This window comes from Anarhichas minor, unplaced genomic scaffold (genome assembly GCF_050575085.1).
Source record: "Anarhichas minor isolate MPS153535 unplaced genomic scaffold, ASM5057508v1 ptg000030l, whole genome shotgun sequence".
In the NCBI taxonomy this organism is placed as follows: domain Eukaryota; kingdom Metazoa; phylum Chordata; class Actinopteri; order Perciformes; family Anarhichadidae; genus Anarhichas; species Anarhichas minor.
The window spans coordinates 10,404,450-10,548,628 of record NW_027466476.1 but is presented as its reverse complement, the minus strand read 5'-3'; the positions used below and the strand labels follow the sequence as shown (position 1 = coordinate 10,548,628).

General features: G+C 41.9%; 2 protein-coding genes across 2 annotated transcripts in view; one reads left to right on the top strand and one right to left on the bottom strand.

Annotated features, from left to right (window-relative positions):
• Nucleotides 1–1,106, top strand: part of npffr2a (neuropeptide FF receptor 2a) — a 9,727-nt gene extending 8,621 nt beyond the window's left edge. The window contains exon 3 of the mRNA XM_076104526.1: nt 254–1,106. Coding sequence (XP_075960641.1) covers nt 254–1,106 — 853 coding nt within the window. The remainder of the gene's footprint in view (nt 1–253) is intronic.
• A 24,505-nt stretch (nt 1,107–25,611) lies between these two features.
• adamts3 (ADAM metallopeptidase with thrombospondin type 1 motif, 3) lies at nt 25,612–141,189 on the bottom strand. The gene is made up of 23 exons (XM_076104702.1): nt 139,247–141,189; nt 138,832–138,853; nt 134,045–134,448; nt 112,732–112,888; nt 87,065–87,252; nt 78,069–78,152; nt 74,947–75,103; nt 67,328–67,433; nt 62,575–62,718; nt 60,892–61,024; nt 57,376–57,489; nt 57,020–57,165; nt 56,474–56,649; nt 55,628–55,761; nt 54,358–54,481; nt 51,326–51,409; nt 50,736–50,816; nt 45,490–45,653; nt 43,253–43,409; nt 42,481–42,613; nt 34,239–34,446; nt 32,370–32,487; nt 25,612–29,864 (listed from the first exon to the last, which is right to left on the bottom strand). The coding sequence occupies exons 1-23, from the start codon at nt 139,304–139,306 to the stop codon at nt 29,395–29,397; spliced, it is 3,564 nt and encodes a 1,187-aa protein (XP_075960817.1). The 5' UTR covers nt 139,307–141,189; the 3' UTR covers nt 25,612–29,394.
• Between the last annotated feature and the right edge of the window lie 2,990 nt (nt 141,190–144,179).

Genomic DNA, 144,179 nt, shown 5'->3' with positions numbered 1-144,179 from the left:
CCAGTCGGTCGTACAGTATTTCTAATTCTCTAAATCTATTTCTGCTTTTGTTTGATTGTTTTTTATTACTAAATATTGAGATCTATTCCATGTGAATAGAGCCTGGAGTTTTCCCTTCATGAATTACAGTAACTCTAATCATATATATTGCTGTGCCAGCTTAAGTCAATGTTCTTTGATGTCACTCAAAGATATTTTTGAAAGCAGGTTAAATAAGCGCATCTTCCTGATCCAACCCTTTTTGTTTTTGCAGATTCAGGTGCATCGTCTACCCATTCAAGCAAAAGCTGACCATCTCCACGGCCTCCTTGATAATAGTCATTATCTGGGTTCTGGCCATATCCATCATGTGTCCCTCTGGCGTGATGCTACAAGTGACCAGGGAGCAAACCATCCGGGTGCTTCTGGGCTACGACAACAAAACGAGCCCGTTCTATTGGTGCAGGGAGAACTGGCCCAACCAGGAGATGAGGAAGGTTTACACCACCGTCCTGTTTGCGAATATCTACCTTGCTCCCCTCTCGCTCATCGTGATCATGTACGCCCAGATTGGCATTACGCTTTACAAAACGGCGGTTCCGACGGGAGGGAAGCCGGGCCACGCAAACCGCCACTGCGTGTCAAAGAAAAAGCAACGGGTGATCAAGATGCTCCTAATAGTCGCCTTGCTTTTCATCCTTTCCTGGCTCCCTCTGTGGACCCTCATGATGTTGAGCGACTATGCCAGCCTGACCGAGCAGCAGTACCGAATCATCAACATTTTCATCTACCCCTTTGCCCACTGGCTAGCTTTCTTCAACAGCAGCGTCAACCCCATCATCTACGGTTTCTTCAACGAGAATTTCCGCAGAGGATTTCAAGCCGTGTTCAAGTTCAGCCTGTGCACGGCGGACGGACAGCGGAGGAAGAACTACTCGCACCGGCTGCAGGGCAACTCCGTGCTGCCCGCCAACAACGCACAAACGACCCTGGAGCCCATTTCTCTCAACAGCCCGGATAAGAACCCTTCCAGGCGACTCAACCACATCCCCGAGCACGACTTGGTCATGGAGGACCTGGACAAGGCGTCTGGCAGCAGTGGGGGTGTGACTGCGGTGTCTATTTGAGGAACATGCAGAGACGCTCTTCTGGGTGATAAGCAAAGGTGTTCACGTTCAAGAACATCGGCACTCATCATTCAAACGTAATTCCTCCACTGAGCTCAAGTAATGTCTCGCCCGAGTAGGTTTTTCTGAAGTGGACGTTTAAGGGTAGCTGGTCCGAGGCAGTTTGAACACTGTAAAAAAAAGAAAACGAGGACAAAAGTGGATAAAAGGATAAAAGGATAAAAGGACATGTAAAGCATTTACTCCGTTTCACTGTCCTGCAGCAAACTACCTCGCAGCGTTTGCTCCTGAAACAAAACAGTTAAATTGCCAATTTGAAGAGAGAACACTCACTTTGCTCGTGAACCTTTCCATATCACCTTTAAGCCACACATTGTGTGTTGCACATGTTGTGCCGTGTTCAAAGTGGCAGCAGGTTGTGCTGTCGGAATTGTAGATACTAACCAAGAGAAAACAGTGTCGTTGGAAAGTGCATCACTTGTCGATCGGGATGGGTTGATATGTGATAACTGCTCTATCACACACGTTGTACGACCTGTATAAATGTATAAAGATGCATCAAACATGTATGTGCTAGGATGGCTGCAGAGCACATTTCAAAAGTCAAAGCATGAATAATTTATAATTTAACGTGCTTGTATATTGGCGCATTAGATGGATTTGCATTTGTGTATTATTCAATACTATTAAAGTACTTCTAGACCTTGAATAGGAAAACCTCTGTGGCCTGTGAAACTGCTGAACAAGCTTTAAAACAAGGCTGCAAAGTCAAAGGGCTGTGGCATCACATTGAAAGACTTCAACACAGCGACAGCAGTTGAAGATATCTTTTAGGTTTCTGTGGCCATGGTCATACAGCACAATGTTTCTTGAGACAGCGGTGTTATATTTCAGAGAACAGTACTCGACGGAGGGATGCTGGACTTTTGCTGCACTCAATTCCCACCTACCTCTGGAACGTACACTTTAAACTTAAACTTTGGCAGTGTCAGGGAGGAACTAGTTACGTGCAGCCGCATTACGTGATTCAATTACAAAATAAATGTAATTGTAATCCGTTACAGTTACTGAGAAAATTCAACAATATTTTCCTTTTTGAAATCAGAAAGGAGCTCCAACATTTCTGTACAGTGTAAAGTTTTTTTACTCAACGTGGAAATGCTCGACGTCAGACCTGAGCAAACATCAAGCTCTACTGCCCAGTTAAAAACATCTGTTAGAAAAGTAATCCGTTGTTATAAGTTACATTCCTTTCATGAAGTAATTGAAATAGTTGCATTACTTATTAAATTGTAACTAGTAATCTGTAACCTATCATACTTTAAAAACTAGCCTTCCCAACACGCTAATTCAATTCAAGTAAATTATTGTACACCTTTTTGAGGCTCCTTTTATTATTATTCTGTATTTTTACTATTGAATAGTTGAATTTTACTGGGCCATTTTATTAATTCTTTACAAACTGAACTAAAATGTGAGGCGATGAACCCGCTGTTTGCGTATGAAAGAGCTCAGATTATCAGTCCTTCTGAAGAGTGTGCCTGTGGTTTCCTCTCTTTGTTGAGGGATGAAACAGCATCTGGCTGGTAGGTTTTCACACAGATTTCTCATTAGCACTCACTAACTACTGGCTTCGACAGCATGCCAATGGACCAATGCTCATTATACTGATTAGGAAGTTAATTATACTTTGGTGGGACGTTGGAGACCACCGGTAGCCCCTCTGCCAGTAGCACTGCTGCTGCTGGTGATTCGGAAAATTCGGGCCACATGTCTCAGGTTCCGTTGACAAAGGAAATGCCTTTGAACAAACGCTCTTTTTCTCTGAAATTTTTTCAGTAAATTTAAAATTAAATTTCTGTTACGTCAACTGAAGAAATATGCAGAATCAAGAGTTACATTTGTGAGTCGACTTACAACAAACCTGTAAGGCTGCGCCAATCTCATCCACCCTTTTGTGGCCATTTTTCCGTCGATTGCGTCTCCAGTCTGGGAAAACAGACATCAATTAGTACGACAGACCTATTTGAAACTCCCGAACGACACTTTAATTATGAAGCTGTTACTTGACACAGAAATGGAAAGAGACAATTCTGCAGCGGATGCACACATTGACACCGTTATATTTGATCGTTTTTAAATTGGACATGAAAACCCTTTTTGTACAGAAGAAAAGGATTTATTACGATTGTATGCACGCCATCTACTTAAACAAATCATCCAGGCTTTTATTCTGCAATCTGCTCTGTAAACATGTACATAGAAAGGTGTAATGATGCTGAATTTATTTGTTCATGATTATCTCATGAGCCCATTACGAATGTGCCATGTTAATCTCAGATGAAGTGTTTTGCTGTTATTTTATTTCTATCTCTATGAACAGTCTTGTACAGTAAATGGGCAAAAAAAAACAGTGGGCCTGAAAAGATGTATCGTCTGCTGTAAGTATGTTACTGAGTCTTAAGCTTAGATTACAAGTGATACTGTGAATCTGTGTGAACTGACTATTCTGACAATTGAACAACCTTGGTTTGTTGTTTTACGAAGGTGTTTTACGAACTTTAAATCTCTACTGTTGGTGGCGTCTGTTTTTAAAGGGGCCCATTGTGAAGATTTGTATAGCCGAGATGTAAAAAACTGTAAAAGAAAAACAGACAAACTCATAAAAGACTGAAGGTTACAAAAAAGCTAGAAGTGACATGGTACTCTCTGGCGGCCATATTGGAGGTCCTGAGCTCTTCTAGCTGTACAATGGCAGTCCAGCGATCCGGCCCTCGTCATCAGAACCTTTAAACACAGGTTCTGATGAATACACTTAAACCCAATTAGAGGAAACAAATCAGCTGTTCAGAGCAGAAGCAACATGATGTTTTTTAGTGGAAATCTGCTACATGAGCAGGAAAGAGCCTCAGGAAGCTTCACTTCATCTGGAGTACGGGAGTAGAAACTCAGATGAACTGATTGGTGGGAGACATTTGAATTACATTTTGTTGGATTCTCCTAATTCATTGTGGGATTACCAGCGTACCAGAGTCTTAAATCAGTGCCAATTTAGATAGAAAATCCCTCACGTGTTGACAGTATAGTGTGATAATGATGCACATTTTACTGACAACGTGAGCATTTCATTTCTACTATTGCATCTGCAAAACCCTGCACATAAATGACAGACACATATATACGCTTCACTTCACCGTACACTTGAAACGTTTCAGAAGAACATCTCTTCTTGATGAGCCACATTCTGCTGACATTCTTCACGTTTTACAAGCTGAGGCTCGTGTAGATGCGCTGATAACTCTTGGCTGTACTTGATTAGTACCATCTTAGCTGCTTCTACATTTCTCTGTGATCGATTATTTTAAATGTCGACAAAGCCGATCTCACAGCACAGCTGGCGTCATAAAGATCTGTTTTTGTTTGGCTATTATAAAATAATGATTTTATCTGCAGCTCAGCAGCTTGATGACTGCTGGTCAACATAGGCCATTTATAGACTCCTTCCATTATCTGACAACAGAAAATAATATGCAAATGAGAACAACTATATGGTGAATATGGCTGCATTAAAACACAGTGTAAGAGGGAACTCACTCCCTCGCTTTTCTCCATCTGTGTCTCGAACTACAAACACGAAGAACAAACTGTACTGTGCATGTGAGAAGACAAAGTCAGAAACTAATTAAATGTATTCTTAATAATTCATTTTAAGTCAATTGCCAGTAAATACGAGCATTTCTATACGTTCACAAGTGAATTTAAGGCTGTGACGGAGCCGATGAAGCCGGATGCTGCGCGCGTTGGCCGTTAGTCTGCTTGTTTGAGGTGTGAAAGGTCAGAAGTAAAGCCTTAACAGAAGAGTTGAGCTGTTTGTGCAGCTGAGAGTGGTTCTACACCGAAATAACTGCCATTGCTGCCGCGATGACTCAGCCAAGTATAACGCAGCAGGACTTTGAGTTCGCTGGCGGAGGCTTTTTTCCCCCCACCGAAGGGCTGCAGGCCTCAGACAGTTTAGCTCCTGTGTGACATGACACTTGCTGAGGTAAAATGCCGTCACATGAGACTCATCGGAGGCTCACGAGTTGCGTTATGATTTGCCGGACCAAGTTAGTCTCAATGCTTAGAAATATTTGTGCATTTGAAAAAAAACAAAAAAACGCCACAGGGATCACGAAACAAGACATTACGACATGGGACCTCCAAGGTGGCACCAGACATGGTTGCTAAGAGTTTTCTAACACCCCTTTAGTCTCTATATTGTACTCGCACCGTTGTTCTTTGTGCTCATCATAACTCATTCTGCCGCTTTTTGTTTTGTTACTGCATTCAGCATCCAGCAGCGAGACATTGACCTCCCCAGTGAAAAGGCTTCATGTCTCCTATTCGGGTTTGGCTTTTTGATGTGTGAACACGCGCCGCAAGGAGCCCCCCCCTTTGTGACGCCGATTTGACCCCCTTTTTGAAGAGCCAGTTCACATTTCCTCACTGAATAGCGCTGCTGACTTGGGGTCAGTGTTATATGGAAACGCTGAGTGCATCTGTGAGTGTTGTGACGTCTGCTGCAAAGCATCGAGGCCCACAGGTCACGGCTGGGATGCAATGGCATGTAATTGAGTCTGAATTCTTTCTGAATCCACTGAATGTAGTTTGGATTAGCGTCACGACATTTTAAGCAGTTTAGCTTGAGCAATCTGTGTATTTTACCAGCTCAGAACCAGGATCCCAAGTGGGACCACCAATCAGAAATCCAACTTCTTTTATAAGCCTCATTAAGGAATGAGCGACAGCGTAAAAAAACCCCAGTAGATCATGTTGGTTTGTTCCCCTTTTAGCCCCACAGCTATGTCTGGGTAATATTAGATATCGATACAAATATCCCCAATACTTGGGGGGTTTGATCGTGTCATGTTGACATTTGTGGAAATGTCAACATGTTGTAACCCTTTTATTCCACTTTTAACAATATGTGCCAGAACTGCTTAATGCAATTAACTTTGCCAATACAGAAATATAGTCTTAAGTTCCCTGATTTAGATCATCTGATAAAATGATCAAGATTAAGATCAGTTGCCAATTTTCAATACATAACACCTTTTGAGACTTAAGGCCTCCTATGGTATTGAGGTTCAACACCCAGCTCTACTCACAGCTTCTAATTCAACATTTCATACTATACAGTAAAACAAAGATACAAACACATTTCTGTTTCTTTGTTTTCAGTCTGCAGCTGTTTTGAGTAACTGTTTGCATTCATTCCTGCCAGAGCAGTCAGGTGTGTCCACAATCATTCAACAACACCTCTGGACTCTTGATGGCATTCAAAGCATTGCTCGTGAGTCAAACAAGATGTTAAATGTGACACTCCAGTAATATTGAATGTAATGAATTTGTACTTTTTGGTGCCTGTGTTTCAACCAAGTATGGACTGATTACTGTGAACTTCCTTTTGGGGATCTAGAGACTCTTGGTACCTCTGTGTAGTCTGCATGTGTATATCTTGTGTACTAGCATGTGGGGTTTTTGTGTCTGCAACTACACGTTCTTAAATAATGTTTAATGGAAATTTTAAAGATTTATTTGTTGGGACACAAAGGCTGATTGCTGTTGAAACAGGAAGGAAGATCGAAGGTTGCTTTTATAGAAAGAAAGGTGGTAAATGGTGTCCTATTTAATTGTGAAGGGCTATTCATCACGTTTTATATTACCTCTGATTGTCTGCAAAAGAATATAGAACTGCAAGGTTCATAGTCAAGGTTCTGAGTATGAAAAAAGGCCTGTGAATGCCACTGCCATAACTTCATTTTCACATAATCTGATGTCATTTGCTTTATTTGAATGGGATTGAGAATTGAATTAGACGATGTAGCTGCTGTGCCTCTGGTAAAAAGGAAACTCCCATAATTAAAGATAAATATCAACCAGATTTTGCCCCAAATCTCTAACACACTGAGGAATACAAAGTTGGCCGACTGACAACATTTAGATACGTGGACGACAACATTATATTTACCCGATAGAAGCCATGAAATTAATATGAAATCAAATAATGAAAGCATTCCCCTATTGCATTTCTGATTAGGTTTATCTTACGAACATGGCCGCTTGATAACATATGCTCTGCCTTAGTGTTGTTCAGATACAAGCGAGACAATGAAATATGACCCAGGAGGTCCAGTTGGAGTGGCAGATGAATGCGATTAAAGGCTGTAAATGAGCCCAGACACCGCACAACTGTTGCCCACAGACAGCATTCTACAACTGTGGAAATGAATCACGGCTGCGACTGACTTAACTTTGTCATGACGATCGGGAGGCAAGCAGTGTTTAATGAACCGGCTCCACACAAAGGAGTGAGATGGGTGTGAAGTTTTCCTGCAGATCTGAACTAGACGTGGCCTTACAGTGGTTGCTCACGCAAAACTCGTACGTGATGAAAACTAACATGAGCATAACATGTAGACTTGTAGAGGGGCCATTACGTAAGCAATAAGCAATGAGACGTTCTGATTCATGGGAAAACAACAACGTGACACAGAGCTGAGGCATTTCCTCCACCGGGTCTGTGTTCATATATCAGAACCGCTCAGAGTGGAGTATCACTCTTATGCTGTGGCCATACACCAAGTGTTTAAAATTGGTTTAATGTTAGGTGTTGGTTGGGTTTCTGCAGTTAAATACATCTTGCACACTGATTTAGACCAGTAGCTAAACTGTGAACCAGTATTATGACACAACTAATCAGTAATACATATTATATTATATTTTCTGTTATAGTAACCACGCCTGTTAATCAGGCGCCTCCTGATTAACATTTCAGTAAACTGGAATGTTGATTGTATAATTATACAAGCAGCACAAGTAAAACAGCTCAATAAAAAAAAAGTTTATATTCAGAATGAAAACTCATCAAAGCTCATGTAGATGTCAGTCAACGAGTCACCCTGGTTATTTGGAACCAAGATAAAATAAATCGTCTTTGACAACCCATTTATTAACATAATATAATTAATTTATTTTAATTCTGAATATAATATAATTAATACAATTCAGAAATCAAGCTATCTTGCGGAAGACTAGCTTAATAAATGTATTTATTTATGACAAATTATTTTGACTACGTAGTAACCACTAAACTTACGCTCTCAGATAATTTGACTGACTGGATCAATATCTGTGCGTTGAATTCATCCTGGCATGGCACTTTCATCCTGTTTTTTTCTTTCAATATCTGTGAAACAGCGACATCATATAAGTCATACCGTTTGAATACAGGGTAATTATTAAGATAACTTTAGTTATTTTGACTATGATAAAAGATTTGTCGTTTATCTCCAGGGCAACAAGGGTAACAACAAGGCTGCGTCTGAAATCGTTCACCATATACATGTTTACCATTTTATACAGTAGTGGTGTGACAGTTCGTAAACCATCAAGTGTACTCAAACTATCCCAACATGGACATTTGAGACCAATGGATGTCTTTTAGCAGAGCCATGACCAGAATAATGTTCTATATTGTCTTAATGTATAAAGCTACCAACCAGCACACAACACAGCCTGTATTGGGAGCGATTTCAGACACAATCTTTCTATTCGTTGAGTTCTTTTCTGTCTCCTTCTCGGTCTCCCTGACCCGCTGTATGCTTGCCTTCTATCTTTCTGTGTTCTACATACACCCAGTGACCAGAAAAAGAACCCCGTTTAGTACCACCTCAAACCACTTTTTACTTGAATGTTGCTTAATCAAAACGCGACAAGACTACTTTGTTGTGATTAGGCAACAAAACGAATTGGTCACGTTAAGACAACTAAAGTAAAAAAACATCCACGACCCTAACCTCCCTCCTTTGAAACTTATTTGTGATTCGTGAAAAGCAAACGCAATTCTAATGCAAAAAAAACAAACATTTCCCTTGAAAGGTAATTCTACAATGCAGTTGTGTTATACAGGAATGTAATTTATAGCAGATGGGGCTGTAAAGGACCCAGGGCTGTAAAGGACCCAGGGCTGTAAAGGACCCAGGGCTGTAAAGGACCCAGGGCTCACCAGTTGACAGCCCGATGTCTCCAACATTCATCTATCAATGGCTGCCCCCCCCCCCCCCCACCAGTAATCTCTTCACATGTTACATAACAGAAAATTAATGAACGGCCTTTTGCAGGGACAGGGATTCCATTTCTCCGGTCACTGAGTGTATATTTACTGTTTTTTATTGTTTTGATAACGTGTAAAGAGTATTGAATCAATGGACAAAACAATATTTGTGGTTGTGTTTATGCTTTTCAAAATTGTGTCATTTCTGTATTGCCTTTGTATCAAGAGATATTTCAATGTGCCCAAAATGTGAGCGGGTGCGTCTGTGCAAAATGTCCAAATGGTCATTAATAAAGATATTGGTCTTAACTCGTTGACAATAAAGTGTCAAAATATCTCTCCGGCACAGTTGTTGATTAAGTGTAAACAGAAAAACAACAATCCAAAGATTCCCCGGCAGAGAGCCTCCATGGAGTGGCTGGAACCTATAAAGTGGCTCCTTTAACTCCTGTGATTCAGTGGACATTGATCTCTGCTGCCCACAGTGGTTACATTTGAAACCACTAAATCACTACATTAGCATAAGTGAATATATTAAGGTACGTGTGTCATTTGTCTTGAGGGTATGCTCTCTTTTTTCTTTCTCACCAAAAGACCAAATATCGCATTAGACAGAGACAAGAACTGTGAGTGGCTGGTATGAAATATTACTTTCTAACATTAGATATCTTTAAGTTATTTGCACTTTCCTTTAGTTTTTAGTTGTGAAGAACATTCAGAGGCCATACCGCAATTATGCTTAATTTGTCAGTAAACAATCAAAACATGCTTGTATTAAGTATTATTATTTAATTCTCTGTTATAAGAATGTAGTTGCTAAGTTTTACTGCTGTTGGACAAACAGGCAGTAATGTTATGTTAAGTTTGATCATCGACATGTTCAACTGCTGGTTATCAACATGGGAAACGTTGATATATGTCAATATCAATATCTCTTACAGGTTGAGGCAACCAATATATTTTTACTTTGAAAGTATAAAAAAACGCTTCACATAACGTTGATTTACATGATTTGTTCTATTGCTGTGACACATTTCCACAGCCAGAGCATTCAATACATTTATTACAATGCCAATAAAGTTGGTGGTATCAAGATATCGATGCTCTTATCGGTTCTTTTTGATTATATTGTGAGAAAAAAAAAGACAATTAATGAAGAAAACTATTTACATTACTTTATTATTCTTGTATGTCGACAAAGAATCGGTCTTGAGCAGCAATACAAGAAGTTCCAAAAATATTTAAGATACATTCACAGCTCAAAAATGAGCTAAGTGATTAGCTTTAATTTACTAGACTATTCTTGTGATCAAACTCCGTATGGCATCGCTAACGTTACCTGCAGTGGACGAGGATGGACGGCTACTCGCCAAACAGTAGAACACTGAGCATTTCTGCACATTTCTCTGCTCGTTGGCCAGATGTTTTGATAAATTGCTGCTATTTCCTCCCTTACTTGCGAGCGGTTTATTGCATTTGTGACGACGAGAGTTCTCAGCATCTATACTGGAGTGAAGTGTAGCCACACTTTGGATCTTTTTCTTCTCTCTGCCATGATGTGTGTCTCACGCTGTACTGAGATGCAGTCGGTGTGTGTGTGTGTGTGTGTGTGTGTGTGTGTGTGTGTGTGTGTGTGTGTGTGTGTGTGTGTGTGTGTGTGTGTGTGTGTGTGTGTGTGTGTGTGTGTGTCAGAGTAAAGCACGACTACAATCTGCTCTTAATAGTAAGCTTTTGGCTCAGGACTCCTCCTTAAACCCTAAGTTCCCCCTGTCGGCCTTCACTTCCTCACTCTGAGCTATCGTCAACTGGAGAGACTAAAATAGTTCCCTATTTCTTTAAAACTCTGTGCTCCATTTACTGCTGAAAAGAATTAAACATCTCTTTAACCTTTCCTTTTCTAATAGAGTTATGCCCCAGGTTTGGAAATCCGCACACGTCCAGTGCAGAAGGGTAGTGGTAAAAAGGATCTTAATTACTAATCGGCCCTGTGTGGCTGAAGTCCTTGAGTCTTTAGTTAATATGCAGCTCAAATCTTTCCCCTCAAGAAAATCTGTGTTAAGTCACCAATGTGGTTTCAGAGCTGAACTACTGTCGCTGCCCTTACTTATAAATGATATCGTGCCGCCGTCTTTGTCAATCCAACAAAAGCATTTGACACTGTTCATCATGCGATGCTCCTGGCTAAGTGATACTTGTTTTGATTATAAGTCCTTTTTATAGTATCAGGACTACTTGTCTCAGAAACAGCAAATAGTGTGATTTTAGGAAATGATCTTTCTATATTCGTACCACTGTCAAAGGGTCCACAAGGTTTTATATTGGGTTCTGTCTTCACAAATAGGATTACCAATATTACATCTTTCTTACCTAATTGTGATGTCCATGACACAGTTCTGTACTGCTTTGCTAATACTGCACACTGACATCCTACAATAAGCCTATAAGCCAAGTTAGAAAATCCACTTTTTCATTTGAAATTAGTTCTGAATGCAAACAAGACTAAATGTGTTATTTTCTAGAGCCAGAGATATTGTGGACAGTAGTTTGCATATTGCCGCTCTGAATGGACATCATGTTGACAGGGTCACAAATCTCACTTTTCTGTACTACTGCACATGCTGCTACTTTCTCAAGAATAAATACAAGCGGTCAGATAAATCTGAACTCACTTTTCTATCTAAAAAGTGCTTTCAAACACCAGACCACAACAGTCGAATATGAAAAGCTGCATCTTTTCAACACCAGTGTCCGTGTGAACCACCTCACCACATGAACAGAAATCATTCAGCAGCGCATTACATAGTGTGCTGTGAGCTACACAAATAGGCTAAGACACGCCTCCACTCATAAACCGTTCAGTTCATCACTCCGCACCAAGATCTATTACGGGAACAATTATTCTACTCATCATTGCATCTCGTATGAACAGGTTGGGTGGGCATCTCCAGCAGTAAGAGGTAATAGGCTTTGGTTTCTATTTATTTATGAAGACCTTAATGGCAACTTGTTGTCCTTTATCTCTTCCTCATTAAATTGGTCCAGTAGTCTGACTCGTTCCAGTAATTGGAATACCTCTGACATCCTGTGTGCAAACACTACATTTGGGGAAATTGCTTTTAGTGTTTGTGCTTCACACACTTGGAACAACACACATTCAAACTTAACACAATGTCTGGTTGTTTGCTTTCTCGTTAATGATTTTCTCGTGTGCATTTGCTCTGTCTTCATTGTACTCTCGACATCATTGAAATGAGGCTGTGCCCTCAATGATTCCTCCAGAGTTAAGAAAAGGTTTATTCTTGAGAGAAAAAAACGTTTGCACAAAATCTGTGTTATAAATGGTAAACACAAAAATTGCTACAATTAATTATGAGTCATAAGTGAGCATGGGAATGGCCATGTTCCAAAGCCCTTTTACACTTTCACAATTTATTTTAATTCATTCATTCATTTTTATGTATGATTTATGACTAGAACAACTTGACACACAGTGCTGTGCTGCATCTCTAATTCATCTTCAGGAGTTCCTAGCTTTGAGATGACACCACTTCTATGTTGTATATACTGCTGAACTGCTATCTCCCCCTAAAGACCCCCGTCCCCCCCTAAAAAAGACTAGAATGGGCCACTGTGGGCTTAAGTGTTAACTGGAAACATTAAAGAGAATGGGACAAATTAACATTAAGTGGGCCATGAATGTCTGTACTCAATGTTATATCGTTGGTTGTATTTCTATCTGTTTATTTTTACTGTTGGGCTAGATAGTCTAAATAACAAGAGTGGTTAATTAATATAGCTAATGACTGCAGCCCTACAGGTTTAAACATGACTTGGCATTAAACAAAGGCAATGCACCAAATTAACACGCTGTTAATTACCTTTTCCTCAGGCTGACCTTGGAGTGGCTGTGCAATCAAATGGAAAATAAAAACTGTTGGGGGGGGGCTTCTTTTTGTTGGCTCATCGTCAACACATCCCTCTTTCTGAGACTGTTAAGAACCTAGAGTAGAAGGTGACCACAGCCAATTAGTTATAAGCACAAAACAGCGGAGGCAAAATACGTCTGCATGAAGCCACTTCATCCAAAACAGCACGTCTGACCACATTTCATGAGAGTCAGCCATTCGTCAGCGCTACTTAAACCAAACCACAGTGCTGTGGAGGAGAGAGAGAGAGAGGCTGCTGCCACGAGCCAACCAGCCTACCCCGGGGGAAGAGTGCCGGGACAGATGGAGGACCCGGAGAGGCAGCAGCTAATCGTGCTGGATGAGCAGATCTAGCCCAGCCATGCCTGCAGATACTGCAAGGGGATGCTGAACAGTGAATAACGGATCATTGTTATGCTCAACATCAGTGTTTTGGAAACATTTTTCGGCATAGCAAACGGTAAAAAAATAAATAAAAAATAGCTAACGAGAAGACCTGAGCTGCGATGAGAGGGCATATGATTTAAAAAAAAAAAAAAAGAATCATGCAGTTCGCTTTGTTGTTATATCGGACTGATGAATAGAGAAACATACTCACCAATTTAGGCTGTATCTCTGATACAGGTATCGGTACAGGAACAACTCTAGTTCCACAAATCGTTATAAGTCAATAACTAAAAGTTATTCCCAAGAACTGGAGAACGGGCACAGCACGTCTTAGCCTAATTGCAGCCTGCGGTCCTCAAATGGAGCAAACCTTGTGCTGCAATTCTCCTGACCCTCACAAATACCCTTCTGTAATTAGTGCCACTTTCTTACTGGCCTGAAGCACTCCACTTGGCTTTCTCCACTGTGACTTGAGAAGGACCGACATTAGGACCAATTTGCCTTCTCGAGAATCCAGTCACGGAGAGCCACATTGACATGTTCTAACTAGTCTTGAAGGTAAAAAAATAAATGAAAATGTCAAATGGTAGTTTTAACACGTATTTAATTTGTCCGTGACTGTGTGCAAGTACAATGGACTGTGACAACGCTCGTCACTGGATGACAGCAGGTCCTGTACAGCATCTGATCGAGCTCTTTTGTATGAGAGAGTTTGTCACAATGTTCACAATCGGTCATCTGGTGGGAGGGCTCGTCCACTTCACATGTGAGGACTAAGAGCATTGAAACACAGATGATTGTATAATTTTTAAATCCCTTTTGCTGCTTGAATTCTACCGACGCCATCTCTATACTTGCCAGGCGGCAGACAGTATTATTCAAAATAATTATAATTCAAATCAAATTATTCAAATCAATTCTTGAAATCTATTGTACTTCTTTTGTGAATCTTTTTTTATAACATTGAGCAATGCTAGCGGCATACAAGGTAATTCTTCATATCAAACTTACTTACAATAGAATCGGCAAATCTATTAAAACGACAGCTGACAAGTCTGTAATTATACTATTTCAAATATACTTTGAGTATATTGCTGTCCAATGCTCATTTCCATTTATATGAAAGAATTGTCAAATCATATTAATTTGCGTTTACAAAACAGATGATGTAAAAGATATATTGAGATTGGAACAGTTTAAAAAATAAGTAAAAGAAAAAGAGAAAGAAAATATTTTTAAAATACAGGAAATAACTAAATTAGATCAAAATAAATGTGTACACACTAAATAAAAGAGACTAAGAACAGGAACGGAACAGATTTCTTCCTTCATCTTCCCTATAATTATACTAAGCCTGACCTATTTATACTACAGATTTACTTGAAAAGGACTTGGTACCTTTTAGAAGTAGACAGCTACAGTAGACGGGATCAGGCCAGTGGCACTGGGGTTTGCACTGGCTTTTTAATTGGACCACTCACAGCGCTTTAACACTACGTGTCATTCACACCCATTCATACACTGACGGCACAGCCATTGGTAGCAATTTTGGGTCAAAGTATGTTTTGTTTTCTTTCTTTTCTTTTACTTTTGATTTTTCTTCTTCCCTCCACATCCCTTTCAGGGTCCATATACAGTTAAGCAGCTGCATTTGTATTTTTCATACACAGACTGTTATGTTTATTCTGTTTCTCTCTGTCGGTCCATTAATCTTCTACGTTCCACATTTGTCAGCTTGCTCTCTCTTTCTCGCCCTTTTCGAGTCATTCTCTTAACAACAGTGTGATTAGGGGAATTTTGACAATGGCAAACGCAAACTGTCAACAGCAATGAGTTGTTCTCCTAATAGATATTTCTAATGCACTGATTTGTAGCTCATTAGCAATGACCCTGGGATGAGGAGTAACGTGTGCTGAACCACTCAAGCACCCACTAGCAGCTTAATGCTGCTCGACACCAAAGTGTTGACACCAAATGATGAAATATTAAGAGACTTGTATGTGTGTTCCTCAAACAGGGATGGACGGCATCCACATGCCCGGAGATATCATGCAACTGTTGCAAACTGTTGCAAAAGGTGTTTTTCTCAAAATTCATGATTTCAGAAAACTGCAGGAGCTGGTGTGTTTTTTGTGCACAGTCCATTTAGGCATCCTGTAAATGATGAAACCTTTTGCTAACAGAGCACTTACAAACCTAACCCTCCATAGACATGCAGGAAATAACTTACCTGACTAACTGCTGGGGTGTTGTACGTGTCGTAGCAGATTGACTGCTGGTAGACTTTCTAAATAAATGACATGTTGTGCAGAGTGCAGGTGGCAAACTGTATTTGGAACAGGGAACAAGAGACTCTTGTGCTACAATTCAACACAATGTGTGAGATAGAGGTTCTGTGGGAGGAGTGTGGGGCAATACCAACAATCAATCAGCTTCAGTGGACAAAGACTGAAAACTCACCACTTTCAGCTTCATCTAGAGAATAATTGAGACTAATTCCTATAATTTCCATTGCTAAATTGGTTTCTTTTATATTTATTTACCTCCCAATTAGGAACAGCCGATCCCACTCACATTTACTTGTTGGTACGAGGTTATTTGTTTCTGTTCACCAAGAAGGAGTAACAACACGCATTCAGTTTCAAGCCATCAAATAAAAACAGTCTAGATTAAAAGACACAAAATCAAGAATGAAACCTCACAAATGGACATCCAACCGACAACCAATGCACAAAACTGCACAATGCTTCCACAGAGTCCCTTGCTGAACATGGACAGGTGGAAACATCTGTATAATACAACAGGTTCAAAACAGAAGCTCTGCAAGACCTACTACCATTCAACTCTATAAATGAACACCCTGGAGAGTGCAGAATGTTTTTCCACTACCGGAGCCCCGACTCTATTAATATAGAAACATGTGTATAAATTCAGCACTGTAAGGCACAATAATTGATATCTTCTTCAGCACAACACGAGCTATGTAAGTATGCATGCTTCAGTGATATCACATGATGTTATAAACAGTTATTACTCAACGAAGTCAGGCTCACACAGCAGCAGCTAACAACACTACACCAGAAAGCTAAGGTAGAACCTTCCTGCTAGTTTATTGACCAGGTTCACAAAAACACAAACATCTGGAGCTTCGTGCTCAATCCACTCATAAAAACGTTGCTCCATATCGTTAATAGTGTTAAAACAAAACCTCCACAGGGAACCCACCGCTCTAAGGCTTTAACAGTCTGAGTTAGACAAAGCAAATAGCTGTCGTAGTGTTTCTAGTTTGTGTCACCATCCCTCCACTGGAGCTCAGCAAGGACACACAAACAAAAAGAGGGAATATCAGACTAAAAAGATTATAAATTTGGAAGATACGCACTTCATTTGCCTAAGTCAGACTGCAGTAGAAGATAAAGTTTGGAGAGTATTGTCGCATAATGAGGACACGTTGGATTTTGTGCCCCCATCAAGTAACCTCGAAATCACTCAGGAGGGAATGACGAGGCTCCAGCAAGCAAAAGAAGCCATCCTTCAATTGAGATGGAAAGGGTGAAGCGAGACTCTCGACTAAATTCAGCCCTGGAACAACTTAAGTGCAGCGAAGAGGTCAGCATGCAGCATGTTGTAACCATCTGCAGTGTTCCAAACCACCAAACCACAGGGAGGTGAACTATGGGAGACCGCAGTTTACTCCCAAAGAGCACCGAGAGTCAACGGGAGACAACTTCCCCTCATTTTTTCTTTTTTTTTTTGAGGATTCTGGGATTTAGCTCGTAATGAAGAGCTGTAATTCATTTTCATACGCCAAACCTCTTTTTCTCTTTTCCTCGTTACTGGTTCCCCTCATTGATCTCCCTGAATGTAATGTGTGACCTCACACAGAATGACAACAAACCTGCCTGCTACAATAAAATGTCCATGAGGATATATGAAAAATGAACATGTCCCGTGTTGCTACTCTCTGTGGAGAAATGAATATCTCTGCCCACGTGGTCACTGCTGCTCGATGTCAGAAGTCGTTGCCAAATGGTTTATAGATGTCACCTTATTCCCTGTGATTCAGTCAGAAATGCACCTGAGCTTGTATTTGTTTTCTTTGTATTATCAACCAACACCTGCAGAGTCCCAAAGGCGTCCTGTGGTGTGCGGGTATGGGATCTCACATTGAGAGCGAAAGCTTGGTGAGCTCAATCTGTCTGTGTGTGTGTTTTTTTTTCAATTTAGATTGTCAAAGTCCGTCTTTGTTTTAAAGGGCCTGTCATCAGGTGAGAACGTACATCACTCTCATTGGCATGGTCATCCCAAAAGTCCACACCTTCAGAAGTTAAAAAGCTAACGTTAGGCTACAAAAGAACTACACCACGGTGACATGGCTCCGTGTCTCCACCACGAAGCTAAAGGCGGACTGGTGATAACGTTTAAGTGGACTCATACAGCCACTTGTAAGCAACCGCCTTCTTTGAGACATGACAAAAGCTTCTAAATTCTTAAGTTGGGTATTTATTGACGTATTTTATGTCATTGAAGAAAACGTTCTCCTAAACTTGTGTTGACCACAGACCTTATTTCAGGCATCAAACCAAAAAAACATTCAAAAACCCATTGACTTTGACACAAGGGACCTAAAGTGCTAAAAACGCGAACTCATTTCTAGGTTTTAGGACTCATTCCTGCATCACTCTGTTGCTCTTTGGACTTACAGAAACAGAGAATCACAAACATTTGGCTGCTTTAGGGAGAAGTTGGCCCCTCTCCCACATCAAATTCCACATGCAGAACAGAAAGGAGCTGTCAGTCTGTTCTCTGCGCTCACAAAGGACAAACAGTCATCAGTCACATAAGAAACGAAACGATCATTGTTCCGCCAAGAGTTTGACAAAAGAGAAGAAGAAAAAAACCCTTTTTGGCGAGCTCGCTCCTCATGCGGAGGAGCTCACACAATTGGAGACACTGTCATGCAAATGTTCACACGGGCCAAGTAACACTTGGCCGCCTGCCACTGGGATGGACTGCTGCTTTATGCCCTGCACGCCACAATATCAGTTATTAGGAAAATCCCTTTCCTGACTGGATGCATACACAGTTACCACATTAACCGTGAAGGAACCTGTAAAATCCTTTTCTACGTAAAGACGCAGCTCTTGCATGTGTCCCTGGTTTCAGGTGTGTGATGTGAAGCCCTGAGCACCTGCGACAACGTTCTAACACTCTCTGCTGCTCTCGCTTTTCAAATCAGGCAACACGTTAGCACCTCGACATGTGCTAAATGCTTTTTTGATTCGTTTAAGGTGAGGCTGAAATTAAGTAATCCAGAGTGACATAAAAACCTATTTTCTCAAGCAACGTTTGGACGTAAGTAATGGGATATTACAAAAACACACTGTTTTCTGCAAAAGTTATTAAAACAGAGATCATAGAGACAGAGTTATTATGGTGAGTGGTTTTGGTGCAAATTTGGGTAAGATTGCATTCATGACTTACATTCAGTGAGGTAGGTGGACAGGGTGGATTGAGTCGTATTGGTGATAGATTAGGGGAAATATAGAGCTGGATGTCATCGGCGTAGCAGTGAACGTGATTGAAAAGGATTCAAGGTGGGAGGGAAGAATGGTGTGGTTGATGGTCTCAATATAATAATTGGCAATCAATAACCCGATCCAAAACACACCGTGAACCAGGGGTCTCCAACCATTTTGTCTCCAAGAGCTAATTTGACAAAATGAAAGCGTCCGAGAGTTATTCATCATTTCTGTCTCAACTTTATGTTCTCTTGTTTCCTGCATTATATATATATTTTTACTAATAATGCAGTTACTGCTACTGCTACTGCTGTTATTAGTACTATTAGTGTTTATGATCTCTCATATTGTTCCTCTATCTCTTCACAGCTTGGCTATAACAAGATGGATTTCATCATTATACCTCTTTGGATGAAGATTAATGTTGTTGTTTTTTTGCTAGTTTATAACTGGCAGTTGAATAATGCATGTGTGCACATGTTGGCGCATGTGTGCGTACAAAATCCTACACGGTTATTTCCAGCCACTATCTTAAATGAGTTTCATGACATCGTTAATACAGTACTTAATAGAGTCATTGAGTCATTTGTCACAGAGTCGTTTCTGAGAAGCATGTTAATGTTTGTTCACACTAAATGTGTTCGGATTCAATTGCAGCAATGACTCCACTTAAATGATCTGCAGTTGCAATTGTAAAGGGGAACACTCGAGCGCTGTTATGATCAGTGAGGGAGGACCTGAATGCAGGACTCTGACAAGAGGGAGGTGAAGTGATAAGGTTTAATTATGGAACCAAGGAAGACGGTGCTGGGTGGCAGACCAGGCCGGACGGGGAAAGCAGACAGGCTTGATCCACGGTGGCTGAGACAATAATCTGGCGCTGACTGGGAGGAAAGCCAGGGTTTATGAACTGTGGACTTGAATAGATATCTGACAGGTGTGAGTAGAGCACAGAGAGGTGATGAGCTGAGTTAGATGAGATGAGATGAGATGAGATGAGATGAGATATACTTTATTGTTTCCGCAGGGAAATTTGTCTTGGGGTCCAAGCGTCACACAATACACTTGCCAGTGTCACAATCCACATGAACGCATAGAACATAGATCATACATACACTCGTGCATAAACATGCTTAAAGACACATTTCGACTTTAAAAATAAAAAAATGGAATAGTTTTGAATAATAAAACCAGGTGTGATCAACCTAGATAATACATATTAAACTCACAGCTTATTAGTCTCCAATAAAATCATATTGTATAATACTGCTATTTTAGTTGGTATTTAATATCTTTATGGAGGATGGAATGAATAATTGTTTGTACCGATTCAGCCTGCAGATTGACATTCTGAACACAAAGTTCGTCTATGTTTAAAGGGCCTCGAATTCCGTTTTCAAAATAGATGGCAGGTGTGTAGGGAGATTGGGCCCAGGTTTACGGCCGGACAGGGTGAGACTCACACAAACACAGAGGTAAGCCGGGCACATGGAAGACAAAAGGAGTGGGGAACACTGGGACACGCGAAGGAAGAAGGAGACGCAAGAGACAAATGAGCTGAAGCATAGCCAGGGGACAGGATCAAAGGAGCGAGCAGCCCTGGACGAGCGCCAGGATGCCTGGGGACAAAGACGGATCAGTTCGTGAGGACGGGCAGGAGGCCGGGCAGAAGGGGGGAGCCGCTCTCAAATTCGGCGACATAGGTTTGACCACAGAGATGGGACCCCAGTGGAAGGTGGCCAAGGGGAAGACCAACTCTGGGCCCGGTTCAGGGAGGGTGAGTGTCCACGTTTGTCCAGATCACTCTGTTATGATCACACTGAGAAGAGGTAACTGAAGTGATAAAGTTAAACTATGGAAGCAAGGGGGGACCGGTGGTGGATGGTACTCCAGGCTGGATGAGGGTGAGAATAAACAAGGGACGCAAGCAGATGAACAAGCAGGCAGACAGGCGCAATCTAGACTTCTTTACTGAAGGCGACTGCAGCCGACGGGTCCATCTGACACACATAAGAAGAAGAAGAAGAAAAGATCTAAGCATCTGGTGCTAACACGCTTTGATGTCAAGAGTCAAGACAAACATGCTGGTGGCTTTTTCTACAGTGGGCTCACGTCACGTTTCTGCATCGTTGCCAAAAGCAGCCACCCAAGTGTAAAGTAGTGTGTCAGCTCAGAAGATAACACCCCCCCCCCCCCCCCCCCCCATCAGTCATGCACAGGCTTCTGGCTCAGTGTCAGACGCCTGAGCTCTGAGCGCCATGGGGAACACAATGAGAGTATGCATTCATTGCTTTGCTGGTTGCTCCTCATGAGACATAATTACACCAAAAGGAAGAATACGAAAAGGGGAAAAGGGCCATTTTTGTAAGATGAATGTGTTGTTTAGCTCAGTCAGACCCCTGCCAGAGTAATTCACTTTCAAAACTCCCTATTATTTCCTGTCTTTTCCTCATCTTGTCACACAACATGGCCACTCTGGCAGGGACAGGCAGTACGTCGTCCTCCGGCCGTACGTCCTACTTTCTTCCTTTTCTCTGTGTTTGTGGTTCATCTGTCTCATCCGATTTCTCAAGAAAGCTCAGAGGCTTACATGCACTGATGTCTCCAGTTGTGGTACTTCTTCAGGGATTTTATTATTATCCGTGGAGAGGTTTTGCTCCCACTTCCTCAGCGTCTCAGGAAATATGCACCACATGTGCTGAGCACATATACTTGTGTCTTATAGAAATCCATTTGGCAGCTAATCCCATTGAGCCGAGTCAAAATAGAATTTGCAGCAATGCAGCTAACCAGTAAGGTGTGTGGATTGGAATATTAACATTGTTGTTGGACATAATCTAGATCCCTATTAAAAGGTCGAAATAGCACCAGACTAATCCTCTGCTGGATTTGTTGTTTTTGTTACAAGCAATTTCATTACATGTAGAAGGATATTAATACCAGGGAGATACTCGCTGCTCTCCAGTGTACAGGCACATTGAGCTTTTGTTGCTGCTTTCAGATTTATAATAACCAGAATTTGAATCATGCTGTGCAGATGCTGCGTTTTGTTGTTTGGCCTAATTGTCAATTTAAGAACGAAATTCAAATCTAACATGTAGGCCTACTGCTAAACAAGATTGTGAAATTTCACGTATTATTTTATTTTTTATTTACACATGTGATAGATAGATAATTAAAACCTTTCACTTTAACCAATAAATCTGGCCTATAACATTATCTGAAATGAATGAAGTGCAAACCATGTTTGAGAGTCTCAATGGTAATAAGCCCTCCTGCCCTCCTGCCCTCCCGCCCGTAATTGTTGATTGTAAATCAGTCAAACTTAATCAGTCAGATGTGATTAGCGCAGCAAATGTCAAAACTCATTTAGGAGCAGAAGACTGTGAAAGACAGGGAGGAAATTATTATAATTATGTGTAATACGCCTTGATTTGAATGTTTTTCATTGAATAACTTATTCACGTTTAACCCACAATCATTTTCCATTTGGATCTTTTTTTTTTTCGCACAAAATTACACGATACATTAATTAGTAAGTAAGAGACTCACACTGTAAAAGATGACTTCCTTTGCTAATGAAGCAACTCCAGTGGGACTGATTTCCTGTCATGAAATCATTACAGGAACGAGGTCAACTCTCTGAAACCTTTCGTATAAAACAAGGAAACGCTTCTACCGCTGGTCATCAATCTCTTCCTCCCTGACATAGTAAGACAACTTCCCCATCATTCAGAAGAAAGCTCACCAAGGACTATTCTTTTTAATACAGCTTAGATTTAATTTAGTGTGTCAGAGGTTGCAATGTTCCAGCTCTGCAGAGCTTTAATAGAAAGTGGGCTCACCTCCTCGATGTCTGTAACGGTACGGCACACCTATTACATGTTTTGCTGTCGAGAGCACTGACACAAATTCCTAATCAACTGCAGCTGACATGGCAGTGAATCAAGAAGAAAGAAGAGCAGAAAGGTGCACTAGCTCAGAGTCTGTCACTACACAGGTGTCGTCCACACTTCCAAGTGAATATAGAATACCAATTATGTTTGACATTTTCACAAGAATCGACTGCTCCGCTGCTATCTACTGCCGACATACGCGACTAAACATTGATAAGGCCACAGTGTAGTGATGACTTCATGAGATCCTTCACGTTCATGATTGTTTTTTCTCTCTCATGTAAAAGCAGGAAGCAGTTTGTAGAGTAACCACGAGCAGCTGCAGCAGCCACAACAAGCAAAGTGAAGAGCAGCAATTAAACAAACTAATAACGTTGTCAACAGAAAATCCGAGGGAGGTCATCTTCACAAGCACGAGTAAACAATTAAGACTTTCTACTTTACATTTCCTGCACATCTGTCATTCCTCTTTTCTATTTAAAGTATACGGCCGGCAATATTCAGCTCTTTTCTTATTGCGAGTAAATAAAAAGACCAAAATCAATGAATTGATCCAACAAAAGAAAAGTTCACACTGCACCACTCGTCTTGTAATCGGGGGTCTTGAGGTCGTTGTGGTTTTCACACTACATAACGGGCGACTTGGGGGGTCACACACTACAAGACCCTTCATCTGTGATCCCTGATGAGATCTCCAAACTATGCTTTGTCACGAAAACACACTCGTGTTGTAGTCATGCTTGTTGTTGTTGTCGGCACGTGTTCACATAATAATGTGTTATGGAGATCAGTCACTCTGTTGTGTCTTATGTTATTCATACAAGAATCTGAACACCCAAGGTGCCACAATAACAATTTTGATTGGCGTTGCAAATGTGACACATATTAAGCAAACAGATATGGCATGCTAAATATCTGAAATGCGACTGCGAGGCACCAGCGAGCCTCTCGTCTCTCTGCTTTGGAACAGTCCACACACACTTTTTGTCGGGAGCTCCACAAACTGTCGTGTGAATTAAGCTTAAGACATATTGTCACTGTGACCAAAAAGTTTATTCCTCTGTGCCATGAAGCTGCATGTTTGATCCATCCAAAAACCATTACACACACTTCAATAAGTTACACTGTTGCACTGAGTGACATGTTCCTTCATCACCGTGAACACACACACTTTATTTTGAGTTCATCCCACGTGTACCGTGCTGCTGCCGGAAACTAAAGCTCCAAAAGTATTGTATATATAATATATAATGTATTAATCTGCCCTTTTCACTTCTCACTCCAGTTGAGGACACATTTTCTAACGACAACAGTTCCCAGCTGGTTAAGGAGATTATTGAACCTTTCAAAAACAAAATCAATGTGAGCTGTTTAATACATTAAGTATGAGTGAATGGATTAGAGTCAAGCTACGGAAGTAAAGTATTGAGCCTTATCCTTCAAATGATTACACTTGATAAGTTTTGTTCTGTTTTTCAGTAGCTCTTGTGCAATAGAGTAGACCCCCCCTTTGCTTTGAGCACGTACTGTAAGCTACCCCATAGCTTCAGCATTAGTTTGGAGCTCACTAAATTAGTGTTTTAACTTAAAGAATTAATTCAGTATTTTGTAAAATAATCTTGTTTCTGAGATGACAATATCGATACAACTCTCATGTCGTGTTTGTTTATGGAGCTAGAGTTTCAACGTGATCTCATCTCCACTCGTCATCTTCAGCAGCTGGACACAATAACAGAGGCCGCAGCTGTTAGCGTAGCATCTTGACGCTGAAGGTTCCCGGGTGGTTAAACGGTGATGGTTTGGTTTAGGCAACAAAACCACTGAGTTAGGGTTAGAAAAAACATGAAGCTACTGACCATTATACAAGGAAGTGGACATAGTCACTATGACGTCACCCATTGGTTTGCAGACTGCTGTTTTGAAGCCACGAGTTTGGAATTTTGGCCGTCGCCATCTTGTCTTTTTGCAACCAGAAATGACAGGGTAGAGCTTAGTACAACCAAATGCTGAATAAGACATTTAACATAACCACAAAGGTAGCAGTTAACTTTCATGAACTGAAAATACACTCTGAAAGGGTTAAAGTTCTAAGACAAAAACACGGAAAACTCCCAGACAGGACAACGACGTGGTAGCCACCTGTCAATTACAAGGTCACTAATAGGCGGACTGTGGTCCAGACGCCATTGTATCCGGACCTGAACCTAAAACCGACAGATAATTGAGAATTGTTAAATTTTGACACAGCGCTTCTATTTTAACCGGCGCAGCTTTTCGTTCAGCGGTCCAGGAAACACACCGACCAATGACATGCGTTGTAAATCACATCACGTGATGCAGTTTACTGAGGTAATAAATCAAAGGAGAAGTAGGCTCATTCTCTCATCGACTTCTACACAACCAGACTCTTTTAGCGCCCCCTGATGGTCAGTATAGAGAATGCAAGTTTAAGACACTTCCTCATTGGCTTCACTTAGCAGAAAACGGGGGTCGCTGCCTGAATCAGGAGCATAGCGTCATCACGTCACTGAGTGGCATAATGTCGTCAGTAAAGAAAACAGCCTGCTGCGTTTTACACAAACTCTTATGTCTTGTAACGTTGGTATCAATTGATTGAGCAGATTTTTTTCTTTCATGCTGCATTACTCATGTAGAAAGCCTGAAAGCAAGAAATCCGAGTAGTTAATCATATCTTTTATTGCTATGTGCTCCCCATTACAACAAACAGCATCAGTAGTGTACACTTCAATCTACACAAATACATAGGAAAAGCGAATAGAGAAGAGAGTGACTGACAGTCATGACAATGGTAATACGCAAAATGCACGGTTAGCACAGGGGGTATTAATACAGTACATGGAGAATGCATTGCAGTAATATCTGTCTGAGGCTCAGGGATTGTCAATGTAACATCTACAACTATATCCTATTTATCATCACAAGCTCTGTATAACATTAGCAGCAATGTTGTAAAGGCAGCAAGTAAAGGATGTGAAAAGAACAAGGGAGGGAAATGTAAAATGGTTAGACAATACTGACATCTACAAACAGAATAAAAAGAAACACTTTACTGGTTTACTGGTGCTAAACTATTCATGTCTTATTGCTTCAAATAAAGCATTTGTCTGGTCATGTAACAGCTCTGTTAACAACTTCTACAAAACAGCTGTGAAAAGACAGCTTTCTGACAAGTAACACATCTCAAGATTGAGCATGTATATTTACATCTAATTGTTTGCAAAAAACAATGTAATTTCTAGCCTATCGTGTTTTTTTTTGGTATTTGTTTTTTAGTAGAAATCCATTTCAAAAGTGAAAATGTGGATGACAGATGTTCATAAATGTGATTCAATGGTTTATCTGCTGCAGCGTATTGGCACTGCACACACTGTAAAAACGTTAACTCTTAATAAATATTTATGTACTCAATGCTATATACATGTACTATACATTGGCACACAGGAGTGAGTGTGAATAGTTGTATTTTTTTGCTGAAAACACAAAACTGTGTCTTTGCTATTGCAGTCAGATGCATGGTGGTTGTGAGGATTTTCTTCTTCTTCAATAAATAGCTTTCTCTCTCCTGAACCTTCTTCCACCATAAAAAAAGCCATTTCGGAAATACTTTGGAAAAAAAAATGATTAAAATATAACAAAATCCTTTTAGCGTCTTGTGCTTACAATGATGCTTTGTTCCTGCAAACACAAAATGTACAATAAAACCTTCAGACTGAATGGATGTGATGAGCTTAAAGCTCCATTAAGCGAGTTTTTTTGATCTTAAAATCGAATCCAATTTGTACTGTGAAAGGGCGCTGAACCCCCCGAGAGTAAACACCTGCAGCGCTGCACTGCTTTTAGCACATCTGCTTTGCTCTCGTCAGCTCCCCCAGCTAAAAGCTAACAGCTGCATGTATGTTAGCACCAAACTGCAGAGAGCTGAAATAGGCAAGCTGGTTAGAAAAGTGGAACATTTAGAGGCTAAAGACGTTAACAGATTATCATATATTTCCCTCAGGCGTTAGTAGAGACCAAAATGGAGCTAAATGGAGAGTGAATGTTGGATTTCTATTCATCAAGTGGACAGAAACTTGATTCAATGGGACGCTCATGTTGCTCTCTTTCATGTTGGATCTGTAAATATGCAACTGTGAGTTTGTTTGGGAGTCTTTCTGCCCCCTAGTGGTCAGAAAACGCTCAATGCAGCTTTAAGTGAGTTGAAATTCAAACAGTAAATGTCACTGTAGGAAAGAACCTGCAAATTCAACACTGAACAGCATTTTCAAGATGAGCATTTGCACTTTCACGGTCACATCAAAGTAGAAATTTCCAAATACATTTCAGTTGCATGGTGACATTTTCACTTTTTTTTTTTTTTTTTTCAAGCTGAACAAGCACCGGCTGTATTTAACATACAGTTTTAGGAACGTTCCCTACTTAGTTCCCTCCTTTGACTTAACAACGTCAACCTTTCTGAGCAAAAACTTTCACAAGGAGAGCAATGCAAAGAGTTAAAAAGGTGGATGGCTAGCACCATACAAAGGTAAAGTAAAGTCTGGGGTGAATTAACATGTATAAGATGCTTTCTTAAGGAATAGTTTTAACATTTTGGGAGATGAGCTTATTTACTTTCTTTCCAAAAGTTAGAGAAGATTGAAACCACTCTCATGTCTGCATGTTAAAACATGACAGCCGGGAGATGTTTAGCTTAGCTTAGCTAAACCGATAGCCTGGCTCTGTCCAAAGCTAACAAAATCTTTGTGTCGTTTTTTACACTGCGTTTTTTGTAGGGATTAAACTAACGATATATTATACATCACTTAGTGAGCTTGGTGGGCGTACTTTGGACAGAGCCAGGATAGCTGTTTCCCCCTGCTTCCAGTCTTTATGCTAAGCTAAGCTAAATGTCTCCAGGCTGAGGCTTTCATATTTAGCGTACAGATGTGAAAGTGGTATTAATCTTCAAATCTAACTCCTGGCAAGAGAGCAAAGAAGCGTACTTCTTAAAATGTGGAACTATTTTCTTCAAACATTCCCCAGAGAACAAGCATTTAGAGTGAGATGGTGCATTATTAAAGTCCATTTAACACCGCTGCTGAAACTGTAAACATTTAGAATAATATATTTTATTATAATTGGTTAAAATGGTTTTTGAAAGTATCCTCAGCTTCTTAAAATAATACTGATATTTTCATGTACAGTATTTACAGGAACCTTTATAAATACCCATTTTCTACAGAACCTGTAGAGCGCCATTTAACAGACATTGCTGGTTATATATAAAAATCTATACAACTAAAACCATTTTCCTAACGGCTTTCACTGGTTTGGCCACTTTCCATTAGCGGCCATATAAAGTCTGGTGTTTTTGTTGTGTTTTGACTCCTCAAATACTGGGACAGGTTTAATTCTTTGCAAGTCAAGCTTCACACCTACATCTTTTTGGCAAGAAAAATGGCATTTTGTAACGTTCAAGTAAAAAAGGGGATTTTCAGCTGCATGAGATGATCTTCCAAACTTTTTGCCCATCATTTTCCGCTTCAAATTCAAAGCCAATCAAACATCCCATCCAGCTCAAAAGGTGAGAGTCAACGGAATTTGACATCGAGGCGTTTCATCAGCTGCAACATGTGGTTTTGCAATGTTAATCAAATTCAAAGCATCTGGGATTTAAATAAAGAACAACATCACGGTGAATGCAACGGTGTACTTCTGCACCAATTCCTGTGTCTATTTCTATCCTGCGTTCGAGCTCTGCAGTCTGCATACATTTTCCCAAATTGAATCGGCTATAATGACTGCACCTGTTGACATTTCGCCGTCTGCTGAGGATTTGCCAGAAGGCCCGCTGCAACGCTCTGCAGAACCTTATTAAATCATTAAATCCCCAGGCCAGAGAAAAGACCAAGCAGAGGGGAAATACAGACACCCAACTGCACCTGTCGCTGCAGGCGACGTCAAAGAAAGCTACAAGAGGCGTCGGGATCAAAAGGTTTGGTTGGAATTAGGCAACAATTTCTTTGTGACATCTACCGTTAAATGTTTAGAATCAGTGTAGTTAATTAGATGCCATTTTTTTATATTTACCTGTCATTTAGCTATTTGATAAAGTGATTCATTAAGCTTTTCATTTGACAAGGATTTGACTTGTTTTCGGACCACTTGCCCCCTTTAGTTTGAATGCATTGTATTATTTTTTCCTCTCAATGAAATGTATGAAAGCAAAGCAACACGGCTGTTTGAGTCACAATATGCTCTGGGAGCTCCCTGTGAGATTTCATTTTAAAAGTCAACATGAGGAGCGGAAGGGAAGGGAATTTCTAAAAAAAACAAAAAAAAACAAAGTGAACCAGCACTTTTCTTTCTTTCTCTCGGTTTGTATCTCTGTGGTGTTTCTGGCATGAGAAGACTCAGGATGAAGCTGCTGTACATTACGAGTCCTGAAGGGGAAGGGCCTCGCTCTCATCTCTCCACTTCAGAGTACGCTGTAGGCCGCCGACTATCTGTCGAGCTGCTCGACCTCTGACCCTCTGTGGAGTCTTCTGGGGGAGATGGCGCCATAGCGGGCAGTTTCCTGCCAGTGAGGCCCATGTGTCGCGGGACCCGCCGGGGTGCCGCCGTGATATTTGGTGGGGTTTTCTTCAGCAGGGCGGGGGTGGCGGCGTGTCTCGCGACGTCGCCTTTGCCGGGGCCTCGTTTGCCGCCGCGAGTGGCGTTGGCCGCCGCAGAAGCCGTCAGCGTCTCAAGCAGCTGGGAGGCCGATCCGAAGCGAACGTGCTCCTCGGTCTCGGCCGCCTCCGAGAACAGAGACAGAGCTCCACCGCGCTTGCTGCACGAGTCGCAGCACAGTTTATTGTAGCCCGGAATAGAGCAGTATCGCGCTAGCACCTCCATTTGGCAGAAGATGGATTTGTCCCCGTTACACGGCTCATCTGAAAGGCAAAAAGGCATTCAACGTTAAGTCGGTGCGCGTCACACAGCGGTGAAAAGCTCTGAGAGACGGCCTTGGAAGGAGATCACATGAGAAGAAGTGGTGCAGGTTTAATCAGAGACTGAGGGCCAAGTGTTTGTGCCATAAGAAAAACCAAAAACATCTTTTACATATCATAATTGGGTGTAGAAATCTGGTCTGGACCTTTGGTCGGTATCGATGTTCAGCCCAGATTATCTGTCAATGTGAGGGGTTAACAGATCCAGTCTTAAACCTTGTGAACCGTTGGCAGCTTCATCAGGGCTGTCCCAATAGTTTCAGATTTGTTTGATATTTAGTGGTTAAATTCTGGATGTTAACCTCCTCCATAGCCACCGCCGATGTTTCCAAGGCACGATAAACGTTCTGGCCATCGAGCCTCGCGCTAGCTAGCATAAAACTGTGTCTCACTTCCATAATGCTGTACATACTAATCTATGCAGGTTTTGAGTTGGCCTCAGTTTGTGCCCATCGCGTATCAGCGATTCAATTTAGATTAAAAACATTCATAAGCATCCGTATCTCTAAAAGATAAATACCTACAGATGTTTGAGAAATGGCCTACAAATGTTCTGAGGGTATTTACAGAATCCTCAAAGACTTTTCTAACCAATTGGTTGAAAAGAAAAATTTTGTATAATTTGTAGACTGTGACTCCTAATCCACACAAGATTTCATCATATCGTAGTAGACAGAATGTATTATCATCCAGAATGTTAGAGGAGTCTCTAAAAGGTTGCGTTATTACAAGAGAGACACAAACTGGTACTGTGTAAAAGTTCGTCAGTGTGCAGACTGAAGAATGTTGTTCTGTGATCATAAAGTACCAGAACAAAACAGTTCACTGTGACAATTGTGTAGTTTTACATTGTGTAAACTTACTAAAATGAGTAAGTTATAATTAACAATTAGTGCATAGCCTAAAATGCTGGGAAAAGTTTCTGACTTTCAATTTTCGTTTGAGCCGTTTCAAAATCCTGCTTCTCTTTTTCTTTCCACTCGTTACGGCTTAATGTGCTTCAGGACGTCAACGATCCATATCATCAGTATAAGCTCAGTGCAGTCAGTCAATATACACAACAGGTATGAATGTATTGAAGTGGTTTAATCATTACTCGCCGTATATTCAGAATGTCACATGAAAGCTCTTGAGCAGTAATATCCTACAGCGGCAACATAAAGTGCAGATCAATATGAGATGGACGTTATGTGCTTTGAAGCACTGCCGAAAACAGAGTGTGTTTTTTACATCTTCATCTGAATCTATCCCTTTATCTCCGCTGCAACTCAGCTTTGGCATTTATGCTTCATGGGAAGAGTTCAATGAAGTAATTGGTATACGTTGACATTTGAGAATGAAGCATTTTCAGAAGATGCTCTTCTTTTCAAATGAATGCGAAGAAAGATTGTAGAAGGATAAACTGAGCTGTTGAAGCAAGACTATGTCATTCAGCTGTATTTAAAGCTGATTCTGATTCATTCATTAAACAGCAGCCCCTGTGGCAAAAAGTGGCAATTACAGTATAATTCCATAATTAATGACTCGAGTCAGCTGCTTTAAAGTAGGCATTCACCGATCAATCGGCTGCCGATCACAAGCGGACGGTTCCCAGCTGATCGGCGAACGGCCGATCATTCATTCAGTCATGAGGCTTAAAAGTACGAAGCGTACATAGAAATATTTATCTTAAATTTCCTAAAAAACTCCCATATGTACTCAACTAATGTGTTTGAAGCGAATGAATCCAACATTTTATTTGTAAGAGGAAGATTGTGTTTATCTGTTTTTGTTTTTTTCAAAGGTTACAGTCTCTCTGTTGACGAGAGAGACTCATGTGTCATGCATGTGTCAGTCCCTTCACTACAAATAAACATATACTGTACTATACCGATGACTATTCTGCAAACCATGCTGTTGTGTTATACATTTCATATGTATTTTTTCTTCCTTCCAGGCACTAGTTGTTTTCCATTAATTTCTGTTTGTCATGAAACCTGCACGAATGAGTAATTCATCACAGAAGCAGCCGTTGTGTTGTTGTTGTGAGCTGAAGGGCAGCATATCTTAAGAAATCTGATCATGAACTTCATCAAGGACCCAACAATAGAACTTTAAAACTAATTACTGCAGACTTGACGTTTACTGTGATGAATCGTGCAACTCTGGTAAGTTTTGAGGGTCTGCCAATTGATTTCAATGCCGTGTGGAAATGAATGTAAACTGAAGGATGGAAAGTTGGGACGATACATGATTTGTAGTTAAGGAGGAAAACCTGCAACAATAGCTTTCAGAAGTAAACTATTATTTATTTTCTTGTTTTGAAGGAATAGTTTGATGATCACCATTGTGAAGAAGGAGAGAATGTGCTGAGATATGTTGATCCGTAGGAACTGCAGAATACCTATTCTAGAAAGGACTAGAGTAGGTATTTCTTTTCCTTCAGCTCTTAATGAACGACATGCTCACCGTGGCAGGGTCCCAGTCTGCAAAACCTCACAGTTTCCGGTTTCTCTCCGTTACATTGATCTCCGATTCGGCATGTGACCAGACGCCTCTCCATCCCCTCTCCGCAGGTCACAGAGCACTGTGGAAGAGCGCAGTTATAGGAACTCACTCACATGCAGCTGAATATCACGGTTTTTTGAAGTGGAGTCATGTCACACAGGCGGCAGTAAAAGCCAAACCAACTGGGAGGGATAACAAGCCGAGTTGAAGTTCAATCTCCACCTACAATCAAACTGTCTCGCTGCACAGCAGACCTGGCAACAGCATCAGCATGGAGACTTTCCTTTGTCCCCTTTTCAGACTGGATTCCTCAAAGGGGAATCTGCAGGGAATGAAATCTATCTCTTACTCCGAAAACAAAGCATCCTTTGCCTGTTTCTTTTACTTTTCCTGGATGGTATTTTGTGAACATGGCTGAGGAGTTTGTCTGAGAAGGGGCATTTCAACTTTAGTTTGATCTCCGCCAGGAGGATCATGCAATCGGTTCCGTGTGTCCGTATGTCACCTCTGTGTCTGTCCACCGCTAATCTTGCATTCTGCTGCAGGAAACTGCATAATATTTTGGGAGGCCAGTCATGGCTGCAGGCTCAAGGACCTCTTGTGGTTGCGGTGACTCACACTTTCTCAAAACACCTTTTACTGCCTGTTTTATACTGCCAGCTGACTCCTCTCTTACTCCTCTTAACCGGCCCCTAAAAATCACTTCACAATTCACTCTATTTGCTTTTTATTATGGTTTTCTGTTTTATATCTCAATCAGGCAGCTTCAAAATGCACATTACGACAGCGATGATATTTGAAGAATACCCAAATCGTGTCTGGGGAAATGACCCTTCGGAGCTTCCATGGAGCCCACACTGTCACTAACTGGACTCCCTGCTAAAATGTTATCAAATTTTTGGAAAAACAAAAAAAGGATTTCAGAGAGAATCAGACAGGAGGGTCTACAACATGCGTTCCAGGAAGTCAAACTGAGTCAGCAGTGAAAACAGGTTAAAGAGCTAAAGCTACAGATCACAGTGTAAAAGTAAACCACCACATCACTGTGAGATCGAGGCAGAAGACGATGAGATTAAGGAACACTGCTCCTGTAAAGCCGGGTAGGTCATTATCCGCTAGCGTAGCATAGAAGTGCTAACGCTGCTTAATGATGTGCAGCTGTAGCCCGAAGGAGATTTGTGACTGATGCAAGAAAAATGAATACAGTTCAAACCCTACAAGAAGCGAAAAAATGATAATTTTCACGATTCATTTATTGTATTACCTTATCATTTATCAAGAATACATGTCACAATCATCTACTTCATAAAAATAAATTACTCAACTATTATGTGCACACATATGCATGTATACATACATATAAACAGCTATATTCCAACATACAGATGGGCCATATCAAAAAATCTGAAACTAACCAACTCACACCAGCTGCTGGCATGAATAATTGCTTCTTATTAGCTCTTTTCTGCTCTCCACCACACAGAAGGACGTCTGATTTATTGGATCTTTCGATAGTTTCAAAGGTCTCATTTGGTGAAATTGGAGAACTAAAACTGACGTGTTTTCCAATGAGATATGACACTGCCCTAAATTAAATATCAGATGGCTCATTTTTCACTTTATACATGATATCGTCGAGAAATAACATCACGCACATTAATGGTGTTGCAACACTGCATGACAATTGCGAGCATGCAGCAAGTAAGATGACAGTTAATTGGACGCAAGATGACACTAAACATAAAATCAATCACATTGATCTGTGGCTAAGTGATCCTTTTAATATTAGAGTCATCTCTCCCTCTCAAATAGATCATGTGGGTACTGAACCTCTGACCAGGCTCCGGTCCTCCACTGTGCAGGACATGACACTCTGTTGCAGGGCCTCCGGCTCTCTGGCTTCTCCCCGCTGCAGTACTTGCTGTGGACGGAGCGGTTGGTGCCATCGTTGAGGCACTGCATGCAGCGAACGGTCCGGATCTGAAAGCCCAGGCTGCTGCAGGTTTTGGTGCAATGCTCCCAGTCCTCCGAGATCCATCTGGATGAAACAAAGAGTAGATATTACTTGGGGATATGAAGAAGATCTAGCTGATTATGTAAAAACACCAAAATGTGTACAAGAGTGCCAATACACTTTTTTTTAAGGGGGAAGAAGTATTTAGCTTTTAAATGACTCTACTAGAAGTAAAAGTCCTACATCCATAATCCTACGTGAGTAAAAGTGCTTTGTAAAATGTACTTAAAGTATCAAAAGTTAAAGTTCTCATTCTGCAGTAAAATGTCTCCTGTGATTTTTTTTTAAATCATGAGTTCTGCTCTTATTTGTTCGATGCATCCGTTCTAAAGAGCAGGAATCAATCCGAACAAACACAGCCGACGCCTCACTTGGAGCGAATGAGCCCTGAACACAAGATCACAATCAGCTGTGGCGACAAGAGCTCAGTTAATCAACGAGTTAATAACATCTTCATTCCAAAAGAATAAACAGAGCCTCTCTTTGGACTCTCAGGTCCTCAAATTCATGATTCAATGAACAAATAAAATGCAAATTAGTCACTGCGAAGAACAGTTTCATGAAACAAGTTAAGTGCTCCGTCCTCTGAGCATTTGAATGTTGTTTTCAACAAATACACTTAAAGTCATCCAGCTGCCTGCAGCAGTTTATCTCACATCAAATCGCCTCTGATACTGCCGGTGACAGTTGCATAATTATAGTTATTCAGCCATTGTCTGGTACAAGATCATATCCTTTATAAATATCAAACGTAGAACTTCACAGACTACTGACAGAATTACTTATGCATCATATCAGTAAAAAGAAAAGCTGAAAGTTGGAGGGAGATGAGTCGTAGCATCGACCTGAAATCAAAGCATACGCACACTACTTCAGTCCAGATGTTAATGGTTCCCAGGGGATGAAAGCTCCTGACTTTTCCTCTAGCACCACCATCAAGAGGTTGTGGTTTGAAGTGAAAAGTCTCAACAACTATTGGATGGATTGGCGTGTACTTTGGTTCTGACATCTATGTTCCCCTCAGGGTAATTGGAAGATTGGAGACCCACTGACTTTACACTTACTTTTACATGTCGTGCCACCACCAGGTCAAATGTTTCAAATTGTCCCGTATATTTTCATTCCCATCGGAAATGCTAGTATGTTAACTTAGATGGTGACCATGGTAAACCTGCTAAACATCATGTTTCACTGTGCGCATGTTAGCATGCCGATGTTAGCATTTAGCGCAAAGGGCTGCAGTGTCTAGGTAGCCGATAGCCTGCTATGCTAGCATGGCTGTAGAAATAAATTTTTCCAGTTTTAATTCTGTTTCCCCTCTGGTCATTTATCTATTGTTATGTGACAAATATGTTAAAAAAATCTGTATCCGAGTATTTTTGCATTGCGTCTTTTTCTCGCTGCAAAACGGTTTATAACGTGTGACGTCTCCCCCAGCGCTGAGGGGCGTTTACAAGAAAAACATCCAATTAAAGGAGAGGTTAGACGTCATACCCGTCACATGAAACCCCATTTTACCGTTTATTGAATGTAGTTATCTAACACAGCAATATGGAGAGAGACAGGAAGAGATGTGTGTTTGGATATCAGAGGGCAAAAACTGTTTTCATTTCCAAAACAAAGAGGCTGAGGTCCGATTCATTCATGGGAGACTTTGCCAAATTGATTAATCTGCTTATTATTTTCTTGCTTAATTGCTCTGTTAATTACAATTTCCCAGAGCCCAAGTTGATGTCATTAAATGTTTTACTTTGCTTTGCTGTATCTTGTACTTTTATGGTTTCTGAAATCTTGAGAAGAAACACTCCCTCACAATATTAATAGACCTGCAGTGACATCCAGGCTGTTGAGGCGGTGAATAATATGAGACTTTTGAATGCAGGGAACAAAGCAGGTATAATGATTAGAGATGAATTCAGGCTTCTTTGCAGGGCAGCAAAGAATCGAGTGTGGGATTCAGGAGCAGGCGCGAACAGCTTTGAAAGCACCATTCTTTGGATAGTAATTACTTACTATTCTACTTCTACTGCTACATATAATTAGCATGCAGCAGTGAGGTGTTTGCTAATCACAAAGCCTGAGCGCTCTGAACAGACTATTTCCAAACTTCTCAGAGAAGTTGAGACTCATTCATCAGCAAAGAGGAACATGAAGCTACGCACATCATTTAAAGTGCAGACACACTGCTCAATATAGAAAGCTGCCATTTGAAAGTAAATTCAGCTAGTGCGGATTCAACAGTCAATCAATGGCAGTATCAAGGCATTAAAAGGCGTTTGGAGAAAGTGCGAGTCACTGCTCACCAGGGGAGGTCCTTGAACAACAGTTTGGTGCAGCAGTCTGCAGGGTTAGCCGTGGACAGACACAAAGATACACCCACATGCACACTCACTCACACACACACACACACACATGGCGGGTCTCATTATCTCCTTGCAGAGATAAATAGATGTAAATAGACTCTTTACACACTTTAAGGCCACTTTTTTACAATACACTTCTAGATTGGGGTACATTTTTTGCAACATATTCTAGCCGGATTAAGGATTTCAATCTTCGGATGCTCAGATTCTAAGTTATCAGAGTGACGGTCTGAGTGAAACCGTACGAATGTGAGAGAAAGTTCACCAGCACAAACATACTGAAGCCTGATCGTCGTAGACGGCCCACATTTTGGGCCAGTTTCAGGAGGTTCCCTGTGAAACTATCAGCTATAGTTTGACTATCTGCGACATTATTTATGCAGAGTTTTATCCCCTCTCTTTCAGGCCCCTGTGATCTCCTCCAGCTCCCCCCACAAACTGACTATATCAAGTTTTAGTCCACCTTTTAAATCACAGACTTTTTTAAATCTCGTTTCTACCAAATGTACTGTCATAATATCCATCTTTCCTTCCACCTCACTGCCTGATATTGCTCTACATCGCCGGTACTGTAATCTTATCTTTTTCAGGCATACTCTCCCAAATTTCCTCCTTGACATTTCTCATCTCTTCTGCCAGAATCTTCTCAACTTTGCTCGAAAATTTCAGTCCTTTCCTGAACTAAAAGATGAGAGACCGGTCAAGTCAGGAAGCAAAGGTCTGGAGCGATGATGAAAAGAAAAGCCGGCCAGCTATTGAGGGAATATGCCTTTAATTTTCAAAGGTCTGTCTCCTCACACTGACCAACTCAGACACCAAAGGAAAGGTAGAAAAGAAATGTCCTCAGAGACCTCCAATCCTCTTCATCTTTTATTATACTTCAATAACAGGAAAATATTTAGAAATGTTTTATGTGGTCAGATCTGCCTAAAAGTGCCCATATAGCGATACACCAACATTTTTCTTTCTCCCATTTGAGTAATAAAGGAGTTCATTGGAACATAAAAAACATTATTATTACAGAAACAATGCTCCCTCTCTTGATGTTGAAAATTATTGGATCTGCACCAAAATACTAGCTTTTACTTCCCAATGTTTCTGTGGGGGAAAGAAATGCAGTGCAGTCCCCTTCTGTAAGCAAAGTCTTTGAAACTTGGCCAAGACCACAATCCTCAAACTGTCACCAGGTGGCTGACATGTTGGAAAATTCCGTAGATGAACTATCCAGAACACACGTGATGATGCATATTCAACTCTCCAGCGGCGTGCGGGTCCATGTATGAAAACAATTGGTGCTGGTGCTCTGACGTGGGTTCATGGTGAAGTGGACTGACCTTCGGGAAGTTCAGAAAGAATCCCGAACGGCGGATCTGCTCCAGGCCTAACCTGGTCATAGAGATTTCATTTGTCAATTTTATAATTTCACTGGATTCTCTTTGTACCACAAAAACTATATTCATGTTAAAAAATTAAAAAATATGTTTTTTTGTCTTGCACCCACCAGATGATCGTGTCACCATCTCAAAGTCTCTGTGTGAATTTCAGTCCCAGTATGTCCCTGTGTGTCATACTGTGTGTTGTCCTGAAGAGTCTACAGCCATGCTAGCAGCTGTGAGCTAACATGCTAACAGGACAATCTTAACATGCTGATGTTTAGCAGATATAATGTTCATCATCTTAGTTTAGAGTCTTAGCTTGGTAACATTCTTTATTTAGCATAAAACACAAGCTAAGGCTGATGGGAGAGTCATTAGAGGTGATTTATGACCAAATACCTGCAAATTGTTGGACAAATAACCTGATGATGGCGCTGAATGAGACACTGAGGAATCACGCACGTTTTTTTTACAATTCATCCTGAGAGGAACAGGAATGTCTGTAACAAATTTCATGGCAATCCATCCCATAGTTGTGGAGATATTTCACTTAAATGGGTGTCACCACACGCGTCACCGTCTGGAGGCCAATGTGCCACATTTTGTGCCAATTCATCCAGTTGATGAAGCAGTTTGAGCTGCTGGTGGCTCTAAAAGAATACTCAGGGGGATCAATGAAGTCTGTGCGATTCATCCTCTGGGGACCTTGAACGTCTGGACAATATGTCATGGCGATCCAACTTAATAGCTCCTGGGATATTTCAGTCTCTAGAGCCCTGCAGCTGGCTGCTAAAAGGCAAAAGAGTCTCATGCACACTACTTTTAAAGTTAAGCTTGTCCATTAAGATGCACAAGGCATGCTTGTTTTTGTATCCAACTTTTTCTACAGTCTGTGAAAAGGAAACACAGACAGAGTCCTACCCTTGAGTTATTTACTTTTTTGTCTAAATGGAGAGCATCCCAAAAAGAAGTCAATGAGACCTTAATTAAGAGAGAAACACAACCAACAGCAGGAAGTGAATGCTTCATCCAGCGTCCGATCACAGCAGCTTTACATCGCTCGCTTTTTGGTTTAAAGCTCAACAGAACAGCCGGCGGGTAAACATTAGCTCACTATGTGAGGTCTTCAACATGTTACGTTGCATCATCTCCAAGTAATGAAGTTGCCTGATTAAACAGAAGCCGCTTTGGGTGGATGATTTTGGCTGCAGTTCAGCTGAAGCATCCATTTCTTTCACCTGCAGGCCTTTTCTGTCACGGCCCTGCATTCAGACTCCATCACCTCAGACGACACATTCATTTTCTCACATTTCTTTTTCTTTTACTTTCACACTCCTGCTGCTGTTTCCAGCTCAGCTGCTACACACGGCTTAAGATAGTTTTCACCCAGAGACGCTGTTTTTCACTCCCGTTATCTCGTCTCTCATCCAGTTGCCATCGCTTTTAAATTATTGGGGCCGAATTTAAAACAGGACCCTCATGTCACAACTCATTGCTGTCCTAAGAAGTCACACTGAAGGGATGCATTGACAGAAAGTAGACCTGCCCCGGCTCCAGGTACAGCAGACTTGAGGCTACACGGTGTAAATCAATACTGTGCTTAGAGATTTATCGGCTTTGGCTCGATCTCCGAGGGTTTGAATCTGTCGTGTCACTAAAAGACGTTGTAAAAGTAACATTAAGAGACAAGCTTAACTCCCGATTAATGCTGCTGCTAAACTGCAGCACAGAGGGGAATAGCTGCTGAATATATCTGAACTACTTAACACTGAATTAATGAATCCATTACGTTAAGACTTGTTCACACTAACTATACAGTGAGGAATCTCCGTCTGTGTGGGCCCCCTCCTCCTCATCTTCTACCTGCTCCCCCTTGGTAACATTGTACACCACCATTGGTCTCCACTTCCACTGCTATGCTGACGACACGCAGCTCTACATCTCCACCATCACCAACTGCCTCAAAGAAATGCAGACCTGGATCTGTGATGCTAGTTCTGTATCTTTTTGTTTCTTACTGTTACGTCGTCTCTCTGCCTTGTTTATATTGTTATTGCCTTTATTGTTTCTGTCTTTACCATGTAAAGTGCCTTTAAGTAACTTTTAAAGTGCATAAAAACAAATAAAATGTATTATTATTAACATTAAGGAAACGACCTCCGCTTACTGTATTTCACTGATGTTTCTGACGGGATCGTTGGTATTAGCAGTGGTAAAACTATGATCAATACCGTCCATCAAATCATTTAAATGATTACTTCAAGAGTAAACGAGAGGCATTATAAGCACAATGTACTTAAAAGGTCCTTAAAGTCTGTTCAAGCTGGAGCTTTCAATACTAAGATGACGCTGGATAGTTTAATGAATAATAATGCATTATCATTTAATTGTTATATTTTGTGATTCTGAATCTGCAACATAACCAATAACATTTCTTCATCAAGTAAATGTAGTACGGAAATGTTTTCCTCTGAAGTAGAAGCACACAATAGGTAGTAGGATATACAGCTGAGTTGCGTATTTTTGTTATTTTGGGGAACAATGAGTAATTTAGTAGCAACTATTTTCACAGCTAAACATCATAATAAATCTCTACTGTAGGTGTGTGGGGCCCTGTTTAATGAGGGGCCTCAGGCAGTTGCCTACCTTGCCTCGAGACCCTCAATTATTATCAGGGTGGGAAAATCTCAGCATTTAATTTGTCATGGGACACCAAAAACTCACATTAAAATCCAAACTAATTAAACACTCAGGGTTAGCAGCTCTTCAGGGCAACAATATCAACATTCATATTCAGAGATCGGGGGAAACAAAACACATTATTTGCATAAGTTTGTTGTTTTAATAATAAATCATATTAAAGGGGCTGGCTCTGAACAATGGTTTCAAAACGTCAACTGAGATGTGATTTAACAGGTGAAGGCAATGAGGGTCTAATGGGCGATGCTGTGGAAATGCATTATGGGAATTGTGAGATGTAGAGTTTCTGGGTATTCCCAAATAACTTCAAAAATGATTATTGCTGTTAGCAGTTTCCCTCTGTAATATGATTTCATCTTAACGAGCTAATGCAACTTGAAAATGAAGAGTGGAAAAACATCTTTTGGGAACTAGTTCGTTGTACAGCAACGGTAGAAAATCACTGTTTAATCTGGGCAGAATAATGACCTGCTGCTTTGAGGAGGCATGTGTGAACAGGGTGTGAAAGTGAGGACATCTTGGCCTCCCGTTGCTTTAATTCTAATTATTCTACTTTAATCTCTCTCACAAGCCCAACATCTTTATGGAAGTACAGAGTCGCTGGAGAACAACATTTTAACCTGCATCTCTGAATCAAATCAGTCTGTTAAAGGCTTAGCTCAAGGGTGACTTGTGTGAAATTGCAAAAATGAGTTCCACTTCATGACCCCGAACTTACAGTTCTCGTTCTGCTGCAGCACCAGTTGTCTTCACCTCGCACGGCAGCTGGATTATCGCAACGTCACGAGATCACGCAAGGATTGGGAGATCACAGACCACATGAAAATCAACCTCGTCAGGCTTCAAGTAATGCGTTTAAGATCGGTAAGTCAGCGCACGCACCAAGCACCACTCTTCTCTCAACTGGCTATGGTAAGAGTTTGATTGACAGATGGTTCATCAAACAACCTGCTACATGTGTTTTTTTAAGTGCCCACTTTTTTTCAAACAGTTTCCACTGTTGCATGTCTTTATCAGAGTTTTTAAGGTTTTTGTGAGGTAGAGAAACGATGATATGCCACTTTTTGGAGAATGTGTGAAACCTGTTTAGGTTTTGTAATGGTGATATAATAATAAACTGTTCACCATGAGACCATATGCATTTGACAACGACTTCGTTGCTTATAGTTTGGTACCTATCCTTTTATATTTTGGGGTTTATAACACCATTGTGGGCAATGTTGCACATCGGTGAGCAGGACTCCTTCATGGTCGTGTCTATATGCGTTTGCATTAATATGATGTAGTGCTTTGTTTTTCTTTGTATTTAATTTGCTGGATTATCTAAAAGGAATTGCTTTTACACCTCAAGAGTTACGAGACAAAACACAAAGTGCTCATAAATCCCAGTAAGCCACAGTTTCCATCTTGATAAAACAGATTTGTAGGTGTTAGAAACTTATTTCCTCACTATTCCCACTCTCTACCACACACACTACAGTGGAAGAGAGGCTAATTCATATTCAACTCATGCTGACAGAAGCATTTTAACACGTTTTATCTTAATAGACTGCAGCTAAATCTCAGTTTGAATCTATGATCAGCACTTTGCAGTGAGACGTGGTGGAGTCTGTACTCACTGAGGCTGTGTGCAGTCCTGCAGGTTGCACATTCTGCGGATGGGTTTCGGCTTCTTGCTGGCGTCGCAGTATCCCCGATGGACCATCTTGGTGTCCCCTTTCTTTCGACAACCATACTTGGTGTACTGAAACCCTGTGAAGGAAGCAACGACTTCAGCATGAACATCTTTGTGTAATCCATAAAACAAGACACAGTGAAAATCTAAAGAAAACTATGAAGTATAATTCAATCAATATTCTTCATTCTCCAGAGAGTTCCTGATTTAAACTTTGCCAATTTTAGTCAAACCTGACTTGTGTTTAGACACGGTTAACATTTAACATTTGTAAAATCAAAGAAAAGCATTATTCATAGAGGGTTAATAAATGATCACTGTGTAGTTGAAACACCCGTCATTGTGCTGAAAGCCACAGGGTACCGAGCTACTAAAACACCACTGGGGCTAATTATGTTAGCATCCTATTATATGTGGCAATTATGTCAACATAATAAGACATGCATAATACCTATGACGTTTACAAAGAAAATAATAGCTATTCACTGCTTTTAAAATTCAAAAGAAAAAGCCTCAGCTTGAACTAATAAAAATATTTGATCGATTATACATCCTGCTTAGAAACAAGGATCTATTACAAGGACTTACACAGTGAAGGGCTCCCTAATTGCAACGAGAGCAGTGAGTGTAATATTCAGACAATCATATTGGCTAAAGTAGAAAACCAAGTATTCCTCTCTATTGTTTTCAAATTTGATGGTAATTTTTTCCATTACCCCCGGCACAAGGCTTGGAACAGGGAGACCAGCTCTTCAGAGCCCACTCGTACGTGTCCTCCTGGATCACATTGTTGTTGTTGACAGGCACCGAATCTTCATGGATGATGTACTTGTACATTAAAGTAGACCGTGTTTCATTGTCTTTTGGTATAATCTGCAAACAAAAGGAAAAAAAAAGCACATTGGCATTAAAGCATCATATTGAAATACTCAAAGTGTAAATTTGTGTGAATGACTGGATTGTGTTGAATTTCAGGAAAAAAAGGGTAAAATTGCAGCAGCAGCTTCCATCGTGTGGACTGGAGTCTCAGTGATGATCATTACCGGCCGTCAACAGGAGACGGTAATTGGTTGAAGGCAGGAACTATCAGACATTTGGGGAGTTCACGCACAAGACTAAAGCATTGATCTGCTGTTTCTGAGTTCTCCTCTGGATCAGGTACGGCAGCAGTTCAGAAACAGAGAAACTTCAAAACAAGTGTTGGTGTTGTTTGTGGGTTTAAGGGATTGACACACAGATATTAGGAGAACGTTTTTCATAACCCGCACCCACCGAACGCCTTATGAAAGTCAATCCGCGCCGGCAAACCCAAACAAATATGTGTTAATCAACCACGCAAACTCGACCTGCAAACCTGCTTTATGCATCATAGCAGCACGTTTGTCAGGACAGAGACAAGTGGACTCGAGCGCCGAAGTGTGTGTGTTTGAGAGAGAGAGACAGACAGACGGACAGAGAGAGAGAGAGAGACAGACAGAGAGAGAGAGAGAGAGAGAGAGAGAGACAGGGGAAGAGAAGATGGATTATTGCACTCAATGTTTCTGTAAATTATATTTCTTAGTTTGCAGATTAATTTCACATGAAATCATTTTTATATGCCGCCTTTCTCCAACATGCACTTAAAAAACACAAAAGATATGTTTTCATGACATCATTTAATGGCTAATCGTCCATCAGTGAAATGGTAGCAGTTGAGATGACTCACTGAATACCTGTGATTTATGAGTGAAGAATAATAAATGCATGCCTCAGGACTATAACAGATCTGCTTTGTGCCGGAACGATTTATTTATATCCTCCACTTTCTGCCAAATGAAATATGTCTGATTATCTGAATGATTCACCAAAGAAGCACAGAACTCATGTGAAACTACAAGAGTGCCTCTCCACTTCCTTTAAACTACTCCTCTGCTCCTCTTCTGATTACATCGCTTTTCAGAAAAATAATGTTCACGAAAAAACTATCAATGAACTTCAGTCAGATCTGCTGTTGTCCTCAGTGTGAAACTAAATGTTTTTAATTATCACAATGTGGAATATATCTCGTGGATGAATGGCAATTTAGAAAACCCTACTGATGTGACATGTAACAAATTAGATCCGGTGTCCCTGAGGGAAAAACAATAATGTGTAATGAGGAAAAGAAAGGCGAAAGCGTGTGTGTGTGTGTGTGTGTGTGTGAGCGAAAGCCTGTTAGCTCAACAAACCCTTAATAAAAATTAAAAAGTATTGCCGACATTAATCAATGATGACACAACGGCTAAACAGAATGAGAACAGAGATTAATAACCCTCGTCCTAATCGCCGTATCATTTAATTAATTCTGCAGCGCAGCGGAGAGAAAGAAGTCTGAAACCTTTGAAGTTTCCTCTTAGGAGTCAAAATGATTTCATGATAGAAGAAAAACAGATTAGTTCTTACTCTATAGCATTTTGGCAGATTATGAATAATAAGTGCCGCAGGGTAAAAACAAAATTCAGATTTGTTCAGTTTCCTCTGTGTCCGTTTTTGTCTGCTGCTGGCTACGGCTTCATTAGGAGTTGTACTCTTTCTGGACCTGGGGGAACTTATTAAATGCTGTAGGAGAAACTGCTTTTTAATAAACACGATGGAGCCATTATCGGACATTGAATATGTAACATTCCTGGCTTCATCTGTCTGTTGAAGTGCTTTTATTCATTCAGACAGTTGTGTCCATTAAGTAAATGTAACGACACGGCTGTAATCAGACTTGACAGCGATGACTTAATAAGTTAAGATATGAAGGAAGATGATTTTTCTCTGTTTCCTCACACGCTCCATCACTGTCTGATACATTTTCTGTCTCTCTTCACTGCACTGAGGCAGCCGCCGCTCATCTGTTTTGACCTGCTGCTTTTCACACAGTGTTTGTTGTAAACTTTCAGATGAATTAAAATATGAGCTTTGACAGAGGAGGAGGAGGAGTTATTACCAGAACCACAACGGGGTCGTGCAGAGGTCCGTCAGTGTGCAGCGTCTCCACCTCGTCCTCGATGATGTAGTTCCACTCCACGCCCAAGTCGATAAAGCTCCTGGACATGACCTCCTCTCCTTTCCCGTTGAGGATGTAATGCCCCGTCGCCTGGTTCTTGATTGCTGTAATCAGTCATTTGGTTATAAGCCACCGACAAAGAAACGGCTTTCCTCTATCAATTACAAAAGTTCTGAATTATTCACAGGGATTAAAAAAAAAGAATGGTGGTCTCAAATGGGCGATTCGTGGAATGGGTCGAACCCCTGGCATTCACGTGCAATGATTTACAAACTGAACAATGTCTGACTCGTGCTATAATTCATACAACGAGCTGCCAAACTTCTAATATGATGAAGCGTCTCAGAAATGAGAGGCTGAAACGAAAACGGCCGTGTTTGCCAGCTGCTCTGAATAAATCTGATGCATTTAAATGCAAATGAGTTACAATTAGGAGACGCTCAAACAACCCACATGTCTCTGGGACAAGGATCATTTCCTCCGGTGCTCAAGTCTTACACTTCCGCCTGCATGACGCCGAGCGATAGGAAGGAAACAGCTTCGTCTTTTAGCAGTTGTTTTTATTTGACGTCTCGCAGGTTAATTTAACAGCAAACATGAATCAAACTTGACTAACTGAAGCTCTTTCTAATTATTTAGAATTTTTGTATTTTACTTATTTACTGTTCAACAGATAAATCCTTCTTGCATGAGAGAATTACGTTAGAAAATTCTGTTTTTAGCATTAGTCACTTAAACACAAAGACATGGGAGAATAGGGTCCCGGTTTCAAAATACCAAAGTTACCCTTTAAAGTGTTACAATCCGGTAGAACCATCAACGGGTTCTTTTTGTACATCTGCATCAGGTTCTCTCGGGATGACCTGCATCTCATCAGTGAGCAAAGTTTAGCGTTAGAAAAGTCCCTTTCCTCCTTTAAAAGCTGTGCTCTAGCTTAAGGTTCTTTTAAAGAATAACTGTCTAAATGTGAAGTCATGATCACTTTGAGAGGAATGCAGAACGAGCAGCAGGAAAACTGAGTCTAGCCGCCAGTCCGTGAAGTGTAAGCAAGTGAGGAACATCTTCAAAGTGATCCATCAGCACATGTCATTTCACAGATAATGACAGTGGCAGGAAGGATGGATGCTGTTTACAAAACTACAGCGGAGGAAACATTCTTTGACGCTAACGAGAGTCATGAAGAGCCAGATGTGCACTGTTGATTAAATCTGTATGAAAAGACATTTCATTTGTTGTATCTTTACACTCCAGGTTCTATAAAACGCGCCACACGAACATCAAATAATGATTGATGCTTTGTGATGATGGAGGGACACCCAGTGCTCTCCTGAAGCTCAGAGACAATATTCCCTCCAACAGGCTCCCTCTCTCTCTCTCTCTCTCTCTCTCTCTCTGTGCCTCCCTCTCTCTCTCTCTCTCTCTCGGCCTTTCAGCTTCATGATAACGAGGGACAACGATCCATCACAGGACATTACAGCCGTCTCCACAAAGTGTGGAAACGTACTTTTAGGGAATTCTGGGTGATCAAAAACTGTGGTGTCTAGCAAGCCACACGTCGGCTGGTTTACTACAGCTGTATGAACAGATTTAACTGCAGTAAACGGACAAAAATGGATGACGAAATAACTACGTAATGATGCCAATTTGTAAAACGCATGAATTCATGTTTTGTTAGTTCTCTCCACAAGACGACAAGCGAATAACGTTTAAAAAACTTGTTTTCTCAATGGAGCTGGGATCGATCGGTGCTAGGCTAAGCTAACATTGTAGCAGCTCCATCAACACTCACAATAACGTCAGCTAGGCGTAAATACGGCAGCGTCTTTTCATTGTTTGTACCGTATGGTTTACACACACACATTTATACACATAGTTTGGTCTCTGTTGATATGAGGTATGGTAGAGCTCTGGGTGAACACAGACGGCTACAGTATTTATTTCCTGATTCAACGACAGGACGTCAGTGATGACAGGAGGAGCATCTCAACGCTGATAGGCTATCGCGCCACACATCACGCGATTTTTCCGCAGAAGTTGAAAATTTTCAACTCACACGAATCGCGCCATCGCAAATTCGCTTCACTCCAGTCTCATCGCGTCTGTGCGTAGACTTTGTATGTAATCTACTCGCGCAAATAATTCGCGCCGCGTTTGGCGTGAACACGGCATTACAGTGGACTTTTCTCTTCTTGCCACTTGAATGTTGGGTCTCTGTAAGTAATAGAGTGCTTCTGGACCGGCTCCGCGTGAAAAGAGATTACTTCCGCTACGATTTGATGCTCCATAAATAAATAAACTGAATTGAAATAGAATATCTGTGACTCGGACTGATTGGAGACCGAGCTGGAAACGCTCCTCGTGCCTGTCTAAAGCTTATCAAGGGACCCACAGAACGGGAGGGGGGGGGGGGGGCAATAAGCAATTAATCAGAGCTTTTGACAGCATGGCTTCCATCCTTATCAGCGGGGGTCAAGACCTTGTAATAATGCTGCGTAACGCATCACAATGAAGATTACATTTGATTTATGCGTATGTGTGAAAAATAGAAGGTGAGCGTCGCTACATGGAGGTAATAATCCCAGAGCAGGAGATAAGAAGACGATGGCTCGGGGCAGACTCACTTCCTTATTACCCTCCCGGCCGTGCAGCAGCAGGAAAGTGACTGTGAGGGATTTTGTTACTGACACAACAGAAGCTTTCACTTTCCCTGAAGTCTCCAGAGGAACATTCGTGAGATGTGATTTTTCTGGGTTTATAAACAAAACTATCTTGACTTGAACAAAAGTTATTCTCAGAGAGTCTTCCAAACATACGTGACAAGGTCCTCTTGAGAGAGACACGTTGTTTGTTTAACTCCCTGAGAGAGGCAGTTGTCCAATCACAGCTCAGCAACAGTGAGCAGGCAGCAGTCCTGCTTCGAATGTCTCCGCAGAAAGTGTGTTTACGGCTCGACGTCAAGAGTCTGGAAAAGGTAAGATGCTGCTGTCTGTGGTGGAATGCAAGTACATTAACTCAAGTACTGTACTTAAGTACACATTTGAGTGTCTTTTCATGCTGCTTTATACTTCTACACCACTACATTTCAGAAGGACATATTGTACTTTTTACTTTTTGACAATTTTATTATTTTGATAAGCATTTAGACATTTCTGAAGCAAAACTTTCCATGTCATTATTTTAAATTATTATTTATTCATTTTAAATCATTTGGAAGTTTGGACTGTTGTAGTTGAAGGTGTCACTCTGGGCTCTTTTGTGAGAGCATTTCTCAATTTCTTTCATACATTTTTACAAAACAAACAATCAATTAATGGAGAAAAAATCCATCTGGAAAAGAACCATTAGTTGATGGCTAAAAATGAGTTCCACCTCAACCGACTACAACAGTAGAATTCAGAGTTTAGAGTCACAGCTGCCTCTGTCCTGCTCTTTATTTGGGGTACTCCACACAAACTTGTTGCTCTATTGAACGATTAAAAAAAGTTCCGATGAAGCAACACAGCACCGAGGGATCATCATATTGTAGATCTGTAGAATTCAGATCATGTCTCAGTAGGTTTACGGCAAAACCCGAAACCAGAGACTCAGTTCTGACTAATCCTGAGAGAACGTCTCTCAAGGTTGATGTGGGCTTTATGAATTTAAAGATAGACATCGTATCAATATCTTCAGAAGCCTGACTGTTTTTTCAGGTTTCAGTTATACTGAGTTGGGACAGCTCTGCCATTTATCCTCTCTCCTCAAAGACTCACTCCACACATCGGTTTATCTCGATCTTCTTCACTTCTCTACTCCTCCCCTCTAACTTTGCCCAGCACAGGAGGTTCAGATAGATAACTTGTGGGTAAATGTAAAACACCCACTGCCTCTAGCTGAGGAGATCGATGTCGACTTCTTTCACCTCTTGGACGCTGAATAAATCACGCTTTCCTCGGGCCACCCACAGAACAAGAAACAAAAAGATTAGCCAGCTCTCCCATGCCTTCAATCATCAGCCTGGCACAGTCCCCATCGGGAACAGACAGGAATGAATGTTTGTTTCCGGGTTTTCTCAACTTTCACTTTTGTACTTTTACTGCTGATGTGCTCACTTACTGTAACTTTGTAGGTCTTAAAAGTTTCATTTACAGCAGCATCGATCAGTCATTTTTATTTAAATATTGGATAAAATCACAAAGAACGCCTGACACTTTGGACACAAAAAGTTAGAGACCGGTTTGTGGACTTATTAGAGCAGCTAAAGTCTCAACTCCAAACGGAAGATAATGTTTACTAACGCCTTTACAGCTTTACTTCTCCAAATCAAACAGCAAACTGCAATGCTTGACTCTGTTTGGTTAGGTTTAGGCACAACAACAACTTAATTAGACTAAGAGAAATACCATGGTTTATGCTGAAATAACTACTTTATGGAGATATTAATAATAACCTCTTAGTCAAGCTTAATTAAAGGAACCACTGTTATCATTGTTAGAGGTAACCAAAGCTGAAACAGAAAGCTGGCAGCGGGAGATGAAGAGTTACGACCCGCGAGGCCAACGATGGGCGCAATACGAATTTTAATGAATAGATCTTGAACACATCATAAGGCAAGTCGATGCAACTTCCGTTAACGTTAGTCACTCTGATGACAAATGTTTTTAAGGTTGAACCCCCCACGACGTATTTTGGACTTTGACAAATTGCGAGCTTTAGTTCTTCTTCTGTCACTCTGAAAAACGTCCACACCAACAACGCCGGCACACGTCTGTCAATGTGACCAACAAAAAACTAAAATGAACTTAATCGGCCGATCATCTGAAAACCAGTGGATGACGATCGATCGGTGCATCTCTAGTTACACTTAAATATGACGATGAAGATATTTTATTCTGACTCCTAACATATTTCCATTGGTCATAAATATTTCAGATTTCTTCTAAATGTGCTTGACGACTGAATTCACCTAAACACACTTTAGAAAAACACCACTCTCCTGAACAGATTGATTAATGATGAATGAGCTTAATGAAGACTCATCTTCTCCGCCTCAAAGGGAGACAGTGAATAAATTATGCAAAGCCTACAATCTATGATTCTACAGTCAATGTTCCCACTCGTCTTTCCCGGGGGAAACACGAGGAGGATGGGGATATCTTTCCTCTTCATTTCTAAACATGTGTTTCGTGTTAGGAAGTCACACTTACCAAGAATTTGAGGGGAGGCCTCGTGTTCTTGGATGATCACATGTCTAGCTCCAGGAGGAATGAGAAACATCTTAAGGTAACCTTTGCCAAGTTTGCAGCAGCAGCAGCAGCAGCAGAAGCAGAGGAGGGGGGGTTAGGAAAGATAAAGACACAGACAGGTAAGTTAAGCAGGTACAGGAATGATCTTTGTTTGCAGTGGTGGACATCGCGTATGTATCAGAAGTGCGCTTCTCTTTGCTCTACAAAGATGTTCGAAGACGTTTGAGGCAAGAAAAGAAAATGGCAAAACGTGTACTTGTCAGCTTTCCTCCTCGCTGTAGAAGCCTGCAGGTAGAACTCATTGAAACAGGCCGTTCATTCACATCCATCTGTTGCGTCATTAAATGACCCCTTGCACAATATATACTTGAGCGTCTCCCAAAGGTCCCGAAACTCCCCCTTCTTATCTTCCATATTGATTATGTGCAGAGATGATGTGAATGCCTTCAGCCATGCTTCAATGAGGCACAAGTGAGAGTTATTTCAGACTACAGGGCAGCAAAGTTCTTCTGTCACGGATGTCCACCGCTTGCAAACCTACCGTGACTCACCCAGTATATTTCTAGAGTCTTCAGTTTCATTTAAAAACACATTTCGTGCTCCCTTGGGCAAAGAGAAGGCTCCTCTGGTCTTCCCTTCAAAATAAAATGAATCGGTTAGTCGGGTCTCGCAGAGTTTCCTCTGCCCTCCGCTCCACCGTCTCACTTTTCTCTGCAACAACATCACCTACAGTGGAAGCATATGTAATTAGCATAGCAGGGACCAGAGGAATTCACATCGGACGAGGAGGCAAACTATTCTTTTGCTGGCAGGGAGCCACACGCCAATCAGCAGGACTGAACTGCAGTGCTGTCATTACTCGCCCGTAGATTTGACAGGCATGCCCAACACTCGGAGCCTCCCGGCGCCGTCGCTGAGGTGATTGCGATTATACATACGCTGGCAAGCTGCCGCGGGGTTCACTAAAGGTTACAACAGGTGGCCAATCACATTGCAGGGCATCGAAAGACGACACATTGCAATCTAAGTTTTGGAAAATGGCAAAAGATGCCCTCTCGCTTCCGAGAGAACATTTCGTGATGGCAGCCAATTTCCGAAACCACAAGCCGCTCAACAGAAATTACAGTTTGATGAAAGAGTTTTTTGGTAGACTGATAGGAAGTGCTGCGCACAAGCTGGACCCGTTGGGTGAGGATGCTTGGGTTGAACTGAGCATTTGAGGTTCAACCAATCAGATGGTAAATAGCCAACAACATCCCAGATTGCCTCCAAAGGTCTGCAGGCTGGTTTAATGTGACATTTCTGACGTTAAAGTTAGTTTGTTAGGCTGTTGAAGCAATTTACATGACATAACCATACATGTAATGATAACTTCTTATGCAGAGCTCTAGAGACTTGACTAGATAATGAACCCGTGACAGTTACAACAGTTGAGTCAGACCTAAATAGACACTTAATTAGTAACAAGGGACAGAGAAAACAGCAGCTCATGTCACTCGTCTCTACAGTGTTAGGCATCCATCTGCACTACAAGCTGCACAGAAGGTGCCAGGAAAGAGGCTGTGAGGGATTCAGTGACACTGGATACTTGCATATTGTGTTTTCCAACAAAGGGGTTTCTTTATGGGCTCTCTTGCTTAACTGTTTCCCTGTTAAAAAACGTGAGTGGTTAAAAAGAAAAGAGGAATGATCACAGTTCAAACAATCCTGGAACGGTTTGAAGAAGCCGTTCCTGTTCCAGGCTCTCAGAGAGTCAATTTTCTGTTAATTCTCTGAAGCTCTGCATTGGCTTTACGACATCACGTCGCTTAAATAAAAGATGTGCAGACGGACGAGGCCGCCATCAGAGATGGATCCTGGCGGGCATCATGAAACCGAAGACACATTTTCCAAAAAGGAAATGAACCACTTAGTAACACTCATGCAGCTGCACACTTTTGCATTGACGAGCAAAACATTAGCTTGTGTGCGCGTGTGTGTGTGTGTGTGTGTGTGTGCCCCCTGTGCGGCTGCAGAGGGGAGATAACCTGAGAAGGCTTTGTAGGAAAGGAAAGAACAGTTTGTTTCTGAACTTATAAATCATTTTAAAAAAAAAGACAAACTATATAAATTAAATAAATTAAAGAATACATTCATTGCTTTGCTAATTAATAAGGGTCTTAATCCGGAAGCACCGGGCTGTTCGGAGTGACAGTCAGACACTCATGTCGCTCTGCACCCCCCCTACAGGCTCATTTATATTCAATTGTGGGTGCAGATTTTGCAGAGGAGTGAATAGAAATGACATGGAGGACTGCAGGAGGTGGATGCAATATCATTCACACCTCTGCGATCTCAGTCGGGCTTTCAATCAATACACCTGAGCTGGAAATATTAGAAACGCTGCACAGTTACGCCACAGTTTGAACAAATCATCATCCTTCTCTCTATTTCCATCAGTCAGGTTGACAGGTGTGTCTTTTTGAGACAAACATTACGACTGCTGTATATGCACTTCATACTAAGTGTCATAGCAGAGTACACTTTAAAATGTCTTAATAAGAAGACGTCAATAAAACTGTGACTGTGAGCAGCACACACCGATGCTACCCAGTGTCTGTTAACGTGAGTTCTCTGTTGAACTTAATGGTGCACAGGTGTAGTAGTCCGTTTGTTGCAGCCACCTCCTGCATCCTGCAAAGGCAGAGGAGTGACGTCAAGTGACGGAGGTTAAATTCCTTGTTTCAGTCCAGGTGAGGCCAATGAGCTTTCTGCCAATCTGAGATTTGGAATGTGGGAATGTTTCCAGATGCTTCGACGGGCTACTCGACACTTTAGTAAACACTCTCAGTTAATCAGAATAAGTGCTCCGCAAAAAGAGAGAGTTTTCTTCTTCTTTATCCACTTCAACCTTTGGCGACTGTGAGTCACAGCTGTTCGTCTTTAGAAATCAGACTTTGTTTGTCAAGCGTTGGATTTCAGATGTTATTGAACATGTATTGAAAGAGCCAGTGAAAAGCTAAGAATGAATTCTAAAGGGTGGCATGCTGACAACGGGTTGAATCTGGTCGGCTCATGCTCTCGTCAATGTAGTGGGGACCGAGGACAACTCCGCTCCACATTTCATTTCCTAAAACCTTGCACTTATTGTTCAGTGTTCTCTTGAAGGTTCTCTATTCAAAATTCAGAGTATTAATAGACCGGCAACTATTTGCTATGCAAAGATATATTGGTGGTGCATGTGAGCGTGCCCCACCGGCGAGCTCATGGCCATCGCTCTTCACGAGTAAGCGCCCACACGGCTGCCAAAGGACACTGGTTCAGATGTCCAGGGCCCTGGGTCAAGGGAGGGCCGACGTGTTGAGAGCCGTGCGATGATTTATATATGATGTATAAACAACAGTGCAGTATGTTTGTGTCTTATCAAGGTTGATCACTCGCTCATTGTGCATCATGGATAAGAAACATTCATTATCTGGAGTAGAGAAAACATGCAGGGGATGAAACAGGGAAGAATCGTTGGTATAAAAACATGATATTCTTTGTGTTTTAAAAGAGTTCTGTCTGCAGACGTCGCGTTGGTACCGGTTCAATGTGTTCTTACCAGGTTTCTTTGGCGTTCGGGTGAAGCTCCCTTTGACGGTGCGACAGTGGGAGTTGTCCCCGCCGCAAACGCCACATTTGTCCTCAACTTTGTTGGAGCCGATCTCTCTGTCGCAGCCGACTTTCTGGAGACCAAGTGAACAATCAGACAGATGAGCTGAGATTCTATTCGGTGTTGGAAATGTACGATTCACTACGTGGCTTTAACGAGAAGCCCACCCGTCAGGTGTTTCCTCTCAAGGCGTCATTAGCTATCGGAATGCTGACTTGACACAACGTGATGTGAGCACACTGGTGACAGATTGTAATTAATCGGTTTGACTGCGGGCCATCAAACTAATTATAGATCCTGTTTCAATAGCGACAGCATGTGGGCGTTTATGAGGTTCTTTCAATGGTGGAAATGAACTTAATTACATTTACTCAGGGACTGCACTGATGTTTTGAAGGAGTTTTACTTAACTTGAGACAAGTTGTGCTACTTTATACATTCACTACATTATAAATGTACAGCTGAAGGTACTTTTAGAATCAGATTATCAATACAAATATCATCTATATCATAGATGAAGCTATCCAGCAGTTTATAAAGTATGTTAAGCTCCACCTTTACCAGCTGCAACATTAAAGTGATGCTTGTATCAATAATTATAATACAATAATATAATAAATATTGAATCTGTAATGGGACATTCTGCATACTGTATCATTGTAATGCTTCTTCCACCACTGGGTACCATATGTGATGACTCGTGGCTCTTTCCCTGTGAGGTGTAGAAATGTTGTTACCACTTCTCCTACAAAACTGATCTTAACCACAGTTGGAAATCAAAATGTACTTTTAATGAGCCATTTACTGTTTTAAATGATTGTAGCTGCACGTGACATATTTCACCTAAACTCCTGTAAACATTGAACACACCGTGGAAAAGCAGCAGCAAGTTAAAAAGGGAAAAGAAAGACTGGAACAGGAAGGACACGGAGCTACTTAAGAACTTATGTGTATATTGACATTCTGCTTTAATTAATTCCTGCTGTCGGGGGAATCTCAGGACACATTGTGAGGAACAAATCAAAACATGATTATAAAGCTTCTGCATAACGCTGCTTCTAAAACAGCACCGTGGCTCTAATCACAGCACGTTCACAGTTGAACCTGTAACTGATTGTGCAGTTTTGTAACATCACACTGTGTAATTTAAAGCTGTCGATATTCAAACAGCCTGCATCTGCTTTTAATATGTCAAAATCATGTAGTTTGAACACCTTACCACACATTCTCCGCGCACGCAGATACTGTAGGCATCTTTGTAGGAGCATCGCGTCCCATCATGCACCAGCTGCTTCAGGTACGCCATGTCTCCGGTCTCCTTTGATTGGCAGTACAAGTGGCATCTCCTGTTGGCTGCAACACAGCAGAATATTGGATGGTTATTAGTAGAATTATTAGGAAGAAAATCCAACTTGGAAAAACAAGAATGTTATGAAAACCTTTTAAAATCTCATTGAATATATCAGATTTTTATGATCAGCATATTTGATTTGGCATATGTTTTACGCCGGATGAACTTCCTGACGCGACCCCCCCCCCCCACATCCACACAGCGCCTGGGGCGGATATTTAGTTTGACGTACCAAAATGCACGACGCTCTTTAGAAAAGCTCTTTACCTTTCAAAAAACAATGGGCTCCCACTTCACCGTCTCACCTCCCTGCAGCTTCTCAGTAGGTTTTCCTACTTCTTTTCTACATGACTGACTTTGAAAACTCAGACCAATTTAGGGGCAATGAGCGGCAAAACAGCTCCATGGAGCGAAGCCGCACACCGATAAAGAGCAGTGAAGTTTAGTATCTGCACTGCAGATATCCATCACCCTACAGAGAGGGCACATTTTGAGCTTGGATGGTGTTAAACTCTGCATGCTGGCGCAGTGATGGGAGAGACCAAAACAAGGAAACAAGAGGGCAAAGGGAAGAGAATACAGAAACTGAACACAAGAAAGAAAAGCAGACACACAACACAATTGAACAAGTTCTGGTCCACATGTTGACTTTCATTGTTCCGTTTTGGGACAAACGCCGGAACAAAACAATCTGTTGACATCTTTCTGGCTTACCGTCGGGATGCTCGTAGGGCAGCCAGTGGTGTTTGGCATTTTGGAACTCAAAGTGGGAGTTGCGGAGCTGGCACTGCTGGGCTCGGAAGTCTTCGAAGTGCTTGGGGCAGTCGTCGGTGTTGCACAGCTGATACTCGTAGTTCACTCCCGGGCAGTCCTGGCCCCCGTTGGAGGGCCTGGAGGGGAGAAATGGATGAACGTCAGAGCTGATCAGACCGTGAGTATTTCTTAGAAACTGAGAATGACAAAACGAATCCTGCTTGAAAAAGGATGCTAAGAAACTTTTAGGAAAATGAGGGGTCACATTTTAATCTTCAGCCTCTTTGAAGCCCTCTGAGTTTGTCATGGCTTACAAATGTCTACCTCGCACTGCATTTTGATTCTCATATCATACGGGTATCATACTCAGGTTATCTAATTATACAGTTATAAAGTAAAATCATCCAATTATAGCTGGCACTGGATATCAGCATCCTCCATTATTTCTACATTCATGCATGAAGCCTCCCAGAATCAAATTGTGTTATTGCTGCATTTGCCACTCACGCCGGGTTGTTGCACTGACGCGTCCTAAAGCGAACTCCAGTTCCACATGAGCGCGAGCAGGAGCCATATTTGCTCCAGGAGCCCCAGGTGCCGTCTTGCTTGACCTGATTAGGGTTTTTCCACATGCAGTGACCTTTGTAGCACCACTACAGAGGATGACAGGAGAGAGGAAAGGTCAGCCAAACACAGAAATATCAGAATAAAGTCAAACGGATGACAGGAGTGGGCCTGTACTTTTGGTCTGAGGCAGTTTCTACATGACTGACTACATGGTTTTAAGTTTGCGTTTCTTATTTTCAGTTTATTCTAAATAAAGTGTCCACATACTTTTGGCCTTGTCGTATAATGTAACTTACTTTTCCAGGAGCACACTCCGTCCCGTCCAGAGGCGGCCCCTTCTTGGTTTTGCAGAAGTACGGGTTGTCCGGGTGGCTGCACCACAGCTGTTTGCACGGGTCAAAGGTACGAAACTGAAACACAGAAAAGAAAATCATGTTTGTAACCGTAGATACTACGAATGACAATGAAATATAGCTTCCCTGCTCACATTGCGATTCATAACCCTGAACAGCTGAAAGGCAGATATGGACATTTGTCGGATTTAGTTTTCATATATTGTGGGCCGTCGTGTTTCATCACTGATTTCAAAGACACATTTGGATTCAATGAAGGCTCAGAACGGGTTTGATGCAAATAAAACACAAAAAAACGGATGTGATGACGTCATAAATAAGAGTCAGATTCACAAAAAAAGGTGTTTAAGTATTCCCCAGACACAGTCTGTACATCTGACACCCTGCGGACCTAAACGTTGTTTACAAGCGTTACGGTCTCCTCTATCAGCCACTAAAGCCGAGAGGATTACGAAGGTTTTCTAGGGAACAGCTTTTTGTTAACCTCTTCATGGTAAGTGGTGAGATGCTTTTTTTTACCCTTTTTTTATATATAAGGATTTGAGCAGATCAGACTGACAGAGAGAACTCAAAAATGGGCATTTCAGCTGCCCGGAGCATCGCTATACACCGAGAGGCTTTGTGAACAACATGAGCCCTGAAATGACCTCTGTGACCTGTTTCTATAAACCTGCATCTCCGGTAAGCTCCTTCTCATCTGCAGCTTATTCAAGCTGCAGATTTTACTCTTCTACACTTAAAGAAGAGAGAGCATCATTATGTCATTACTTTTATTGAATCCATACCTTTAAGATATCCTTATTTTCCAATAGCTTTGACTTCAGTAATGTGCTCTAGGCATTAAAATTGCTGAAAAAGTATATAGTTTTGTTTTATTGCTGTGCTTATTTCCCGCTCTCTGCGTGTAACTGTTCTCTCCCTTCTTATTATTTGACTGTCTGTGTCGCCGTGTGTCGATGTAAAACTATCATCACATGTGTGTAAATGTGACCGGCAAGGAACATGAGACTCGTTGCTGCATCAGCTGGAAACTGTTCTGTTCCTCTCACTGTATGGATTACTTAACAGAAGGATGATATTTATGGTAAATATATTGTGGTGACTGGTGGGACTTCAGACCGTTAATCATCAACAAATGAGGCGCTCGCATCACCATGATAGGGGTCACTGATGAAGAACCGCTTCCTCTGTGCATCCCTCTTAATACGACTCGACAGAACGCTCTGAAACACTTGAACATCTGAATCCTGCAGGGATCAATACGACTCTCTGAACGCGTCGGCCGCAGCCACGTCTCCGTCTCCGATCCTGTTCAGTTGCTCGGGCGAGTGTCTCTTTGTTTGCAGAAGACAATTAGCCAGATCGAGAGGCTTTTTTTATTTTCCTCAACAAACAAACCAACGAAAGAACGGTTCAGCTTGTGACACAAAGGGAATCCACCGGGCTCAGATACACACAATGGCTGCACAGCGTTACTCCTACAGCAGCTCTGACATTTGTTTTGCTTTTCAGGAGCAGTCTGGGAAATGTGGGTCACTCGGGGCTAACTAGGGAGGCCGACCTTATTGTTCACGAACTGCTGATGCTACAAGGAGACTATTGCTCCGGAGTAAAGAACAAAAGAAAATGATTGTGGTGTATTTTGGTTCACGGAAGTGAAAGCGGTTGCTATTCTTTAATCTTTGACACGTCATTGTGGGTCTCTAATCTCATCTAAGAAACCTGTTTGATAAACGTGAAATCAAAAGAATAACATGAATGAATACTTCGCATTCACACTGCAAGTCATGGAGTCTTGCTCTTGGTTTAAATGTCTTTTCCTTCCTAAAACAAGTCATGGGTTTGTGGTTACGTTGTTAACTAGAGTTTCAAAGTAAAAAATAAATGAGGCCACAGGCGGATGACTCTACTCATTGACTTTCAGTTGGCAGCCAGACGATTTGTAACAATATGACATCTGAATACATGAGGTCTTGCTTCCATAAGGCCGCATATCCTGGAGCCAATAATTATCCCCGCAGGGGCAAATTCCTGAAGCACTGCACGGAATTCAACATGGAAGCAAAATATAGTCTATAAGATCCGAGCAGAGTGCCAGTGTCACCGGGTTAGTGTTAAAAACTGGTGTCACCTGAGAGCACTGCAGCCAGAGAGCGAACAGCTTAACCTTTGAATGTAAATCAGTTCAGGGCTTCTCCCTCGTTGGTATACTTTGCCAGCACTCAAATTCAAAATGAGCCGTGTGACTGCCAGCGTTTCCACTTGGGTAGACTCAATATAGTGATCATTTCTGTGATGGAGGGATTTCCCACTGCTTTTGGGGGTTTTCTGGTGCTCGCCTGCCTCAGCGAAGGGAGCACAATGACCCTACTTTATCAAGTTACACACATCATGAATCTCTGATCATAACATTTCACTTACATGGAATATTTTTAACAAATATCTATAAACGGACGATGGACGGGAAACAACGGACCAATCAGCTGTCCAGCATTCTTATCTGGTAAGAATGGAGCATTGTGGTAGTTCAGGCACATAATCATATACGTCTTATCTCTCATGAGCTGGAAGACTCTGAAATGCGCTGAGAAACGAACAACAGGGTCGGATGATCATTTGTTGATTGTCACAATGAAAGCAACACCTTCCACATACACAAAAACCTCAATGCAGGATGACTCATCCCCTGCACGTTTTGAGTTTTCTTTTGACAGAAAGAGTTTTGTTGAGAGGGCACGATGTTCTCTGCGTGACTTGATGGATCAACTTCGTCATCAAATCAATGTCACATCAGGTGCTGCGATTTCAAACTTTTTAAACTCACGTTTGCAGCTTGTGCTCCGTTTCCCGTTCATTTCAAGTCCAAGATTAAGAACTCCTTCTACCACTTTAATTTTCAGCTGTTCAGCGTTAAACTAATCCTCATCTGAACATATTTTGACGAAAGAAATCCTTGAAAAACAAAAAAGAGCAAATTATATATATATATATTGGTTAATTATATGTTCCTGTGTTTTTTTGCAGGGGGATAAATCTAGTTTTTTTATACATCTGTTAGATTCATGTCTCTAATTAGCATCACTAACACATAGAAATGTGACATCAATTATAAGTGTGGATCAAAGTGATGTGAAGTTCTCATCATCCTGCCATCTGCAGAGAACGAGCAGCATAGCAGGTGTGACTGCGCTAAAGCAGATGTGCGTTAGAGGAGCTCACTAGTGCGGCATCGGATCCTGCTTGTATGACTTTGTTTGCTGATATTTAAAAGCCTGTAAGTTGGACAGCTGCCGTCATCCTCTCCTGCGTTGTTTCTGTCTCTGCTCTTAAGTAGCATTTCCATTAGATCTCTGAGAGTGAATGGATCTTTTTCCTCTCTTCACTTTCACTTACAGAAAGGTTTTATTTCGGGTAGAGTAGCTAGTATCCACTAAATGGAAGCCCGAGGGCCGTACTCACTGAGGTGCAGATCTTATAGCCCACACCGAAGTCGAATCGACACTGCTCATCCATCGAGTAGTTGATGCCAGGAAGATCGGGGAGCTGTGGCCAGTCGTGTTTGAAGGGGTCGTCCAGGAGACAGTCGTACGTGCTGCGAGGGAGTGAAAGAAGAGGTTGATGCTGGCGTCAGACGCTGACGAGAGAATCAATATCCTGAAGAGGACACGTGTCTAAATGTGGCTGCGGAGAGAACCAGGCGCTTACTCAAAATAAGTTTGCGATGAAGACGGACCTTTTTCACAAATTCCTCTGCTTTCAAAGTGTAGTGGATCTTATTTCAACAAAGATTGCGTTTTCATTCACAGAGTCACTCTAGTTGCGTCTCCGTAGACGTTTTTTTTGATCAGCGTAACACTACAGTCTGTGAAAGTCACCTCTGGATGCCCAGACGTTTCATAATAAAAGCCTTCCAGCTATTCAAAGGACTTGTAGGATTTGATTGTAAGACATCAGCAGGAGGAGTTGAGACAGTAATTAAAGATTGACAAAGCAGAAGCGATGGGAGACTCAGAGCTGCACAGTGCTGAATGACAGGACTTCTCCCTTAATGGGTTTTACCTTCAATCATGTGAGAATCCATCATCATTAAAGGCTTGGATTGGAGTATTTAGTGTCTGTTCCTACCTCAGCTTGCTGGGCTTTGCGTTGCATCACACACTTTCATTTACCACTTAATTAACGAGCCAACAAAACAAAGCCAAGTTATGAAAATAGAGAGCAGATGTAACGCACACCTTAGCTCGACATTTCATTTCAGCTCCAAGGCCTCCTGCACTCGCTGGTTTGAAAACACACCCCTTTTACAACTGAAAATCTGTAACAACTTGTGTTATTTCTTCTTTTAATACGAGTTTTGCAGTCGGCTGCAGTCAGTCCCAGCCTGGCTTTATTTTTATTTTATTTATTTCAAGGCGAGGGGGCACAGCTAAACCCCACTCAGGGTAAGACAAGTCGTATGTGCAAGTGCAAAATGATTGTACATACTTCATGTTGCCTCGCCAAGCCTTTCACGTTCATCGCCCGTCATTATCATACTGCAGGAGCACTTTTCATACCACATATTGATTATTCTCCGAAATGGCTCCATTTGAAATAGCCGGGAGCTGCTCTGGAAAAAGAATGCATGGCGATTGATTGCACGTTGCCATTGTCGTCTCTATCGATTCCCTGTTGGTGGTTTGGTGTCGACGCACTGCTGATCTCTCCCCGTCAGAAATCGATTCTGGTGCAGCTGACGGAGCAAACCTCCATGGCCTGTTTGGACACGGCATGCTGCTGCTTTGACTTAAGGAACATATTTTAAATGCTGAACTGTATCCAACGATATCGACGCCTTCACGTTTGTCATTTGTCCGTTGCATGTCTCAAGAATAGATCGCGCTCATTTGATTTATTTTACAAAGTTCTTATGAATCCAGAGAGGATACAGATATTCTCTAAAAATAATCATGGCAGCCATTCTGCATGATTCTCTATGTTGGGTGTATTTTTAAGCAGATTCAGATGAAATATGCCCTAGTTTCTTTAAACTTCATTCGTTCAGGCTGCTATAAAGCCAGATATGGATCCAACGGAACAGCATTCCTATTCTTTTGGATGGCGTGATAAAACAGTGTTTGTTAACTGCAGACATGAACTCACTGGATGTATCTCTTCAGCTCCTGTCCGCTGCACATGGACCAGTGGTATCGGTGGAAGGCCGCCTGCACCAGAGGAGCCATCACGCTTCCCATCGCCGTTTCGTCCCCGCAGCGGTTGCCTTGGCCATCGTGCTCCATTCCCAACCTGTTCCAACAGAGAGACGAGCAGAGATTTACAAAGCTGCAGATCTCATGCAAAATTTAATAAGCATGAATAACCATAAATGACATTCAGATATCTATTTGAGAAATAACTGTTTCTGCAAAACTTCTTTGAAACAGTTCAATGATGCAGAGCGTCTTAATCTCTGAGCTGTTTATGGATTGTGAGGCCAGAAAGCGCTCTTCTATTCTTCCAATTCACTACAAACACCGACTCAAGCAACACATTCTCACACCAAAAGACTATCAATCCTACCTCGCTACCAACGGGTTGACTCACAGTAAGATTAACAATCCAACAGAAACAACTGTTGAGGGCTAAAACAGCAAACATTCCTCTTTCTTCTCTTCTTTTAAAGTATTCATTTGGACATTTTGAGGCCTTATTGAGAGCACACAGTGGACACATGTCTCCAGCCGGAGTCGAACAGGTGTCACGGACACAGGTTGTCATTTGTGATTGGTTGTAAATCTTAACAAGACGGGTCTTACCTAATGGGAGCCTGCCAGATAAAGATAATATAACAATATATTCAAATTGTTTGACAAGTGCCCCAAGTAAGAAATTAAATTGTATGCTTAACATCACTTTAACGTCATTCCAACAGCATGTCTAATGTCCTGCGTTTGTATTTCGAGCCGATTAAAATTCTTCTTCTTCTTCTTCCGTTTCGACAGTGATGTCTCGTAAAGTTTCAGAGAAAGCTAGTTAGTGGATTAGAGTCAGGATTGTGCTTTTCAAAAGGTCAAGAGAGGACTTTCATGCTTCAAACATGTTGTTATGAAACAGAATTCATAACCGAGATCAATACTGGCCAACTTTGGGATGAATGAACATTTCCTGTGTGTTTCCTGATGTTCCGCTTTAAAGGAATAAATTGCTTCACAGAGATCAGCGGTCACCTGGGTGAAAGTCCTGTGCTTGTTTGACCCATCCACCCCCGACAACCTCCCTACACAGATTTTGTCGCTCTTTATACGATGTTGATTGTCCTGGCTCACGATTAGATGGATTACATACGAATGTATTATGTAGATTGTATGCAAATGATAGTGCATTCATCTTTGTATGTAAGAGCAGTGTATGAGAGCAGCCTGCATGGGTTCAGGGTTAAGTATGCTCGCAGCGAACCAGGTCGTACTACGTGTCTTACGACCACGTCTGAAGACAAAGTCGGATGGAGACCCAGATCCTCCTTGCCTCGTCCCTGCTGCATCGCACGAAGAAGCACAAACTCTCTGACAGCCTCTCATCAAAAGCGTCCCTTGTGATGCACCGTTTGGTACGCGCAGAAGCAATCGTGCGAGGAATGAAAAAAAAGAGATTTAAAAAATCTTCTTCACTCAAAAGATTGATGAGAAAAGTGTTGGTGCAGGGAGTTTAAACGCTGTCAGCACTGACAATCACTTGGTTTGAAGCATACCGACGCCCTGAAACTGACTACAAACAAGCTTGTTGAATAATAATACCCTCTGTGGCAAACATTACTTCCATACGTCACTTTACCGTGTTATCACTTACATATTGTGGTGACAGATTGTGTTTTTTTATACAACACAAGGATCCGCTGTGCACCTTGACTCGACCCGGCTGTCAACACAGCGTGATGTGTGTGTCATTGAGTCTGGCACACGTCTCTTCAATGTCACCCTGCGTGTCCTCCTCGGTTTGCCGCTGATTGAATCGACGTCTCCCCGGACTCTTTGACAGCTAAAGATCATCTAAGGAGGCCGTAGAGCCTCTGTGGACCTCTACTTGTTGTTGTAGTAGCATAGTAATTAGTCTCAAATATCATCAAGATGTACTGTAAATGTAAATGTGTTCCAAATTACTACATGTAAAAAAACAAAACATAGAGCACTTGTATTTAAAAATAAGATATATATATATATATATATATATATATATATATATATATATATATATATATATATATATATATATATATATATAAACCCACTGACAGTATTTAATTATTTACTGTGATGCCAATCAAGTCACACCTGAAGCGTTTACTCTTCCTCTGATCTATGGTCACATCTTGAAATTCAATAAGTTATCCTTTAGATTTGTTATTGTCAGCTTTACTGTTTATTCGTATAAAAACAGTTAAAACCAATAAAAGCAGGATAACCACCGCGTCACCCGGCTTCATCTTGAATATCAAGAAGCTGAAACTGGTAGAATAAATATCCGCACACTTCAATATATGCAGAGAAGACTTTATTTTTAGCTTTCGGTCCTGATGAAGGTCCTTTAGACCGAAAGCTGAAAATAAAGAATTCAAATCATTAAGAAATAAATGATGTATGTTTATTCATATCCTTGCTTTGATCAGAGAAAAATGTATCTTGGCATTAGTAGTTTTAATTATCGGTGCATCTATGTGTGAATTATATATATGTATATATACAGAATACCAAATACTGTGAAAAGAACACTGATTATTTGGTAAGAATACCAAATACAATCATATCTGTGATCAAAATCATCCGCAAATATACATTCCGGTACAATCTTCACTGGATCTTTTTTCCTCATGCATCCACTTATCATTATGTGTCAGCGTTGAGATAAACATTGAGGTTAATTATGACCCCACATCAAAATGTGAATTACCAACAAAGCTGTAATTGTATTCCATCCAAATAGGCAGCGTGCACAGCAACATAACAAAAACACTAATTTTTCTCCCGTAATCAGGGAATTGTAATTATAAATAAGAGCACTTTACAAGAAGGCTGCCGTCGTTAAGAAAGTTGAAATCATTAACCCTGCCAACCTCCCACCAATCTTATTCATCAGCAGGAAACTTAACAAAGCAACGAGTACGAGACAATCAGAGGCAGCGCAGAGCGGCTCTCATTGGAATGTGGGCGGGAGAAGAAATGAATCAAACTACAGAAAATCACAGGCTGCGCAACTGCCAATGGTTGTGATGAGAGGGCACTTCAGCATTTCCACAAAGGAAAGCCTCTCTTTGCATTACACTCATTGGTTAAGCTTCCTCTTGTGTATCTGCTGTCTCAGGACATACAGCCCACGTTGTTTGTTCTCCAGAGAAAAGCCTGAAGATAAAACCCCTCGGCTCACTCGCCCCCAGGGTCGGACGCGGAGCAACAGCCGTGAAGTTGGAGGATTTGGTGCGTGTCGCTCGGGGACATCTCAGCAGGACGGATCCTCGAACGTCTCAGCTGGTTGACTCTGTGAAACAGCTGCTGCTGAAGGACGGCTTTTCTTTTCTCTACGCCGCCGTCCTGCTCACCTTTTCAAGTCATTTCAATTCCAACGAGCTCAAAAGGAAAAGAGCGACAGATAAAAGCTCGTGTTTGTCGTCCTGTCAGTTACGCCACACAGACGGTGTTTGAATCTGCTGGAACATTTTATATGTTGAGATGTTGGAAGTAAAGAGCAAATTATGAGCCCCAATCTCATTTAGTCATCGCTCTTTGCAGTCAATAATAACGTGTTGTTTTAAATGTATTTAGTTTTTTATAAAGGAAGAGATGCTCCTTTACGTCTCAGCCAGATGGAGGGCCTGCAAATATCAATACGAACATACTAACGCTATTAACAACAAGAGTAATGAGGACTCATTCTGCAGTTGGAGCTGTCCAGTTTTACAGACTCGGCAGTATTTGGGGAAAATGCATTTTAGGCAGCAGTTCACCACAAGGACAAACTGGCAGCAAAGCTGACACTCCACACAGTTTCTATCTCTTAATACACCAAAGTCTCCATGCACAGTTCTATCCTGGCATATGTAATGTATTACTTAGTCTACTATATGCAAATTGTAGCATTAATTATCTTAGTAATCAGTTTTTTTGTTTGCTTTAATGGGCTGCCTAGCAACAGGACTCTAGACTTAGGCTGTATGACTGATTTACTACTTATATATAATAGACACTCGTCTATTAAATGCAACAATTGCTTTGTGGGACTGTTGGCAGGAAGTAGGACAGCGTGTCCTTTTCACACTGATAATGAGGTATTGTGAATTTAGAGAACTATGGCAGCAAAGAGTGATGCGGCCTCTATTAATCTCTCCATGAGTAACCCACAATCTGTCTCTTAGCTTCTACTGTCTCACATTAATGAGCGAGGCAAGTTTTACCTGCATGTTTTGCAAGATTTGCTTTCCCGCAGGATTCGGGGTTGGCAGGCTTCAATGATTTTCATTGTTTAGTGTAATTGTAAGAAACCCAGTGTTGTGATCTGTGCTGCAGATGAAATAGGTTGCAGGAAGTGTGGACTACGTTTGAGACGTATTCATGGGTGGAAAAAGCAAAAGGGTGAACATGATGACAAACAGAGGCCGAGCGCTTTTGTGTTTGGACTTGTGCTCGATATTCAATGAAGAACCACGTGTTCACTGTCAGAGCGCTGAAGGCCATGCCGCTTAAAGGTCTGCCATGTCAGTTAGCATAGAGATCACGGGGGACACAAAGCCCAGGAAAGACGTTGACACTGAACATGTGAGAGTGTGGCATTCTGCAGAAGGGCATTGTCTTCGCTCACATCACAACACAGTGTCACCTCGGAAAGAGGAGTAAAGACAAAGAAGGACAAACGTAAAATAAAAACCTACACGTGTCCGGTCTCGTGAGCCACGACGAAGGCCGAGGAGAAGCCGTCTTCGTGGTTGAGGGTGCAGCTCCGGACCGGGTGGCACATTCCTGTGACCGGAGCGTAACCTGAAGCACAGCAGGAGAGAGGATGAAGGTTACTGGAAAGAAATTCATGCTTCCTCTCTCCAGAGTTTTGGGTTTGAATTTAAAGTTCAGACTGGTCTGTTTGTTACACAATAAGAGAATTCATGTTGAAACAAACTGGCCTGAAAATAAAAACCAGGAAATTAAATTCATACTGAAGTTGTTTAGAAGGGGATTAGTTCGTGCACTTTTCAGTGGAATGTTGTCGTCCTTGCATCTACACCAGAACGGGTGAATCTTTTTTCATTGACTACTCGTATAAAAACGTCTATTTTGTGAAGAGCGTGCGATTTCCTGGGATTTCCGTCTTAATTAAAACGTCCTGAAACCAATTGGTCCTCTAATCAGCAGGTTTCGTGTTGGCAAAAAGACCCGACTGAAATACAGGAGGTGAAATGTTTGAAATGCAGACTTGTGGTTTTATAGAAGGAAGCAGAAGTTGGAAAGAGAATGAGAAAAAACGATCAAATATTGAATTGATGGGGATTTTAAAGAAAAAGACGAAGGTCCGTCGGAGAAAAGAGAGCAATATGAAAAGAGACACAGACTACATGCTGACAGACTTTTTTCCATTAAAGCCACAATAGCACTGCAAGTCAACCCAACAGAAGAGATGACCTCGGCTGTCAGCAATATGGATGAATAAGGTACATTTATTCTCTCTGGTTTCATCAAAGACTACCTTTCCCTCTGAATATGACCAGAGGGCTCATGTGAATGCACAAATATTGGATTATTCCTCTCATTTCTATTAAAATCGAATGCGGTGGTCGGATCTGGCAGGTCGGGTCAATACGGTGGGATTACAATGATATTGAACAAGATGTTGAGGGATCAACTCTTATCTCAGGAACAGGCTCAGAGATAAACAAACATCTCATTGAAAGTTGCACAAATGTGAGGTGTGGATGCAGCGTCTGCCACTCGTACCGCCCAGACCAGAACAACACAGAGGCTTTAAAGTGGCAATCCTTAGTGAATTACAATTTCTATTTGAGTGAAAACAAAGGAATGGTGTTTAAAGTTTAGCTGTCTGGAGTTCAGGGTTGTGTCTGAAATTCCATGCGACAGCATTTTATCTTCTCTGTGAATGTAGCCTCAGACACCCAGTTTGTAAAACTGCAAATATATAAATATTTCAATACTTACAGCAGTGGGCCATAGGTTCAGCCACCATTGTGGACAAGGACAAGCCAAGGACAAGGGCAGACTACAGCGCATCATTCGCTCTGCTGAGAGGGTGATTGGTTGCAATCTGCCGTCCCTCCAGGACCTGTTCGCTTCAAGGACCCTGAAGCGAGCACGAAAGATTGTAGCCGACCCCTCTCACCCTGGACATGATCTGTTTGTGCCCCTTCCATCTGGCAGGAGGCTGCGGTCCATCGGAACCAAGACCTCACGCCACACAAACAGTTTCTTCCCGTCCGCAGTCGGCTCATTAACAAAGCCCGGGTCCCCCACTGACTCTGACATCCCCAGGACATTTCCTTCTGGTCTCTCCCCTGCACATCCCTGTTTCTTTATTTAAACACTCTCGTCACTTTTAACATTTCACTTACACTTCACTTGTTTTACAGTCCTGGTATCTGTTTTGTTGTGCACTTTATTTTATATTTTATTCTTTATTGTAAATTTTAATATGTTTCTATTTCTTGCACTGTGTTGATTGCTGATAGTTTAATGTTATTGTTTATTGTTAAATGTTACGCACCAACCGCCACGACAAATTCCTTGTAGGTGCAAACTTCCTTGGCAATAAATGGTTCTGATTCTGATTCTGATTCTGATTGTGTTCATTCTTTCGGTGATAGATTCTCAGACATTTATTTCAAAGAAAATATTTGAGATTGCCGCTTTAGAGACAACAAACACCTCATGAACCTGCAGCCAGCAGGAGGATTTCAACCCACACAAACCATCTATTATAACCTTTATCTATTGTCCCGATGAATGTCTCTGGCTCTCCTGAATAACAATACACAGCTCTTCCTTCTTTCTGTAGATGTGCAGTATGTTCCCAGATATATATGAAGGAAAACAAGGGTTAGATGAATTCATAAAAAAAGACAATAAATGGAGGTAGGTAAAGCATAGATTTCATCAGTACCACATGGATTTTATCTCCCGTATGTGGTAGCTAGTAGGCGACTTCTCAATTTCAAACCATCTGCTGTTTCAGCACCACGGACAGCACCACAGATTCATCAATACACAGCACAGCTACTTAAACGCGCTGCTGGAATCACAGCCTGCGCCCGCAGAAGACTACATTTCAGAGCCGTGGTCGGGGCCATAGATGATATCAAACCTCCATCAGATGAATCCTCAATGAGTCAGGCGGACGAGACCAATATATTCAACTAAATGGATAGAAGGTTAGGATAAAAGGGGGGATGAGTTTTGGTCATTTTGGATAGCATGCCCCCTCATATTGCCTTCTGTTGGTAGCGACCGTGCAGCTAACATTAGCAGATTCTGTGACTAAATCTTAATCCTACCGCTGACTTCAGAGATAAACGTGAGGCTGAGCATTAACCCCTTCAAGTATTGCTTCCTAAAATTACCACATTTTTACACTTAAAGTCTACAACATGTCTGAAGCTTGTAGCTTGAGCCACAATGATCCAGCTAGCAGTGAAAGCTAATGCTAACACACCTCACAGGTTTCACGTAAAGTATTACATCTCTGAGCAAACTGACAGTGGTGCTAACTAGCTTACCTGGCTAACATTAGCCACATTGTAGGCTACTTAGAAATGTTTTACATTTTTTATAATATTAAAAGCTTTGACATTCATTCATTAAATGGTGCCAATTCGGTCATTGTATCATTGTGTTGTAAATAGTACTGTCGTGTTTAGGAAATAGTCATCAGTGGGAGAGAAGCCACTGATTACAGAGATATTTCATTCCAAATGAAAATAACAATTTAAAATTATCTTTTTCATAATATCTATAATTTTGGTAGCTGACATTTGACAAATATCCATTTGTTTTTTAAACGCTCCTTGGCACTCACAGTTGTCTTTTCTAATCTATTCAAAGTCTTTTCACCAACTTCTGAGTTTTTAATGAAAGACCAAGATCATGTTTTTAGTTGCTCATCTTCTGGAGGACTGCTGGGGGAGTCTACAGCCCTGGAAGTTTAGGGAATTCAAGTGACTCTGGAACCCTTTAGTTTACACCACAAGTAACTTGCACCACAACACTTCATACATAAGTAGCCAATTATAAGCCCACAAATGTGCTTTAAAAAGGACAATCATGTTGTTATGTTTCTGAAAGCTCTTCTCCACGGGACAGAATGGCTTGCCCCATTTCTACGTACATTTGGTAGTCCATTTAACTTTTCCACCTTACAGAGTGAAACGCCTCACTTTAATGCAACCTTGACAAAAGCTCCGATGTAATGCAGCGGGAATAGCTTTTTGATTGTTGTACTTTTTGATGGATGAGATTTGCTATTTAGGGAACTGGCATTTCCATTCTATCGTTGCCATCAACGGTTTCCATCAACCTCTTATTGTCTGCTCGCTGTCCGCGGGGCTGAATTCTGGTCAATTGTTTTGTTTATATCCACCTGTGAAAATGATTCAATCTCAAAACATGTCACACTCAAACAGAGAGGCTAAATGGCATCTTTCTTACAGCGTGGCTCCGGGCTTATTAAAATGTAACAATGGCTCAAGGGAGGACTGCAGGGTTGTGATTGTAATGACTGTAGGCGAGCTGTGGATGTGTGTGTCTCCCCCCCCCCCCCCGTCCCCCCCTCAGACAGCATTGAAATAATTCCGCCTTTGATTAGCGGAGTCCTACGGGAAGCCATGAAGCCAATCATGTCTTTATATCCTTCATGACTGGCTGCTCGATGTGGGAATCGTCATATTTGATTGATTTTCAAGCAGGCGGCAGCTATCGGCTCATTCCTCCCAATAGGTTCCAGCTTGAAACTGACACAACAGAGTAGCCGGAGTGTATGTCATTGAATCACCTCGTATTCACACAACTCCAACACAAATGTCCTGAACATAAATAGAACAATTCAATTCAACAATGTATTGTTCTCTTCACTGTTGGGGCATATTTGTTGGCTGGCTGTGGACGGAGATTACGAGCACACATCTTCTCTCCCGTGTCTTGAACTTTACTGGTAAAAGAAGGAGAAGGAACTTCACAAGATTTGGTTTCTGCACAGATATAAAAGGAAGACAGCAGGGTGGAGGAAAGAAAAGTTCACTAAGTGTTGTCAATTCTTTACTCCTAAAACCAAAGTTCAGTTGAATCCCAAACAGTACAATAAAAAGGTCCGGCACAGAAACAGCGTTCTGCCTTTTGTTGTTGTTGCTGCTGCACAAACAAACAGCATGTGATGAAGTAGAATAACTTTCAGCCCATCAGGGAGACTTTATAGTCTGGGTCAATACCTCTGAATCACTGACCACATCTCAGAAAAAGATCTGTTAAAAAGGTCTGTTCAGTTGGATGTTTATTATTAAGACTGTGGAAACTTCTATATGGATTCAGAGGCTCAATGAAGAGATGCAATGGTCACCAAGAATACTAGTTATATACTGTATTTAACACAGTACTTTGTACACACATTCGGTACCCCTTGTGCTATTTAAGAAAGCTACTGCAATTATTGAACCTTAAAAGGTAAGTATGGAAACTCAAAGTGTATATATATATATATCATATTAAAAGCGCCCACCCTCCAGTTTCCCCTCAGGTCAACACTGTTAGCTCTGTCAGCGCTGTTGCACCATTAGCAGCTAGTTGTTAGCCATGTGGAGGCAACACATATGCTCTTAAATTCCGTATTGAGCACCTTTTAATTAACAAATAAATAAGACATTATGAACTAGATAATGAAATACATAATCACAAAAACAAAAAGTTATGTGACTGTCAGCTCATTTAGACCAAAGCAACATTTCATAATATTGTTTGGTAATGTTTTGGTAATATTGTATATTCTATGTGTGCATTTCTTCATGATCATTTCTTTAACATGTGATATTGCATACATTGGACTTCCATAACAAACACTGCTTTTTATGAATCTCCATCTGCATGCCTCTGCCTCCTATACTCTATGAACGTGAGCATCTTTGCCAGTTGGATGTGTATTGCACATCCCATCTGTTCGACAGGGGAGTAACCTTTGGAATTCAGAGCATGTGTTGACATGACTTCACTGGAATACAGTGCATCCAAATGAGTAATTGCAACAAGCAGGCTTCATTGCCTTGATATACCGTACAGACTGTTCAGAACAGTGGAGCACGAGACAGGCAACACACAACAAACCCACTGTGCTGTGAGTGGCTGCAGTCAATAACACATTGGTTGAATGGTTTCAAACCTGTGTTAAATGTTTTTATGCAGCATTGAACTCAGTTCAATTACAGAGCATCCCTGAAGGCGAGCAGCCCACTTAAGCAAAGTGTTTGCCTGCTTTTACTAAAATCAGGAGTCAGCTGCTGATCTTCTGCAGTAGCTGTCACTGATGCTTCAATAATAATAGAATAGTGTAATAGATGCAGTGCTTGCCTCGCATCAAAATAAAACACACGCACATCTTTCTACGCCTGTTGGTAGCTGGTATAGCCACACTGTTTATTCTTTCTCACAACGACGCATCTTTTCTCCAGCGCTACCCATGCTGTGACAGAATCTACAGACCAGAAAATAACAACTCCCCGGAGTCTGAGCCCGCACGGTCGCGTCGAGATCGGTTCACCAAATGTGCGAGAGACGGTCTGTCCCTTGACAACCACATGTCTGAGAGTCGGCTGTGCTTAAGCGGCGCTGGAGGACAAATCAGATTAAAAGTGAAATGAGTTTTCAACTACCAGGTCCGGTTAAGCCAACCCTGGATGATGCAGGTTCACTGTCTCACAGTGCAGGTATTATATTATATTATATTGTTTTTGTTCACACTAGCCAATTAAAAGGGATCTGTATTCTGTGAACGGAGTGTCGTGAACTCACAGGTGGCAAAGTTTTAATAACCTGTCATCCGACAGGTTTAGTGACTCTGCTGTAGCAGCTGCTATTTTGATGGCGTCAAACTTTACCGGCATTTGCAAACAACACCTGAGGTGTTAGTGACTAAAAAGGTGGGACTCATTCAAAGTAACGAGCTGGTTGGACGGGACGTCGGTGTCTTAAAAAAGTTTAAGATAAAGTGATTTCTTAAGGCTGCTCGCTGTGGGAATCGTCATATTTGATTGATTTTAAAGCAGGCAGCAGCTATTGGCTCATTCCTCCCAACTGATGAAACACAGTAACAAGAGGATACATTATTAAAATCCCCCTTGTATTCATAAAACTGCAATATTGCATTACGTGGCAATAAATATAACAATGTATTTTACTCTCCACTGTTGGGGAATAACTGCTGTGTGGATGGAGGATCCGAGCACTTAACTCCTCTCCTGTGTCTGTGCTGGTAAACATGAGAAGGAGCTTCAAAAGCCCTCTGCTTTAGACTGTACAATAAATCACCTCTGGCCAGATCATCCTCCACATAACTACACACTGCTACTCTGTTGTTTGCTGGGGTTGATTTTTGCACTACTGTTTTTCACCTATTAGTTCATTTAACACTATTCCATTTCATTGTATATACTGTGCAATTTTGTTGTTTTATCTTATATATTCTATATTCTGATATTTAATTTGTCCTACTCTGTTATTCTATTGTATATATTGTGCATTTTTTAATACTTAATATTTTTGGTTACTCTGTTACTTTGCTTCTTGGTGTGTCTTGCTGCTGTAACATACAAATTTCCCCCTGGAATGAATAAAGTACATATCTATCTATCTAATGAGAGCTGTGCGATATCGTTGGGGTTCAGATACTGAGCCTCCCAAACATTATATGAACAACCAAAATAAATCCTAACCACGAGATGGATATCCCCCCCTATACGTTATCTGATAATGAATGGATATCTTCCTTCCATAACATGTAGAACTGTCAATGACATGTGCAAAACAATGCTAACAGAGAAACATCAGAGGTCATCAAAAGAGCTGCTGATCTCGTGATATCATCTCAGTATGATTGGGTACAAACCTATCTTAGTGTAGTATTATGATATCCCATAATAATCTGTGTGTATGAATAATTCATGTCATATGCATTGAATGTGTTGTAACTCTGTTATGTTGTTCATTCTGTGCACATGCCATCTATTGTACTTCCCATCCCGGGAGAGGGATCCTTTCTAACTTGCATATTTGTATGTTGATGCCAACTTGTGAGGATGGTGTGGAAAACTAATACAAATGTTGCATTAATGTCAGATTTAAACCAAAGAACAGGTTGCACATTCCCAAGACAGGCTGCTCTCACTGCTGTGTGTCATGTTGGATAACCTCCCGTGACTGCATTTAGATGAACCACACAGTGCAGGTCCAAAGTTCTGCAAGGCAGCCGCGCATTCTCATTTGAATGCCGGCGTTTCCTCTGCGGGGGCCTTACCCTGCATCCCCGTTGGGCCGAAGCCTTGGCGAGTCAGGAAAATGGCGTGGTCGTGGTGCTCGGCGTGCTCGAGGTCGCCCTTCTGCTGCACGAACGCCCAGCGGCACACATTCTCCAGGCTCCGTGAAGGGTTCCCCCTTTCAATGAGGCTGATGGACTGACAGGATGGAGAGAGAGAGAGAGAGAGAGAGAGAGAGAGAGAGAGAGAGAGAGAGAGAGAGAACCATGACAGAGTAAATGAACATGTTAGTATTCTGTCAGCAGACCATAAAATTGCAGAGATTGTTAATCGTCTCAGGTGTGAGGAGCATTCTGTGCAGACACAGATTGAACATGGGGACTCTGGGTTTTTTCACAAGTGACCAGTTAACTGAAGTGTCCCCTTGTGTTTTCCCAGGGTGTCCCTCACCCTCTGTGTCTTCTGACTGTTCGTAGTGTGCGCTCTCCCGGCTCATTCACCTCGCCTGTCCAGACTGAACTCCTGACCTTCCATCCGCTCATCAACCCGACGGTAAATCCAGCTTACTTGCTGTAAGCTGCTTCTCTGTGCCACAGGACCACTGCCTGTGAGTGAGATTAACTGGTGTTTGAAATGGAACTGGTGATGATTGCGAGCGCGAGACGGATGTCTCGCAGGAGCGGCCTCTCGGGACCCGCCGTCGAACTAACCAGGAAATAAACATTTTGATCGCTTCACCCCTCCATCAAATTCTTTCGTGGGCATCTTTTGAAAGATTACGAATGTGACGGCTTGCTGGAAAATTCATTCCGAGGAGGCTTAGCGAGGACAAGAGAGGACGAGAAAGTAGGTGGTGGGGGTTGATGTGTGTTAAAAAAAACACTCTCTAAGTCCTTTTGAAAATGCTCTTGTTGTCTGGCGTATATATTATCATAAATCATTATTAATCAGACGTTAAGTCGATGTCAGACCTGTTTATACTTTCATAAAGCCTGTGGGTGAAATACACTCAGCTGGGACGCAGCGTGGAGACTCAACGGTGGGAAATCAATCAGATTAAATTGTGTACTTTATAAGCTGCCTGCTTGGCCAATAAAGCAGTTATTTGACAGTAACGTTAATGAGTAAGTCTAACATGTAACAAACCGTGAAGCTAGCACTAAATACTTGAACATTATAGAAATATTTAAAGTTGGCACTAAGCACACAGTGTTGCCTTCGCTGTATTAGATACAAATATAAGACAGACCACAAGAGCATTTTGTGAAGGATGTATTGACGTGAGTGTGATTATCACGCATCGACACCTAACACAGAGCGATCAAAATGATTTCCTGGTTAGTGGACGATGGGTCCTGAGAGGCCGCTCCTTCAACACATCCGTCTCACGTACACGCAAACATCAGCAGTTAATCCACCTGCTCGCTGTCTGGCCGCGCTCCCATCCAGCCGCCAATCTGTGCTCTGCCTCCGGTCTCCGGTCTCTAGCTCCACTCTAACCTCTGACCTCTGACCTCTGGCACCACCAGAAACCAGACTTTTCCCCCACATCCACCTTCATAAACCGTCCTCATCGCTTCACTTTCCTCTTGTCGGTGTCCTGCGTTTGGGTCGGCGAGACAACGTGAGGTTGAAATAACCACTTCTCACAAACACCAGCATGAAAACAAAACGCTGTGTGTCGGTATTTGTTATTACTGTGATGTTGCACATGAAAGACAGCAGACTATGAATAGCAGGCGTGACACTTTGGGAGCATCAGAGCGTTTAAAAAAGAACTTTGAGGCACGAAAACAGACAACTGTTTGCTCTGTAGATTACATTACATTACAGTCATTTAGCAGACCCTTTTATCCAAAGCGACTTACAATTCACATTCTATCACATTTCTACACCGTAGGCACAACTACGGGAGCAATTTTTGGGGTTAAGTGTCTTGCTCAAGGACACATCGACATGCGACTAGCAGAGCCGGAGCCGGGGATTGAACCGCCGATCCTCTGATTGAAAGACGGCCCTGCTATCCACTTAGCCACAGTCGCCCCCAAATTGAATGAAAAATAGATGAATTGGTTCTGTTTGTTTACTCCGGATGGAAACTTTAGACATTAATATTTGTGACTTTCATTTTTCCCTCTAGTGTACCGTAACAGCCAGCGATGACGGGTAAATGCTTCACCTCTGGGCTGAGCTTTTGTTTCCCCACAGCAAACACAACACAATGCTGCACACAGACTTTTAAGTGTGTGTGTGTGTGTGTGTGTGTCTACGACATCTCTGTGCCAGGGCTTCTGAAGCATTTGGGCCAATGTTCAGGGTGATTTGTGCTGATCGAGTGCGTATCTATATATAATCCCAAACGATCACTTAATCGGACAACAGGAAATGAGACCTGAGCATGTGTCTGTTCTTCACGACGATCAGTGTTGTGCATGTGAACATCATCACATTGTTGGTGAATGTATCCGTTGGCAAACTCTCAGGACAGTTAATGACGCTATGAATGAATAATAATGACACAGAGAATAAAGCACACAGAGTTCTTAGTGGTATCTGCTGATTGTTGTTTAGCAGCAGAACGGTGTTTAACATGCTGATGTGAACTCGTGCATCTAGATTAGTTACTGTGTTGTTCTTCCGATAGGGACACTATTATTCTTCTACTGGAGGTTCTTTCTGGCATTTTCCCTTTTCGTTTCCTAGTCACTGTCAAAAAACAGTGCTATTATTGGCTTCTTGTGTCCAACTCTCTGCTTTCTATATTGCATCCTGCTGCTGCTTTGTAACCCATGTTTGGAGCTGTTGTGTTTTTATCGATACTGCATTTAAACTAAACAATTTCAAAGGCCACTTTCTGTCTTTTACTTTTATTTGAAGTGTGTTTACCGGCTCTATAGTGCAGCAGCCGTGTACCGACATGCATAGTGAAGTGCAAAGGACCTCTGGCTCTGATGATGTGATGGCAATTCCTTTTCCATTCTCTGGTTTAAATGATTTGTAGATTAATGCATGATGAAAATAATAGCTGCAGCCCTGTACAAGTGTGGAGGAGTGTGTCTCTAAGTGTCTCTAAGCTACAGAACAGTCTCCTCCCACTCACCAATCATCTCTCACCGGGGGAGGCAGATATTTCACATCAACAGAAATGGAGTGTGGAACTCACCTTGGCGTAGCCCAGCATGATCATCCTCACCAGGACCACGTTGATGTGGACCCCCAGCGACTCGTCGTGGTAAATCTCGTTCACCTGAGAAGCAGAAAAAGATAAATCACTCAAGGTCAGCAGCTCACACAAATAGCATTTCTTTTTAGGCATCTGCGTCATTGACAAGTTGCGCCCCCCCCCCCCCATCTGCTTCTGCTTTCATCTCATCAGAGGAAGTGAGCAAGAAAGAAAACACAACATTCTTAACAAATCACTCTATGAATGACTGTAATCAGAGGCCCGCGTAACCGCTAATTTGTGGTTTCCTGAAGGAGCCGCTGAATGCGTCGAGGAGGAGCGTCCTCACATTACACCAGTAGAAGGGAAACAAGAAGAGAAGTTTTAGTTAGCATCAAAAACAAAAAGGAGCTTTTGTTTTTTCAGATCCTGTAAAAAAAGAACTTAAATTCTTGGCTCTTCAGCACAACTGGGAATATGTGATGACTCAGCTGAGACAAACGGAGAGGAGAGGAGAGGACAGGGGAGCAGAGGTTGTAAAAATGCAAATAGTTTCATATATATCGTCCGTGGAGCCACAAATTTTATTTTTCTTGGAAGATGTTGTATGTACAGATTTTATTTTTTCAATTTTCGTAAAATAAATGATCAAAGTAGTAGGATTATGATTCATGGCATTATGACTGTGTTGCACTGCACAAAAGATGTGCAGAGCATGTTTGAGTTATCTCTACTTCTATCCATAAGAACGCAGGACTTTTATACTGTAGTAGAAAAACGAGGCCACAGAATGTAACATGCGACAGGTGCAAAGAAAACGCCCCGAGTTTAAAGGGTTAATGAGACTCTGTTCGAGGCAACCGCTGTCAGAGACGTGACCTTTGAACCGCAGCGAAAAATCAATGAAGCAACAGTCAAATGTCGATATTCAAATCATGCATGAAAGTATGCTGGTGATTCACGAAGCATTCCTGCTCAACTGATAATAAAAGCAAACCCGACTCGACTCGCCCGGGGGAGTTCTGAAAAAAAAGTCAAAGATTTAGACAGAGAATCAAAGCTCGAGTGTGTGCGTGTGTGTGTGTGTGTGTGTGTGTGTGTGTGTGTATGTGTGTGTGTGTGTGTGTGTGTGTGTGTGCAGATGCATTGCCATGTCTGGATCTATCTAAGGTGTCTGTGACAAATATAAACAACCAGAGAAGATATGTTGAATTGCCATGGTTAGAATATATTATTTAGTGCCTTTAAAATGAGGAGCAGGGAGAGAAAGAAGGAAGCGTGTTTAGTATTCAGACCGTTGTTGAAGTAATGCAAAGAGACAGTCCCCGCGCTGCTGTACACATCGTTCTCTCTTCACCATTATCTCCCACAGACCTATTCTGTGGATGTAATCAGCCAGAGGGATCAAATCTCCCTCAGAGGGATCAGCGTCGCTCAGTCTGTCGGCGGGTGTCTGCGACATATTGAATACACTGACTCCATGTGCATGTTCCCTGATTGACCTCGAGATGCTCAGCATCATTTTCACCCTGTTATGAAATTCACGCAGAAAGAAATATCCAAATGCATTTAGATTAAACTGCAATGATGATAATTATACTATAATGTATTGTATTAGGAGGAATGGTGAGGATTCTGCTGGGAGAACAAACTTAAACACGCTCATGAACGCTCATCTAAGCAGAGAAATCGCATCTGCGTGAATGTGATTGGACGCTGCTAATTAGCTGGTAACCAAGCAGCTGATGTATGAGGTCGTGATGGTGAAGCACGAATAGAACCGCTCTCCTGATGTACCGCTAAGCTCCATTGAGTTCTCTCATAGCTCTGCAAATGTATTTATCATGATCATTTTGCTTAGTGAGTACAATTTGGACGTTAGTGTTATGTACATTATTTTACTTACTACACCGCTACTTACTAAAGAAATTACATATTTGACATAAAATATATATTTTAAAAGGATTTTATTGACAAAAAAATGATTTTATTGCTAGAAATTGTCCTCTAATTGACCAATTAGAGTCGAGTATTAAACAAAGCAGTGTAATAATTTGAATTAGATACGGTAACTTACATGTTAGGATGGTGGTCAGCTACGAGTTGATAGGAGCTGATGTCTTGAATAGACATGGAGAATGTTAAAGGGGTATGTGTATACACTTTACACAATATGTCTGTTTTCCACACGGGGGGGGGGGGGGTTGGAGAGGAGGTGGATGCTAAATATGCAATCACGTGCTTAATTGTCCTCAGATTACCGTTTTTGGCATCATCGACTTCTCGGGGTGACGCGTCGCTGGAGGAAGAGCGTCCAGCGGAATCCATCACTCACCACTTTGGTCTGCATGAAGCAACAATCTGACTGATTGTGACCAGCTGGGTGCTTTATTTTGAAAAGAAGACGGTGAACGCTGCTGATGCTGAACTGAGCGGCTCTGCTCCACCGGCTAAAATTACACCATATTTGAATCTTTCTCCCACGCGCTGATCCGCTCGCTTCCAAAGGTCGATCGTGAGCCTGAACTCGACATCACAGCAGCTTCTTCCACACATTAACACTCCAGGACTCACTTCCTCTTGCTGTATGTGTTTTCTTTTCCATCCAGCTCACGTACACTGGTGGTCCGTAGCTGAAAATGGCCACAATACATCTCTTCAGAGGGAAGCGGGGGAGGGGATGATGGGGTCTCTGATCAATACCACTAACTTGATTGCTTCCTCAGCTGAAATGTAACATCTTAAAACTTACTGTCTTGTGTGTAAGGTCATCAAGAACGTTGTCTTTTCTGTTGTCCTCTCTTGTGCTGTCTTTATGTTGGAGGTTTTGTCTTTAATCTAGACGTTTTGTTCATAGGGCGGTCTGAAGTGATGCATTAATCTGAGCTGCTCAACATGTTGACAAGACATTAGTGCAAAAGTCCACACAGAGCAGGAGTTCCCCTTATAAATAACTATAAAATAATTCCATTTAATTTGTCAGTTATATTTCATTGTTCCATTGCGGTTAAGATATAGGCATCACGGTTTGTCTCTTGTTGACTTTTCTGCCCACGATACACACAGGAGTCACGTAAAAACGAGTTGCTGCAGAGAGAAACGAAGAGTCTGCATGTGTGTCTGTCAAACTGTATGAAGGCTGTCAGGACTGATGTGTTCCAAAACTGGCATCAGTTAATAGAGCTACAAATCCAAAGTTACAGAAGAGAAACCAAAGGTTTTCTTTGAGGATCAGGTTGAACGCTGAAAATGGCTAAACTGATAAATGCAGTAACAAAAAGAATAAATCAATCTCTTCTTTCTTTTTCAAACACGGAACATCCCAACCAACCAAAAATGTTGGCATTGTGCATCTCTTTAAACCACGGGATGAGTTTTATGACGGCGTTTTTGCAACCAAAAATATGTGTCTATGTGTCATATCAGCCTTGTATCACGCTTGCAGATCAATGAAATGAAACGATTGCTTAGGTTACTTGGTTAATGTTAGAAAAAACATCATGGTTTGTGTTAGAATAAATACGTAACAACGTAACGTAACAACGTAACGTAACAACGTAACGTAACAACGTAACGTAACAACGTAACGTAACAACGTAAGTACCGTAAATAAATAACAATCACCCTTAGCAGACTTCCGTAAGTAACAAGCATGACAATGTTACGTAACAAGCGTAACATCAACAAACACCGTTCTCCTGGGTGAAAGTCCTGTGTTTGTTTGACCAACACACCACTCCTCCCACGCTCAGTGGACTACTTCGCTTGCTATACTCGGTATTAAACCACGTTAATTCCAATAACTGTTGCTCTGTATACTACCTCACTCGCTCTGACCGAAAGCAAAAACTTCGACATTCAACGTATCCATAGTTTGCAGAAACATACAATGCCAAAAACTTTTTCCCATGGAGTGGGTGAGGATTTGGTCGGGGATTTGGTTTTGTTAGGCTGGTAGCGGCTGATGTAGCTGCTAGCCTCGTTGCTCGGTTGAGTTCCCCTTTCAGAGTGTAATATACATAACATGCTTTTAGCAGTTTTTTTCCACTATATTCAATTTAGTTTAGATAAATAATCCAGGGCTGCAACTAACAATTATTTTCATTATCGATTAATCTGCCGATTATTTTCTAGATTAATTGTTGGTACCATAAAAAAACAGGAACAAATCCCAATTTCTCAGTTTAAGATCCAAAGTCCAAGGTGATGACTTTAAATGTCTTGTTTTGTCTATTTAAAACCCCAAAATATTCAGTTAAATATGATATAAAACAGAGAAAAGCAGGAAATCCCCATATTTGACAGCATTTTCTGCCATTTCTGCATGAAAAACTACTTGCGATTGGTGATTAATCCATTATAAAAATAGTTGGCAATTGTTATTCTGTCGATCTTCTAATCAATTACTCGACTAATCATTGCATCTCTAAATGAATCATAGTCGTCCTCTAAAGCTGCTGAAGAAATACAAGACGCTTTAGTCTACTTTTGGCTTTTAGTAGTTTGGTGTTTTTCCACTTAAATGAAATAATAATGCTAAGCATTCAATAGTATTTTAGACAGTAGTGAGCTTCCAACTTTGTGGCAACGGTTTGTGGCTTGTTCCTGTTATAACATGGCGACACCTCTGTGCAAGAAGTCACGTCTATGAAGAAATGGATTCTCAGTTTGGTGTTGAAGAACTCGACTTGCCTGCACAGAGGCCAGACCTCAAACCCATCCAACACCTTTGGGATGAAGTGGAACGCCGACTGCGAGCCAGGTCTGATCAACCAGCATCAGCCTCTGGACCTCACTAATGCTGTTGTGGCTGAGTGGGAGAGGAAAAAATCCAACATTCGATGGAAAGTCTACACCCAGAAGGGCGGAGGCTGTTACAGCAGCAGATTCATGGCCGTGGTCTTGGAATGACATGATGATAATACAATCAAAAGCAACAACAGCGCTATAAATTCTATCTTTGTGACACCTGGAATGTTTGGTTTACGGTGACACTTTGTCACAGCAGACATGTTGATTCAACTCTATTGTAATATATGAGCCTGTAGTGAGTCCTGGTGTTGTACTACACTCCGTTAAGAGCACAAAAGATTTGAAAAATTAAATACGGTATATTTCAATGTAAATGTTGTTGCAGTACCCACATGTCACCTACAGAGGTCCATAAAAGTCACGCATTACTTTATGTTCCATTAAGAGGACTCATCAGTGAAACCCTGTAATGTATAACCACTAAATAAATACAGGCGGTTTCTACTATTTTGTTATTGATGTTTTTGGAGATTTTTTTTTTTTTACTGCCTTTTGATCAAGTGGAGTTTGACTTTGATGATTTCAACCAATTAAACTCACATGAACACAGATCTGTTTCTTCTGATTCTGAGAGCAGAAATTCTGATTACCAGTTTGACAACTTCAAACTCTTCACCGCCTTTTAATATCTTGTCTGCTGACACGCTGAAATGTTGGTGAGATGTAACATTTTGGGCATCACGTAACCTCTCATTGGAGCATTTTCTGGTGGGTGAGTGAGTGCGTAATGGCTTCTGTCCGAGGCTTTCAAGAGAAATGATATTGATCTTTGACGGCTTGAGAGGGAAAACTGATGCCACCGGCTGAAGCTATTTTATTCCCGTGCGTGTCTTTCCATGTGTACACTTATGACTGAAACTGATCCACCAGCAGCCGGCACGATCTTTACTCAAGTGAAAAAAAGGTCCAACAAGAGACAACAGAGGGGAAAATAACGGAAAAAAGGCATCAATTCGGAGAAAAAAGAAGCCTATAAAATCTAAATGTACACATCGACATAGAGTGTTTGACCTCGTACCACTAATTTCCCATAATTTGTGAATATCAAAGAATATAATGAAGCATGCATTGAACTAAATTGGATTGCAGAGTACAGCAGAACGGAGCAGCTATGCATGGTATGAGAGAGAGAGACAAAAACAGAGGGGAGTTCCTGCGCTGCAGCTCTGAGCACGGATTTTATAAAGACAAATTCTCCCAGAAATCCAGTTGTCCGACATTAGAAGCCTGTACTACACTCGCTAAACAGAGTCTCACATAAGACTTGATTCTTATCTCATTTACTGGAGCAGGTTGGGGACCAAACGTAAAGCTGGAGCGAGATTAAACAGATTAATACAGTGTGCGTCCATGAAAACTACATTGGTGTTGATCCCATTGTTGACAGCAGTGACACCAATGGAGAAGCACATACACACTCATTAACACCGTACAGTACATGAATACAAGCTCATTATATGTTACAATGAGTTACGGTCCTCTGGAGAACAGGGACGATACATAAGTAGAGGCTCTTTGTTGATGAGAAGGAGGAAAGAGAAGAAAATGGATAAGAGAGGAGAGGAAGGAGAGGAGGCGGATGGGAAAATGAGTGGGCGAGGATGAGAGGAGAGAAAGAGAAGAAGAGAAAAGAAAACCGAGAAGAGGAATGATAGGAGGTAAATGTTAAAATGAGTGGGTGAGGATAAGAACAGAGAAAGAGAAGAAGAGACAAGAAAAGAGAGAGGAGAGGAGAGTAAAAGGAAAGAGAAGGCGAGGGGAAGAATGATAATGAAGAAGATGGAAGGATGGAAAGGAACAGGAGAGCGGAGAGGTGAAAGGCAAGGAAGAGAGGCAGGTCCAGATGAACAGCCTTGGCACACACAGTCTACTGTGTTCAGAGGTCAGAGGTCAGAGCTGTTTCCTCTGCTGAGAAACACCATAAATAACCTCGTAAATTCATCACTGGCGACCATGGCAACACAGTGAGAGAGAGAGATGCACACGCCAACACATTCTTTTCTCTGAATTATGGATTATGGATTACAGAAATCTGTCTTCTGTATATATACAGTATACTGTAAGAAACACAGTCTCATTCCCAGGGCGTCAAATACACAGGAACACAGGCGTCGAGGTGGATGGATGGAAGAAACACGCAAAGGACTTTAACTCAGGAGACCGCTGTTCGTGTCCCATGTGACACCAAGTCAATGTTGACTTATTTGAATTATCACAAGTTGTATAATAATGAAGTAATGAGGTCATGATGTGTCTCAGAGTTGAATTGGATGAATTTATCCTTTATCACAGACGAACTGTTTAACCCAAGGAGCCCATTTACTGACGAGGCTCTGATTGGCTTCTGTCGACAATCAAATTAACCGACATCCTTCCAGTCAGTCCAGAGAGCCTGGATCCGCTCAGCAGGATGCTGGTGTAAGCCAGTCAGGGTTCAGACAGCTTTTAACGAAACGTCCTTTCTAAAACTCAACACACAAGAAATACGATTATTATCCTCGATACTTGAAAACAATCCTGTGTTTTCTCATATTCTCAGAAGAGCACAATGCAGGACAAAGGACTGCGGAGGAAGAGCGTAAACAACAGTGATGGCTGAAAAGGGTTTTAAAAAAAATGTATATTTCTGGGACGATGCCTTCACAGGAAACGCATGACAAGTAATCAGGAATACAGCCGGTGCTGCAACACACTCAACATCACCCTGATAGAAATCAATGGGAGCACACCGTCTGATACGCAGCAGCGGCATCCAATGATGTCGCTCGCCGGGTTGGCTGCTTTAATACTGCTTTAAATGCAATCGATTCAATCGACGGTCATGTGCTTCGGGAGACGTCGGCAGAGAAAAGCCTCCCCCGTGGGGGAAGAAATCGTGCCACCGCTCGCTGCGTGGCGAGGCCTTCAATGAGACGTTTCACAGATGTAGAAGCAGGCAGAACACTTTCATCCCACTGTTTTATTTCCGTGCTTTCTGGAGAGAACTATGGAAGCTGCTGTTCCTGCTGGTGATCAAAGGGGATGGGGTTGGGGATGAATAGCGTTTCTTTATACCGTTGATGACATGTTGTGGGGAGAAGAATTAAAGCAAAAACGCCAACTAAAAGCATCTCGGTTCAACGACCTCGACGAGGTGCAGCTACATCGAAGACACACGGATGATCCCTGCACAGATTTAATGGCACACTCCTTAGTGTTTGAACGGAGGCAATCATTCCTCGGTATCCCGGTGTGGACAACTGCGCACCAGCTCCCAGATCTGTTGATTTAACCCCGAGCCACAGCAGACGGCTCACAGGAGAGAGGCTGTTGTTAACGTATATATTCAGATCATGACCAGCTGCAATCAATGTGTGATTGTTAAGGCAGATTAGAGGGCAGTGTAACCTCCTCTGTATGGCTTCTGGCCCTGGGAAACAGAACTGAGTGCTTACTAATACTGATCCAGCTCTCAGAAGACACGAGAACTGAGTTTAGTTGCTGTTTCAGGTTGAAACCCCAGTGATCCATGTTTTAAGAGGGGCACAGGGGATCTTAAGGAGGAGTTAGCAGGTCAACAGTATATGACACATAGTCGTGGTACACAGCGTCTGAAAGCTGGGAACCTGAAGATTAATTTGAAGTGCAGCTCAGCACTGTCTGTCTCATTTTACTAGTCATGAATCTGTAATAACCGTTGTGTTTTGGTTTGGAGCAAATTCAAATGTTGAAGGTTTAGAGTGTAAAAGGGCTTAGAACATTTTGATGGAAGTATATGACGAACATTCTCATGCTCACTTATGTGTTATAAGTTGTTGGAGCGATTGATTGGTAAATATCATATATTACACGGGTCTGATGCCAAATTTTTATAAGCTTAAGCAAAATACCACAATAAGACAGCAAGACGCCGAGGAACACCATAGAACAATCCATGCTTTGATATCTATAACTTGTAACGCCTGGAGGGAATTTTTTCAAACCTGGACTCAGGAATGAACTGATTTGAGTTTGGTGGTCAAAGGGAAAGACTGTATAGAAGAAGTGGACATGATAATGTTTTGAAGCCTTGAGTTCAGCATTATGGCCGCCGCCATCTTTGCTTTTGGCAACCAATGAGCGGAAGTTACCATATTTGGACGCCAGAGGAGTGACTGCAACACGAGTATTAAAACTAGTGACAAAAACAAGTGTCTGTGACTTACGATATTCATGAGAGTGAGGAGGTAGTTCTGCACATGCTCCTTGCCATGAAACCGAACCACCGAGTCGTCAACCCCCAGCAGGATTTCAATGTTGTAGTCGTCCAATCCGGCATCTCGGCGGCGGCGGACGGTCTCATTGACCTGCCGGGCTACAGAGTCCAGGGTCCCGGGTACGTCCAGCTCTGGTTCTGTACAGGGATCGAGACAGCGGACATGGAAGTGTTAGCAAGACAAGAAGTCTTTAATCAAACACATTTAATCACACTGCACAAATGGTATGCGGTTATCTAAACAACACACGTTTCTGTGGACAACAGCTGCTATGGAGCTTTTACGTTGAAATGATTAGTGAGTAAATTCACACCTTTGGTCCACTGTTACATTGAGAATGACACAGATTCACAAGAATTCAGTACTGAAGCTGACAAGAGCGTTGAATCAATATGAATGAGTTTCTTGTAGTGGCAGGACTACAGGAGTTCACAGTATGTGGCAAAGGTGTTTTATACATATATTGATATATTATTGATGACTGCAAACAATTCACTTTACCACTCGCCAAAATACCAGGTTTGTTTTCTGGTCCCAGCTTCTGAAATTAATGGATTTGTTGCATTTCTCTGTTCATTGTTATTGTAAACATTTTTGGACTGTTGGTTGAACATATTAACATATCTCAGGATGACACTTTGGGCTCTGGAAAACTGTGACGGACTTTTAGAACATTCTGAATGTATTTTTCATTCAGCCAGAGTGGCACAAAACCACTCGTATGGTAATATAAATTTCCATCATTCGCTTTTTTAGTGTGCATTCAGATCCATGCCCTTTAGTAAATGATAGTATGTATTTCATAAATGTGCAACGTAGTGCACTGTACACACAAACACAGCTAATGGTCCTGACATGTGGTTCACTGGTGGCTCTAAATGAAGCCTTGAGCTCCTTTGTCAAGGAAACCCTCAAGACTCTGAGCTCATGATGCTTGAAGTCTCTTCACTGCCTGTAACAGCACAAATAAAATACACGATATGTCACTATTTTTAGGCATTTTTACAATCTACAGATTAGTTGTTGTGGTAATAAAACAGGAAAATCAGGTTTGACTTCAAAGCACGTTTATGTCTCCACTCGATATGAAAATGAAGTGAATCATCAGATTTGACAATATTCAGTTTGCTCTGCACTTCCTGGCAAAAGCTTATTCGTCCCGTTTTGAAGGAGCACGTATATATAACCTCCCCCACTAATTCCGCTTAGCTTTCCACTGAAGGCTGAGGTGTCGAACCTGTCACTGCTGATATGAAATCCTTCACCTGGTGTCCTCGGTAAACCTTCTCCGAGGACCGATCAAGTGGCCACAGATATCCCTTACTTTACACTTTGCTTTACGGTAGACGCACAGGAGATTCAATTTTCCACTGTAATGACGGGGAACTGCCGAATCCTTCGGGTGTCAGCAGCTTAGCTGGTCGTAAAAAGCCAGCATGAGAGTTGCAGGGTGAAAACTCGGTGGGGAACTTCTTAGCATGTGAATGAATCATCAGAGAGCGTTTTTAATTTGCTGGAGCTTCAGGCCAACAGTAAGGCTGTCTGCTTTTTTTTGTTTCGTTTGGTGTCAACCGCATTTTTTAGTTAGTTTGGTAATTTTGGTCAATTTCGAACACGTTTGATGCAGTCTCAAAACGAAACTAGAAAAGTGCACTCTCCCTCCGCCAGATGTTTCTCCCCCTCCCCTCCCAAATAAGGAGGAGTTGAATCTCATTATATGGTCCTTCTCAACTTCCTTACAGTCAAAATTGCGATGAAAATGTAAAAAACAAGGACTTATTCATCTCTTATTGTGCCGAACTTCAGTAGACCGTAACATGTCGGGGTAGACTAGGTAAGTCTTGTTCTTAGCCGAGACGATTGCCGGACGTGCCTTTTGCTACTGAAGCAGTGTTTGATTGCTCCTACCTGCCGTTTAAGAGGAGGGAGGAGTCAGCACTCAACGACAAATAAAAAACAATAAAATAGGTTTTGAATCGCTGTAACCACAAGAGGCCATTGAGCAAACAGTCATTAATGAGCACAGACAATATTAGACTGATGTGTCCAGCAGTATGCGAGATTAGCTGTGGACAGACAGACACACACACACACACACACACACACACACACACAACCGAACGCATGATCTCCCCTCAGGCTTGAGCCTGCTGGAGATAATGAAAAGTCTGAACCTTCGGTGCACTCAAGGAGTTTTTCAAATGTTTTCTGAGACCTTCTCTATGATTACAAACTTCACTCCAGCACAAGTTTACTACTTATTATAACCTACAGTTTAACAAACTCTGAAACTCTTTATTGACAGAAACACTGCAATCTGAACATCATTAATATTTCCATCAGCGAAGCAATATACGTCAATGTTGTTTGCTTTTACTGTGCGCTGACAAAAAAAACAATCTTATGTATACATGGTGTGAATATGTAATGTGTCAAACAATGAAATTGACTTTAAAATCTCATTAACTGCTAACAAAGCCGCCGACATTTACTGTATCAGCTACAGCTAAAATGCTTGACTGATGATGGTATAGGCTTTGTGCTGCACAGCTTGGAGTAAACGGTGTAGAAGGTTTTTCAACAGTTAATCATTTTTTGCAGACTCTCTGGTTGTGTGTGTGACGGGAGCGCTGGGGAATTATTTTTGCATTTAAGACGAGCCCATCTTTATTCAAACCGAAAATATGCTGAATGTCCATAAACCTCCGCCTGTAGTCCCCATGAGAGACATTACAGGCCTTGAATGAAAATAAATGGGTTCATGTAGGTTCACGGAGCCCACTTACAAACAAACCGGTCGGTGAACAAAGGGCACGTGGAGTCACAAGAAGCTTGTGTGTTAAAGAGGCTTTGGTGAGCTCCCCTCCTGCCGTGTTTTGGCAGCGGGGTGAGGCAAAACAAATTTGTTTCCAGTGGCGGTGGTTTCAGCCGAACGTGACGGACGTGTCAGCGCTCGGCATTAACCTTCTCTGGCGTTCAAGCCAGTTAAGATCATTCATCAGATGAACACAAGCCACTTTCAAAACCCATTCAAGCGTATGTATCAGTGACCCAAAGTGCAGCGCTCTTGGGAGAATGTTAAGAGATCTCCAGGCGTCTTAGTACAGTTTTTGTGCGCTCTCACCTGGTCAAATTAACATTTAGTGTGAACTATGATCCCACTGAAATGCCATGAATACGAACGTGTGTATGTGAAGACAGGCGAGGCAGAAGCTCCTCCGTGCTCTGGTGAACTTCCCCTGAATAAATAAATGATTAAAGCAGAACAAAAATAATAATAATCCTATATTTCATCCACATCGGGGGAAGATACTGCGCTGGTAAATACTTGGAAATCTCAAGCCATAAATAAAAGCGCAGGCCATTTTTCTTCTCTTTTTTTCCAGGGATGCTTCGGGCCGCAGACAGGCCGGTGATTGAGTGGAGCAGGAGCTAAAATAAATAAGAAGAAATGGCTGCCACCTCAGCTGTGGCCCAGGCTCCTACAGTGTTGGGATTGTGGAGTGCATTCCTCCTCTCCCGTCATGACACAGGCATTCTTGTGCAGCAAGCCACCCCAACCACCACCACCCCCCCGAGTAAACAGGCTTTCTAAGGTACCTACTTCAAACGCACAGGACTTCCCCTCAGCAGCGCTCCTTAAGACCGCTAGTGTGCTTCAGTCAGTGGCCAGCACCCCCCCCCCCTCTTTCCCTCCGTCCTCCACCTCGCCCCACAGCCCAGTCCCATGGGAGAGCCCCACCATGCAGCCCAGGAGATGGGAGTGGCCCCCAGCCAGCGTCTGCCCACACGTGGCACCGAGCAGCAAAGGTGGCACCGAGGCCAGCCAGGGCGGCCACAGGCTAAAAATGGCACAGAGGCAGGCGACTCGCCATCAGCCCGGAGTGGAAATCTACTGTGTCTGCTGTGACGCCTTCAGTATCCACACTTGCACTCCCTAAACTTCATTCGGAGAAAGGACACAGATTGTATTGCCAGAATTAACCTGGGTGAGGGTTTTCTCCCCTGAGGATGCAGATCTTTATATGTCTAATTATGAATGCTTATACATCTGACAGTGAACAGATGTTGATTTATGGGAAAATGCCCAACAAGTATCCAGTGTATTACAGCAACAAGAAGAAGCATTAAAATATGAGCTGTAATCCTTTTATCTGTTTCTGCTGTGTAGTGATGCTGCGGGATTGGCCTATATAATGTAGCTCTCCTGTATGAAATGATACGGAAATGCACATTTAAAGGGGGGGGGGGGGGGGATGGGAATACGCATGAAATCTCCTCTGTGAGCTGAATGTCATTGGCCTCATGTGGATACATTGGTAAGGGGTAAAGATAAATGGGACAAGGGAGGGAGCTGGATGCAGTTGTTTCGTTAGAGAAATGATGTCACTGACAGTTCATGTTTCGCCGTTGAAGCTATAATACTTTGTTTTTAAATGACTGAGGATCTAAGTGAGACTTAAAGGTGCAATGCGTAGTACCTTCCAAAGAAATACACCTGAAGTTGAAGAGCGAGGAGAGTCGTTTTCTCATTTCTGCCACTTTGAATTCAATCCAATGAACAAACTATCAAAACATTAGGGCCGCACAATTCATCGAACACTACTCGTGATCATGATTTTGGCTTCCTACAATTAAATGAACATGATCGACTGCGATGTTGACATTTAAAATGCGTGATCTATTGCATGTTAAATCAAGACTGACTCCATCGCTTCTCGAGCAACAAGAGGTATCACAAAGAAGTACAGACAGACCTTGCTGGTTGGCGGTAGATATCTCTGCAGCACAATATATCGACGTATTTGGCGAAACTGTCAAAACAGCGACTTCCCTCACACTCGGCCACATCTTACCTGCAGCACCTTTAATTTCAAAAGGACACTTTGAACTGCAGTTTGATCCTGATGAGCAGATGGCGCTCCGACAGGATCGGCTTCAAAGATCAGAAATAGCGAATTCATCAAACTGCTCTCGCAGCATCAAGCACACTGCGACATAAGCAGATGCCAGCTCCAAATCGCTCCAATTTCACGCTGGCTTTCCTGGTGAGCGGATAACTGAAAACGGGCTCAGAGTGTCATCTAACCGGCCGTGACAATGGCAGGATCACGGGGGCCAGGAGAGCGTCAGAGCATCGACCCCGACCGTTCAAAGGAAACGATCTCAAAGGAGTCCAGTGAATAAAAGAGGTCACAAAACAACTCATTAAAACATGTTGTGAGTGTGACCAGCTGAATCCTGGTTCCAACTGGTGCACCTGTAGTTCGGGCGGGAAATAAATGTTCATTTAGTTGCGATAAAGCATTAAAGCTTCAGAATTGTAAGCACAGCTAGCGGTACAAGACAGTAGAAACATGTAATATATCATGTAACCTTAATCCCGGACTAGTCTTAAAATAAAATCTTAATATAAAGAAAAGGTATCTTCCATGGGGGCAGGTGACCTGAACTCTTTTACTTGCGTTAACCCTGTACTTGGCAGCTGGCAGGTGCTAATTTTATTCCTTGCCATTGGCCAATAATGTCAATCTAAAAACAGTTCATTGTGTAAATAACCTCCCACTGAGCCCAGTGAGACAAGGGCTGGAAATCTTAGGTTTTATTTTTTGAATTATCCCAATTAAAACCCCAGCCCAGAATTGACAACTCTTTTGCAATGAAAGCAGCAGTAGCTCCAAAGATTAGCTGATTCTAGCGAGAAAATTGCGAAGTCGGCAACTCCGACAGCCCCTCCCTTCAGGCCTCCCTCCAAAGCCACTCCCCCAAAATGATCTGAATGAATCTAAACAGCAAACATGGCTACTGTTGGTTCTCACAGCTGTGAAGCTACAGCAACTTGTGGGCCGACATAATACACACAGGCTGACAGGATGGTAGGGAGACGGGAGTCCAATCATTACAGTCCAGTAACATGATTGGACGGGTTTGTTACAGTCCTGCGACATCAGAGCATTTGATTGATTGATTGCTGACAGGATGTAATCAGAATTTCAGCAAAAATGACAGCAAAGTGCGAAGCTGACAAATCAACAACAGGATGCGAGTGTGAATTGAACACAAGGTGTCAGATGTTGGACCTTCACAGAACACCATGTTCCTTCACTGGTGGCTGTAACAGCATCACGGTCCTGATCTCATGACAAGAACCGTAATAGAGTTATCTTTCAGGAACATTCAACAACCTCAATAACCTGGCCACACACTAAATTAAACAATATATCCGATGGAAAACAGTCTCCACCAATAAACCATAGGCATTTGACATCAACGTCAGCTGTAACACTGCAACGCTGAGGGCCGCTTGTTATTCATTGCAGCGGAGTGGGGCAGTTGTTTGCGGCGCGGTAGTAACTTATTTGTTGGGTTCTCTTTTCTTTCCCATTTCTCTTTTTGTAAAACACCAAATGGTCTGATTTATATCCTCGATTAGTCCGGGTGGAAAAAACTAAACAAAAGCCATTATTGCCACAAATCTTTGCTGGTCGAAATCTCATTTTACAGACACATTGAATAATGTTTTGTTATTTGTTTGCTGTTGCTGCACAATGTCAAACAGCCTGGAAATCAGGTGCACACATTGAAAACTAAATTACCATCATTTGGATCTTTATCATTCGACCAGAGTGGTTCCAGTACCACGGTGTTCTGGAGCTGCAGCTGATTCAGTGCTGCCAATTTACTTCTTGTCATGAAAGGGAATTCTTGCCTTCCTAGGGCACATAAAACCTGGGATAATTACACTGGATTTTATGGCTGAGGCGCTACTGCTTTGGCCCTTTTCTTCCCTCCGCCAGCTGAAAATAAGCAGTGACAGCAGCACAACAGCAGCCTAATTACCAGCAGCGCACCGCAACGGGAGAAAAGATGCTGGCCGAGGCAGTGCACACAGTGGAGAGACGCCACGCAGGTTTGTGGTGCTGTGTTGAAGTGTGGTGGAGGGTTTTAAAAAGCTACGTTTGTGTCTACGACGTGCATTCTATGTGGCCCACTCGAAGCTTCTGGAACACTATTAACAGGCTCGCGGGGAGTTGTAGGCACACTCCTGCTCCCACTGGGCCTTGTATTAAAGCAGTACTAATGATTTCTAAGTCTTGGCTGCCCTACCTCAGAAAACAAGTCTTCTAGTGCAAAAGTAAAAGATCATTTATGACAGAAATGTTCCTTAAAAAGCGTGTCAGAGATGCTTTTACCCACATTAACCGTGAATGATGCTGCACCTCGTGATATATTACACAAAACACTTGAAACTAAATGATATATTTGACTAACTTACTGTACCGTACGAAGCCGTTTGCAAAAGTTCCTGTTCAAGAGAAGATTGTTTAAACTGAGATAACTTCTGTTATAGTTTGGTGCAATACAAGTCAAATGTAATTGATTTGAATTGTATGTCCCTGGTACTTCTATGGAGCCTCTTAGCATATCATTGTTTTGGTTTCACGGCCCACAACCTTTTTGTTCACTCTCAGTGCTTCTAGATTTTTCACTCAAGAGTTGTTGGAGACTTGACGACAACTGCAACAGATATTGAATGAACTGTGCTGTGCTGTGTTTTTTGCATCCTTAAATCTATTGTTAGACGGGCAGAAGACGCACTGAAAAGCAAGAGTGATGCCGTTAAGTGTTCTCAAGAGCCTATTTCTAAGGCTTCACCCCAAGATAACAATAGTACAACTTTTGTAAAGCTGCAGCCTGCATCTCACGTCATGTGACTTTACTTTCTTCTAACAGTCTACGGAAGATATATGAAGGAGATTGTTTTAGAGCAGGGCTACACAGAACTTTATGATCCGTGCTGCAAACTATTTCACCCTCTTCTGTCCAAGGATGTCACAACATTATTGAAAGGTCGCCCGAACTGACAGACAAAGCTACCGTGAGGAATTGATGGTGCCGATGGTGCCATTTATCTTTGTTTTGACTTTGTGTAGTGTAGCCACCGAGGCTTATTGCTAAATTACCGCAATGACCATCATCGTCATTGCAGTGTGCAGGTTTACCAGGACAGCTGACCTGTCAAGTGATACAGAGCCCGGTCCTGATTCTATGGATGAGGCACACCCGTCCTCACATGGGTCAGGGGAAAAAGAATGTTAACCAGACAAACGTCCTCATGTCAAACTTGCAACATGCAGGGCTCTCAGATTGCGGGGAGCTTAACATTGGAAGGCCGGCCATGTTTTCAGTGTGTTTTTCCGAGTAGCTCAGGAGCAGGAAACTCTAAAGTGCAACTATAAACACAGACAAAGCTAGAGCGCGACGCAAATGGGACCTTATCAAAAATACATTTTCACTCCGTCAATAATTTCGCTCTAACCACCTTTTGGACAAATTGCCATTAAATTCCATTTTTTTTTTTTTTTTTTGCCAAAGCCATGAGCGGCTCTATGATTCTGCTGGAACAAAATCTTTGGATCAATACCACTTTGGTAGGAGAAATGTCTCATTTTTTTATGAAAATGAAAAACGGTCGGCAGGCAAAACTTATACCAATAAAAAAAGTCATTTGACATCTAATACATAGTGGAGCGAATAGACCAAAGTGGTACCTGAGCATCCACCACTGTGCCTGCTTCTAAAGGATTCATTTTTCACGCTGGAGAGCCGGAAAATAAACTCATGGAGCTGGTGACGGCACACCCAAAAAAACATTTCAGCTTTGATATTCCTTTCGAGGACACGATTCTTGCTGCAAACGTTTTGCTGAAAACAGCAGCAGCTCAGTCAGTTAGCGGTGTATTTAGTGATACAAGGGTCTTCTTTTCTCAGAAAATTATAATAAAAAAATGTGGATCTGTGATCTAAAATGGGCAATGATGGCGGCGAGTCTGAGTTTGAAAACTCCGATTCATTTGATTTGCCTTGAATCACATTCCAATTGTGTTAGTTCCTAATGTGTTAATCTTGATACCAACTAATCATTAATGGCATTTTTAAAAAGCAAAAAGGTTAAAATCCTTACGGGTCCCAGCTTCTCATCTGTGAATATTTCCTGTTTTTCTTGATCTACTATGATAAATGATCGGGTCAGGGGCAAACAGTCGGATTATTAAACTAGACATTTGGAGATGTCACCATGGACTTGTTTGTTTGTTTGTTTTGCTTTAACAAAATTAAAATACGATATTAAAGGATCAGTGTGACATTTAGGGGCATCAATTGTCAGAAATGGAATATAATATGATGAAGTGTCTTTAGTGTATAATCACCTTAAAATAAGAATCGTTGAGTTTTCGCTACCTGAGAAAGAACATTTATATCTACATGTGGAGCTGATGCTCTATACGGCTGTCATATTTCACCTCACCGCTAGATGACGCCAAATCCTGCACACTGCACCTTTAAGAAAGTGTCCTTTTATTATTGTTACCGAAACTCTAGTGTGTGTGTCACATTGGCCTGAGCTTTAGAATTGAGACCTGGACTTGAAAGACTTAAGTCACAAAACTACGCCTTTGGACTCGACTCCCTACAGACTTGAGTTGACATTTAACATCCAAGTATCATGTTTTTGACTTTGTAAAGTCCCAGAAAAACTGAAAGTAATCAAGAGAGCAACTTATATTTTAGTGTTGGTGTTGGTATGAGATAGAACCGAAGCCCAAACATACAAAAAAAAGATCCAATTTCACGAACGAGAATCATCCCTCCGTTATTAGCCCGGAACGTTAAAAGGACTTGATTTAAACAATTGAAAGAACTCCAGAAACGAATAATCTTAACAGCTTTGACAGAAATATGTCCAAACAATGAGCCAGTTTAACGGTCAGGACTCAGAACATTTCATTGAGCTTGTGAAGACTAACCTGACTTGAACTTGCCCTCAAGGATTAGACTTTACTTGACTTTGACTTGCCTCAAAACACTTGAAAAATATATATATTTTGCGGATCAGTAAGGAGAAAACAGTCTTTATTGAGACGGGCTGTGATTGTTTGTAACAGCAGCTGGTTTCTGTGTTTGAAACTATTCAACTGTTTCTCTTTGTCACTCTAATGAGTGATTTTTTTTTTTCTATTTTTTTCGGAGCCGTCTTTTCAACGTCAAGAGCACCTGAAGGTTCCCTGCATGTGATTGATTGAGAGTTTTGCGTTATATATTTGTGTTTGGAGGACAAACTGCCAGAATCAAAGCCTGTGCTCACAAACGGTCTCCGACAACCTGGAATACAGCCTGAGACGCTGCACACGGTACTTTATTTCTGTTGTTTGTGGAGAGCAAAATCACAAAGTGTTGTTCTTCGATCTATGTTCATGTACGAACAAGATACAACGTGAGAAACTGTGAGATTTAGAAGAGTTTGATTTGCATATTGTTTTAACTTAGACAGAGCCAGGCTAGCTGTTTCCCTCTGCTACCAGTCGTTATGCTAAGCTATGCTAACCACGTCCTAAAATGGAGCTTCTTACCTGAACAAACGTGAGCGGATTTAGTAAGAGATCAAATATGGTAACACTTTCTATGACGCCCATGTCTATAATGCATTATAAACAAACATATAATGCATTATAATATTGTATTATTATAGTTTTAGGCACCCATAAACAATCAAAATGCTTCACAACAATAATCATAACACATTATAAAGCAGATTTACATAAAGTAAAAAATTACCACACATTAAAATGCTTTACAACAGTAATTATAATACATTATAAAAATATTATAATGTATTGCAACTATGGGAACCATAATACATATGACCCTTGCAAAAAATATGAAGTATTATGATACTTGATTCCATATACAATGCTTTAAAATGTGTTATGATTGTTGTTACAAAGCATCATGAATACATACGAGTGCTTATGACTTTAACTATTAAGTGCAATAAGCAGACCATAAAGCTTTATAGGCATGTTTATCATGCCTTATACACATGGGCGTCACAGATTTAACTTGAACCTGCTTTCTGCTTACAACATAAAAACGTCTCTGTGTTGCCAGCGTGCTTATCTGTTGTCGGACCGTCAGACTGGTGTGGAGTGTGTTTGTGTGCGAGTCGAGAGGCAGAGGGAGAGAGAGCGTTGAGGCAGACAACGGCGGGCCTTGTTGGGGTCGGTCGGTTACAACATGCTGCAAAACTTAGGCTTCATTCATGGTGGGGCGCGAACTGCCTTCTTGGAAGAAATGCTCACTGTATTTCATTTCACAGAGTTCAATATGTTTTGGTGACCTGCATCCGTTTTTATTCTCCCTCTCCACTCTCTCAAAGAACAAACAACCCAATGTCATCGTCAAAAGATCAAGTGACAAGCTGTTTCCACTCTCTCCCGGCCCAACACAACTGATAAAGTACAGGAATGTGGGAAGCTCACATACTGGAAAACGGGTGGTTTTGGGTGATGTCAGATTGTGAATGGAGCCTATTTTTATCTCGGCCGTGAATGTTTGTGGTCCCGTTTGTTTTCATTTTACATGACAGAATAACAGTTAATGGACGACTACTTTCTGAATTCTTTCTAGCCTTTTCTATTCTTGATTTCAAAGGCATTTTGAAGCTTGTGACGTAATCATCGAACACAATCTTCATCGAAATGGGGACAAAAACATAATTTCTTCGGTAAAAGTAAAGAAAGAATTACCAACTAGCTGACGAAATATTTTGGAATGGCTCGGAGGATTTTGAGTCTGCAGGTTTTTCCAGATGATCACCAGCTGATTTCCCTGATGATTGTTTTTTGTCTCTCTGACACAGTTGATGGGTTTTAGAAGTGAAACAGAACGGTGCAGGAGCTTCCTCTGAAAAACACTTCACCTCAGCGATGACGACTACAGGTTTAAAATTAGAATCAAGAGTTTGATTTCAGAAGTGTGATTAAAAATAACAAATGATGGAACTGGTCATTGTGGCTTCCACGTAAATGATTGTCAAGCTTTAAGATAGAAACAAGCTTTTGCACCGCAAATAAAAGCATCAACCAATCAGGATGAGTTTTGCAAGGAGCAAAAACACCTCCAACGTTTCTTCCAAATAGAGAATTGAGATGAAGATAAAGGGATCTTCCGGAGACTTTCTGCATTATGGAGCCCACAAAACAAGCGCACTTCTTTTTCTTTAAATCCGCCTCCCAGCCCCTCGATCCAGCCTCGTTCTTATTCCCATGACCGAAGGAAGAAAAATAACTCTGGGCTCCGCTATTAGACTTTCAGGACTTTATGATTTAAATAAGGGCTATTTCAAGTGTTCACACTGGGATGTGGATTTATCTCATGACCGACCCCAGAAATCATAATTCCACCGTTTTCCTCCATTACATTTTGCTTCAAAGCCCGGCTCTCTTCCTGGAGGCTTGATAACAACAGGGAAGCTCTGTGTGTGTATATATATATATATATTCATAACCTTTTTAAACCAAAACCTGGGCACCTAGTGTAGAAGAGCTACAGTTAGGTGGTAAAAGCACAACAAGTATGTGAGGATTGAACAAACCCTCCACTTCCCGTCACTGACCATTAAGAAGCGAGAGAGCAGCATTTGAGATTAAACAGCTCTTCAACAACAGTCCGAGTTCTGGGCTATGTTTTAGATGAGCGTGGTGAAATCTCCAGACATGTGGGCAGTGTTATTGCAGCTCTCACATTCTTACACAATGAAAAGACATTTGAGTTAGGCGATGAAAAGTAAAAGTGTTGCAATACCGGGGAAAGTCCAAAACACAAATATCTCTCTGCGTCCCACAAACAGCTGCAATCCATCCTTTAGGTGTTTCTCTCTAAAGCACACATAGTAGTGGACGTAGTATCACAACAAGCAACAAGAATTTGAGGTATTTTGGCTCCAGCGAGCAGGCGGACTGGACGGAGAGAAGAAAGAGTTGCTCATGAGCAGCTCCCAAGCTGCCATGTGACTTTTGGAATTCGACTGGATGATTCACAGCGAGTCAGGAGAGAACACAACACAAGCGGTTCTTGATTCAAAAATACTGGTCAGTGCTTCCAAGGATCTTTTCCACCCTGCTTCCAGATCCTTGGCTCGGGCCGGGGTTGGTAATTATCACCAGGTTTCAGATGGAAAGAACTCATCATCAGGCGCATTCAGGGTTTCGTACTTCTGGAGACGCGAGGCAATGTGGATAATATCTTCCCAATGTGCCGCTACGTCATGCAAATAGGGAAGAAGTGTCAGGTGGAGAAACGAGATCGACTTCAGTGAGGAGTTATTTACTCTGCTGGTGGAACTGAAGAGGGAGGCGACGTCTGTGTTCAGCATGTGCTTTTATCTTTGGATCTACGGAGCATTGAGTGTTGAAAATGTGCTTCTGTGCACACACACACATACACACACACACACTCCCGAGGGGAGCGTTCACACTCACCTCTGACTAAAATGACTTCTGTTTGCAACACATTAGAGCAGCGGCCAAACTCTTTTTGATTGTGGGCCACATACACAAAAATATAAGGAAGTCATGGACCAAACAAAAGTAAATGTGTAGTTTTTACACTGTAAGAAAATCTGTGTTTTGGACACAGTGTCCTCTAACATTTCACTCTGTGAAAAAGTGCTCAACGTTTCAGAAATGTTCAACACTCACTCGCTATCTTTTTGTTTACCTTATTGACTGAGGCACATTACATTTTTTAATTAAAAACGACTAGTAATCAATCAAGTCGAGTAGCTGCTCATAATGGCTGCGACATCTAGAGTGCAAATTAAAAAGTGACAAACAGTGACATTTAGTAGAGATATGTTGGACCCATGAAGATTATTTTTTTAATTCATCGTGGGTCCTTTAAAAACGTGCAGCGATGGGTCATGAGCGGAAGCAAACACCTGCTAACCTTTAATGTTTCCACAACAATAAAGGTTCATTGCTTTTCCTGTTCTAGTTTGTTTTATATTATCTTAGATTTTAAATGGCGTTTTCTTTTATTGTATTTAAATGTCCTTGAATTGCCTTGTTGCTGAAATGTGCTATATAGATAATGTTGCCTATCATTAAAAACCACTTCTCACATCCACATCCTGTAATTCAAAGCACACGCCTCACGTCCCGACAATAGAAATCAGATGGGGATGTGCCATTGTTGTTTTTACGAGTTCTTCGAGCTCCATCATGTTTGAAGGAGGGAAAAGAAAAGTGCAGATGTGTGTTTTTTTTATGTTTCTAGTAGCAGGTAGCTGTAGAAGGAAGTCAGAATACAACACCACTGAGGGGGAAATAAGAAAAGCCATGAGCTCTTTCTGAATATAAATTTACTGATACAACAAGCCATCAGAGCACAAGCTACTCATTAAAAACAGCTCGGCGGGCGCAGCAGTGAGATACTTCACAAGCTCTTTTGTGTTGTGAGCAGAGAGGACACCGACATTAGATCTCAGTCACGTCCGCTGCATTGCCTCTACTGACGACAACTGCACAGCAAGAAAGAGCTGCAAAACACAGCTGCTGTGGACGGTGTGATACAGAGCCAAGGCTTCCAACGGGGCACAAACAAACAACAGAAAAACAGCTGGCGATCTCGGGAGAAATGGCCACACACCAACAAACCCAGCACAGCATCAGCCCTCCGCTGGCGGACTACCTGCTGCCGGCTTCCTCAGGAAGCTGAGGAAGATGGACACGGTTCAGTGCAGCTGTTAGATAATGCTTTGGTGAGGAGATTATTCAAACGGGCGAGTGCAGGTCGTCCTCGGTTGGATCCCTCGCGCTTGTTTGATGGTGTTAAGTCGCTGGCTGTGGATGTGTTGGTGAGATGTCGGGCTACAGCAAGATGTTGTGGCAGAAAGAACAGTTACAAAAAAACAACACATTAATATTTACCACGTGGTCAGTGGGTCATTGTTGTGCGGTTGCTTGAGTTTCGTCTTCTTTTCTGGTTAATTCTAGTCAAAGAGGAAGGCAGTTGTTTATGTATTTATGTTAATTGATAATCAGTTGTTTGCACAGGTGCACATTATTTTTAAGAAGGGATTAATTGTTGGGCCTGGACATCAGGGCTTAGCGATGTGGTGTTCTGCTAGTGTGCAAATGTATATATGTATTTATGTATTGACGAGTGAATGCAATTCATTTTGTAGCTTAGAGACCTGATCAGACAGGGAGTGTTATAGCATTGTAACATTATAACATTGTAACGTTATAACATTGTAACGTTATAGCATTGTAACGTTATAACATTGTAACGTTATAACATTGTAACGTTATAGCATTGTAACGTTATAGCATTGTAACGTCATAGCATTGTACCATTATAGCATTGTAACGTTATAACATTGTAACGTTATAGCATTGTAACGTTACAGCATTGTAATGTTGTAACATTATAACATTGTAATGTTATAGCATTGTAACGTTATAGCATTGTAACGTTATAGCATTGTAATGTTATAACATTGTAATGTTATAGCATTGTAACGTTATAACATTGTAACGTTATAGCATTGTAACGTTATAGCATTGTAACGTTATAACATTGTAACGTTATAACATTGTAATGTTATAGCATTGTTTTCAATGAGAGTGAAGCGTGAATTAAATTTTTTTTAAAGGAGCATCAGAAGGGAAAGATAACGAAGGTTGCTGGAGGTTTTGTGGGTTTATTGGCTTCAGGATTGTTCAGCAATGACTTTGATGTTACCAGAAAGTCAGATTTTGGTATCTATAATAAATCGTACATTAATATAAGCATGGCATTACTGAGGATACTGAAACCAACTCATGACCAGCTGGAGGTGACATGCCTCGCTCAAAGGCAACTTATAGAAAGAGAAACAGTGTTCATCCCTCCAGCAGGATAAAACTTCTGACCCCCATGAGTTCACTGAATCACTCGTCTTTAATCCATCTTTTATCTTCATGACTCCGTATCACAGAGCACCGTCAGTGACAAAACGTTCCATTTTCACCTGGAAACAGATGGTCAAACAGAAATCCTCTTCCACCTACATAAGTGGGTCGATGCAGACCTCTGGAAGCTTTTCTGGAGCTTTTTTCTTTCTCCTGGAAATCAAAGGAAGCCTGAGCCTCGAAGAGGAGGAACGCCTGCTCTGATCCTCTCACAGCAGAGTACAGCATCTGCATTTGAAGTGAGGAGGAGAGGGAAGGAAAAAAGAGAGAGAAAGCGCCGGCGCACCTTGCAAAAGACCTTTTCATCCGAGGCGAGGTTTGCTGAGCTCCCACACGCGTTTAAACGGTGCCCTACTTTACATCGCACACACTGACAGCAAATGTCATTCATTTCCCTCTGCTCAGACTACCCACAATTCAAGAGGAACCAGACTACAATACATGAAGTAATTACTTGACCCAACCGCAAAATCTGTCACTGGAATGTGCTCTGCAACACATTTGCTAACCATGCCTGTGGACTGTGCCACGATACGTCGGTCTAATAGGGGAAAACAGGGAGGTTTAAGATTTAATCAGCCCTAATCAGTGCTTAGTTTGCCTCGGCTTCTGCTGCACTGGAGAGCTGGCTGCTGTAGTAGTGATTAGATTAATAATCACAGCGGTAAGAGGCTCATCAGCCATGAAGACATCTTACTCCAGTCTGTCTTTTATTGGCATTTATACTCGCTGATCTTCATTTGACTCGCTCTCCTCTCCTGCATGATCACATTTTTTGGAGGGAAATTCTAGCAGGATTAGGAGATTCAAACTATGCTCTGTTGTTGTTGTTTCTGTCCATCCCTAAACCGTTTTTCATTCCTGCCGGCTCACCAAATTCCTCCACACTCCAGCCGGCCACCTACTCTGCTTTAACGCGTCTATGTGACAACTGCAAATCACCACGCTTTCCTTTTACTGTATAGTTCTCTTCGTCACTGTCTCCCTCCGTCTATCTCTGTCCCCCCCCCCCCCCCCCCCCCCCGTCAGACACGAGGCCGCTCACTAGGTCCTCACTCTATTTTCACTACCATGTGAAAATAAAACCTAATATCCAAGTGCTGCAGAGGCTGCATCCCTCACCTGGGCGTCAGGCCAGAGAACAGGAGATTAGATCTCAGGGGCACACGGAGGAGTCCAGTTAGTTACTCTCACTGTAAGCCTCATTTCCAGGGGATCACACACACACACACACACACACACACACACACACACACACACACACACACACACACACACACACACACAGGTTACATATTAAACCTCTCTATAATATTAGAGCTGGAACCGTTATCAATTAATTAGTTGACTGACCTGAAATGTATCGCCAATAATAATAAAAAATGATTCATGGCTTGGGTATTTAATCCATAAAAAAACATCAAATTGCAGATTGATGGATGGATGTTATGATATTATTGGTTGGTTCAAGCTCACTTAAGCACACATCATAAATCGCGTTACAGTAAGAAACGATTATTGGATTTTGATTTGAAAATAGGAAGAAATATATTTGTTTTGTAAATTTCTTTGCAAAAATTGTTAAATAGGTGCAAAATATGATGTTGATGTGATCTCTTCACTTTCATGTTTTAAATAAATAGCATTTTTCATATTATTATCTATACTATATTGCTGCAATTAAGATAATGTAATGTAAAACAATGTAAGCCCAAGTAGGAGAGATTTTTGAGCCATAATAAACAGACAGTATGCTATCTTAGAACTATAAATCAAAAATATGCACAAATTATGTAATTTCCTTGGTCATGTCACATACACTGTCTTACTATATAATGATGTCTTTAAAAAACAAAAAGCACGAGTTCATTATGATTGCCAATGTCTGTAGATACATGACAACAGGGTGAGGTCTCCTCCCCCGGCTGGATGAGCACCAACAACGAAGCCGTCTCTCTCTTCAAGCAACCAATCTAATCTTGATCCAATCTAAACTGGCTTTTTTCCAAACACATTGAGGTTTGGGGAAATTACCGGAGCTACCCAGGAGAAACAAGGACTTGCGGCAGAAACCTGAAAACCTGGACCCTCGGAGACTTCTTCTGCCCCTCCACAATAACAGAAAGAGGTGGGGCGACGCTGACCAGACACACATGTCAACTTATCACCAACCCAATCACACCCCTGTTCCCTTTGTGATTCCAGACACGTTTTCTATTCGCTTGTACGTGAGAAACTCATTTTCTCACAGCGAGCATTTCATTTCTAAAGTTTGAGCGTTTCTCCAAGCTGTCGGGGACAATCACGAGGATTCACACGGAGGGAGAGAGACGGGTCTCAGAGGACGGGAAGGATTCCTGTTATCTCTGAATCCAAAAGCCTGCCATGTGGTTTCCTTTTGCAATTGATCTACAAACACTAATTTCCTTTGGTTGAGCAAACAAGTTCACCACAAGGTCCTAGTAGCTGTTCTGGAGCTTCTGATCATATCACATGATCTTCATGAGAACATGAGCCTGAATATCTGAGGCTTGCAGAATCACTTCTCAAAAGGTATCTTAAAAAAAGCTTTTTATTAATGCTAGCACACTTGTATTTCGTACACGTCTTATCTGTTTTATCATTATTTTTATTATTGTTATGAGCAGATGGTTTGCCCTGTTGTCATGGATTGTATATTATCTTTCTTGGTTTTTTTAGTACTCGAGCTCAAAGACAGATGGATGCAATTTTTGCCGACTAAAATCCACTCCTTATTCCAGAGTCATAACTCACAGATAACTCGCATACAGAGACGGTAGACATACTTTTAGTTTCAACGTGACTCACACTTTCTGGAGATGTCGATAGCTCTGCCGTCCGTTGTGCATAAATCCAGGTGGAACTCACAGAAAAGAAGACTTACAACTTAAAACCTTATCGGAGAATTATTATGTTGTTTTGTATTATCATATTCTTTTTTTAAAGTTACTGTTAATAGTAATTCATAATTAATCATTTTTAAAAGTATAAATTGAATTCTGATCCTCTATATGACCTACATCAGTAAACGAGACCATAATCAAGAAGATTGTCTATTTCTGTATGCTCGTCATCGGAGCCACCGGGTCGGATTCTGGTGAGATCAGATAAAATCATTCAGGTTCACCAGAAACTCCTTCAGCTCAGACTCCAGCAGAGACCAGTTCACCGTGGACAGACCCAGATCCTCCAGCAGAGACGGCCCTCCGTGGACAGACTCAGATCCTCCAGCATAGACCGGTCCAACGTGGACAGACCCAGATCCTCCAGCAGAGACCAGTCCACCGTGGACAGACCCAGATCCTCCAGCATAGAGACCAGTCCACCGTGGACAGACCCAGATCCTCCAGCAGAGACCAGTCCACCGTGGACAGACCCAGATCCTCCAGCATAGAGACCAGTCCACCATGGACAGACCCAGATCCTCCAGCATAGAGACCAGTCCACCGTGGACAGACCCAGATCCTCCAGCAGAGACCGGTCCACCGTGGACAGACCCAGATCCTCCAGCAGAGAGACCGGTCCATCGTGGACAGACCCAGATCCTCCAGCATAGAGACCAGTCCACCGTGGACAGACCCAGATCTGGCTTTGCTGCCGCCTTCGACCTGCAGTCGGAGCTCCGTCTCCTCCTCCGGCCAGGACCAGAGCTTCGCCAACGCCGCACCGCCAGGAGACGCCAAGCTAAACCTTAAACTAGCTCGCCATATAAAACTTAAACTTATCCTATGACCACCAGAGATAAAGTAACATGTTCATATATCTATAGCTTTAACTTCATCACTTGACCATGACAGATGAATCACTTGCATCGAACGTCTGTCTGAGTCTCACTCCACCAGACCATGAAATATGCAGGTTGTGCAACGAACTGGCAACCACTTGTTGTGAAGTGTGAAGTGCACTATGAATACATGGGTTTGATATTCTCAGTACTTCAACATGGTTCTCGACACTCTCATCTATCCATTAATATATAGAAAAAAAAAGAGTCCCTACCCATTAGGTTTTATGAGTTCTTTTCAGATAAAACTCTCTTCCATGAATCAAGCTGTTGATCCAGCGGAGCTCTGTAAAGAAACAATGAGCCTGATGATTATAAGCACCTTTCGGTGTGTAATCCTCTCGCTCCCGTTTGCTTTCTCTGGCAGCTCGCATCACAGAAATTTGTATGATAGGAAAACAGAAAATGCTCGCGGGCTGTTTTACTTGCAGGGGTGTCGGCAGAATCCCGTTTCTACCAACCCAATTGTTAAAACTGAGAAATTAAGCAAAGACGTCGAGTATTATTTACTCAGAATCCTGATCCACAAGCGGCGGGATAATCTTTTGTTATAGGCGAGGCTGCAACAGGCACAATTCCCACAGTCGGAGGCGACCTTAACAAAAGCTGAGAATACAACCGCATCATCAGCAAAAAGCGAAAGTCAACCCAAATCAAAAGCATCGCAAAAAGAGTACAGTATGTGGCTGAAAGTAAGTTCCACAGTGTTGTAAACCCTTACTGCCCCGGAGCACAGAGCCAGGTCATAACCAATTGTTTTTCCCACTTGACTGGTCTGAGCCCAGACCTCAAGCCCATTCCAACATCTGTGGGATGAACTGGAACACCGACTGACCCTTGCATTACAGAAATGCATTGAAGGGCTTTTGTTGTATCAAGTACAAAGATGAACTGGTGAAAGTTGACCCAGGAAGGCGAAGTTGTTGAGGTTTCTGTGAGTTTGAAGGCGTGTCAAAGAAGGAAGGTGAAAGTGAGAGTTGTGATTGCTTGACTGCAGCTTCTAAGATCAAGAACTATCTTTTAATCTCAACTTTTATACCAACATGGACACGAAGCCTTTAATAAAAGAAGTTTAAAACATCTACATTTCCATGAAAGCCCCGGTGCTACAAATAGTGGACCTGGTGACGAGATGAGTTTTGTCACCTTTGAAGAAGGGTTTTAAAACTTGAATAACTACAGTTTACATTAGAACATCTACAGGAATGTGAGCCTGATTGAACCAACGCAGCTCCATTGTTGGGTGACGTTGCCTTGTGTGTCGCGGCAAAAATGCAGTCAACGTATCCTCATATAACGGTTCGTATGATATCCTACGAAAAGTTGCTCCTCACTTCTCGTCATCAACACGTGTCAGCTTCCGCTCGTTACGGCCTTCAATTCTTTAAAGTGAAGTAGAGCAGCTCCTCAAAAGGTAGGATGTGCCTTGCTCAGAGGCATCACAGCTGTGAAAGGAGGAATTGACTCCTTCAGAGCCATCACCCACAGGGAGAGTGGAACCTAGTTACTTTATCACAGATCGTGTCAAGACATGACATTTGATCAACACCAAACTATCACAAGAGAGGAGCGCTAGTGCAAATCATCTTCCACAGCAGCGAGCACAAGAGAGAGAGAGAGAGAGAGAGAGAGAGAGAGAGAGAGAGAGAGAGAGAGCTGTGTGTTTTTTTTACTTGTAATATCCTGAAGGTAAAGCTGCAATTGGAAGCAACAGGTTGCCTTAAAATGATGAGAGGGTACTGAACTAAATAGAATAGGAGTAGAATGAACATTCCCTTTCAAAACAACATACCAGGATCCTATTGACCCGGAGCAGCGTCTGGCAGTCTGTCTGAGGGTAAACTGGTGTTTAGCCTAAGCTACTGTACGATATTCTCCTTTTGGTAAAATGCTCTTGAGTGAATTGAAGTTCCTTCAGGTACGCAGTGGACATGTCTAGAGCTTTTATTGTGAAAGGTAAGAACGGAATGGATCTGGTCTGCGCAGCCTTCGTCAAGGTTGAAAGGAGTAATAAAGTTTGCCGTCTTGATTCAAATTAAGGATCCTCCGTGTTGTTGTACCCTATAGTGTACATAGTGAATACATCCGTTCCACACAACGTGATTGGTTGCTGCCTTTATTCCTTTATTCCTTTATTCCTTTATTCACGGTGCGAAAGCTAAGAAAAATGAACCTCTTTCTCAGCTGCACATGTATTGTTTTTCTATTTACTTTTTCACCTTCTGATCTTTCCTTTTATAAAAAACATGCAAATCAAACACAAACAAACACCTCCTTTCACTGTCATACATAAGCGATTAGGTGACTGAAGCAGAACATACCTGCGCTTACCACACAGCAGCTTTACACACACGCACACCAGCTGTTGAGTGGAATCGATTTCTCTGAGGAAATGTAGCAGCAGCAGAACATAAATCGGCAGAAAGTGGAACCTGATCTTCCCCTGACAGCGTGTTGCGTTGTAGGCCTCAACAGAGTGAAAAAAGTTAAAGTAAACACTCTTCAGCGGTCATCAGTACATGAATCACTGTGCGCCTCATTGCTTTTACCCCCCCTGCAGTTCTATGGCGCTTCATGACGGAGACATGAGAGAAGAAGAACAGCGGGGGAGTCCATCCTTCCATAGAGGAAAGAGATGAAACATGCTTATCTGTTCCTTCATGTGTGGACACGACCATACGTTCACAGCGATTGGTGCATCCCCTTCCTGTCACTTAGGAGGATGGAAAGCATCTCCACATTGCAGCTTCCTGATCGCGGCTGTTATTAAAGAAATAGTTTGACGACACACTGGACACACAGACGACCTCCTGCGATCAGTGCAGCTTCACCAAGAATCCTGTTTTCCCAAAAAGCATTCTCAGAGCACAAGATTGTCTGCTTTTTGTGTTTATTTCCACCACAGTTTAGGATTCCTGAGGTCTCCTGCAGACTGTTGTTGACCAAGGAGCTCGCGTTCCCAGTGAGATGATCACGAACAGCCAACAGAGCCGACGAGTGTGACATTTCAACTACTTTTAGTAGTTTTTCCATTTATTTTTAAAATCAACACATGATGAGGGCACTTGCAAATGACAAGGTAGTAAGAAATTATCACCTCTTTACTTAAGATTTCCTTAAACTTATTCTTTTTTCTTTTTACAAAATGTACCAAAACACTGGCAACGAGGACGATCTTGAAGTAGATAATAATGACAACAAGTATGAAACTAAATTTAATTCATATTCTCTAAACTAAAAAGAAATCTGGTTTGAATTGACATGAAACACTATTACTAAGCTTGTTTACAAGGCTGATCTATAGATGGAACCATATACTACATCTTTGGATGGATGTGAAAAACACTTACTCTTTCAGTCCATGTATATATATATATATATACATATATATATATATATATATATATATATATATGTATATATTTAATGTGATTATAACTACTGCCAGCTTCCACACAAAAATCTCTTTGGGATTGCTTGAAAGTGCAAGGCCAATAAATATCCGAATAGCAATTTTCACAGCTTGTGGTGGGAAAACAAATAGAAACCAAGGTGTAGTTTTTGAGTAGTAAATAGAGCGGCTCGTTGCCTGAGAACGCAGCAATGGCGTGAAAAAGGTTTCCACAACAGCAATCAGGCCAAACCTCACACACACACACACACATACACACATACACACAGAGGAAATGTCCCACTTAATGTGTCTGACATGAGACCTTTACATATGAATATATTTCCATTTTGACGACTCCTTATGCTTGATAAAACACTTGCTCCAAACACAAAGTGATGCAGGAAGACGTATTAAATTGGCACAGATCTCCTCCACAGTCGATGTGACACTCGACATGTTTCCTTCCGCAGCTGCATTTGTTTGGTATAAATATAGGACAAGATGAGTATTTAGAGCAAGCAGTGACAGCTATTACAATTCATAATAATAACAGCAGCAGCAGCAATTTGTGAGACCAAAAAATAAAATAAAAACCCTTTAACTGGTTCCTGTTAGCAAATGGAACTGGGTCAGTTTTCAAGTGTGGAAGGACAATCCTATTGGCTGATGGAGGACGTGAGATGTGATTGAAAGCTTCAAGAAAAGTTGCATGCACGAAAACACGGACAACTCCCAGACTGGACGACGCCGTGGTAGAGACCTGTCAATCACAAGGTAGCCCCGCCCTAAAGCATCCCCTGCTTTATGGTCTGTTTGACTCTAAATGGACCATAATTTACTAAATGAACATCATGCTGTATTGAAGAAGACTTGAAACTAGAGATTGAGACCATAAACTCATGTTTACAATGTTTACTGAGGGAATAAATCAAGAGAGAAGTAGAGTCATTTTCTCATATACTTCTATACAATTTAACAATGTTAATTTATTTTTAACAACGAGAAGAAGTCGCCCCCTGATGGCCATTAGAGAGAATGCAAGTTCAAATGGTAAATGGTCTTTTACTTGTAAAGTGCTTTTCTAGTCTTCCGACCACTCAAAGCGCTTTAACACTACATGTCATCATTCACCCATTCACATCTTGTAGAGCAGCAATGATCTGCTGGTTTTTCCCTCCCTACTCTGCAGTACCTGCAGTGACATTTAGTTTTTTTGGCTGTATTGTTCACCAGAACCAGAGATACCGGGCTCAGCGATGGATGGTTTAATTCTTCCTCTGTAAATGTTATAATTCGACAACTCCACTATGTGTCGCTGCTATGCGTAGTTGTTTACCAATTCACGGCACTACTGCACAAAAACCGCAGTCATAAATGGTCTCGGCGACACCAAAACAATGTTCCACCACACGCATTCTGATGCAGGACCGACGCAAACAAAGTCCAATCATTGTAAATTCAATAAACAGGCGTCACGGCTTAGCTGTATTCTCAAAGGAGGATCTTAGGGACCAGGAAAAAAGGACAAATGCAGCTCAAGTTCAAAGCCAACAGCTCATCTTTGATCCCCGTTTGTACTCTGATGCAACAACGATCTGTTGATGAGTTAATGAGTGATAAGTGGTCATTCAATTTTGCTGCAGTGCAGTGTTAAACAAATCACTACATTATCCAGTCCAACGATCAGTATTTCATGTTCTGTAAGGACATAACTAATCAAAACCTGGGTTTAGTCAACGTTTTGGAACAAGCAGGACTCGTTATTTGTCCAGATTTATTCCGGACGTCTGGTCACCAAAGTCTACGCTCAGAAGCAGATAAAGTGGTTGCAATAGAAGCAGTTCATGTTTTTCCATAACAAATTACAGATGTTGTTATTTCTGTAATATGTTTTGTGGCAATTTTTCAGACGGTATTTCTCATGAATGGAACTATTTTTCTGGCTCTGGCACAGGGACATGATGTCCCAATTCCTAATCTCATTTACAAAGCCATCAACACCAAAGCTGGATTCTGAATCAGTCAAAATGTGTGGGCAGTATTTCATACAGCAGATCTGGACCAGACTAATATCACCTTGCCATTCATAAAAATAGGAAAAATTACCGCAAAAAAACACCTTTTCCTAAAAAGCCTCCCGGCTTCCTCCTGTCATGCGTATGGAGGTTAGTTGTAGATGCAACGGAAACTGGCTTGAGACACTACCGGGACGTTTTTTATTTCCTATGGGGGTGGAAGAAGAGGAGCGCTTGTTGTTGTCCGGTGTGCGGCCCATACGGGTGGTGATACTCCTTTCAGGTTTATGTGGCTTCACCCGCCCTCAAGGGATTCATTCATTACACACATATATACACAGTTCCTGACCTTCAGCTGTTTGTTTTGTTTTGTTCATGGTTGTGAAGGCATATCGTCAAATTAAGTATTGATTATTTATACAAATAATAATTGAGACTGTAGAATCCTTACTACACACATTACTTCATCTGCAAATTGAAAGCAGAACATACAGACAGTATATAAATTGGCCGCTGGCAGTGTCATCATAGTCATAGAAATAGTAGCAGTAATAGTAATCCTATCAGCCCCGGTAGCAGTAAAACCTGGTGGTTGTGGGTCCTACCTGGTAGCTGGTAGCCCCCAGAGATGTCGGAGGTGGTCTGCAGCAGAGCGGACCGGCGGTAGACCACGTGGACCCGGCCCTGGTGCTCCAGCTCCTGAGTGCCTCGCTCCAGCGGCTCGATGAAGTACTCGTCTGCGTCGGTGCGGATCATCCCGGCCTGCAACACAACACCCGGACAATGACTGTGTGTGGAACCACGCTGCTCTGTACGGAGAACTCTGGCCATCAGACTTCTTCACATGCTTTCACTTATCAACCGTGATCCATTCAGCACCGGCAGATTATGATAACAAGGTCACACATCAAGATAATGATTCCACTGAGCTGCTGTAGATGTATGCAGCAAGGATTCATTGGGACTGAACAGACAACACACCGACACCCGAAACAGACGCGTTAAATAGATGAAGAGACATGCTAATGAGATATTTAGTCATTTATTCAAGATTGTCTCAACTAATTGCCTGCTTAAATGTATGAAAGTCTTTCCCTGTGACCTCGCTCCATGTTGTTTTCTGTTGTTTAGCTGCAACGTACAATCCGTCTGCAATTACCAGCCGGTTAGGAAGGGAATTGCTTCGTGATCGCTACCCGCCGCCGTCAGATTTCCTGCAATGCGAGGCCAGTCATGCCCGTAGTTTAGGGTGGGATATCATAAAGTATCCCGCTGTGCGGCTAACAAGATGATGAACAAACAAACTGATTGATCTAAACGCGTGGTAGCGACCGACGTGTAGCGCTGCAGGCAACACTTTATAATAACCATCGTTAGTGCTCGAGTTGATTGTTATTATACTGTCAACACACAATGAAAGGATTCTTCTTGCACACATTATTACATTTTATATTCAGCGTGAACATTTTTTAATGATATCCACGTTATTAACATCTAGAACGCCGGTTAAGACTTTATTAATGGTTAATGATTAGTTTGTTGACTGTCTATGAACATTATCTGGATGCTTTTATAAAGTTTCATGTAATGTTTGTAGATGTTTTGAAATTAATTTGGTAGTCATGAACAGAGACTTAATATAGAATATATGATGTTATAATGTGCCAACAATAAAATGTTAATATGATAGTTTACCAATGTAATCAGAATGTAATCGTTATTGTCTCGACAGCTTTGATATAATGGAGAATTCATAAACCAATTAATATTACACAAACTAATGATAAAATAACGTAATAATGCCAACTACACAACTAGCCTACTACGAATGTGTACAGCTCTTACAAAATGCAAATGAAGTCAGAATGCAAATAAAGCCTCGGCCTTGTGTGATCTTTTTGATTCATCGAGGATTTAAATGTAAAACACAAATATGCACGATCTGCTCGTCTGGGCCACGCGGCGCTCAGATCGCTTCGCTGCGACATTCGACGAGACGGGAGGAACGTTGACTGAACTTAATGTCCAACGGTCACGCTCAGCCTTTAGAGGGGCAGAAAAATAAATCAAAATGCCGCTACTGTGCACCTGTGTGCAGACAGAGACACCTCTCACAGAGCTCCCGAGGAATTTGTTCCAGCTCTCGGTCTGGCCGGTCGGCCCGGCCTTCACTGCTGCACCTCGCTCTGGCCTCTCCACTAACACTCCGCCGGGCTGTGCGCATATGGAGCTTTGCGACCAACACGCACACTGAACTCCTTTCCAACTCCCATAGTCCCCAACCAACCGAACACCCCCCCTCTCTCCTCCTGTTTACACGCACTACTGGCTGCACTCCAATCTCAGTTCTTAACTTAAGTCTGCATGGAACTTTGAACCCGTGGACAGAATATTCATGTCCTGAGGTGTGCTGCACATAGTCCAACAGCTGGCCAGCAAAGAGGAATTTAAATGTTTGGGCATCCAAATGACCGAAAGACATCCTAAACATTTGTGCTGCTTGTTTGGGCTGTCCTTGACCAAAGACGTTCTTAGTAGACTTGTACGAGTTTGTCGACTAATCAACCTCTAATCGACAATTCACACTAAAGCACCGCTCTAAACCTTGTGTTTAACAGAGATGAGCTTCTTTGAAATCAGTCATTCAGCATGAAAAGAAAACATGAATAAACGACTAACCGACGACAGAAATCTCAGTGGACTAATCGACTGAGAGGGGGGGGGAACCCTTTCATGATGTGGCCATAAAGCTGATGTAGTCGGATTTATCAAGTTCAAGAGGACCAGGGGTCTGCACCACGAAGCAGGATTTGGGATCAGCGTGGTGACTTTAGGGTCGACACCTTACCGGGGTAGATCCCCATGGCAAGAACAGCTTATGTTTGAGACAAGAGATCAACTGGAATAAACGCACCGCCCACTGCCCAATCAGAGCTCGCAACCGGGGTCGCAGCTGAAAGAATAAGACATTATAAGATATCATCATATACGCTATAAGAATACAGGTAAGCAACACGTTCATGTAACAGAATGTAATTACAGTCAGACTCATCATGCCCTAGATGAGGCAGTGATATCACTTTAATCTACACATTCAGTCAGTGATTTATTGCCAGCTTTATTTCTTTTGCACGCGTCTGTTTAAACTGTTACTTTGAGCCTGGGTTATGTGTTGAACTTCTTCATATTTATCTAATCTGGTTTTCTCTTCGGTTGTAAAATATGCTGCTCTGCCGACAGCAGACTTCTCCATGTTTGTGATTGGTTATTTGTTACAAACTCCGCCCCTTTATGCGAACGCGCTCAGAGCCAGATTGAGGAACCCGGGGTTGATTTACCGAGTTCATAACCAGCTTCGTAGGAGTTAGTATTCTGACCGGGTTATGGTGCTGAAATACGTCACGTGGCAGCATCGCTGGGAGCTACAAACTGAAATTGCATCAAATGTGTTGAAAATGCATCTACTTCTATCTGCTATGAACCACGATTATGTGTAAATGTATTAATTTACTCGGCGACGACTTGCCCTGGAGGCGAGGACACACACACTGAAACGCACCCTGTTGGGTTTGTTAGTAAACAAACAGTCGCGTTGATCCGGCTCCACTGACAGTCAGACTTACGGTGAAGGTTGCTGTGAAGGCCACACGTTGCTTTTGCAATGGAATCACAAATAAACCTTGAATGTTTGTTAGCGATTGTTAGATACATACTGAGAGAAAATCTGAATCAAAAGGGACAATTTGCTGCAGGACATTCTGTTTATATTCAGATGGAGTCTGGAGCTGACAGCTCTGAAGGCAGCTAGAGGTCATCACAACAACACTGGACGTGATGAATATAGAATAAGAAGGATTTAGTGACCTTTGACACGTCTTCCTCATCAAAGAGAACCGCGTCTCTCACAAAGTCATCTCGATTCCTTCTCATCTTGAGTAGGGTTACATTTTTAACTAACAGGTGTCACCATGAAACTCCCCCAGTCGATTGCTGAAAAATGTGCACATATTTAAACATTTCCAGAACAGAAATCTGAACATTGGATAAAGCCGCAGGTATAGAAAATATAGAAAATTCTTGTTTCAGTTTGTCGACATATTGGAGTCAAAGGTTTTAACGGAGCGAATTCTGGATTTCTCTTTGTATCACTCCATCAACTAGAAAGTACTGTCAACAGCCATGACATTTTTTTAAATAAAATGTTGCATAAATCAGGCTATGAATGAAATATGAAGAGACCCTTCTGTCAAAACCTTCAGAATATAGAGAGGAATGGAACTGGACAGTTTGGCGTCTGTGCGAGCTGCTGAAGTGGAGATCTCTGAGAAAAAACTCATTTAGAGAAAACGGCCTTTAATTAAAAGAGATGTTTTGTAAATGTGTATATACATTTTGAAGGGAATAGGGTGAAACAAATGAACTAGACATCACCATGACATCTTTCTGAAATGTTATCTTTAAATATGCAAATTAGGCATCCTCTAATGGTAACTTTTGGTGAATTTAGGAGAAATCTACAGACGCAAACAGACAAAGTAGGAAGATAAACACTTTAATGTGTATTTTGGATGTTTTCCTTCCAATAGTTTTTTTCAAATGGCACATTGCTGCCATAAAACTCTTCTTGTCTTCTCGTCAGATGTTATTAATGCATAACAGACAAATAAAAACAAGCATATTGTTGAAAACGTTCACGTGAGGGGACATTTTTTAACTAGTCTTGTTGCCTTGTTACCTTTAACATGTTTGCGGCAGGGATTTCCTCCTCTGCTTATTGTTGTGCATTATTCTGACACCTGCAGGCGTCGCTCACATCTACAGATTAAACACTTTCTGTATGTCGGCCTATGCTGTCCGGCTGTAATGCCATTTGCTTAGCGATGCACCAATTAAGCTACCGACTTCCTCACATGCACTAGTGTTCGGAGACAAGCTGCAGGGATTATCCTGCAGGAATTCTTCTTGGCATTACGCCCCAAAAACCACATCCCGTCTTCTCCTTTATCTACTCTGAGCTCATCTCCCACCTCGACTCACTCGCAGCTAAACAAATTCACCTCAACACTGGCATGTTGACAGCGGAGGCAGACGGAGGCGTATTTTTTAATTAAAGTCAAATTGAACGTGGCCGTCTTTCATTCACTTTGTTCCAAAAAAGAAAGGTCGAAGGTCTCAATCAGAAGCATCTGAGCCTTCAGCAAGCTTCAGTGTAGGATCAACTGAGACAGAATAAAACCACCAGAAGACTCAGACTCATCATAAATCAGGGATCAGACCTATCAAAGCGTCTCTGCGGGCGGTGGAAGGTGGGAGGCCGTGCGAACACACCGGCAGATGGTTAATTGGATAAAAATAAAAGTTGTGAATCCGTCCGGTGGTGCTGCTTTACTCTCAACACCTTATGAACTATCTAAAGATGTCACCTTCTTGTGAGCACACGGCAGAGGCAGACATGGTGAGGAGTCCGGATATAAAGATGCAGCGGTGCACGTAATGAGACGCGGAGCTGATCAAAAGCTGCTCCACAGCGTGACGCACGAGACTGTTTAGACCGGATCAAAGATACGACGACTAACACTCTCAGTGAAAGAGCCACTGATTGGTGCCGCTTCAAAAAATAAAAAAATAAATATACTGTATATATATTTATGCAACCCATAGTTTTTAAACTCTTTCTTTAATCTGAGTTTGTCTGTGATGAAAAAATAAAACTGTGAATATTTAGCTCGCTGGGTCTTTAACCAAAGCAGGAATCCGCCCCCGTCTCAATGAGCAATGCGTTTCAGTAATCTGTGTCGCCCCAAAGCAAAGCGCTGAGCTCTCACCACTCTGACTGAATGGAGACATAAGTAAGCAATTGGACACAGCCGTCCTGGAATTCATTTTTTATTCTATTCTTGAAGCAGTCGACTGAGAATCTGTTGAGTGGAGGACAGCCAGAGCAACGAGCTGAAGAAGGAGGAAGAAAGCAATGCTTCTTTCTTTTCATGCGACGTCTCCAACGCTTGTAGGATTTTGACGGCTAAACGAGTCGTTCATTGAGTTCATTATAAGAAAACCGTAGAAATGACAGCAAGCATTTCAGTTTGGATCAATGTCGCTGACACAGATGTATAGACAGACAGACTTCCTTTGAGCCATGCGGTTAGCACAACGCTTGATTAATGCTAGTCGCATCTATTGCGAGTGTCCGCGCGGCTAAAAGGACGTCGCCTCATCAGATACGTCACTTCGTGGGGTTCCGTCAGGTGCGTTTTTTCGCCCGTCCGTGAACATCCGATAAGAGAAAAATGGAGAACTTCGATGAGCTGCTAGTGGCAGAAGTGAGGAAGTGCAGGCATCTGTCCGACTCCTCAATGAACAAAGACAGAGACAGCCGGATTGGCCAAAAATTTGATGTATCACAAACATTTATCAGCGAAAGGGTGGGAAAAATGAAGAGACCGGTACGTGAAGGCCGGTTTATTTAGTGTCTGTAGACATTGTAGAGTTTTTGATACACTGCCCCCTACAGTTTGGGAGGATGTCGGTTTGCCGCGATTAGAAACTCGCACGGAGTTTCCTCGTCACGATTTCAGCTCATGTCTATAAGCGAGGCTTAACTGCTCAATCATTAGTTTAACATATGCAAATATGGAATTTGACACTGTCCTGCCCCATGTTTCAGATAATGTGTTTTTTTTTTTTTTGGGTGATTCAGGAACAACTTGGCTGCATATATTTGGAGGGATTTTGGTTGTAAGCCTCAGGGCCTAAAGCGCAGTCCAAATACGCCTACTATGGTATGTATAGTCCATCCAACCATTCCTAGAAAAAAACAATTGGATACTCGATTCAAAAAAGTGTAATTTTGTTATTGACGTGCACACAAGGACACAAATTCTGTCTGACATGCAAGAATAGGAACTAAAAACGTGGTGTCTCACGGTAAATTACCAAAATCTGACGACCACAGCCAGCGATGTTCCACACTTCACACTCATTATGTGACATGTTAGATATTATTAGCTCAACAGTCCTTATGTAAGGATTGTGAGACTGAAGCACGGAAACTGAGACCTCTGGCTGGAATAATACGGACCACACACATTAGGAGAAAAGGTCTTGAGAGCCTTCATCTCTTCTCCGGCAGTGGGAGGATCTCAGCTGTCCACAGTAACTCTGATCTAAAGGACACGAGTCTCTACTGTGGGACACCAGTTCATTTTCACACCACTTGTTCATTCTCACGTCACTTTAGTTCATTCATGTCACGAAAATATCTTTCTATACTTGAAGTGTTTTAGTAATCCGGCTGATACTGCACACCAGAGGTGGAAGAAGTATTCAGACATTTAGCAATACTACAGTGTAGAATTACTCTGTAACCAATATAAGTACCTAAGCATTAGCATCAAAGTATACTTCAAATACCAAGTGCTCATAATTTAGGATGATATATATTATTGGATTAAGATTGTTGTATTAATAATGTGAATTTGCAAAGTAACCTAAGCTTTAAAAAAATTGCAGAAGATTAAAAAGTTCAATATTTGAGTCCAAAATGTAGAAAAATAGAAGTATAAAGTAGCGTAAAAGGCAACGGATTTACCACAATATACTCTTTTAAATCAATTTTAAAAAAGCCCGTCAGAGGTGTCATTTCTGATCCATAAGCTCTTATTCTGCTGGTAAAAGTGACAATGAAGCGGGAATATTTAAAAGGCCAATGCTATTATAGCTCGAGGGAAGCACCAATACAGCCCATATATGGTTCATATTCATATATATATATACTGTATATATGAATATGAACCATGTGTAAAGAGACAACTGAATAGAAGGAAATAGGACTCTGCTCTCTTTGCGTGGTGAATTTCTCTGTCACACAGAGACAGCCCTTAAAGAACGGTGGTTTGGACGGCTGCTGGATGAATAATTGAAAGGACATAGAGTGGTTCTTCTTCCTGGAGTAACATAATGTAATTATATATAAATAAGGGAACTGTGCAGCGTGATATCCGGATAAAAATATGATGAACTGAAACCAGGAGACCCACTAATATTTTAAAAAAGGGCTTTGTTGCAGTTTCAGGCTTTGGGTTTTACTTTAGGGAGCTGCTTCTTGGATGTTCCTGTGTTATTCAAAGCATGTAGGGCCTGTGACACCACCGGCTCTCGTCACCAGTCAGCACATTGACGTGCACACATTGTTTTTGCAGGCAGGATAAATGTGTTATTTTCCCTTGATTTGTATCTATTTTAGCACCAAATCTACGTAACAAATGGTATCAACCAAAGAAATGGTGCAACAACTGGCCATCGCATACCTTCATCATGTAGCTCTAAGCCCTTATTCAGTCTCAACTTTCAACATTTGAATAGCCGTCTGACCAAAACACAATGTCTGTTAAAGCTTTAACGGCAGGACACACTGCCACCTTTCACCCTCGGTGTTGTTCAAAGATTTATGGCCGACTTGAGACACAGCGCCTGAATCTTCAGGTTCCAGATGATGTATGGACGTATAGAATCATCATCCCCCCCCTCATAAAGCCAAAGGTTCTGCTATGTGATCACTAGTTGATTTGTTGGATAGTTCATCACATCCGGGCCGAATGAAACGATCAGTCCTGTGACAGACAGTTCTTCTTGTTTTTGTCAGAGCATGTCAACAAATATGACTAAATGTTTTTGAAGAACATCACCAACTCTAGCTTTCAGACTGCATTTTAAAAAGTAAAAAACAACAACTCAGATACTTTGCATAGCCTCAAACCAACGATCTAAGATTGAATTTAATCCGCCGAACATCAGTGAGGTCAACCTCAGGTGAACCGATGTGTGGAACAAAGCACGAATGTGATTATCTGAACAGACCCGCATGTACGTATTCACGCATCGCGTCACCCTGATCCAAACTACTTAACAATTATCCTCCAGGAATCTCTTTCACAAACAAAGAGCACACCTCCAGCGGGAGGTTGTGTCTCCGGGAGGGAAGTCTGCAAGTTAACATGCCTTGCGGATGATTGTTTGGCAAGAATCCCATGATTAGTGTAAAAAAAAAAGAAAAAAAGAAGTGGTGCAACAACTGGCTTTAAAAACACACGTTCACGTTTCGCAAGACTCAAAAACCCTCTCGTCTCAAGTTTGGCTCTGGAGCAGAAGGGGTTTCTGAGGGCTCATCTTTGTTGCCACACAGTCTTGGGTGTTGGAGGAGACAATGGCAGGTGTCTGACAGAGGCTCACACAGTTGTACCTAAACACAACCCTCAAAAAAGGGATCAAGAGTCCTGTGTTCCATCAGTTTAATATCCCCAACATCAGCCCGGGCCAAGCAGACAGCACTCGTCTGCCAAGAAAAACATATGGGATTCAGCTGAAGGGCTCCAGTTTTTCAAAAACAGTCTCTTTCAGTCTAAACTTCTTAAGGAGGTCGGTATGAACGTGCTTTCGTAAAAAAAAAAAAAAAAGTTGAGGTACTGCGACGTTGAAAAAGGCTCTGAATTCAGCCAGGACACTGCCACCTTTCACCCTCGGTGTTGTTCAAAGGTGTGTTTGCTTTCAAAAATGTGAGCAAACCTTCGTCATCATTACCTGCCATTTTCATCCCCGGCCTTTAAAGGGACTTTAAGGGGGGAAAAATACACAAAGTTCATTTCTTGTGATTTGTGGGAGAGGTGACTGAAAGTCTCAGGGGAGCAGAAACTATTTCAGAGAATGCTTCACAATAATAATCAGAAATGTGCTCAAATATCTCAGATCACATGATAATGAATCCTCTTATCCATATCCTCAATTCGTCTTTCTTGCATATCTGTGTTTGAAGTTCAGCCTCAGATGTATTCAAACAGATTCTTCTGCCTTCTGCGGTGTTTTGGAAAAAGAGTCAAACGTTAGGAAGTCAAACGCTTTACAGATGATAAACTGAAATGAATGAAAGCTTTTTGGTGTTGGGCGAAGAAAAAGGTGAACACAGGCTGCACTCTTAGAAACAATATACAAATTTATTTCAGTTGTGTCCGCCGAACGGAGCAAACATTTACACACGGCTTTGAGGAGGCGCTGAAGCGTCCGCACTTGAAAGCTTAAAAATAAAAAGGCCTCGCGCCGGTGAATGGTCCTCAATGTCCCGTCTGTTACGGCAGCAGAAAATGTGGGCTCCTCTTAAGTTTATACAGGTCATGATTAAAAATGTTTAAACACATAAATATCAATAAAAAAAAGCACCCCGGCAGCACACGCTGGACCGGAGCCTCGGCTGCTGGGGAGAAAAAACTTGGAAGAAATAGCTTGGCTTTGCATATCTTGGTGTGCCTCCCCTCCTGTACCTCAAACCATACACCCAAACAGCTCTGGGGTCAAGCCTCTGCAACAAGCCTCGGCTAAGTCAACAGGGAACATTAAGAACTATTAGTGAATAAAACTCTTGTGCCCGACTACAGCTCGCTGCAAAGAGGAACTGGCTCGCTTTCTGTTTCTAATCAAATAGGATATTTTCTTTACTTGTTTTCCCTCCCACCTCTCCCCACGGCAGCTCCAGATATGTCGGGAGCTGTGCACGTCCAGAATGCCCTTTTATGTCTCCGAGGTCCAAAAGTTTATGCCACTGAGCACACGTACCTCATAGCAAAACAACAGCATTTCTTATTTGCTCATTTTTGTCACCCTCCATCCCGAGGGCGAGGTCTTCGCCCGGAGGCGTTAAAGCTGCCTGGAGGGAACTGACAGCGGAGCAAATGTCCTCCAACAGGCAGGCGTTTTGCTCTGAATAGGATACTCCAACTGATGCGTTACCCATCAGGGCTGCAGCGTGTGTTTACATTCGCGAGCCTCACACACACACACACACACACACACACACACACACCGCAGACACAGGAGTGCCTCACCCCTTTTGGCTGGCAGAGCCGATTATGCAACATGACACACATTTAAGAAGTGGCCAAGTTTTACAGCGCCGCTGGCGAGGTAAAGGTTCATATCAACAGGCAAGACACCCAGTCGGTGCTGTTCTCAGGTCAGCCCCTGTCTGTCTGTATCTGTCAGTCGATCGGTCTGCCTGCCTGCCTGCCTGCCAAGGCCCTGCTTGAAAACAAAAAAAAGGAAAATAAAATCCTCCCTCATGCAGCACAGAGTAAGAGGAGGTTTTTGTTCCAGCTGTCCTGCTTCATGGAAACAAATGAGCGAGGCTGAAGCAGTATTTCATGGTTGCTTTAAGGCATTTCCAGGCAGCTTACACTTTGTTTGTCACGCCGAACTACAAGCCGTGGCACGGAGATGCACTTCATGCTGCAGCTGAAAGTGCAGAAAAACGTGTTCCTCTCACATGTGACACGGAGCTGATGTTCCATAATCAGGAGGAATTGGAAAAAACCTGGATGTCAGCTGTGAGCCACATCGATAAATGGCAGCAAATCAAATGCATTTCTATGTGATCGCTCAAGTCATAATCTGTCAAAGATGCAACGACAACAAGGAGGGATGTCACTTTCCATTGTGACGTCCCTGCTCTCAATTTGACTCCCATACTATCATAATCACTGTATTATCACTGTATGTGTGTTGAAAAGGACTGTGTATTTATGCTTACAAGTGACTGTGAAGCCAATTACATATTGTTTGACAGCCTGCATCAGAGCTCTCCTTTAACGGCTCTTTGTGGTGATTTGTAGTACCTCCTGTAGTGCTTCACGTACTGTTCTACATTATTCTGTATCAGATCAGTGGAGATCAAAGTGGATCTGGGGTTTTAGGGCAGGATTTTGACAGCTTTTCATCTCCAGCATGTCAAAATATTGCTGTGTTTTCACCTACAAAAGCACCACTACTCATGCTTGTTCCTGTTAAAGAAGTGTTCACATTGTGCTCACACACTTACAAAGTACTGAGATAAAGTAGTGTATGTATGAGCCCTTCTACAACATAGTTTTACGTCATGATTGCAATATACTGCATAAAGTGAAACTACACTGTGAATAGAAACCGTTCATATTTAAGCATCTTTCTTGATATTGTGTGACAAAATAATCTCAACTCAAAAGGTTCATTTACTAGCTTTTCTCTGAGCTTTCAAACACACGTTGGACGGAGTTGACTCAGTCGTCAAGCCATCCTCAAAAGCCAGAAAGCGGTCCCGATCATTGATTTGCAACATTGCCCACAATGCCCTAGTACAAGCAGAGATGTTTAAGATATAAATGCCGTGGTATAACAACAATCTCTAAACGTTTACAAATCTCTTTTATCCCAGAAAACCCTGATTCTACAAGAAATAAGGAATCAGATAGATACACAGTTGATACAAGCAGTTAAACTAGTTGCACCTAATTGAGGACCAGCGGTGCTTTGAGCACAATGTCAGCATGCTAAGCTAACATGCTCAAAACGACTTTGGACTGCCAGCATGTTACTGTTAAGCAAGAGTAATGTTCACCATGTTCACCATCTTAGTTTAGCATGTTAGCATTTGCTAATTAGCACTAAACACAAATTGCAATTGAGGCATTTACTTCAGGGCTCTGAGGGAAAAGTCAGGGGACCAAGAAAGGCATGAGGGGTCATCATCTGTGGAACATGACTGTCCGAACCAAATTCCATGGCAATCGTTCAAATAGTTGTTCAGATAGTTGACTCAAAATCACAAACATTAACCTCCTGGTGGCTCTTAAGGAAAAGTCAGGGGACCAACAAAGTCCTCAAGGTTCAGCCTCTGGGGAACATGAACATATAAACCAAATGTCATGGGAATCCATCAAATACCACAAACATTAACCCCATGGTGGCTCTTAAAGTCATGAGGATTCATCCTCTGGGAAACATGAATGGCTGAGCTATTTGAGCAATCCATCAAATAGCTGTTGATGTATTTCAGTCTGGACCACAGTGGTAGACAGCCATTCGTCATACCTAGAGCCACACTGCCGGCCTGGCTAAAATCATACAGAGAGACATTCAAAACTTCAGGACACACCATAAAGTGTGAGATGAGTTTTGCAGGGAAAGTATTTCCCTTCAACATCGCTGTAAGTAAATACTGGTGTCAGGCGTGTGCTACATCCAAGAGGACGTATTAAGAGTCATCTATAAATAATGAATCAGCAGCAGCCTTGCATCAATGTGAAAACTCAATGCAATCTCACTGGTTTATTTCCATGTTTGTCTCTGAACGCTCAGAGGAAAAAATTAAAAAGTTTGAATGTTTCTGAGGCTTAATTTATAACAGCATGAGGGAGTTACTCATCACGAACAACTCATTAATCCACACTCTTCCGTGGACGAAAAGCAGACACACAGATTATATTCCCCCGAGTCCTGAAGTCCAAAAATACATCGGACATGAGAAGCTTCCCCTTGTTGCCTTTCAGGGCTCCACAATAAAACATCTGCAGTATGTGAAGCATCAACTCTGTGACAGGGCAACCCTGTGAGCACAAGAGAGGAGGCCAGACATGGACTTGTGTTGGTGGAGGAGGAAGAGGAGGATGGGAATGATACACCATGCCCCCACTTCTGACATCTCATGGTCAGTCACATTCCTGCGTTGTTATCCAGGATCCTTTTTCTCTTTTTAAGAGACGTGTTCTGTACGTGAAAAAGAAACACAGCCAACCATCCTCGGCTGAGTCGCTGCCTCCGACTGTTAACGATGGAAGTACTGTACTCGTAAAAAACAAAAAACTCCATCACAGACCAGGTGTGTTTCAAGGATCAAACACTGTCATTATATCCCATAAACGGAAGCAAACGCTTTCATGGAGCTCATATTTCCCAAAAAAGTTGAAAAGACAGCTTGTGTTAGATTTCAACAGCTCGTATGTCTGCTCTTTGATCTTTGCAGGCATAAGATACAGAAGATTGGTTCAGGTTCGACGTTCTGGAATCAGTCAAATCGATCTTCATAATAAAAAGGTCCAAACATTAACCCTTAAATTATTAAAGAGCGTCGCTGAGAGCATCTGAAGCTCACAAGGCTGCAGTGTTTCTCAGCGGAAGAGAAGTTTCACAAACAAGACAGTCTGCTGCTGCAAAAAATCACCAAGATCAAGACTTTCATTCCAGCCAAAGAGCGAAGCAGCAGCAGCCCTTCTTTCCACACAGAGATAATTCAAAGGAAGCCATTGGCAAGATCGCGTATCCATGTGTGTCTGGCAACATTCAGAGCGTTCGTTTGTAATGAATATTTTAGCAAAGCTTTCAGAACACAGCCAGAAAAGTTACATCAATGTGAGCTTGTACAATTAAAATCCGCCCGATGCTGCATAGCTCGTTAATAATCAGATAATGACATCGCAGCTGATTGGTATATGTTTCAAAACAAAAACATAACATTTACTGAGCAGGACATTTTACAGTGTAATATCTACTCGTAATTGTTTACTAGTGGACAAACTATGTGATATTGACACTGCGTCTAAATTACCTTAAACCTAGTTTGGCATTTCTGTTGTGAAACTAGAGATATATCTGCAATGAGCTCAGTGTGACAAATACTGCAGTTCTTCAAATGGCCACTTGAGGCTGCCTCCAAAAGAGTCAATCCCCATAGACCCTTCATGTTAACTTAACAGCAGAAATAAACTATATTATAGCCAACTCTACGGGAGCTTACATTTTCATAACACTCACCGATTTTAGTTATATTAAGGCTTAAAGTTATGCATAATTTAGGGAGTGGCCACTTAAAGTGACCCGGCTCAGGTCGCTAGCCGCTAGCTGTCTGTTTCTATCTTGACTTTTGCCTACTTTTGGATTAGCCACGAGTTGTACTGTGTCAGTACTGCCAAGATGGCAACGGCTGGAGCTGGACACTTTGAGGCAGCAATCAAATAGTCTTTTTTCATTCGTAAAGTTGAGTGAAAAACTGAGCGAAAGGAACCCAAAGTATTCAAATGGCAGCCATGATAAGAGCTGGTCGAATACTGTGAATGCTAAGAAAAGGTGCATCAATGCTTCCTTTCGTATCTCCTTTAGCACAGGGTTCACTAAACCATCCTTTACCAAAGGAAAGGAGATGATGCCGTCCCACTATGCCTTGCGGCAGCTACATTTAAAGAGTTTATTACTGTACTCATTTGCTATGAGTTATAAATACAGTAGCTTGAAAGAGAAACATTTATACAGAATTGTTTGACTATTTGAGGCCAGCCTGAGCTTCACTGGTTCTTGGGAAACATATGGGGGACATCACAGAGTCTACGTCCATGTTTTATGCAGGCTAAGGTACCAACAGAGCAAGTTGAAGTTTCTCTGAACAGAAAGTCTTATAGACCAGTGAAACAGCGGGGTACCCAAACACAACCACAGCTTTGATTTAAGCGTCCGTTATTGAAAACTTACACACATATTAAATACTTTGTAAATTAGACCAAATAAAGGCATTTAGGCACGTTAAGAGACCATCTCATTCTTTTAATTTCCTCTCGTCAGTTAAACAAACGGAGTGCACACTAGCCTTTTCATATGAGACTCAATGTTATAAGGTGGCTTCACTAATTAGAACAAGGTGTACCGCAGATATAAACGTAAAATAGAAGACTATGGGGGAGAAATTCTGCAAATTTATTTGGCAACCCTTATAAAATCTTCTTCGACCCACCTGCGGGTCCCGACCCAGACAAACGCATCCGATCACAAACACCCACTGAGGGTCTGAGGACCAAAATGTCCGAAATAGAAGTAGTGAATACTGGAAGAATCCAGACCACCTAAAGGGCTCGTTAAGTGTTGAAGGAGAATTAATGGGACCCAGATTCCACTGAGCAAAATCTAAAATAAATTAGCAGTAAGACCATTTGTACTTCTAAAATAGCTATGAAGTGTCCTTAATCCTTAACGGCGGTAATGAGATGAACAGTGATTCAGGTTTTGGAGCAGAAACCATGAATCACTGGAGTGAACGGGAGACATAAATGAGCTGACAGACTGTTTGCTGTGCGTCATATTTGAACGCACCCTCTGGTGTGACCCCTGACAGATTGGTTTTTCAATACGAGACTAAAATGAGGCAGAGAACAGAGTTCAGCTCTGATGCGATTCATCCGCGTTTACCGAGAAAGAAAGAAGAAAAGAAAACCCCCTCTCCCTGGTGCCTCTGATATGCATGAAACATGATGGCTGTCTCCCACACAGGCCGGCAAAGACCAGCGTCCCTCACCTCGCCCCCACACTGCTACTGCTGCTGCTGAAGGAGGAAGTATCTGCCTCATAAGCATTTAGCAGGCTGCCTGCCTGCTGCAGTAAAGACTTCCAGACAGCAGCCTGGCTATAATTAAGACACAGTAAAACACACACCTAGCGAGGGCCAAGGCTACCACTTGAGATCAAAGACCACTGGCCCCCAACGACAGGCTTTTTCATCAGCAACCACTGGTTTGCAGAGTGTTTGATCTCCAGTTATGCAGTCCTGTGCATGCTTTGCATTCAGGCTGCAAACAGCGTGAGGCAGAGCAGGCTTTCTTTCCCCCTCGATTGGATGTCCCGAAAAAATATCCAAATTAGTTTTGTTTCATGACACACTACAGTAAATGAGGTCCTCTTGTGATGTTGACATTTTGCCTCCAGAAATAAATGTGGAGTGAAAAATTGGGCAAATAGGCACAAATGATCGGCTGACTTTGTGCCCAAAAACATCAAACGGTCCCAGTGAAGACTGAGGAGCAAACAGTAGCTTGAAAATCAGAAATTACCTGCGTTTTTGGAGCATAGTGTTCAAACGCACATAGCCCATCATTTAAAACTGATTATTGCCCAGATTTTATGTACCAACATATTAAAAATGTGTTTGTGTCCTGCCATAAAAGGGGACTGACTATCACAGTTTACAATAAATCTCGTCTTCTTGCGACGTTGATGGCACGGAAAATCCTTCCAATAATAGAAAGGGACGTAAGAACTGGGCTGAGTCACTTTCAAGTAATAAAATATGAGGAAATAGCTACACTACAGAGTGTTCGGGCTTCTTCCGGATTTTTCTACTATAAATAGTTTTGTTTTTTTTGTATTGTATCGTGTTGCATCATATGTATCGCATTGTAAAGTTTTCACTGATTTTTACCCTCAAATAACCTTTTTTTGTTGAAGGCAGGTCAGTTTAAACAGATTTTATGCCCCACCAAATCCAAAATGTAGTTTTCCTGCTGTAACAGACCACTGATCACTGCAGTTTACCGTAAATAAAGTCCTCTTGTGATGTTGACAGCTTAGAAAATACGTCCAGTCATAGAAAGTGATGGAGTAGAAAAATTGGAGTAAAAAGCACAAATGAGCTGCTAACTATGTGTCCATTTAGATAAGATAGAAACAAGAGATGGTCAAACTAAACGGTGGTTGAACGGTCAGCATTACTTAATTATTGATTGTTTTACAATCAAAAACAATAATAAATTCCTTAATTTTAATAGTATAAAGAAAGTGAGAAATCAATAAGTATTTGAGCTGCAGAAAGCTGCAACTTTTAAATTCAGATTTTATCCAGATTTTCTGTACTATTGAAAAAAATCTGATATTATTCTACACTGTAGTGTGGTATCATACAGTGTTTGCGTGCAGCAGCAGTCTTCTCAAATCCGCCTTCCACCGGGCAAAGAGACAGACGTTTGATGGCCGTTGGCATCTTCAAAGTGACATCCTGCCACGACAAGTATTTACAAAGCAATGCTCTCACATCCTGTGTGGACCCCTCTCGGCCCTGAATCTCCGGCGAGGTTCGACTATAAATGTCTTGAAGAGACTGAATCTGCCCAAGTGATGAACGGCTTCCTCTCGCTGCAATCGAAGGAAACGGAGAAATCCTGCAGAGGACTGACGTAAAGGTCAGAGTGGCTCTATCTTTGTTCAGGAGATTATATTAGGAGTTCACACAGAGACGCTTCAGAGACGTTAACTTCTGTCAGACATTCAAATGTGACTGCAGCACAACGAAAGACTGACAAATAAGAAACCCAATGCTGCTTTGTGAGAATACATCAAACTATGTGAACACATTGTCCCGCGAGTGACTGAGCTCACTGACGGTTACCGAACTCTTCATAATTAAAGAGCCTTTTCCCACTTCAATAAAACTCTATTGAATCAAATGATGTGCAATCCCGGAACCACTCAGGGGGAGTAAACGGCCGAGTACAGAGGAAACAGAAGAGTCTGTGTGAGTGAGAAGCGTAAACCAGCCGTGTCATTTTAGAAAATAGACAGAAAGTCATTGTGGGGCCTCATGAAGAGCTGCACATACAGATGATTTGATATATTACTTACTGTTTTTGGCCATTGTGCTTAATGTGCTCTTGTAGTTTCCAAACTAAGCATTAATAGAGCAGAAAAACTTGCTTTTTGACTTCCAAGTCATGTCTGAAAGACTCGAGGCTTGACCAGGCGGCAACCTCCGGTTCTGAAGTGTGAAGCCAATGCAGAAGTGTGTTAAACCTGCATTCTCTCTAATGTCCACCAGGGGGCGACTCCTCTGGTTGTATAGAAGTCTATGAGAAAATGACTCTACTTCTCTCTTGATTTATTACCTCAGTAAACATTGTAAACATGAGTTTATGGTCTCAATCTCTAGTTTCAAGTCTTCTTCAACACAGCATGATGTTCATTTAGTAAGTGATGGTCCATTTAGAGTCAAACAGACCATAATACCTTGTGACTGACAGGTCGCTGCAGCTACCAGAGCAATATATACGGCATCAGTGCGTGCGTCACTCCTCAGCAGTCCAAATATGGTCATTTCTGTTCAACGGTTGAAAAAAGTCAAGATGGAAATGGCCGTAATCCAAGATGGATTAAAATTTCATTCTGCCAGTAGAAATATGGGATTATTATCTTCTTTAAATGGGTGATTAATTCATCAGTTCATCTACCAAAAATAAGTAGCCACCAATTTTTGATCATCAATTAAATGTTTGTAATTTATTTTAAAGCAAAAATGGCAAAAATTCACTGGTTTCATCTTCTCAAACATGAAACTGTGATGGTGGTTTTTTTTTTGTTACATATTTGAGAACAAACTATTAACTTGACTTTTTGTGTTGGACTTTTCTGATCGTGTCGTCTCATGCAGCACGAGGTCATCACTCAAAACTGTTTACCAGGAAGTTCAAGAGTCTGTTTAAGGGGGATATTTAAAAGACAGGAAAAGCCTAATTTATCATTTCAGTCGTCTCTCATTTGAACTGACGCCAGTGATTTTCTTTTTTTTTATTCCTGCCTCACTCAAAAACTACTTTAATACCTTCAGCCTTGAAACAAATGCAGATTTCTTGTGGGTTTAAAGAAGTGTTTCAGATCTAGTTTTTACATTTAGATTGCAGAAAAGTGTCATCTTGTTATTTCTTATTATTTCTTATTTCTGCAAGAATACTGTTTGTTGTTTGTCTGACGTCACATGGTGGTCGACTCACGTTTCATGCAGGACAAGACCTTCTGCTTGTGAATGAACCTGTTTAAATTTTCCAAGGAAGTCAGCACATTTAAATACATAAAAAAAAAAAAAAACGCAGGTCAGTTTCTGTCAAAGCCTCACACTGCCATGCCCCGCCGGGGAGAATCTTTCCTCTACCTGTGCTGATGTAATGTGGAGAGAATAAAGTGAACCCCTGCAGAGCACCTTTGGCCATCAACTGAGAATCAAATCCTGTACACACACACACACACACACACACACTCATATCTAAGAAAATGCAGACCGCCAGGCCTTGCATTCATGTTTCACAATGATTTAAGTCCCGAGGGCTCTCGCTGTCATCCTGTCTTTGCGTCAGTCATCGCAGCGGTCCTGAAGGAACTGCTTTCACGAGTGCTGCCTTTTGATATGCAGCAGTAAAGGCTGCGCTTGATGTTGCAGTCAGATTTTGAGCGTATAGTTACCTTTTTCTAAAAGCAGCCCAGAGCAATCTAAAATGGCACGGCGCACTGAGGTATAAAGAGGTGATGAATCCAGATGAACCGGTGAGGACACGTTGTTAACAGAACACGGCTGGTGTTACTTCCTCTTTTTGTTCTCGTCAAACATTCCCCTGAAGACACTAAAACCAACGATGAGTTTATCATAATAACTACAGCCTGATGTAGCTCATGACTTCATACACCTCCATAAATAAAAACAACTTTTAACTTCATTTCAATGGACATCTGCAAACATTTACATACAATAAATATGCATCCTAAGCATTTTAAAGCAGTGAGCTGTTGTAAAGCTCCCAGGGAGCAACTCGGGGTTCAGTGTCTCGCTCAAGGACACTTCAACACGAAGGCAGTCGGAGCAGGGGATCGAACCGCCGACCTCCTGGTTAAAGGACGACCCACGCCTTATATATATTTTACGTTATCGACTTCTTGTACGATGTATGGACATGGCCGTGGTCATGTTTACGTCATAAATTTATATTTCGATATATGAACATGCATAAGAATGATGCCAAAATAAACAGAAGGGTTATTCCTACTATAATAAGACATTGCCCATTATTAACAGAGCTCAAGCGGCCATTTCATATATTTTTTGCTTGTGTGGTTTTATTTTATTTGCTTTATTTATTTAGAATATTTTAATATTTTTTTTCACATTTCTTCACTTTTTTTTCTTCCACAGACTTTTTAATTCCAATGTCTGAAAATTCTTCAGAATAAAACAATATTTGCTCTTTAAAATGTGTGCTTGTATTATTATGCTGTTATATTATTATTATTACTATCAGTGGTATAAAATGGATATAATGACAATAACTGGGAAAACATCATCTACAAAAGTAGTGATGATGACAGGGCACTGCGTCAGCATGCTTAGAATAGCTCATTAACACTGAACTAAATGCTAAACACAAAGTACTGTGTAGCTTAAAGAAAAGTAGTACTGTACAAAACATTAGACTAATTCTAACTAGATAATGGGGCTGGAAGAACAATTATTTAAATTCATCCCACGGGGAACGTGGATGTGTGGATCAAATTTCACTGCAATCCGTCTCAAAGTTGTAGAGATGTTTCAATAAAAACCAAAAGGGAAAAGAAAAACACAGGAAGTCACTAAAGTCAGTAGGATGCATTGCCTGGGAATAATGAACGTCCGCACAAAATAATATGCAAATCTCATCCGTGTGGAGACGTTTCACCGGATAAAGGATGGATCTGACCTGCTTTTAGACCTTTCAGTGCTGGATCGGCCGTCATTGTGCTTCCTAGAGTCTGTGGCTAAAAACACACGAGAGTTTTATCACCAATTCCTGACTTTTTTCTTCTTTTTCCTGAATGCATGTTGGGGAAAACAAACACATCGCAGCTGGACAGATTGCAGGTGTAGCCCACCTATTTAACTACTCCTGAGACAGCACCTGTTAGCAGGATGAATTTCTGCTCTTAATAATAAAACAATAAATTAACATCAGCTTTATCTTAGAACAGATTGCGAATGCCCAAGAGTCGTGAGTTACACTACGTCCCTTGTGTTGCTTTTTAAAAAGGTCTGCAGCATTCCTGCAGAGAACTTCATTTAAAGTTTGTAGGCGAGTCGAGTCTCTTCCTTAAACACAGAGATGTCTTGTTGGCCTACTCAAAAAGATTCAGGCCCAGGTCATCACCCGATTACTGTTCAAGTGTTTTATGGGGGGTGAAGGGGAGGATGGGTCTGCTGACTTTTGTGGAGCACAAAGGGAACTGGTGTTTTATGTTGGGAAGAGGTTCGGTGGGGGAAGATCCGTTGGGTTTGTGGGCGCAATGGATGGCCACTCACCCGTGACAAACATCTGTACAAAAAGGCCTGAAGAATATCTCCGAGGACAATGTGCTGTAAAAATGCCCGAGCGCAGACGTAAAGAAAGGCTAAACTCAGGAGTTACGGACACTTAAAATCCATTAGAGAAGAGTTGATAAGGTCAGGGCACTTCTGTAATGAAAAGGTTTGACGGGGTGGAGGAGTAAGAAGCTTTATGGCTGAGGAGGACTTACCAGCCCGTCACAGTTGTTAATGGCAACCGAGGCCCCGGGTACGTCTGTGATGTCGCCGATGAAGGTGCAGTCTGTCTTGAGCAGCTCACGGTGCAGTATCCTCTCCGCCCCGCCTTCGTCGACGCTGTTGCTGACGTTGCCGACGCCCGCCGTCTCGTCGTGCCACTCCACCATGGCGCCCGGCGCCACCAGCCGGGTGTTTGGGCGCAAGCGGAGGTGGAACTCCTTCCCGAAGGCGGAGATGTTGAAGAAAAGCTTCTGTTCGGCTCCGCCGGAGGACAGCGCCTCCCTCTTGACGCGCTGCTTGTGGGTGGCGGAGAGCAGGTGCGACAGGTAGCGTCCGTGGGAGTCGGTGCTGAAGGGAGTCACGAGGCCGTATTCCTTCAGCCGGCTCCTCAGCTGGTCTGTGAAAGGACACAATGACAGCGAGGCCACACATTACTGTTAGAACTTCATGTGCAGTGATGTGAAGAGGAAACAATGCTCTGGAGTCCATGCAGCAGAGCTCTAAAGGGTTCAGCATCAGCCCAGATTTGTTTTTGACTGGCTAAACAAACACACACATGTATATACTACTAAGCATTCTCCTGGAGTTTGCATGTATTTGATTGGCGTTTCTCAGCACCAGTGTTGAGCCAAAGCATTCGGTCTTTGACATGAACGAGGAGGCTGTGAAGGGCAGAATTGCATCGAGACAGATGCCCGTGTGTCTCTTTAGAGCATCGATACTTTTAGATCTGGCACCGCAGAGGCAGGCCGAAGCCTTTCAGTTAGAGAGCGCAGAGAAGGAAACACTTCCTGCTTGAGGTCCTTGGTAAGCTGTCGTTGTTTAACACATCAGAAGTAAAATACCGAGCTCACAAAAAAGAAATGTGCGTCACACACTGGATGGTTTTCAGTATCATCTTGGCAAAATGCTCTGCTCACCCTCAGGCTCTTGTTCGTTGGTTAATTTGTGGTCGACTCAATTGCAGCAGGAAATCTGTGGGCTTTGAAAACACTCAGTTTTAAAGGGAATGTCCACGAGGCCTGCTTCGGGTTTCATAATGTGTGCAGACGGCAGACACATTCTGAGATCTTTGGTTTGGTTTTGGTTGGAAAAATAAATGCAATGTGAATCTGGAAACCCTGTAATCATCTTGTAGGTTTTGACTAGAAGACATTCAAACAGGTGTCAATGGTGAAACTCAAAATTACACATCTGGGGAAATGCCATACTTTACAAATCATAGTGTGTGCTCGCTTTCTAGACATGTGATGTCAAAAACATGCGATCGACGAGCTTTTGAGGGAAATCAGCCAATCTGATGATCATAATAATAATAATAATAATAAAATGACGCACGGAGCGATGGGATGGGATGGAGGCAGCTTCCTCACACTGACTTGGTAAACGTTGACACAGAGCACCTTCATCATATTCCAGAACCAAAGCAAACTGTAGGCACGTGTCTGGTTTTGAACATGCAAAAACCATCAAAGGTCTTATTTTTACGGGGTAAATACCTCCGTTACCTCACGCTCACTTAACTCTCTCTGCAAACACCAACGGCACAGAGTTGGTTGTTTGATACCGATTGGCGAGAGAAGCTTGTGCAGCATGCGGAGGACTGATGTTACACATCTCCCCACAGTTTGCTTTGCTGCAGTAAAGCCGGCGTGAGAAATCGTTAAGGGATGAAAAAGTTGCTGAGCCACGAGTCAAAGAGGAGCCAAGAATTAGCCGTGTTCATTAGTGAGCATTTGAAGGAGCGGCGTTTCACCGCTTAATCCTCTAGAGGCCCAGGTCTAATCTCAAGAGCCGTTCCTCCTCCTCGGAAGAAGGAAAAGAGCAGATTTCTGTACGTTGTACTACTTTATTCAGACCTACAGCTCACGTTTATTTTGATCTTTTCTTAAAGGCACGAAAATTTTGGATTCAAATCAAATTAGAGTTTAGTTTATTAAAGTTTTAATCCTTCAAAAAAAAAATCAAACAATAGCTATGGAATCTATTCGCATTCAGTAATTATCCTCCTTTGTAGTGGATTGTATTGGTCATGGCGGAGTCTGCCATTCCCACGCTGGACCGCTTACACAAACACAAGGGATTCACAGAAAGGCTTGCATGTAATCCAGAGAATTTGAATGTCACTAACACCAGTTTACTGTTCACACGCTGCACATCAAGTCAAGAGGTGAATTAAGTTACTTCTTTACGGCTGCTGCTTCACATTAAAAGTGTTCAAGCGTTTAGAGAAATGCTTTTTGTAATATGTGGGCACACCAGTGAACGACTGTAATGTCAAACGTTAAACTGTTTGGTAGTTATATTGACAGAAGATCCATTTTCTGTGCTGTTTTCTAGTCTAGAAACATTGATTTATCTCTAACATCACAAAGGTTGGGCCTGTTGTAAAGGTTGCACACGTGTAGTCCACGCAATCCTGCAAAACACTGATGGGATTTCACTAAGAGATGGTGAAGAGGACATGTTTAAATAACAATGATGCAGTGGTCATCAGTTTAACTAACTTGAAATTGAGTACAATTAATGCTTAAATCTAATTGAGGCCTAATGTTCCTGGATTCCATCGAGGGTTTCTACAGGAACTAGGTTCATGTATGTTCTTTAATGCAGATCTTATCCGATTTTTCTCCTTTATTTCTTTTCTCTTTCGTCTTCCTTGTATTAATATTATTACCTCTGCCAAAGAGGTTATGTTTTTCGGTTCAGTTTGTATGTTTGTCAGCAGGATTACGGGAAAAACCACCGGCCTTATTTTCATGAGACTTGGAAGGGTGCAGAGGACGAACCCGTTCACTTTTGGAGAGGATTGGCCTTGGTGGAGGTCTGTGCTCTCAGAGTGCTCTTCTAGTTATCATCTCGTATTTTTTTTTCTCTCAGCAAAGCAAACTTCATGGTTTTTACAGAGGCGGTGTGCAGACAAAGAGTAAAAGTCCTCTCTTACTACAAGTACAGCCACTAGAAGTCGACCTCTCGCTACTGTGAGAGGGGATATATATTGGTCCATCTTTCTCTGCTGTGATGGATTTCTCCTCCTGCTCGTCATTGTTGAACATTGGTGCAAAATGGCAGCACTCCAAAGACGCTCTTCTTCTCGACACTCGGCTAAGCCCTGCCCCCTCTCTGCTACTCCATCAAGCTGTCAGAGACGTTCAAACTAACCGCTCTGTATAATGTGGCACTCAATTGTAAGCACCAAATGCCACCTCGACCTGGAAGCATGGGAACTTGAACGCACCACAAAAGACCACCTGATGGATGAACGTGTTGTGCTCAAGCGAGAGGAGAAAAGTGATCTGTTCTAACCCGAAGAAACCAAAATAAAAGAGTGTGATTCGCCTCCTTTTACACCTGAACATCCTAATTCTTCACGTTACAAATCAAGAACATGACAAAAAACTTGCAACTCAACCACTAAACTTCTTCTGAACAGATTTCTCTGACTCTCTTTATGCAAAGTTTGCTTGTGCATGTTCCAAGTGGGATTCACCAAAACTCTTTTGAAATAGCTCGTTTCGACCTGATAAAACGGCACCTGTCCGTGAGGAGGAGCGTGCTCATGAGGCGTGATCAATAGCATAACAATCACCGCGAAATGTGCGGTATAAGGCCGCCTCCTGTTCCACTCCATTAGTGGGAAAGACAGCATGAGAGCATCGGTGCTGCAATGTGTCTGAAATGAAGAGGGGATGATTTGACATGAAGCTGCTCAATAAAAATAAAAAAACCTGTGCTGTCAAGGTGACATGACAGTCACAGAGATAGATGAGAGAGGACGACACAGTGACTGATGGAAAGACAGATGTTCAGGTGTCCAGTTAGATCACCTGGTAGAGTGAGAGCCCCATGTCCCCAGGCCGGGGTTCGAATCCGACATGTGGCCTTTCGCTGCACATCGTCCCCTCCCTTTCTGTCTGTTCTACTTTTCTAATTAAGGCCAGAAAATGATGTTAAAAAAAGAGCTGGAAGTTGTCAGACAACTACTTAACCATTTGCATAATAAAGTAATTCAGACTAGTGTAAAGAACAACTGTTTCATGGCGTTAAATCAGTTTTATACCCAAGGGAAAACTCTTAATAGGAGAAAATGATCGGACGCGACGAAGTTCCCATAAACCACTTGGGAACATGATCTGTCCGTACAAGTGGTTCTCGCATGAGGCCTGTTGACTTTAACTTGTAAAAAAGAAAAAGAAGCAAAGCTGGAGGAGGAAAATTGAAGAGAAACCACACTAAATGGGTGAAATGACTGCTTTTACGGGGCCGATAATGGGGGCCACGAGAAGAGCCAACGGTGGCGGGCTAGAAAGCGACAAAAAAAAAAGGAAGGCCCCGCCGCGGTCCAACTGGCAGCTGCTGTCATGCTGCTGTGTGAGGGCCCTCGAGGTGCTCGGAAGATAGCGGCGGGTGTAAAAGGATCCTACGTGGACGCTGCTGCAGCTCACTCGCTTCTTAACCTCAGAATGGAGAACAGATGTGCGGGATTTAGAAGTGGAATTTTCTTTCCTGTATAACAAAGCCCTTGAAGCAGTTTGCTCGTGTAATGTATAAGTGTGAGTGGAGGGCAGTGTGTGTGTGTGTGGGGGGGGGGGGGGGGGGGGGGGTGATAGTAGAGGGAATAAGCGGAGGAAGAGGAGGAGGGGAGGGGGGTGTATTACAGAGCTCCTCACACACAGACTCCCCCTCCCACTTTGATCTCACTGCACCAAGGTTGTCCTCTCTCTACTTTCTCATGTACTTACACCTAACTATTAAGAAGAAGAAGATAAACAGGACTCACCCTCTCGTTCTACTTCACCAGCCTGTAAGAGGGAGAGAAAGAGCTCGTTAGAATGCGGCACAAGTCGGAGAGGAAATCATAATCTGACAGTGAGAGACGTCAGAGAGCGGAGAGTTTACTGTATAAGCTGCTTGTATCTAAAAAAAAAAAAAAAAAAGTGTAACAAAAATGCCTCTATTATACGTCTTATGTAACAGGCTGAACTCACGCGTGTGCAGTGTCAACATGCATTTCACAGAGGAAGCAGTGTGCGCGTTCACACAGCCTCAGACGCGAAAGTTTGGAAAAAAAAAAGAATAAATAAATAACCTGTTGCCGTGTCGGCCACCACTTCTCCGCTTCGGTGTTAATATTAGCGGGAGAGAAGAAACGGTTTCAGAAAAGGAGTTGACTGTGAGGCGATGCGGACACTTACCTTGTCAGCTGAAGTCAATGCAAGTCCTACGAGGAGTAACGCTAGTGACAGGACAGCCATCACGAGTCTTTCAATGATAAAGAAGCGACTTTATCCCAACGTCAAAAATTAAAAAATAAGGTCTTTGACGAAAATAAAGAACTCTCAACGCGAGCGGCTCATTCAAAGGTGATCAACGTAGATGTGCAGCCTCTGGTTTAGTTTTTAAAAACAAAATAAAAACACGTGTAAAAGTTTCATAAAAGTAGGAGTGAGGCGAGTTGCGACACTTTGTCAGTCAGTCAGTCAGTGTTTTGGTTGTTTTTTTTGTCTGTTTGACCGAAAGTTTCTAGAAAGTTATTTTTTTTTTTTTTGCTTTTTTTTTTTTGGGGTGGAAGTTAGTAGGACATCCCCTCTGCCGCTTGCCGGACAGAGCTCTGCAGTGTGGAGCAGGAGATCTTGCAACCTGGCACTTGGCTCCCCTGGCTAATAAAAGGGCAAGACCAACCCTGCGTGACGTCATGCTGCCCTGTCCGCCAGCCCGAAACACATGGAGTGGGACAGAGGAGGAAGAGGAGGAGGAAGAACCCCCAAACTTCATCCCAGGACAGGCTAGAATGAGCCAGCTAAAAATAAATAAATATGATGACTTAGTTTCTTTCAACTTTAAATGTATAGTTTATAAGCAGTGACGAAAATGACCCCGTCACTAAGCCCCGCCCCCCCACACACCGCTGCTGCTCTGTCAAACTGTCAGAGCTACTTAGCATGGAGACCACACTGTCACTAACTGCACTTTTTCTCTTTTTTGTTGACAAAATCAACAAAGCAATTTCAGAGAGAAAGACAGAAATATGCATTTGAAAGATAAAATAAAAAAACAGTTAAAAAAGTTAAAGCTACAGATCACAGTGTGAAAGTGAACCAACACTTCAGTTTTAGAAATGTACTTCTCCTTCCAACCTCTCCGGGTAACAAGTATCACTATTACACAATGTTTAGCCACGACTAGCTTCAAATCCACTAAACTAGACAAAAAAAATTAAGAAAAATATGAAACGATTGCTCGAGAGTCTACAGAGCAGAGCCGGCTAACTTTCGGACCCTGGTTGGAGCTGAACGATGCTACGCTGTGAATGGTCAGTCTGAGTTTGGCGGCGGGACTTAGCGAAGGGTCTCGTACTTTACTTACTGATTACGAACAAAAAACAAATAAGAAATAAAAGAATATGTATAATCATATAACAAGTAGTTTTACTGTCTGTTTAGCTATTTTGTTGAGCTGTTACACGTTTATGGTAATTGCCTAAATTAGATGGAAGAGGTGAAAGTATATTTCATCAGTAAAATTAATTTTTTAAATAATCTTGTGGCCCCTGGTTGATGTCGTGACCACAGCGCTGTTACGTGTTAATACTGATATTAGTAATAATCATAATAATAATCATAATGCCTACCCTTCCTCATCTGAACACATGGTGGGACAGGAGAACAAGGAGAGGCACTCTTCCACAACTCAAACTATGATGAGAAAAAAAGAGGAGCAGATACTGGTAATAATACTGCACTACATACTCTATGAAATATATATATTTAAATCAAAGAGTTAGACACTGATTATAACTGAAATAACTCTGGATTTTGGAAGAAATGTTTTTGTTTGGCAGAAGATGCTTTTTTTATTTTTTACTGTACTCTGCAACATTTCTCATGACTGCCAGTCTTAAAATATTCAAACAACTGAATTTCCTCATATGAACTGTGTGAACTCTCTCAGCTGACTGAAAAGCTCCAGAGAGCGAGAGCTGCATGTAAGAAATTTAGCAATCATCTCCAATAATATGAACTGTAGTCCTTCTCATTACTGCACACCAGCCACCTCACCCTCTCTCTCTCTTCTCCACGTCAAGGCTCTCTCAGGCAGGGAATGTCATGCCTTCATAAGAAGAATGGCTCAGTGGGAGCGTCTGAATACTAATACAGAAACTCAGGGACACTGCGCCCCGACCAGCAGAGAGATCTGGCTAAACTTTAGGGAGGAATACATTAGCGTAAATGTCTCCAAGCGGCCGAATCAATGCTTCATGCGCACACATTCTGAATCATAATGACTGAATTCATAAATATTGATGGCTTCACGTGAACATGTGCTGCAGTGAAACACCTCCAACCTGCCAGAAGGTGTGGAGGGATACGGTTTGATTTTTCCAGCAGCTGAGAGGAATACTCAGATCCTCCAAAGTAAAAGTACCAATACAGGACTCATCTCCAACTTTTTACAAGTGGTTGCAATTTTGATGTGCGAGTCGAACTTTCACCCCCGCAGTGAAACAACAGATCCATGTGCGCTCACAAGTAACACACCAACGCACACGCAGCGTCATCTGGTTTCAGTTCCGACTGGAACAGCAACATTCAAATATCACTAATGCAACACGTATTTTTTTAATAATTGTTTTTTTTGGGGTGCACGTTTGGCTGTTTGCGTTCTCTATTTCAAATTAGAAAAGTGGTTGCAACATGGTGGCAACAAAAGGCCAAGAATTGGTAGCAAATTTCTCAAAATGGTGACCCTTAAAAATGTTCTGTTTGCTAAATATGGGATCATTTGATGTCTGTGGGCCTTATTTACATTATTTAAATGAAATCTTGTGAAGAGTTTAGTTTGGTTTCAGAGGCTCTCGTGAAATATTTCAAGCTGGTTCAACACATTTTGACTGATTTAGACAACAGAAAATACATTTAGAAGGAAACATAATACCGTCCAGATTACATTTTCTAATATGAGGAAATGTTGCGATATCAACGTATAAAGTACAGCATAAAATGGAAAGTCAAGTCCCTCAAAAGTGTACTTAAGTACAGTACTTGAAATGGACTTTCCACCACGGCTTCTGTGGTATCCGTGAGCAAAATAAATCAGCTCCACCTGCACCGGACCAGCTGACCATGAGCCTCCACCTGAGGGTAAAAGCAGTATTGACCTTTCTGGAGGGAAAGTAAAGTACATAATGTATAGAAATACTCCTCAGGTTTTCACCTTTGACATCTGCACTTCTTACCGTTTGACTTGAAGCTGAAGTTTTCACTGTCATGAACTCGAAAGAAGTTTCAGCAGCTTTTATACAGAGCTGACCTCCACTAGAGAGAAATCTCGTTACATTTGTTCAAAGGTGAGAGGCCTTGGTCAGAGGCACCAGTATTGATGAGGGGAAACATGAAAGGAGATGAAACCTTCATCAGTCCTGCAGGCAGACTGCTTGATTTTCTTTTTCTCATATTTGCTCATTTCTTTATGTAGAACGTATAAGGAGCCAGACAAGACAAAGAGAATGAGAACAATGTGGATTTTATCTTCTAATCAGACATCATTATACAGCCGTCTTTCAGAGATTCGTCATATAGCCTCTATGTAATTAAGTAAGATGTCTGGAAATCATTTTAGAGATAGGAGAACAAAAAGAGACGATATAAGAATCGCACAAAAAGTTTGACACAAAGCTATAAAAGGGAGGCTCTTCCAAAGTCTGAATGAAAAGTGACATGAAAACACAGCTCCAGTAGTACATGGTCCTGCTGGTGCATGGAGGATTATCATCACAGGAGAACATGCAAAACATCTCGAGAACACAGTTGGGAATTGATCGTTTCTAACCGTTAATTGATTTTCATTGTTGATTGATCTGCCGATTAGTTGTTTGGTTTATAAAATGTCACAAAATGGTAAAATAAAATAGATCAGCTCAAGAGAACGTCCGCAGACTTCTCGTTTAGTCCAAACCTCAAAGATATTCAGTTTACCGTCACAGAGGAGTAAAGAAACCAGAAAATATTCACATTTAAGAAGCTGGAATCAGACAATGTTGCATTTTCTTTCTCCTTAAAAAAATCTACTCAAAGCAATAAACTGATCATCAAAATAGTCGATAATAGTAATTTAATAGTTGACAACTAATCGATTCATCTCTGCAGCTCGATCCAAAATGGTCCAGAAACAGCGAGTCCTCCCAGGGAGCACCGAGGTGTGAGACGTTCTTAAACTGGAACTAAAGCTGTAGACTTGAGACTTGGACTTGAGTGTGACTTAAGGCTTATACACGCAACCGTGATCTTCATCACAATATACAGGATTTTAGGACACAAAAATAAAGACTCGAGACCGACTCGGACATTAACTTTAAGTGAAACATGACAACTCCACAAAGGCCTCTGCAATGAAAGGACGATTAACGCAGCTCCAAAAAAGTCTTGACTTTCAGTTTGCTCGTGAAGACACTGACTTGGATTTGATGTAAAGGACTTGAGATTTGATTCTGGACTCAAATGCAAACATCATTTCAACTGAATTTCAATGTTCACACTGAAATATAATAACGTTAAAACAAAGCTCGGATCAATATAGACGTACGTCTATCAACTGAAACTTTTTTAACAGCTTCTAGGCGAGATTGAGACCAGACGTCTAGACAAGTGTTTTATTGACAAGCTCCGGATTCACCGCTTCACTGTAGACAAACCGAAAACAAGAAAATCCAACAAATTCATCTCCAAACCCCCCCCCCCCCCCCACGTGGTTCGTAGCGAGAGAGAGAAAGAGAGAGAGAGAATGGACTGTCGGACTGATGGAGTCCCGACACGCTGTGTGAGTCTGCAGCATCACATATGGAAGACACATGATCATGTATCACTGCTTTTATTGGGCACAACGAAAGGGCTGTTAGAGGGCTGTGTCAAGACATTCTGTTCATTTTCCCCTCCCTCTCCCTCCCTCTCTCCCTCTCTCTCACTCTGCCATGACACGAAGCTGCCTCCTCATTCTGCTGCAGAATTCATTAAATGACCCGATAAGTCAGAGGGGAAGAATAACAAGCCTAGCTGCCGTCGTTGTTATGGTTTGTGATTGAGTCTGCCTCACGGCTCGGCCTGTAGGTGAGCTGCCGGCAGATAAGGAAAC

Coding starts and splice junctions, on each gene's coding strand:
- adamts3 (XM_076104702.1), bottom strand. CDS start 139,306: ATGGCTGTCCTGTCACTAGCGTTACTCCTCGTAGGACTTGCATTGACT. Junction 138,854..139,246: donor CATTGACTTCAGCTGACAAG/GTAAGTGTCCGC, acceptor TCCCTCTTACAG/GCTGGTGAAGTAGAACGAGA. Junction 67,434..74,946: donor CGGCCCAACGGGGATGCAGG/GTAAGGCCCCCG, acceptor GCTGTGCTTCAG/GTTACGCTCCGGTCACAGGA.